The sequence below is a fragment of the Notolepis coatsorum genome, assembly GCF_963971535.1.
Source record: "Notolepis coatsorum genome assembly, chromosome: 16".
NCBI lineage: Eukaryota > Metazoa > Chordata > Actinopteri > Aulopiformes > Paralepididae > Notolepis > Notolepis coatsorum.
In genome coordinates this window covers 50,364,151-50,508,329 of record NC_140180.1, presented here as the reverse complement: position 1 = coordinate 50,508,329, position 144,179 = coordinate 50,364,151, and the positions used below count along the sequence as shown (strand labels likewise).

At 44.5% G+C, this 144,179-nt stretch overlaps 1 protein-coding gene across 2 annotated transcripts; it reads left to right on the top strand.

The window, feature by feature from the left end:
• Window positions 1-31,178: 31,178 nt before the first annotated feature.
• Window positions 31,179-82,058, top strand: LOC311242778 (uncharacterized protein). 2 transcript variants are annotated; one of them, XM_084331810.1, is made up of 10 exons: window positions 31,179-31,260; window positions 45,653-45,852; window positions 47,502-47,721; window positions 47,817-48,430; window positions 60,097-60,316; window positions 63,557-63,729; window positions 75,547-75,766; window positions 75,867-76,767; window positions 79,238-79,438; window positions 81,862-82,058. In XM_084331810.1, the coding sequence occupies exons 3-10, from the start codon at window positions 47,512-47,514 to the stop codon at window positions 81,876-81,878; spliced, it is 2,556 nt and encodes an 851-aa protein (XP_084187936.1). In that variant the 5' UTR covers window positions 31,179-31,260; window positions 45,653-45,852; window positions 47,502-47,511; the 3' UTR covers window positions 81,879-82,058. The 2 variants fall into 2 exon arrangements, with proteins under 2 accessions (XP_084187936.1, XP_084187937.1); XM_084331811.1 differs by lacking the exon at window positions 81,862-82,058 and adding an exon at window positions 77,114-77,168 and having other exon boundaries at window positions 79,238-79,314.
• Window positions 82,059-144,179: the final 62,121 nt, after the last annotated feature.

Sequence of the window (144,179 nt, the reverse complement as noted above, 5' to 3'; positions counted from 1 at the left end):
GTGCGTGTGGATGTGTGTGCTATGTGCGTTTGATGGTTGTTGTTGTGTAGTGTTCATTGTTCGTTTAGCAGCCTGATGGCCTGGGGATAGAAGCTTCTTCTGAGTCTTTCTGTGCTCGCCTTGAGACTCCGGTATCGCTTGCCTGACCGCAGCAGTTCAAAGAGGCAGTTGTTCGGGTGACTGGAGTCTTTAATGATTCTCTTAGCCTTGCCCCTGCAACGCTTGTTGTAAATGTTCTGGAGGGTGGGGAGCCCCCCTCCAATTGTGCGTTCGGCTGAACGTGTCACTCTTTGTAGTCTGCTTCGGTCTTGTGCAGTGCTATTCCCAAACCAGGAGGTGATGTTGCCAGTCAGGATGCTCTCTATTGTACATGAGTAGAAGTTCTTAAGGATCTTCTGACTGACTTGGAACTTCCTTAGGCGCCTGAGGAAGTAGAGGCGTTGTTGTGCCTTCTTCACAACACTGTCAATGTGTGTGGTCCATGTCAAGTCCTCGGATATGTAGGCTCCGAGGTACTTAAAGCTGTTGACTCTCTCAACCGGTGCCCCGTCGATGCTGAGGGGGCTGTAGTCCTTGACCCCCGACCTCCTGAAGTCCACAATCATCTCCTTTGTTTTGCTGACGTTCAGGGAGAGGCTGTTTTCCTGGCACCATCCCGCCAGGACCTTGACCTCTTCCAGGTAGGCCCTCTCGTCGTTGGCAGAGATCAGGCCCACCATCACTGTGTCGTCAGCAAATTTGATGATTGTATTGCTACTCCGCTGAGCCACACAGTCGTGTGTGTACAGGGAGTAGAGGAGGGGACTCAGAACACAGCCCTGGGGGGCCCCTATGTTAAGGGTGATGGATGAGGAGGTGCAGTTGCCTGCTCTCACCACCTGGGGTCTGCCCGTCAGGAAGTCCAAGACCCACTGGCAGAGGTCATAGTTCAAGCCCAGGTCCCTGAGCTTGGCTATGAGTATGTAGGGGACTATGGTATTGAATGCCGAGCTGTAGTCGATGAATAGCATTCTCACATAGTTCCCCTGCCTCTTGTCCAGGTGTGATGCTGCTGTGTGCAGCACATGGGCTATGGCGTCCTCCGTGGACCTGTTGGGGCGGTATGCAAATTGCAGGGGAGCATACAGGGAGCATGTTTTGTCTGTGACAACTAACAACCAACTCTCATAACAAACGAGACTCTAAGGGACATTTGTTTTTGTTGTCATGACTTAGGATACTGCCCTGCTCGTTGGAGCTGAGTTGAGGGTATATAGGATGTCCTAACTTCAGTGGACACCTTTCTACCATTTTAGTGTGTAAAATGTTACGGGACAGCTTTTTATTTTTATTTCTTTCTCTCTCTCTCTTTTTCTTTTGTGAGTTCTCGCTGGGCGTGTCTCTCTTCAGTCTCCTGGGCCGGTCCAAGTACCCCATCTCTGCCCGAGAAGAGGACACACAGCTATGGGGCGCAGAGGACCACTGACAAGTGCTGGCCCAGCTATTCTACTGAACCGGGGTTCTACTCTGCAGTTACAGCTATGACACTGAGACAGTTCTCCTTGACCATCAGCCGGGGACAAAGATCTGTGAGACGGTTTCCAGCAGGCCTGTTCCATCAGGGGCACAACCGAGGACCTGAGTGGGGGAACCGACTACAGCTGATTACTGAGAAAGTAAGCTGTCCCAATCTGCTCCAGAACTAGGAGGCAGAGGGCCTATCAGCTGGTGAACACATACACCCAGCTGATGGGACGCCAAGAACATCATCCGACAGCTGACCCCAGCCTGATAGTATCATTGGTCCAGAGATAGAGATCTAAGAGACAGCTTCCATCAGGCTTTCGACCAGACTCCTTGAGCATCAGCTGATGACAAAGATCTAAGCCAGCCTGTAACTGACCGCCAAGGGTAAAGATGCCTATCATCTTTATTGTCAGTAAGCTTTAATTTACATTGGTCTAGATGATCAACTTCTCTTTATTAGCTCAGAATACCGAGCTTTCTATTTAAGAAAAGAATATTTCAGAGCCGCTTGTGCATTTTCATTTCGTGTCCACATGGGGGCAGAGCTCGTCTTTCCTATAGTATAAAGGTCACAGCATCCTGTGTGTGAACAAGGCAGGAAGTAACTCAGAGACAACGATGGAGCAGACAGCGAATTCTGTAGAATATAAGGACCTTTCTTCAGTAAATAACACCCCTTGGTAAAGGGGAATACGTTTTCACGGTGCAAACAGAGCAAACGATGCAACCGTCACAACATGTACAACTACGGTGCAACGACAACTACCAAAGAAAGGCGACAGTGATGCTATGCTGAAATGCAAAAGAAAAAGAAAAAATAAATAAAAGCACCTGTACGAAACATAACCGCATCTTTATTTCACCACCAAGCCGGGGGGCAGTTACAGTGAAAACTTACCCAACTCTGAAAAGGATCAACAGTGAGTAAGCCAACTCTGAAGAGGATCAACAGTGAGTAAACCCATACTCTGAAGAGGATCAACAGTGAGTAAACCCATACTCTGAAGAGGATAAATGTATTATGAAACCTCATTCTGAAGTGGATAAATGTGAAGTAGACCTTACTCTGAAGAGGATATATGTTCTGAAGAGGATGGATGTATTATGAAGACTTTATTCTGAAGTGGATAAATGTATGTTGAAGACCTTACTCCGAAGAAAATACATGTATGTTGAAGACCTTACTCCGAAGAAAATACATGTATGTTGAAGACCTTACTCCGAAGAAAATACATGTATGTTGAAGACCTCACTCTGAAGAAAATACATGTACAATGAAGACCATACTCTGAAGAAAATACATGTATGTTGAAGACCTTACTCCGAAGAAAATACATGTATGTTGAAGACCTCACTCTGAAGAAAATACATGTATATTGAAGACCTTACTCCGAAGAGAATACATGTATGTTGAGGACCTTACACTGAAGAAAATACATGTATGAAGAGAAGGAAGAATGAACCTACTGAGTTAACCCTATGCTGTCTGGTATCCATCCCAGCAATACCACGGACGTGTGGCAACTTCTGTATATCTAATTACCCTTATGCTGTCTGGTATCCATCCCAGCAATACCACGGACGTGTGGCAACTTCTGTATATCTAATTACCCTTATGCTGTCTGGTATCCATCCCAGCAATACCACGGACGTGTGGCAACTCCTGTATATTTAATTAATATTATGCTGTCTGATATCCATCCCAGCAAGTGGAACTCTTAAATACCATCTATTTATTGATATTTTGAGTGTGTGTGATCAAGCACAATGTCGGCCCAAGAAGACGATGCTGGCAACCTCTTGGAGTTGGAACAGAACAGGACAGGTGCTCGCCAAAGAACTCTAACCGAGAAAGGAAAGGAAAATCGTGAAGTGGAGGATAAGAGGAATGAGAAAGCTTTTAACAAAGCTTATCAGAAGTGGAAGAAGATAGCCAAGGAAGCAAGAGGGAAACTAAGAACCTTCTGTCCAGCAGAAGAACTTGAAAGACTAAAACAAGACATTCAAGCAAGTTGTGACTTAGTAAGAAGTTTGTATGAGTCCATTTTACGTAACCATGCCACGACTCCCGAGATCGCAAATAAAATGGACGCCTGTATTCAGCTGACGACAGACACCCAAGAGCTTGTGTGTAAGCAGCTGGAAACAAAAGAAGAACATTTTAATGAAAGACTTGAGAAGGAGAGGGTGAGAATAGCTCTGAACAAAGAGGAGTACAGATCTGTATATGGTCACACAAATACTGAAACAATTCACTCTCAACGTTCCAAGGCATCAAACAGGCGGAGGGAAGCTGAACTCGCGGCTAAAGTAGAAGAGGTAAAGGCCATTCAAGTGATCCAGGCTCAGCAAACCAGTCTCCTCCAACTAGAGGGGGAAGAGGCAGCCATGCTGGTGGAAATGGAGAAGATGAAGGTGCAGAGTCGACGTAAGCTGGAGGAGGAGAGGATGAAGTTATAGCAGCTACAAGCAGAGAAGGAAGTCCAGGTAGCAGCAGCCCGAGTGAGGGCATACAGTTCTGGAAGTGAGCTAGACAACGAAGAAGAAGAAGTCACTGACTACGAAATAAATACTGCTCACCAAAATCCTGAATATAGTGCTCCGCTACATCCTACATCATTCCAACGTCAAGCATCTCCCAGCGCGACTGCAAACCAAGAGGCCTTCAGTCTAGCCGAAGCAATCACAAGTGCATTAAGCATGAATCGCCTACCTACACCAGAACCAACAATATTCAACGGTGACCCTATGAAATTTGTTGATTGGAAAATGACCTTCATGACCCTGATACACCGAAAGCCTCTCCCAACAAGTGATAAGATGTTTTATCTGAAAATGTACCTTACTGGAGAAGCTCGTAAGTCTGTGGAAGGATTATTTTACAGAGACTCCGAAGAAGCATATAAAGGTGCCTGGAGAGTGTTGGAAGAAAGGTATGGGAACCCCTTCATTATACAAAGGGCGTTCAGAGACAAGCTAATGAGATGGCCTAAGATAAACACAAACGATCCTCTGGCGCTCCGAGAGTTTGCAGACTTCCTACAGGGATGCACAGAGGCAATTCCACATGTGTGAAGAGAACCACAAACTGCTCAAGAAACTACCTGAGTGGATTGTGCGAAGATGGAGCAGGATCATCGTAGAAGAGCTAGATAGATCTGGAAGCTATCCAAGTCTTGCACACTTTTCAAAGTTTCTGAACAAAGAGGCACGAATAGCTTGTAACCCCATCGCTACCCCACTACTGTTGAACTCCAGAGCCTCAGACGAGAGGTTTCCAAAGAGAGCCAGAGCGTTGAATACAAGCACTCACATAAAGAGCAACATCGTCGAGACACAGTATTCACCCTATAGAGCCAGACCACCTTGCCCAATCTGCAAGAATGAGAATCATGGCATTGCTACATGCACTAACTTCGCATCAAGGTCTATAGAGGATAAGAGAACGTACATCTACCAAAATCACCTCTGCTTTGGATGTCTGAGGAAGGGACACTCCAGCAAGGACTGTAAACGGCGACATACCTGCAACACCTGCAACCGTCATCATCAAACGTGTCTGCACGAAGAGAGGTCACAAGCACCAGAGACAACCCAGAGTGGCACATCAACTGCAAACTACCGGAGCCAAGACGTCCGCAGAGTCGTGTCTCACACTACTACCCGATGTGCTTCTGCCACCTCCAGCATTGTCCCAGTCCTTGTGTCTTCAGTTCAAGAGCCACAGATAACGGTGCTCACTTACGCACTACTTGACACACAGAGTGATACAACGTTTATCTTAGAGGACCTGCTTAAAGAGTTAAGTGTGGAAAGTCAACCTGTGAAGCTGAGACTCAGTACAATGACTGCTGTAAATACAGTTATAACCAGCAAGAGTGTCAGCGGCCTACAAATCAGAGGACTCCATTCTGCAAACAACATCAGAGTGCCACAAGCCTACACTCGTAGCTTCATCCCAGTAGACAAATCCTACATTCCTACTGGTAAAACAGCGCTACAGTGGCCTCACCTCAAGCATCTCGTAAACAAGTTACCATCACTTCTAGACTGTGAAGTGGGTATGTTAATAGGATGTGATTGTCCCTCAGCGCTAGCTCCCCTCGAAGTCATCACAGGCTGTGAAAACGAACCTTTTGCACAGAGGACAGAGCTTGGCTGGAGCATAATAGGCTCATCTAACCCTCATCTGGACCGACAAGGGAGCCAGAGCTTTGTACATAGAGTGTCAGTAAAAGAAATACCAGCCCCGTCTACAACAGATGTCCTTAAAGTACTTGAGTCGGACTTCTCTGAAAGGAACTACGAGGACAAGTACGTGTCTCAAGAAGATGTTCACTTCATACAATTCCTCAGTGAGAACATCAGACAGAAAGAAGATGGACACTACGAGATGCCTCTACCTTTCAAGGGTAGCAGCCCACCATCCCTACCAAACAACAAGAGACTAGCTACAGTCCGCCTCCAGTCTCTAAAGAAGAAGCTAAAGACAGATAAAGAGTATCACGAATGCTATAAGGCTTTCATGAAAGACATCATCGAGAAAGGTGACGCAGAACTTGACCATACCACTTCATATGGAGAGACCGCTTGGTACCTTCCTCATCACGGCATTTACCACCCTCAAAAGCCTGGCAGGCTAAGGGTCGTGTTTGACTGCTCAGCTAAATTCTGTGCAGTTTCCCTAAATGACTGTCTATTGACCGGTCCCGACTTAATCAACTCCCTAATAGGAGTTCTATGCCGCTTCAGAAAGGAAGACGTGGCCATAATCTGCAACGTGGAAAGAATGTTCCACCAGTTCTTCGTCCACCCTGACTCTCGAAAATACCTCAAGTTCCTGTGGTGGAGGGAAGGTGATTTGGAAACGGAACCACGGGAATACAGGATGGCAGTTCACCTCTTTGGAGCTGCTTCGTCTCCTGGATGTGCCAATTTCGGCCTAAGGTACATGGCACACCAACATAGAGAAGACTACCCAGCAGCCTCAGCCTTCATTGAGAAGAACTTCTACGTTGATGATGGGTTAGCCAGCGTTTCATCAGTCGAAGAGGCCAAGAAACTGATCATCGAGGCACAAAAGTTGTGTAAACGAGGAGGCCTACGCCTCCACAAATTCAACTCTAACCACAAAGACGTCCTCGACTGTGTGAAACCCTCAGAAAGAGCAACAATCACTGACCCTCTCGAACTTAAGTTGGAAGCGACCCCAACTGAGCATGCACTTGGCCTTCAGTGGTCTATAGACAACGACACCTTCAGCTTCAATGTCAACATGAAAGACCAGCCTTCAACCCGTCGAGGAATCCTCTCCATCGTCGCCTCTCTTTATGACCCACTCGGGTTTGTTGCCCCATTCACCCTAAGCGGAAAACGCATACTCCAAGAACTATGCCGCAGAGGCATAAGATGGGATGATCCACTGCCAGATGACTTAAAGCCACGGTGGGAGGAGTGGAAGATCGGGCTATATAACGTAAAGGAATTCACGATCCCTAGATGCTACCACCCACATGACTTCGGCAACATCATCAAGACGGAACTGCATCACTTTGCTGATGCCAGCAGCATGGGGTATGGCGCTTGTTCCTACCTCAGGTACAAAAATGACAAAGATACAGTACACTCCAGTCTTGTGATGGCCAAAGCAAGAGTAGCACCCAAAAAGGTCTCAAGCATCCCACGACTAGAGCTCTCAGCGGCAGTGGTTGCAACCAAATTAAGTGTGTTGCTGAAAAGAGAACTGCAGATGAAGATCGATGAAGAATTCTTCTGGACAGATTCACAAGTAGTTCTGGGCTACATCAATAATGAGGCAAGAAGGTTCCATGTGTTCGTCGCGAACAGAGTCCAACTGATAAGAGAAAACACTGATCCAAGTAAATGGCACTATATCGAAACAGCAGAGAACCCGGCAGATCATGCCTCCAGAGGCCTTCAGGCATCTCACATTCCTTCAACAAACTGGATGTCAGGTCCTACATTTCTCTGGGAGCAAGAAGTACATCCCAAACTGAATCCCTTCGCAGACCTACTCGTCGGCGATCCTGAGGTTAAGGCTGTCCAAGCTTTCACAACCAAAGTTAACAATTGTACAGACATTCTAATTCGCCTAAATCAGATCTCTTCATGGTCAAAGATCCTGAAAGTAGTTGCAAGAATCAAGAGGCTGGGATCGGGAAAAGTACACAACACCGAACTGGTGACAGTCGAAGAACGAGAAAGAGCTGCCAAAATAGTGATCAAGCTCGTCCAGCAGCAAGCCTTCTCTCAGGAAATTAAGAGATGCCAGGAAGGAGATGCTCTTCCAAGTTCAAGTGCTCTTCATTCCCTTGATCCAATTCTGCATCGAGAACTTCTCTGTGTGGGTGGAAGATTGAGACGCTCATCCCTCAGTCAAGAAATGAAACATCCCATCATTTTGCCAAAAGACAGCCCTATCACCAAGCTAATTACGGCTCATCACCACGCTCAAGTTTGTCACCAAGGCCGAAGTCAAACTCAAATGGAACTGAGAGCAAATGGATTCTGGGTCATTGGTGGGAGCAAATTAGTAGCCAAGCTGATTCACAACTGTGTACGATGCAGGAAACTCCGACGACCTACTGAAGAGCAGCAAATGGCTGAACTCCCTAAAGAGCGTGTGGAAGACTTACCGCCTTTCTCATACAGTGGCATGGACTGCTTCGGCCCCTTCCTGATTAAAAAGGCACGGAAGGAGTACAAAAGGTATGGCCTGATACTAACTTGCCTGGCTTCACGAGCTGTCCACATCGAGATGCTTGAAGACTTATCAACAGACTCATTCATTAACGCCTTGAGATGCTTCATCAGCCTCAGAGGAGCTGTTCGGCAACTTCATTGCTACCACGGTACTAACTTCGTGGGAGCTAGAAACCAGTTTAAAGAAGCACTCAAACAATGTGATGCCAGTTTACTGGAGATCTTTCTAGCAGAGAAACAGTGTGAATTCCTCTTCAACACTCCATCCGCCAGCCATGCAGGTGGTGTCTGGGAACGTCAAATCAGGACAGTAAGAAATGTGCTGAACGCCACTATCGCTCTGTGTCCAGGCAGACTTGATGACGCCTCCTTTAGAACACTCTTCTATGAAGCTACAGCTATTGTAAACAGCCGACCACTGACAGTAGATGGTATCAATGACCCTATGGCGCTAGAACCCTTAACACCAAACCATCTCGTCATGATGAAGTCTAAAATCGCTCTTCCACCCCCTGGGAGATTTGTTAAAGAGGACATGTATGCAACCAAGAGATGGCGCAGAGTCCAGTACCTAATCGAACAATTCTGGAGCCGCTGGAAGAAGGAATACCTCCTGAACATTTCCACACGTCAGAAGTGGCACGTACCACGGCGTAACCTCAAGGTGAACGACATAGTCATCCTCAAGGACAGTAACCTACCAAGAAGCCAGTGGCAACTATGTCGAGTCGTCGAAGCCACTCAAGAGAGCGACGGTCTAGTACGTCGAGTAAAAATACAGACTGGGGAGCGAAAAGATCACTCTACCAGACCTTCAGTCCTCGAGCGACCGATCCAGAAATTGGTACTCCTCCTCGAGAGTAATTAGTATAGAGACACTTGAATTGTATTATTTTGATCTGTTATGTGAAATCTAAAAGGAAATCCTGTATGACTAAATTAATTGTTTCTAAATTGTGCTTATCCGTCATAGCAGGATTTGGTGGGAGTGTAACTGACCGCCAAGGGTAAAGATGCCTATCATCTTTATTGTCAGTAAGCTTTAATTTACATTGGTCTAGATGATCGACTTCTCTTTATTAGCTCAGAATACTGAGCTTTCTATTTAAGAAAAGAATATTTCAGAGCCGCTTGTGCATTTTCATTTCGTGTCCACATGGGGGCAGAGCTCGTCTTTCCTATAGTATAAAGGTCACAGCATCCTGTGTGTGAACAAGGCAGGAAGTAACTCAGAGACAACGATGGAGCAGACAGCGAATTATGTAGAATATAAGGACCTTACTTCAGTAAATAACACCCCTTGGTAAAGGGGAATACGTTTTCACGGTGCAAACGGAGCAAACGATGCAACCGTCACAACATGTACAACTACGGTGCAACGACAACTACCAAAGAAAGGCGACAGTGATGCTATGCTGAAATGCAAAAGAAAAAGAAAAAAGAAATAAAAGCACCTGTACGAAACATAACCGCATCTTTATTTCACCACCAAGCCGGGGGGCAGTTACACAGCCAGTCTAAGCCATTCACCGGGCCGCTCCTTGCATCAGAGCCATGGACTGCAGAGGGGGGTGTTTGGACTGCGAACGGGGGGAGGAGGAGATACCGCTCCGGGATTCTTCATAAATGATAAATGAGGCAAGTTTGAACCAAACACATACAGATATTACGGTATCATCTAAAAGATATTAGGTCAAACGGATGCTTTAGAAGACCACCAGTGCCCTAATATCACCTCAGTTCACAGCCAGGCACATCTGAGCAAAGCAAAAGACCCAGGCCTCCCGTGAACCCCAGCTCCAAAGAAGGAGGACATCAAGGAAAGCCCCTGATTTCGCTTCCAGTGCTTCAAGTTTAGTTTACTCAGTTTATTTGATCAGGGACAGTGCATATCGATCAACAGTTGTACATTTATAAATGAATACAAATTAAAAACTGTAAATATGCCAACATTAGCATGGTTGCTAGTTTTCAGTTGTAGTCCCTGGGCCAGATGTTTAAGCCAGAAAAGAAACAGAAAAATAGAAGGACATTAGAGCTAATATAAAAACAGTTTAAAACATATTCTGTACATTCACTCACTAGGTATTCGTGCATCTATAAAATAAAATAAAAACTGTGTACAGGGACAAATCAAAGCTATACATGTACTGTATAAACACCCTATAGGCAAGCACACATATGGCAGGCACACATACTGTATACATAATCATAAATCACATAACCACATAATCACAATCAGGACAGTCAGGCTAGTGGGCAAGCATATGGGGGCTGGGCAGCTGGACTGCGACGTGACTTGCTAATGGTCATGGTCACAGACCTGATTTTGTAACAGCCATGATATGTGTGTGTGTGTGTGTGTGTGTGTGTGTGTGTGTGTGTGTGTGTGTGTGTGTGTGTGTGTGTGTGTGTGTGTGTGAGTTCTAAATGCGCTTTTTCTCCCTGAGATGATGACATTTCCCTCTAGCACTGTTCTGGTGAACCTGCTGCTTCCTGGTACAAACTGTGAGAGAGGTGGTGGGGCTAGACCGTGTTGGATTTTATATATCAGGCTGGCATCTTTTAGTTTCAGCATGTTTTCCCAGCTTAGCAGGGCATGTTTTTGGAGGATGGTACAGTGGTGGTGGCGAAAGGGATTCTTGTCCAACACCTTCAGGGCCTGTTTATGAACTGAATTAATTGGTGTCAATGTGGTTTTGCAGGTCTGAGACCAGCTGGTTATGCAGTATGTCAGATGGGACATAATTACTGAGTTGAAGTAAAGTTTGGCTGTTTCCATGTTGAGGCAGTCTCGGATGTATTTAAAATTGGCTGTTGTGAAGGGCCAGATTAAAGCTGAGAATCTACATTTATTGTTTTATATACCTTGTATATTATTTATGTATACACGGTATATCCCTTTAAGCCTGCGTTTGAATCCTAGTAATATTCGCTTTCCTTATTGGATAACGCTATCGGCGCCAGACCGCAAGCCCCCAAAGTCAGGTTCAAAGGCGATGTCGCAACATGCCCGGAGACAGCGCATTGATTCGAGACGAGAACTGAGGTTCGGCACTAGATAGCCACTTAAGTATATATACGGCGGCAGGTGCGAACAGTAGCTGTTCATCAAGTTCGGTAAAACAGTGAAGTGAGAAGCAGTGCGTCTAACAGAGCGTTGAGAACCACGTGCGAAGTGAATAGTAAAAGTGTCAGATTTAATGCAGTAACGTCAAGTTCGACTTAGCTTAATGTGAAGTAAAGAGTCGTTAATTATTGTGTATCGTGCCAACAGCAGTTTGTTCGTGTGCAGCATTACCCAGCAGTTCGTTCGTTTAGCTAGTGGACCTTAGCCAGTGCGCCTGGACTAAATACATTGGTACCAGCACACGAGGAGGCCTAGTCGGAGAACCTACTGGACATGTGCACAGGAGAACCGACGGCGGCGATTGCAGAACCAGTATTGGTTGGATTATATTGATTGTGGAACGTACTACCTGGAGAAGAGCATCGTTAATCTCCACTGTCGTTTGGATTTAACCACCGTGAGGATCTACATTCGGGCTGGCCTCATGGACCGAGGCTAGCTGGCTATCATCATTGCTATCGGGCAATTGGATTACAGTTATTGCTTTTGATGCTGAGCTTTGGATTACAAGGACTGGATTCTGTACGTGAATCCCCTTCTTCTTCAATTGATCAGACTGAGTATCCGAACATTCCTCTCTCCTCCAGAGCTTACAACTCTGGGAGGAACCCATTGTCTCCAGCGGTACCAGCGTTGCTCCCTATAATTGCCATCCTACGCTAGGCGGCGTTAGCCTAGTACCCCATCGTAGGAATTATTCTATTCCCACTGACTTCTGCTACTGACTGACTTATGCATATTCTTCGCCATACAAGCGCGACCCTAATTCTCATATCTGTACATTTACTGCATAATAATAAATACCCTCAAATGATATTTCTTTGTCAGTGCCGTGTTATTATGAGTGTCTGCCATATATTAGATGTACTGTCTGGCCAGTAATTTAAGTACATACACTAGCAGTGGTTTAATCTATCACAATCTTTAATACAGTCAGGGTTTTGTAACCCCTCAGTTACAATTGGTCCTTCGAGCCGGAGGGTATCAGTAATCTTTAATATCATATTAATATTGATATGGCCAGCGGCGGACACTCTCCAGATGGCTCTCCCAAACTAGAGCGCCCTAGGCGCAAACGTCAGCCACCTCCACACCTGGAGGACTACGCTTTCGTTTTACCTCCTAGCTTATCTAAAAAGACGTTAAGCACGGATAAAACTGATAGTTTAAGCATGCCCAATCCCATCGACTTGTCGGCCCCACCAGTAGAGATCCCAGTGGGTTCAAACGAAACTGACTTAGCTCACGGGGGGGAACAAGCGGGACATGACGTGACTATACCCCAAGACAGCGCCACCGGGATAGACCCCGGAGCGCCCCAGGATAAAGAAAGCGCCACCGGGATAGCCCCCGGAACGCAAGAGACCCAAGAGCGCGCACCCAAGACAGACCTCGGCGCGCACCCAAGAGAAGAGTACCGCGCTCAAGAGATGGACCTCGGGGCGCGGGAGAAATCAAGAAGCAGCGCTCAAGAGATGGACCTCGGAGCGCGCCAAGAGAACAGGTCCCCACCAAGTCCTGTCAGCGCCCGATCACCTCCATCAGTGTCATCCCCCAGCGAGGCTGACCAGCGACTAGCACAAGCCTTGATTGCCACACTAACTGCATCAACCGAAAGAGACCGTCTCCAAGCACAGACACTTAGCGAGCGCGAACACTCTGCAGCGGAACGAGAGCGCCTCCAAGCGCAACAACATTTGCTGACCATTTATCAAACAATAATCTTAATGAATCATTTCAATCTGGCTTTAGAGCCTTACACTCCACCGAAACGGCAGTTACCAAAGTCACAAATGACTTACTGCTCTCTCTTGACTCAAACCTCACTTCTGTGCTCTTATTGCTTGATCTCAGTGCAGCCTTTGACACTATCGATCACTCGATTCTTCTAGGTCGGCTTGAGAATCATGTTGGCATTCGGGGTCTCGCACTAGCTTGGTTTAAATCCTATTTAACTGATAGAACACACTGCATGGTCTATAATGATTTAACATCTGAGACCCTCCCAGTGCAATGTGGTGTCCCACAAGGCTCTGTCCTGGGCCCTTTGCTATTTTCGATTTACATGCTACCCCTCGGCGATATCATACGCAAATTTGGCATAAACTTTCATTTTACGCTGATGACACCCAATTATATATACCTATTAAGCCAAATGATTCCTCCCAACTACAAAACCTTGAGGCCTGCTTGCTTGCCGTCAAAAAATGGATGTCGCAAAACTTTCTACTCCTTAATGCAGATAAAACTGAGATGTTAATTGTTGGCCCCCCAAACCACAGAGGCCTGTTTCAGGACATCTCCCTCAACTTTGATACCTGTCATGTATCCCAGAGCTCCACCATAAAAAACCTCTGAGTAATTTTTGATTCCTCCCTCTCATTTAATGCACATATAAAAAATGTCACCAAAATTGCATTCTTCCATCTTCGTAATATCGCAAAAATACGCCCCATTTTAACTCTGGCTGATGCTGAAACCCTGATTCATGCTTTTGTCTCATCACGTCTGGACTACTGTAATGCACTTTTTTCAGGCCTACCTAATTCAAGCATCAAAAATCTTCAACTCGTGCAAAATGCGGCTGCACGGATACTAACTAGAACTAGAAAATTTGATCACATCACACCAGTTTTGTCCGCCCTACACTGGCTTCCTATCCAAGCCCGTTCTGACTTTAAAGTGTTACTCCTCACCTACAAAATTTTAAATGGGCTTGCACCGCTCTATCTATCCGATCTCATCTCCCGATACTCGCCCGCTCGTGCTCTGCGCTCACAAAATGCGGGGCTTCTATCGACCCCTAGGGTTAAAAAGAAATCCGCCGGCCACAGAGCCTTTGTCTACCGCGCTCCCTACCTGTGGAACAAATTAACTGCCGTCATCAGGGGCGCCTGCTCTGTCGAAGCTTTTAAATCCCTGCTTAAGACTCATCTTTTCTCTCTCTCCTTCAACCTACCCTGATCTCACCTGGTCGGGGACTGACCTTTAGATTAATCTGTGTAGTTTAGTTATGGTACAGGGTACTACATGGTACCACTGGGTAGTTTACTACAGGGTAGTTTAGTTAGGGTACAGAGTACTACATGGTACTACATGGTACTACATGGTACTACATGGCACTACAGGGTTCTACATGGCTCTACGTGGCACTACAGGGTACCACAGGGCACTACAGGGTACTACATGACACTACAGGGTACTACAGGGTACTACAGGGTACTACATGGCACTACATGGCACTACAGGGTACTATAGGGTACTACATTGCACTACGGGGTACTACATGGTACTACATGGCACTACAGGGTACTACATGTCTGCTCCTTTGCAGCACCACAAACATGGGAACTCTCTAACTCTTCCCCCCCCCCTCTTCCCCCCCCCCCCCCCCCTTCTCTCTGAGTGCCCGTCTCCTGGCGCTGACTAAGGTGATGGATGCCTCGGGGTCTTGGCCAAGATTGTAGTGACTGCTCTACATGCACCTCCGAGGCCTTGGATCAGTTATTCACCGCCGTCTGTCCGTGGTCCTGTCAACTGATTAACAGTATTAACAGACTGTTAACAGATTAACAGTCAATGCGGTTTCATTGCTGGGTTAAGTACTTCCATTTCTATTCACATAATACGCCTACTTCATATATCTACTCCATTCACATATATGCCTACCACTTGTATCTATTGCTATGTCCGCCTACTACAATCTCATGAGCTGTCTAACGCCTGTCCCGTCTCCCTGTCTCCCTATGACTTGCTGTCCTGGAGTGTTGACCGGAGTGTTGGACGTCCCGTGATGAAGGCCGGGAGGTTGCGACCCCCTCTGCGTGCCCCCCTGTCTCCGGAGGTCTCGTAGTGGTGACCGGAGTGCCGGATGTCCCGCGATGATGTCGGGGAGTTCGTGACCCTCTCTGCGCCGCCCCCTATCTCCCTGTCTCCGGCTGTCCCTGAGCAACGACCGGAGTGTTAAATGTCCCTTGACTAAGACGGGGAGGACGTGACCCTCTTTGCGCCGCCCCTGTGCCTCAAATAGATTGCTATCAGCTCTATCTTTAATCTTTCAAAATGTTCAGTTGCTATCGCTATTAGCTCTATCTTTAATTTTTCAAAATGTACAGTTGCTATTGCATGCACTCATCTGTGTTCCACTACACACATGAGTGCATGCTTACCAACTGTCCGTCTGCAACACTACTATCACCAACATCTAAGAAGGGAGATCCCCCCTTGAATGGCCCTTCTAAGGTTTCTCTCCTCCACACTGCCTGTGGAGCTTTTTTCCCTATTGTTAGGTTTTAGTGAGTTTTTCCTTACCTTCGCGTGGGGTATGTCTGGGAGTGCTTGCATTCTTTCATTTATTTGCATCCATCTAAAAAAATTTGCACCTTATGGTGTTCTTGTTCTGTTCTTGACTTATTGTTATGTTTTCTTCTTGACTTGTTTAAAGAAGATCTGTACGGCCCATGGGGACATTAACGTGTGTTGTCGGGCCCTATAAATAAATTTGATTTGATTTGATTTGAACAGAGTGCGCGCGAACAGGCTGCAGTGGAGCGCGAACGTCTCCGACTGGAAGAGAGTCACCTCCAGGCTGACGCAGCGATGACTATCAGACTGGAAGAGAGGCGCCTCCAGGTTGAAGAGAACATCCAGCGAGACCGCGCCAATGCACAGCGCGAAGCGGAGCGCGACCGTCTGCAGGCGCAGATGATAGAACAATTGATCCAGAGGGCGACCCCCCACTCCTCCACACGGAGCTCCCGGAGATCATCACGACACGGGTCTAGGGCACCTTCCCCTACCCGACAAATCTACACGGGACCCGGCCAACAGGAAGAACCTGCCTACGTCGCCGAGCCCCCTCCCCGACCGGTCTATACGGGACCCAGCCAACGGGAAGAACCTGCCTACGTCGCCGAGAAACTAACTAGAAGACTCCAGGACCTAGCGGAGGACGAGGGAGAACAGCAAGCCCACCAGCACGAACCTAATTTGGACCAGGAGGCCCAGTACAGCCCCGACCTCAGCCCCGAGTCACTGCGTTACAAACCCCCGACCCAACCCATGGGTGAGTTTGATGCACAGTCAGCACCGAGGAGCAGCACCTGGGGGCCCGGCATCTGGTACCCACCCAGCACTAACCCACGACCACCCGTACGGGGAGACTCGCCCAGGAGGCCTCTCCCCCTACGATCATCGGTGTCCCAGCCATCCATGGCATCTTACCTTGGAACACCGACGTTCCCAGACTTTACGCGTGAGGACAGAGCACAGTACACAGAACTACGCATGTGTTTAGAGACTATAATGTCCGATGTACACGACGAGTCTTATAAATATGCCATCCTCCTCAAGCATCTTAAAGTGCCCAGAGCGCATAACATAGCGCTGGCATATTCGAACTCAAGAACCCCCTACTCAGATGCTCTGGTGGCCCTCGACGCGCGCTATGGACGCATATGGGATTACGTGATCCAAGAAATACGAGATATCGACCGCCTCCCCCCAGCCAAAGACAATAGAGCACTAGATGACCTCTCTATCAAGGTACAATCCCTTGTGGGGATGCTGGGGTCACAAAAGGAGAAGGGGAGATATGAACTGTATGCAAATTCCAACGTGGAGCGGATACTGGAGAAGCTCCCTCCAGCCCGTCAAGAGCGTTTTCGGCGGCAGAAAGACCGCCGTGACCCCAACGGCCCAGAACCATCCCTCCTAGACCTGGCTGATTTCCTCGCCAGGGAGGTCAGCAGTCTACAATTGGACACATTCGTGTGGAGTGGCTCTAGCCCTAGAGATGGACCGAGGAGGTTCAATGACAACCGCCGGTCCGTGACCGTTATGCACCAGGCCGAGTCAGTGCCGCAGCACAAGAACCACAACACCCCTCCCGCGAAGGGAAAGTGGAAGATTGCCTGCCAGTACTGTGAACATGAACATTGGCTGTCTCAATGTGACACCTTCAAGAAGTTGACTGCTGACGAAGTGAGTCAGTGGATCAAAGCGAACCGCCGCTGCTTCCGCTGCGCGCGCAGCCACATGGCAGCTGAGTGCCGCCTGAAGAAAAGATGCAGCAAGTGCGACGGCGCCCACCTGGAGGTCCTGCACGACAGCAACAAGAGGAGACCCGTACCACAAAGCAGCTCGAGAGTAAATGTCATGTATATAGACCCTGCGAAGAGCGGGAGCTCCCGAGTGCTCTTGAAGGTGGTCCGAGTGCTCCTAAGCTACGAGGACAAGGTCCTGGACACTTACGCCGTCCTCGACGATGGGTCTGAAAAGACTCTCCTCCTCGCTTCCGCCGCAGCCCAGTTGGGCCTGCGGGGTACCGAAGAAACAATGACAATCCGTACTATTCGGCGAGACCTAAAGACCATAAAGGGTGAAAACGTCTCATTCACAATAGCAGCGGTCGAGCAGCCCGAGAAGCGGTACAGCATCACTAATGCCTTCACAAGCCATGACATAGGTCTGTCACGTTATACCTACCCCATCCCACAGCTGATGGAGAAATATGTGCACCTACGCCAACTGCCTATACCGTTCATCGACGGCGCCACCCCGACCCTGCTCATAGGATCCGACCACGCAGACCTCATCGTCCCAACGGACCAGGTCCACATCGGACCCAGAGGCTGCCCAGCAGCGGTCAAGACCCGCCTGGGTTGGATGCTACAAGGCCCCCTCTCCGGGTCTTCCAACCGACCGACAGCCACCCGCTGCCTCTACACGAGGATAAGCGAAGACGACACCACCCTCTTGCAGCACGTCGAGAGACTATGGACATTAGACTCGATGCCCTTTAAGAACGAACGGAAACTAGTTCGTTCAAAGGAAGACACGTATGCCATAGCTCTCCTCGAGCAGAAGACAAAGAGGGTCGAGGTCGACGGAGTGATGAGATACGCAACTCCACTCTTGAGGCGAGAGGGGATGCCCACCCTCCACGCCTCAAAAGAAGCGACACAACGCTATCTACTGAACACAGAGCGGCGTCTAGGTAAAGACCCCACTCAAGCCACTATATACCGCGCTGAGATCGACAAACTGATCACAGCGGGACATATCAAGAAAATCGACAATCAAGAGGCAGATCAGACGACTGAATCCTGGTACGTGCCCCACCACAAGGTCCACCACAACGGCAAGAACCGCATTGTATTCAACTGCAGCTACCAGATCGGACTACAGAACCTGAATAAATTGCTCTTGCCCGGCCCGACACTCGGCCCCTCCCTCCTCGGCGTACTACTACGTTTCCGCCAAGACAAAGTGGCCATCAGCGGTGACATCAAAGGGATGTTCCTGCAGGTGCGACTGATGGAGGAGGACAAGCCCCTGCTGCGGTTCCTGTGGAGAGAGAGGATCGACGATGAACAACCCTCCATCTATCAATGGGAGGTCCTCCCCTTCGGCACCACATGCAGCCCATGCTGCGCCACGTTCGCACTACAAAAGCACGTGACCGAAGACCCTGGAGCTGACGAGGAGGTCAGACAAAGCGTAGAGAGGAGTTTCTACGTGGACAACTGTCTACAAAGCGTATCAACGCCAGAAGAAGCCAAAGCCATCCTACTTAAGCTCCGAGCCTCCCTGATCAAAGGCGGCTTCGACCTTAGGCAGTGGGCCAGCAGTGACCCTCAAGTACTTCGCAGCCTCTCCCCAGAGACAAAGGCAGCAAGCAGCGAGACCTGGATGGCGACCACCCCAGGTGAAGCACAGGAAATGACATTGGGCCTCGTCTGGCGCTTCAAAACAGACTCGCTCCATTATAAACACACACCCCTGACCCAGGAGCAGGGAAGGTCGACCCCTCTACCGACCACTCGACGGAGCGTATACAGAACACTCGCAAGCCAATACGACCCGCTGGGGTGTATCCTACCTTACACCACTCGGGCGAAGATGCTTGTGCGAGAACTGTGGGACAAGGAGCAGGGCTGGGACGACCCCATACCCGACCACCTAGCTTCCACCTGGAGAGAGTGGGAGAGAGAACTCAACTCGCTCCAAAATGTGAACATTCGCCGGAGCTACTTCCCACCCACAGTGCGGCTGGAGACGTGTCAGATGGACCTGCACGTCTTCAGTGACGCCTCAGAAGTAGCTTACGGTTCGGTGGCTTACTTGAGAGCCCGAGAGGAGGGAGGAGAAGTACACACAGCTTTCGTCCTGGCTCGCTCAATTATAGCCCCCCCGCAAGCAACAATCTATCCCGTGTCTAGAGCTCTGCGCAGCTCTGGTAGGCGCGCAACTCGCCACGCTGATACAACGTGAACTCACCATAACGGTGCAAAAGACAATCTTGTGGTCAGACTCCATGACTGTGCTCACATGGATCCAGTCCGATTCTTGTAGATACAAAGTCTTCGTCGGAGTCAGAGTCACCGAGATTCAAGACTTGGTAGGATCAGCATGCTGGAGGTACGTTGACACCAAGCAGAACCCAGCAGATGTCATCACACGGGGGATGTCTCTAGACGACCTCACACGTCCCAACATTTACAGTGACGGTCCTGAGTTCCTCAAGCTCCCGGAGGAGGAGTGGCCTACCCCCACACCACGGGAGGCTAGTCAAGAGGAGGCAGAGATCAAGAAGTCTATGTTCTGCGGGCTGACGCACGTCCCAGCTCCAACAGACCCTAACATAGACGACTGCTTAACCTTTGAGAGTGCGCAGAGAAAGACGTTCTTGTGGCACCACCCTGAGGTCCCCCCCACCACAGACATTGACCCATCGAACTACGCAGAGGCGACACTCCTTCTGCTACAGCGAGCCCAAAGAGACTCATTTCCAGATGAGCTAGACTGCCTGCAGGGGAAAAAGCCAATCCCTTCAGACAGCCGACTGCTCACGTTGGCCCCCGAGCTCGACACCCATGACCTCATCAGGGTGGGTGGTCGTCTGAGACGGGCCCCGGACTTAACGGATGACGTCAAGTATCCTATCGTCCTCAACAGCCGACACAAGGTAACCGAGCTTATCATAAAGAAGTACGACGAGGATGTGCACCACGCGGGGGCAGAGAGAGTCTTCGCTGAGATCCGACGCCGTTACTGGATACTGCAAGGGAGAGAAGCAGTACGTCGCTTCCAACGGACCTGTCTAGACTGTCGCAAGTGGCGAGCACAGCCCAGTATACCTATGATGGCCGACCTGCCTCCCTGCCGCCTCCGACTCGGCGAGAAGGCCTTCCACTCCACAGGCGTGGACTGCTTCGGCCCGCTCTACGTCAAGAAAGGAAGAGGGACAGAGAAGAGGTGGGGCATTGTATACAAGTGTATGACCACACGGGCCGTTCATATAGAGATCCTCCAGACCATGAGTACGGATTCATTCCTCATGTCCTTCCGGAGATTTAAATCCCGAAAGGGAAGCCTGTGTGTGTTGTTGTCCGATCAAGGGACAAACTTCAAAGGCGGAGAAAGAGAACTGAGAGAGAGTTTCCAGGCCATGGGCCCAGAACTTAAGACCCACCTCGCTCCCTATCAGGTCGAATTCCAGTTCAACCCCCCGAACGCCCCTCATTTCGGGGGAACCTGGGAAAGAGAAGTCCGTTCTATAAAGACAGCTCTGTACGCCGTGCTTGGGGCCCAGACCGTGGCGGAAGAAGTCCTCACGGAGATCGAGGGCGTCTTGAACTCGAAGCCCCTCGGTTACGTCTCAAGTGATGTAGCAGACTTCGACCCAGTCACCCCAAACTATCTCTTGATGGGGCGGCTGGACCCTGCCCTTCCACAGGCGGTGTACAGACCTGAAGAAGTGAACGGCCGAAGAATGTGGAGATACAGTCAGGTATTGGCTGACCAGTTTTGGAACAGTTTCCTCCTCCACTACCTACCGTCCCTCCAAGCCCGTCAGAAGTGGGTAAAGGACAGGGACAACCTGAAGGTGGACACAGTCGTTATGATCCTGATCCTGATGTCTATGTCAGAGGAGAAAGGTTGACAGTTGTATCCGAATATAGATACCTTGGGATAAAAATGGACTCCAATCTTACATTTAAAAAACAAATCAAATCGGTAGTAAACAATGCAAAGTTTCACTTATCAAACTTCCATCACATCAGAAACTCTCTGTCAACAAAAGCAGCAGCACTGTATTTTAATGCCATTATTATGTCACACTTAACATACTGTCTGACTAGCTGGACACAAGCCTCCTGTACAACATTACGATCTGTACAGGTAGTTTACCATCAGGCTGTGAAAGTTCTGGACAGGAAAACAAACAGCCACCACCATTGTTATAGCATAGCAAACCAGAACCTACTGAGCTGGGACAATCTTGTCAAATTCAAAGATGCCTGCCTTACCTATAAAATCCTACATGGCTTGGCTCCTCCCCCCCTCTGTACTTTCATAAAACAGAAAGCATCTGCTGATAGATATACCAGGTCTGTAGTCAGAGGGGACTGTGTAGTCCCAAACAGGAGGTCTGCTTTTAGTCAGACAGCCTTTTCCGTGAGAGTAGCCCACACCTGGAACAGTCTGCCAACACGGCTCAGGGAGTATCAAAGTTACATCTCATTTAAAACTAACTTAAAATCATGGTTGAGAGATGGTCAAGTGTGCGACCATTTTAACTGAGGGGTTGTATTTTAATGTATGTATTTTAGTGTATTGTAACCTATACTGATTCCTACTGTGTTTTAATTATTGTACTATGTTTTTTAACTGAGGGGTTGTATTTTTAGGTATTTATTTGTATGTATTTTAGTGTATTGTAACCTATATTGATTCCTACTGTGTTTTAATTATTGTACTATGTTTTAATTATTGTTGTGCTCATGTCACCTGCCCCAGAGACTACAGTTGAAAATTAGCCAACTTGGCTAAACTGGCATATTTACAGTCAAATGTTCCTTAATATGCACTGTCTCTGTATTTTAAACCAATAAATACAAAATACAAAATACAAATCATAGACCAGTCACTACCCCGAGCTATGTGGCCGGCCGGCCGTGTAAGCAAAGTGATTACTGGTGCCGATGGGAAGGTCAGAGCGGCAGAAGTCATAGTCCAAGGGCGGACCTACACCCGACCCGTGGCGAAGCTGATAGAGTTGCCGGAGATCCCTGACTCCCCTGATGACGACCATGACCCACTGACTTTGTAGATTGCCCTACTCCTCACAACAAATATTGAGCAGTTGACTGGACTATTAATCTGTCTCCCTTAACTAATTAGGTGCGGACTAATTAGGAGGCGGCTGTTGTGAAGGGCCAGATTAAAGCTGAGAATCTACATTTATTGTTTTATATACCTTGTATATTATTTATGTATACACGGTATATCCCTTTAAGCCTGCGTTTGAATCCTAGTAATATTCGCTTTCCTTATTGGATAACGCTATCGGCGCCAGACCGCAAGCCCCCAAAGTCAGGTTCAAAGGCGAGTCCGGGCGCAACATGCCCGGAGACAGCACATTGATTCGAGACGAGAACTGAGGTTCGGCACTAGATAGCCACTTAAGTATATATACGGCGGCAGGTGCGAACAGTAGCTGTTCATCAAGTTCGGTAAAACAGTGAAGTGAGAAGCAGTGCGTCTAACAGAGCGTTGAGAACCACGTGCGAAGTGAATAGTAAAAGTGTCAGATTTAATGCAGTAACGTTAAGTTCGACTTAGCTTAATGTGAAGTAAAGAGTCGTTAATTATTGTGTATCGTGCCAACAGCAGTTTGTTCGTGTGCAGCATTACCCAGCAGTTCGTTCGTTTAGCTAGTGGACCTTAGCCAGTGCGCCTGGACTAAATACATTGGTACCAGCACACGAGGAGGCCTAGTCGGAGAACCTACTGGACATGTGCACAGGAGAACCGACGGCGGCGATTGCAGAACCAGTATTGGTTGGATTATATTGATTGTGGAACGTACTACCTGGAGAAGAGCATCGTTAATCTCCACTGTCGTTTGGATTTAACCACCGTAAGGATCTACATTCGGGCTGGCCTCATGGACCGAGGCTAGCTGGCTATCATCATTGCTATCGGGCAATGGACCTGTCTCAAAACCCTGCCCTCTTTTCTTGATCCTCCAATCACAGCTGTCGCTTACCTCTGACTTCCTCGTACCCCTTTGTTTGTACGAGGTCAGAGGTAAGCGACAGCTGTGATTGGAGGATCAAGAAAAGGGGCAGGGTTTGAGACAGGACGATTGGATTACAGTTATTGCTTTTGATGCTGAGCTTTGGATTACAAGGACTGGCTTCTGTACGTGAATCCCCTTCTTCTTCAATTGATCAGACTGAGTATCCGAACATTCCTCTCTCCTCCAGAGCTTACAACTCTGGGAGGAACCCATTGTCTCCAGCGGTACCAGCGTTGCCCCCTATAATTGCCATCCTACGCCAGGCGGCGTTAGCCTAGTACCCCATCGTAGGAATTATTCTATTCTCACTGACTTCTGCTACTGACTGACTTATGCATATTCTTCGCCATACAAGCGCGACCCTAATTCTCATATCTGTACATTTACTGCATAATAATAAATACCATCAAATGATATTTCTTTGTCAGTGCCGTGTTATTATGAGTGTCTGCCATATATTAGATGTACTGTCTGGCCAGTAATTTAAGTACATAACTAGCAGTGGTTTAATCTATCACAATCTTTAATACAGTCAGGGTTTTGTAACCCTTCAGTTACATTGGCTATGTTAAATTTTACGGCATGTGTGACTTTTTTTACCTGTTTTTTGAAGGTGAGGTTTGACTCCAATGTTATCCAGAGGTATTTCAAATCTTTGACTACTTCAAGCCTCTTCTTTGCTGCAAACACTTCTGGGTCAGGTGTTACAGATGATCTTTTTTCGAAGAAGATGCAGACTGTTTTCTTTGCGTTGAGGTGGAGACAGTTTTCTGAGAGCCATTTTACTGTGCGTGCCATTATTGCGTTCAGTTTGTGTGCTGCCTGGGTTTTGTTGTTTGCGTGCACGTAAACCACTGCACATCTGTATCTGGGCTGTTGTGCCAGCACAGACAGAGGGCAAGTCGTTTATGAACAGACTGAACAACAAAGGTCCCAGGAAAGGTCCCAGAAAGAAGCAGTTTGCTGTTTCGGTTGAGTGCTTCGCTCGAAACCCGAACTGCATGGGGTGGAGTGAGAAAGGAGTGTTATTAAGGTGAGTGATGAGTTGTTCTGCTATGCACTTCTCTGTTATCTTTGATACTACTGGAAGAATGCTAATAGGTCTGTAATTGCTAACCTCTGTAGCATCCCCTGCCTTGAAAATCGGAGCGATAATGGCTGATTTCCAGGCCTGTGGGAACATGGCGTCTCGAATGGAGGTGTTGACCATTTTGGTGATGGGGCTCACTAGAGACTCTCTGTGATGTTTGAGGAAGGAGGAATCCAACCCAAACACATCTTTAGCTAAGGAGCTTTTGACTGCTCCTAGAATTCGGAGCACCTGGGGCTCTGAGACTTCCTTCGTGGAGAAGACGGGTTCAAGCATGTGCTTCATGCGGTTGGGCTATGCAGCATATTTCAAAAGCTACACTCATAGCAAGGGCAAGGGCTGGAAAAAGGCTATCCTGAGTGATGTGGAATAATTTGACCAGATATTATTCACGGAGGCAGACAACAGAGTAATTTGATTAAGGATGGAGTTTACTGACTGTAGAGCCTCTACCTATAAGCCTACACTGCGAGGGGCAAGTGGGTTGAGTTGAGTTAGACGCATGCTTGAAGAATTCAATGTCCAGAGTGCTCGTATCATTTCGGATATGCCAATCCATTTATTGACCATTATCAACCAAAAAATATATACAAAACTCTTTTTACTAATAACACTGAATGCCGACCTATACAGCACATCATCACGAACACGGTCAAAAACTGTTTGGCTATTCCCCTTGCACACCTGGGGCTCGTCACCCACTGATCAGTATAAATGGGTAACCACCCCCTGTGATGGTTACCATGGTGACTGATAACGCCACACCTCTGCACCGTGAGTTCAAATAAAACAAAATAAACAGAAAGGCATTTTGGCTCCAACACTGACAGAATGACATGTTGCAACATGGAGAGACTCAGGTTACAGCAATGGCCCTAGTCTAGATCTCTAAAGAATGGTGAGCTAACAATGTATTTATTTAATTTTAATTTTAATTTAGGAGAGACTAAACAATCACTAAAGTGGAGCATTGACATACATGATATGAATTACAGAGATATCTAGAATTATAGATATGATGCACAGAGATATCTGAATAATGACATAGACACCTATGTGTGTGCATGTATGTACAAGTCGATGTGTAGAGAGAGAGAGAGAGCGAGAGGGGCGTAGTGTGTGTAGATATAGATAGATATGTCTGGGAGTGAAGGCCATGCATGCGATTGTGCATGTGTGTATGTGTGTGATAGTAAAAAGAGAGAGAGTTGGAGAAATGGTGTGTTTGTGCATGTGTGTGTGTGTGTGTGTTAGAAAGAGAGAAGTGTGTTGGTAAATTTCCCTATCATTAAGAAATACACCAGCAGTATTTCAAGATTTGGGAGTCGCAATAACACAGCTACAGGCTGGATTTGTGGATTCCCCCTTCCATCCCTGTGAGGACAGCAGTGCTCAGGAGTGGAGATCAAAGAGCGTATCTAGGAAAAGTTCATTATTCCCATTTCTCCCCTAACTAAGAAACAGTTTTACTCCCATTTGGGTCTAAAAGTCCTCAATGGGAGGTAGGGTGGTGTAATGGAAATTGACATGTGCATTGTACATTTACTGTTCAAAAAGCTAAGAAAGGGATTAAAAGGAGGTGTATTTCTATTATTGGGGTTAACTTGTGGAACAATGCTGATATACAGTTAAGAATGAGTAATTCGCTTTTGGTTTTTAAGAAAATGGTTTGTAAAGTTATTTTTGAAAACTACAAGGGTGAATAATACAGTTTTTTGCTATTTTCTTTTAGAATATTGTTTTGGAGTCTTAATTTTGTTAAGAATATAGGACAGGCATAATAAGCATTATGCTTCAGTCTGTGAATGAATGAATGAATGAATGAATGAATGAATGAATGAATGAATGAATGAATGAATGAATGAATGAATGAATGAAAACTTTATTTAACAGATTGCAGAATAGGTACAATACAGTACGGCTCAATACACACAATTGTTAAGGGGATGCAGACCAGAGAAAGACGTTTGTCTTGTTTACATCAGGGTCCCCCATTTTCAATTCATAGTGACATTTATGACATACACAACATACATGACATCATGCCATTTATGGCATAGGGACACATGACATACAGGTATATAGTACTGTTACATTTGTGACATATATGATATGCAAATATACAGTACTGTTACCCATAGATCCTGACAGAGAGTATATACATATGATGGGGAGGCGACTGTACATTAGGAGGGGGTGGGTGGGTGGGTGGGTGGGTGGGAGAGAAATATACATACAGTGGGGAAAGAATATATACATACGGTGGGGAGGAGACTGTACATTAGGAGGGGGTGGGTGGGTGGGAGAGAAATATAAATACGGTGGGGAGAGAATATATACATACGGTGGGGAGGAGACTGTCTATTAGGAGGGAGTGGGGGTGGGGGGGTTTGGACATTTACGGTGGCCAGTTTCGAATTGCAGCCTCCCGTAGGTGCTCTTTTAGAGCGGTTTTGAATGTGGGTAGGGATTCACATTCCTTTACAGCTTTGGGTAGGACGTTCCACATTGATGTGGCATAATTGCGAAACGTGCTTAGTCCCTTGTTTGAGCCGAATCTGGGTTTAACATGATTTGTTGAGCTTCATCTGGTGTTGTGGTCGTGGTATTCACTGACCTTTGGGAAGTATTTTGACATGTACATGGGTACCTTAGTCGTATAGTGTATCTTGTAGACCAGGCCCATTGCAAGTTGCTGTACTCTGTCGTCTACTCTAAGCCATCCTAAGTAGTCAAAGTGGGCAGGGGTGAGGTGGGTTCTAGGAGTAAGGTCAAGTAGTAGTCTGACCAGTTTGTTTTGTGATGTTTGTAATCTTGTTTTTAGCGCCTTTGAGGTGCTTTGGTACCACGAGGTGCAAGCATAGTCATAGTACCCTTGAATGAGTGCTCCTGCCAGAGTCTTCAGGGTATTCTTGTAGAGAGGAGATCCGGTACAAGAATCTAGTTTGTTGGTTGACTTTTTTTATTACCTTGGATGCCATTTTGTCACAGGAAAGATTTGCCTCTAGGATGGAACCTAGGTATGTAATTTCATCTTTCCTTGTGACAATATTGTCACAATATTGTCACCCACTGTAACTGAGAAGCCGTCGGTCTTGCTGAGTTTGTTATTTGATCCGAAGAGAATGGACTCTGTTTTACCCAGGTGTAATGATAGTTTGTTATCAGCGAGCCAGGTGCAGATTCTGCCGAGTTCTGAGCTGAGGGTTTTTTCAACCTGTAACTTGTTCTTGTCAGAGACCAGCAGGGCTGAGTCGTCCGCGAACAAGAACAAGTTGCAGTCACAAGCTGACGACATTCCATTTGCATAAATTAGGAACAGTAGCGGTCCTAGTATGCTTCCTTGTGGAACACCACAGCTCACTGTGAGGGGGGGGGGGGATAGAGTACCGTTTACCTCCACCATCTGTTCTCTCCCCTCAAGGTAGGATTGCATCCAGCTCACTGATAAACTATCAAAACCAATCGCTTTTTAGCTTGTCAATCTGTACCTTTTCAGTCACTGTAAAATCAAATATTGTTAAATGATGGTGTATATTGTATTGTGTGAGATGACTGAATAAACTACTACTACTACTACTACTACTACTACTACTCACTACTACTACTACTACTACTACTACTACTACTACTACTACTACTACTACTACTATTATAATAACTTACAGAAAAAATAAATAACGCAAAGCCAAACTGTAAAAACAGTACATAAAACAAAGCGGGGCTCGCAACTCACTTTTAATGCTCCAAGGTGTTTTAATTGACAAATAATAGCAGTAGATACAACGTTTCGACCCTTCCGGTCTTTTTCAAGTATAATATAATTATTATAATAACTTACCCTTAGGGGGCTCCACATACACAAGGTCGCCAGTAGGAGGCGCCAAAACATCCTCTGCTGTATTTACTCAATCAGACTCTTTGTTGGCCCAACGCCCAGAACAAGTGGCAAGTGAACAATATCAAGTATACAGCTGGATTCAAGGTTTGACGTTACAAAAATGTACCCAAAACTGGCCTCACCGGGCCTAGTCATATCAAAATATGATTGGACAAGATACTATTTGCATCATTAATCAAGTCATCCAATGATCAATAAGAAGAAGTAGCAATTGGTCAACCAAAATATGTATGTGGATCCTCCTACTTGGAACACTGGGGTACATAGATCAGCTAGTTACAGATAACTTAGCTGTGACTAAGTTGTCTGAAGGACGCAGCTGCAATTGGCAGATAGTAGTTCTGTACTTTATTAGTACATAGACTAAGAGATATAAACTTTCTTCATTGATAAGGTAAGAGTTGTTCTTGTGATTCTCTTATTGTGGTTTAAATTATTCTCACCTGGGAAGTTGGACTAAAGTTTGTGGCAATAAAAACAGTGGCCAAATCCATATGATCCAAATGCAGGACATCATGCTGATACTGAACACATGTAAAACATAATGTTTACATAATGTATAAAGCACTTGATCTAAATATAACCATTTAGATGAGCTAATTTATTAAAGCATAGTAGGCTAAAGGCGACCGCAGACCACAATAGAGATGCTGGTGACTGCCGGGCTCAGTAGCTTTGGTATTTCAGCGCACCTCATCCAGAAGTGACATCTGCCCATCCCCCAGTTGCTGAAGTACATCATATTGGATTGGTTAGATGCATACTTTCATATCGCAGTGGTGTGCATGTAGTATGCAGTACACACAGAGTATGTAGTGTTTAGTATCCCATTCTGAACACACTCAAGAACAGTAAAACACATCCACGCAGTGTTACAATTACAATTTAGTAATTTAGCTGACTTTTATCCAAAGCGATTTACAGGTTGTGAACAACATGTCACCAGGAGGGGTACATCTCTGTCCTCTAAGGGTAAGTGGCATTGTTCGTCAAATAGTATCGAGCTTGATTGTTACACTCTGAGTGCATAGTAGTATAGACATATTAGCAAGATAGTAGTATAAGTAAATAAATAGTATTAGGGTACATAATAGTAAAAAAAAAACAGTAAGTAAGAGGGTTAGTTTTTTTCTTCTTCAGATATTGAGAGATCAGGTGGTAGTAAGCTTGCAGTCCATGAGGGAGAGGTCAGAAGACCAGTGCCTCCACCATGTCTAGAGGGTTGTTGATAAAGCTGCAGGTGTCATTGAGTTATCTGGCATTATCCAGGTCTCAGTAAGAGCCAAACGCTGGGGGGTTTGACTATGGGCATAGGCAGTTATGAAGTCTGCCGTCTGTTGTGAGTCAATAGCCCTGCTGTCACTTACCATGCATCACTCTCCCCAGCAGATTAAGTTGAGGATCATATATTTCTCCAAATGTTTCCATCTCCATGATAAATCTGACATAATCTATCTTCAACTTCCAATACGTTTATAGGTGTTCATATGGGGTGTTACAAGGAAAAAGGGTAGGCTATACATGTGATCCATGAGTGATTATAAAAGCCAGCAAAAAAAATTCTGACACAGCTTTTACCTATAAGTGGTATCTAATGCAAGCTGTGGTCTTCCCGAACGGTGTGATATAGTTTTCATGCTGACACAGTGCAAATTTACCCATATAGTGTCCAATCTATATAGCCTGTGCACTCCAATAACCAGCATTAACCATTTAGGTACTGATACGTTTTATGAAACATTTTATACTTATTATCATGCAAAAACGTGATTTGTATTACATAGGTTAGTTTTAATGCTTAGTTTGTTGTTTTAATGTGGAAAATATAGCCTTTTCAATAACTATGTGCTCAACCAGTGGTTCTGAAAGTGGGGTCCGGGGACCCCCAGGTGTCCTTTAGGGGATTCCAGGAGGTAGAGCAGTCGACTGGTAATCCGGAGGTTGCCGGTTCTATTCCTGCTCCTCCCGGGCAGCGGGTCGAAGTGTCCTTGAGCAAGACACTTAACCCCTAATTGCTCCAGATGAGCAGGTTGGCACCTTGCATGGTTGCCTCTGCCATCGGTGTCTGAATGTGTGAGTGAATGGGTAAAATGTGAGGAACAAATTGTAAAGCGCTTAGAATAAAAAAGCTATATAAATGCAGCCATTTACTACAGAATGACTATTCTGTTCATAGGTCTCACTCAGCCTCACCAACATTATGTGTACATACATCCTACAAACTTTGTAGTACAAAGTTATGGAATTCTTGACTAAATCATATGGGGTCCCTGACACAACATGTCGATTTCATACATTTGCAGCTCCTTGACATGAAAACGTTTGAGAACAACTGCTAGTACTGTATATTATTTATATAGTATCTTGTTGTATGTATGTCATAAATGTCTGGATGTAACAGTACTGTATATCTGTATGTCGTGTATGTCATAAATGTTATGATGAATTGAAAATGGGGGACCCTGACAATACTAAAGTCTTTCTCTGGTCTGCATCCCCTTAACAATTGTGTTTGTGTATATTGAGCTGTACTGTATTGTACCCATTCTGCAATAATACAATTTTCAATCAATCAATCAAACTCTAGACTTCAGAATCGTTCTTTTATTTTGAAACGGTCCGACCGGAAGTCTTATTGTTGCTGTCGCTAGCGGAACCATCTCAGCGGAACACGGGTCAATATTTGTTGTATAGTATAATAACATTGACTGTGTACCAATTATTGAGTCTTCTCTGTCGTGGTTAATTTCTTCAGCTGTGCCGTTTCAGAAAGGACAAACGCTACTATTCTTTATTGCAAATTGTACTGGATGTTGTTGAATGTAAGTAATTTCATATGTTTGCCTGCGTGGGTGTGTGTTTACTGGACTGCAAACGTAACGTAACGTAACTTCTTCCGTTCGGCTAGTTACACGTTTATCGTTGGCGCGTAACCACAACAATTGCCATGTGTACCATGTCGAGGCCGCGAGTGTGGACTGTACTTTCAAACGTTACGACTAGTAGAATAAGATAATTCTAGCCTTTGGGCAGAAACCTTTGCTGGGTCATGAATGAATGAATGAATGAATGAATGAATGAATGAAAACTTTATTTAACAGATTGCAGAATGGGTACAATACAGTACGGCTCAATACATACAATTGTTAAGGGGATGCAGACCTGAGAAAGACGTTTGTCTTGTTTCCATCAGGGTCCCCCATTTTCAATTCATATAGACATATATGACATACATGACATACAGATAGTCAGTACTGCTACATCTATACATTTATGACATACCAGATTTGCAAATACAGTACTGTTTGTGATACAGAAGGAGTCAAGAAAAGGGAGTATATACATTTGACGTAGAAACTGTACATTGGAGGTTGGGTGGGGGGGGTTGGGTACATTGGGATATTGACAACCATACTGGGTAATTTACATTGGAGGTGGTTGGGGGGGGGGGGGGGGGGCGGGGGGCATACTGTATAAACAAGTAACACTGTACATTGAGGGGGGGGGGGAGGAGACACTGTACAAACAAACACAATTGTACATTGAACTATTGACAAAACCATACTAGGTAAATGACTGTACATTGGAGGGGGTTGGAATGATTGGGTTAGGATATTTACAGGGGCCAGTGTTGAATTGCAGTCTCCCGTAGGTGTCCCTTGAGAGAGGTTTTGAAAGTGGGTAGTGATCCACATTCCTTTACAGCTTTGGGTAGGGCGTTCCACATTGATGTGGCATAATTGCGAAACGTGTTTAGTCCCTTATTTGAGCCGAATCTGGGTTTGACATGATTTGTGGAGCTCCCTCTGGTGTTGTGATCGTGGTATTCACTGACCTTTGGGAAGTATTTTGACATGTACATGGGTACCTTGGTCGTGTAGTGTATCTTGTAGACCAGGCCCATTGCAAGTTGTTGTACTCTGTCGTCTACTCTAAGCCATCCTAGGTTGTCGAAGTGGGCAGGGGTGAGGTGGGTTCTAGGAGTAAGGTCAAGCAGTAGTCTGACCAGTTTGTTTTGAGATGTTTGTAATTTTGTTTTTAGCGCCTTTGAGGTGCTTTGGTACCATGAGGTGCATGAGGTGCATGAGGTCATATATGTATACGGTCGGTATCCTCATTTAACGCTAACGTCTCTGTCACAAGAGTTCGTGCATGTCGTCTGAAGTAGTAGACTGGGGAAATGACGTGTTCTCTACATCAAAGGAAAGTATGTCCGCCTGCACACGTCACTTGGAAGAATTGGCTAAACTGAATTAAAGGTAGATTTTGTAATGTCGTCAAACAGCGACCTCTAGGCAAAATAGCCCCACTTGGTACTGAATGAATGAATGAAAACGTTATTTGCAGAATGGGTACAATACAGTACGGCTCAATACACAAAATTGTTAAGGGGATGCAGACCAGAGAAAGACTTTTGTCTTGTTTACATCAGGGTCCCCCATTTTCAATTCATAATGAGTTGCACTTTGTTTATGATTTGTTTTGGTCTGATGTGTGGGTCGACATGATTAACATTTTCAACACCACTTTTGATCAAATGTACACTTGCCAAAGATAAAAGAAAACAAAAAGAAAACAAGACTGGTATTTTTAAATGTCAGCTGTTTGCTCAATTGAACATGACGCAGCTCTAAGTGCATGTTCTAAGTTAATTTACTATTGACTATAGTCAAAGTATTTTTCTTATCAATTGCATTTTTTTATTATTAAGTTTCACTAAGACATTTCCATGTTGATTATGAAGGTGCCAGAGTTGCAGCCTTGTACTGTTTGGCAGATGTGATTGGCTCTCCACGTGAGAATACAGCAAAGTTGACCTGAGCGCAACCTTTGTCCCACCCTACAATGCTGCAAGCTCTCCCACCATGCTCTGGGCAGCAAATGACTTGCTCACCATTTAAAGTGGAATCATCCACTTGGCAGAATCACACTAGTGGCCCATGGGTTCATGTTCTGCGGATGTTGTTTGGATAATTCATGGTAGTAGATGAGTCTCTGTATTATTGGTTATATATTGGGTGCGTTTGTTCACTCTTAGGCTTTCACACCAGCAGGGCTCCGTGCTGGTTCTGGTTCCCGACTGGCGTGTTCAGACCGAAAATAAATTGGTTCGGAACCTGAAAAGTTGGTTGGGTGTGTCATATAGGCTGTGAAGACAATATAGTGGTGCAGCTTAGCTCCAATTTTCAACAGAATTGTGCATTGTGTGATAAAAGGCAGCACCTAATATATTTAGAAGAAATCTGTATATTGGGCCACTGCAAATTCTCCCCCTACCGGCCACGGCAGGCATCAACGTTATTAGAACACTTTTAGGGCAGCTGTAGCACCCCTACATTTAATATCCGCCATTATGAAAAGACATTGGAGAATGTTACCTTTCCAGTGATACCAACGTTATTGTTCTAGTCCAAATATAACCAGAGATATGGCATTTTACATATTGAATGTCTCAACATTTACTTAGTTTGTTCAACATGCATTGGTGACATTCAGAGAGAATGTTTTGCTCTGCCAATTTGATGATTGACAGCTTGAATTTGATGTCATTTTTATTTTTATTATGGAAGGCTAAAGCAAAAATAACAGATTAGAAGGAATGAAATAATACCAACATGAATTGATAGTGTGGATATGATTTTCTTTTTCGAGTGACTATGTGCATTACAATCATGACTTCACCTTTGAGTAGGCTGAACAGTGGTAAATCTTACACCAACAAGGTGGAATGGTGTTGTATTGTACAGTATACTAGATGGTAGGGCTGGGCGATATGGCCTAAATATGATATCACGATATTTTCTGACCTTTCGGCGATACACGATACACATCACAATGTTTTTCTTTTTTACCCCAAACAATTCATTATGAGGCTTACCAAGACAGTATTTGATTTTGCAAGCTAACATTAAAGACAAAATAAAATACCCATGCATTTAGCATTTTTATATTATATATTAGATTTAGATTATTAGATTATATATTGCATATATTTAGCAATGAGATATTATATGATTTAGATATGAAATATGATTAATTGAAAATGGGGGACCCTGATGTAAACAAGACTAAAGTCTTTCTCTGGTCTGCATCCCCTTAACAATTGTATGTATTGAGCTGTACTGTACCCATTCTGCAATATGTTAATAACGTTTTAAATCAATCAATCAATAGCATTTTAGCATTTTTATGAAACTACTGTATATATGTATGTCTCTAAATGTTTTGATGAATTGAAAATGGAGGACCCTTATGTAAAAAAGTCGAAAGTCTTTTTCTGGTCTTCATCCTCCTGTACTGTATTGTACCCATTCTGCAACCCTTTAACAAAGTCTTCACTCATTCATTCTGACGGAAACATAATAATTTTGATTGACAGTCGAGTCTGCCAATTACATCACAGCGCTTGCACCCGCCCTGCTGTTCTTAGCACCAATCGGCAAGCTTCCTGACTTCCTGAATGTCCTGTGTGCTGAACAACGTCAACAAAGCTACTAACGTTAGCTCCCTGCGGCCGTCGAGTAGGAGACCAGTGCTCTACAGGATGACTAAATGAGGCATAATGATTTTACTACAACGAATGTTATAATAAAAGCCTTTCCATACATCTGTCTGATTGAAAACTTTATTAACAGACCGCGGAATGGGCATATCTCAGCACGGGCTGAGATATGAACGAGTAACGTGTGGACAGATTGACGCGACACAATCCTCTTGGGCAAAACATCACGATATCCACGATACGTTGAAAAAGTGTATCGTTAATGAACTGTACCCGATATTTATATAATATCGTCATATCGCCCAGCCCTACTAGATGGGCAGCTATTGTTCAGATTGTTCTGTTAAATTGAATCTATTGTTCATCTATATGGCAATAAAAACATTATACAATATAAATTGGAACAAGTTACAATTTGGCCCATCCACAAATTCTCTGGCCCATCCAGATGGTGATCTGGTTGTAGTTTTGATAAGCAGCATACTGTATGCACTCTGCATTGATCAACTTGCTGCTACTCGGCATACCAAACGGGTCACTGCTAACAAGTGAGAGGCATATCTATGGTACATTTCTAGACTGGCACAGCCTGTAGGCTAGATCTTACACCTGAGGTCCAATGGAAGTCCAAACCAAGGAACCAAAAGGAAAATTAGGCTACGTCATATTAGGGTGGGCGATATGACGATATTGAATAAATATTTTGTACAGTTCATTAACACTTTCAGCGCCAGCCATTACCCTCATCCCTGTAGTCAATGCGCCAGCTTTCCATTGCCTATTTCACTGTGCGCGTATTGAAGATATAATGTTTGTTTGCAATGTTTGCTGGAGCCACTTCATCCAGAACGGCACACCCCGGTCAGAGAGCGGACACAGACACAGAGAACAGTCCTTTGTAGTTTAATTAGGATCACATGATGGAAGGAGAGCGATATCTCAGAGTGCTTTCCATCCAGGTTGTAAGGCTGGATGGAACAATGAAAGATTGAGTGTAGGGATGCACCGATATGAAAATTGGCCACAGATACCGATTGTTCAACTAACACAATCGGCCGATACCGATTAGGGATGCACGATAATTATCGGGCCGATAATTATCGGGCCGATATCAGCAATTATGACGTCATCCCGATAAACTCGATAACGTTATTGATAGCTCCGATAACATATAATACATTTTTTGGTTAAAAGAAATCCGGTGTGGGTGGATTTGGATGAAGGGCGCTTGTTTTTATTATAGCCTCCTCCCGTTTTGCCAGTACTGTGGTAAAACTGATAGCGTGTGGTTTAGGAACAGGGAGTTTTTCACAAATCGAGCGCTCCCTTTCTTGGCTGTGACGTAGTCACGTTACATTCGGAGACAGACAGTCGATCTGCCAATTACGTCCCACGGCTTGCACCCACCTCTTCTTCTTACCACCAATCAGAAGCTCTCGTTCGTTTATTTACCTCCGGATTGTCAGCCATTACTCTACTCGGAGCTAACGTTATCTCCCCGCCAGCCACATTGACAAGTACCAGCGCTTATACATTACTGGCAAATGTCTTGTTGCACTTGTGCACGAGCGTTGTCAGCATCGACTTTAGTAAAATAGACCCAGACTTTTGAACATTTCGTTCTCTCCGCCATTATGAGAGCAGAGCTGTCTGTACTGAGTCGGCAGCGCAGCACCCGTGTGAGTGAGTGTGTGTGTGTGTGAGTGAGTGTGTGTGTGTGTGGGAGGGAGCCCGCTCGCAGGCAGAGACAGAGGCAGGAGAGATAATAGACAACGGCCAACAAGATTAGTTTGCGACGTTTAAATTCGTCAAAAAAAACCTCCATAATTTCTCGAGTACCGATAGCAGTACCGATGACGTCGGAGCTTATAAATACTAAAAAAAAAAAAATTGATAAAAAAAAATAATATATATATATATTATATATATACAGTTAAAAAAAATATTATAATACAATAAATATCGGTTATCGGTATCGGCTTGAGGAGCATAAAGTTATCGGTATCGGTGTGTCAAAAAATCAATATCGTGCATCCCTAATACCGATACCGATACTTGTGGCAAAAAATAAGTATTTGTAATTTTCTTTTTATTTATTTTTTTTAATATTTTATTTTTTAATATATATATTTTATTAATGAAACTACTGTATATTTGTATATGTATGTTTGTATTTGTAGGCCTCTTTACTTACTTAAAAAAAGGAAACATCAAGAAATATGTTTATGGTATTAATTCCACCATGCCATGTATCACTATTATTATTATATCCCTCTCCCAGTATCGTCTGGCCGCTCTGGCGGCCTGCAGATGGATACTATTCTCTCAACCAGAGTTTTCAACCAATGCAATAGAACCATTTTGATTGACAGTTGATTCGGCCAATTACGCCACACCGCTAGCACCCACCTCCTGCTGTTCTTACCACCAATCGGCAAGCGTTTATTCATTTTTTACTTCGGGGCATGCTGCCATTGAAATGATCTGCTTGCAAGAGCACAACAAACTTAACGTAGCTAATACGTTAGCTGCCCGCCAACCATCGCTCCACAGGATGACCAAACGAGACACAATGATTTTACTGCAACAAATGTTATAATAAAACAAAGCCTTTCTATACATTTGTCTGGTTGAAAACTTTATTAACAGATTGCAGAATGGGTAGTTGGGTACGGAATGGAACTGAGCTATGAACAACGGAGTAATGCCTTGCTTGCTTGCTTGCTATCTTCGGGTAAATAATATGCTGATATTATTGAAGGTGTAACACTAACTATATAACGTTAATGCCACAAAACGAATGTTTGTGTCATTTTAACAGCAGATACTTTCTTAAATGCCACATCGTCCCGACAGAGCGCTGTTGACGGGGAGCTGTAATGGGTTCGCTTGGTGGTGTTATTAGCATTGAACAGCTAACCGAAAGCTAGCGTTACCTAACGTTAAAGGTTTAGCCATAACGTTACGTTGGCTAAAGTTGGGGCTATTCATAATCCAGCAATAATGGCTGCAGACCTGCAAGCAAAGTACAGCAAGTTGGCAAAGGAGTATTCCAACGTAAATCACATTTTCAACAGTAACGTTAAGTCTTCTGCCTCCCGGTAGCTCATGCTAGCTAACCTAGCTCATGTTAGCGTCGTCACTGAGCGACCACCTCGCGTACACAATTAATGACATGTTGCGGACAGCCATATCGGTGACAATGTTTAGCTTTTAGTGCCAAATGATAAGAGTCTGAAGCGGAGTCTCAAAAGAGAATGTTGAATATTTAGTAGTAACTTTGATGCAGTAGCTTGTAGTGTTGTCAAAAATATCGAAGTATCGATACATATCGATACTGAATATTTAAAACGGTTTCAATACTCATTTCCCGAAGTACCGATACTTTCTGCAGTATCGGTACCAGCTGGCTTGCTCCCGCAAGTTGTTGACAGACAGACGCGCTGCCAGAGCCTTGCCCTTCCGCCTCCTCCTCCTCCTCGCTCAGAGCAACAGACACAAGCTGCTGCAGCCTCCTCCCCCTCACAGCCGGGCAGCGCAGCCCTGTCTTCAGTTTGTAAACAACGCTATTATTAGCTAACGTTAGCTGTCGTTCCTCCGTTAGCTTAATGCTAGCTAGCTGGCCACCTATTACTTCATGGAAACGGAGTAACGTCAAGCCGAGCCCACTACACCAGTACACGCATGAACTCGACACAACTACCCCGTTTCCAACGTTCGGTCGAGCGGAGCCGGAGCCCATCCTACACCAGTACACGCATGAACTCGACACAACATTACCCCGCCTCCATGAAGTGTCCAATTAGCAGCAATGTTGTTGAAAATGTAACGTAAATGCTCCGAGCATAGCTCCGGAGAAATCTCTCTCTCTCTCTCTCTCTCTCTCTCTCTCTCTCTCGGGTCATAACTAGAAAGGTGCGCTCAGTAGACCTAAAATCTCCAGCAGCCACTCTCTCTTTCTCTCTCTCTCTGATCTAAAGATAAACAAAGGGTTTTAAAAGTGTATTTATCTTCTCGTATAGTACCAGAGAGAAGCTGAGGAGAATCAACCAGCAACAAAAGCAAAATTTGTTAAAAAAAAATAAAAATAAAAAATATAATAAAAAAAAATTTATTATAATTTTTTTTTTGGTATTGAAAGTATCGAAAGTATCGATACTTTTCAAGGTATCGTATCGAAGTCGAAATTCCAGTATCGTGACAACACTAGTAGCTTGTGTGTGTGTGGGGCACTGGGGGCTGCGCCGTTGGCAGGACGCAACTGAATTTATCGGCTACTGCCATCGGCACATTCCAGCTTATCGGCCGATAGGCCGATTGCAGTCAACAAGGCCGATACCCGACCGATACATCGGTGCACCCCTAATTGAGTGATTGAGTGAGTGAGTGAGCGAGTGGTATTCGTACTTATTTCATGAACGCACTCTCTCACTGGGAAAGCAGACAGCAATGGAACACATGGGCGGCAAGATGTCCGCTGTATTTAAACCCATTAGGACCCCTGGGCTGGTCAGAGAGATGCTCGACTATAAATAATAGGACCCCTGGGCCATCAAAGAAGTGCCTGAATGGAAATAACAATACACAGCATAACAAATAGTGGGGAATTTACAACAGCCGCCCCCAGAATAGCATAGCTATTATGTAAACAGTCAAATTCCCTAAGTGGCTACGGAGGTCTCTGGATTGTCATTGTCTGCGACAGTCGGGTCCGGAGCGTAGGACACTTGTGGCAGGGAGGCGTCCCGCCGCCCCATCAGTAACCTGTTTTTTGTCACAGGGTCCGGATCCGCGATGTCCGACGACACATAATGGCGGCTTAAGGGGCCGCGACCGGGCAGGAGGTAAGTCTGCCATCATTGGAATCACCGGCTCCCACCTCCACTTCCTACATCCTGTGCAGGTCCTCTGATGATGCTTGATGGCCCGTCTTCCCCACAGGAACCAGTACTGGTGCCTGATCTCTGCGAACACCCTATCAGGCCCTGGGTGGAGTAGGCGGGCATCTACATCCTCGATGAGTTTCGTCACTGCATGGCCAGGATCGAGAACTATGGGGTGGATGTGTCAGCAGAACAGGAGGTGTCCAGGTGACGAGAGCGTCCACCAATTTGGAGAAGACTCATTGTACGATCCATCTCTGGTGAGAGCTCCGCCCTGAGCGCCTGGGTACTGGACTTTCTGAGCGAAAGACCCCAGGCGGTCAGGGTGGGGGGTCAGACCTCCAACACCATCACCCTGAGCATCGGGTCCCCCCAGGGCTGTGTTCTGAGCCCCCTGCTGTACTCACTCTACACACACGATTGTGTAGCCAAGTTCAGCTCCAACTCCATAGTGAAGTTCGCAGACGACACGGTGGTGGTGGGGCTGATCTCGGACAACGACGAGAAGGCCTACCGGGAGGAGGTTGAGGTACTGGAACGCTGGTGCCAGGACAACAGCCTGCTCCTGAACATTGGTAAAACCAAGGAGCTGATCGTGGATTATAGGAGAGGACAGCAGGAGACACACACACCACTGAGGATTAACGGGGCTACCGTAGACAGGGTGAGCAGCTTTAAGTACCTGGGGGTCCACATCTCAGAGGATCTGACATGGTCAACACACATAGACACAGTAGTAAAGAAGGCAAAGCAGCGCCTCTACCACCTGAGACAGTTAAGGAAGTTCAGAGTATCGGGGAAGATACTCCAGTCCTTCTACTCAGGAGCTGTAGAGAGCATCTTGACCGGAAACATCACTGCCTGGTATGGAAACAGCACGGCACAGGACAAGAAGGCCCTACAGAGAGTGGTGCGCTCAGCCGAGCGTACCACGGGTATTGCACTACCTCCCCTGCAGGTTCTATATGACAAGAGGTGCAAATCCAGAGCCTGCAGAATAATGAAAGACCCCCACCACCCCAATAACAGCCTGTTCCAGCTGCTGAGCCTGCGAACCCCAGCTACTAGGACAGAGAGGCTTAGGCTCAGCTTCTTCCCCCAGGCCATCAGAGCCTTGAACAATGAACATTGAGTGCCACAGAACACTGAACTATCCACACACAAGCACACATGAGCACACACACGACACGCACGCTGTGCACTAGCAGCCACTTTAACACTTTAACATGAGCAGGCACACACTCATGCCGCACTCACCCACACTTATTGCCAAAAGGAAAGGCCACTTTAAATTAGTATAGCAACAGTAACAGTGTATTGCACTACCAAAGCTACCTAGCATGTCTTATATGCTCTGTAAATAACTATGTACAGATACCGAGATGTCACACCATGTTACCTGTTACCTGTTATTGCACAATGTTGTTTTTATTGGATTCTATTATATGTTGTACCACTGTATTGCACATCGTTGCGGGCAAGACCACCCGCATTTCATTGTATACTTGTATGCCGTGACAAATAAAACTCTTGACTTGACTTGACTTGAGCGTACTGAGCTTACTACTGGGCAGTACTGGGTTTCCAGCTCTGAGACATTTAAATTCCTCTGGGAAGCAGTCCGCCTGGTTGGTCTTCAGCAGGAAGACTTCGGTGTCATGCAGGTTAGGTTGAGGTAAAGAGCAGTCGGCCGCCGCCCTGTGATGGGTGAACCATGACTCGTCAGACTTATTCACCTCTTCTTCACCCAGCTTGGTAACACGTCCTCCATCGAGCCGCTTGATCTCTGCTCCAGAGATTTGAGCCTTAGCTGGATCTTCTACCAGTCTTTGCTCTGTGCTACGGGGCATTGGCCTAACTGCTTCGGCAACGGCTTTCAGTGGTGGCGCATCCTTTATGTGGAGCAGAGGCGTGGCGTACCGGAGTGTGTCACCAACCTTCACCCTCTCGATGCATGCTTCCAGGATGTCCACCACCTCATGGTCCAGACGGGACCTTAATGCTAGCTTTCCACTTCTGGCTGGAAGCACATCAAGCTGCCGGAGACGTTCAACGTGTTGATCGAGGTCCTCCGGTGCAGGCTTGAGAGATGTAAAGTAGCATGAAGTAGCATGAGACATGAGACCATCTGGGCAGTCTTGTTTAGGCTTGGCGGAGCCATGATAAACTGAGACAGGCTGGTTGCAAGGTCTGGGTGGGGGAACTTGCTTGTCTCTGTTAGGGAACTGTGTCCCTTCCATCCGATGGCGCTGTGCCATTCTCTCGGACAGTCGTTGAGCTTCGGCCTTTACCCTGAGCCAGTCGGCGAGGTCTCGAAGGTTGTACGGGTTTAGGCTAGTCGTGTTGAGGCGACCTCGAACCAGTAGATGCTCCACAAAGCCGTCCCTTAATTGCTTAGGGAGCTTACACAGGAGCCGATCCACATGGCCGGTCGACATGACTTCCCTCCCGTTAGGTCCTTCCAATGACGTCAGCATTCCCACTAGCAAGTCGATGCTAAGGGTGACGCTCTGGAATGCTTTGGTATCTCCTGCTCTGAGATCAGGAGTGTTCGGTATTGCTGCAATCTCGCTTTGTGCAAGTTGATGCAGCTGTCCATATTGCCGCTGCAAGGCCTGCATGGCGGCAGTGTAGGGTTGCGCATAATGCCTGCAGGACTGGGCTATTAGCTTAGCCTCATCTAGAACCAGCTGCTCCATAAGTACACTGTACTTGTAGTGCTCAGAAAGTTCAGTGTGGGCATCGAGTAGGTGGTCCAGCGCCATCTTAAGGTCAGTGAATTCTCTCTCGCTGTCATGGACCAGGTTAGGCAGTTTAGGTATAGGGACTGGCTGCCTGGGAGGCTGGAGAGCGTTTGAATCCTGTAGTGATGTATACTGGGGCTGACGGACATACTGGACCAGTGGAACTGGTACAGAATAATAGTGTGCTGGACCAGGGGTTGGATGCACCAGCTGATAGGCTGGCTGAGTCGATGGAGCAGGCTGAGGCTGATACACTGGTTGTGGATGGTGGCTCAGTTGGTGCGGCAGCGCTTGATACACTTGCTGAGCAGGGATGCCTAGTGGAGGCTGATATGCTGGTCATCTGTAGTTGCAAACTCGGTCTGCAGGCTGAGTGACCGCAGCTGCTGTGCGCTGGCACCTTCGCTGTCATCTTGTAGAGGCGCAGTATTAGGCATGACTGACGGTGGGAAGCTATAGCCTTGCAGGTGTGCTGGAAGCTGTCGCAGCCTTCCTCGTATTATTTTCTTTTTTAATACGACGCATCGACGCACAAATTCGGCGTCGACGAGTTTTTATGATCGACGTCGTCGATTATGTCGACTAAACGTTGCAGCCCTAATAATTACTATTAGTAGGGGCGGCTACGTGGCGTAGTGGGCAAGGCGCTCGCCACGAATGCGGAGACGCTGGGATCGCCTGTTCGATCCCAGCGCTCCACATTGCTTTCAGTTTAGCTGGTCGTTCATACTAATACACATTGGCCGTATTAGGGGGTGGGAAACTGATGGGTGGGGATCGGGCGTTGTGGACAGCGACTCCTACAGGTCGGTTGGTGCGCCTGCGCAGTAGAATCAGGAAGTGTCGGGGGCAGCGTGAGCCACCCACGCGTTACTCCTCGCCACTGAGAGATCGAGCTGCGCAGGTGAAAAGATGCGACTGCTGTTACCTCAAGTACCGGAGGGGACTTGTGCTATGTATGACTTAGTCCACATTGCAGCCGGCTTGTGGGAGGCAAGAAACAGCGTTCGTGACAGGGGAGGGTTGAATTGAATGATACGAAATTGGGATGGGAGAAAATTATAGAAAAATGGGAGAAAAAGTGGATACAAAAAAAATAAAATTACTATTAGTATCGTGGACATTGTGTTGTTTCTCACAAACCCTCACGTCAGTTTCTAAGCCGCCGCGGCTGAGATGAGACTTATAGCGCTTTACTCTCTCGTCTCTCCCTCACAGAATAAAAATTCACACCCATTCGCCCAACTTACGTTACGTACACTACACGCACATACACGCACGCACACACACATACCCAGAGATAGAGAGAGGCGGTGCCACAGGTTCAGAAACAGCAATGGAATATGGAGGCGCCAAGGGGCGGATGAACTGGTTCCAAAAAATAGTAGACATGCATTCTAACCGTTAGCGAATTTGCGGCTAGCGCAAATGAGCTAATAAGGCACTGGATTCATGGCTAGCGTCGAAATCCTCTATTGTCCGTGTGTGTCACGTTGAAGATGACGTCACGCCGTAGGGCTGGGCGATATGGCAAAAAATCATATCGCGATAACGATATGATAATGTTATATCACTCGATATCGATAATTATAATTATCGAAATTGTTATAAGTAAAAAAAAATATATATATTTTTATTTTAAACAACAGATGTATGTTTATTTTGCAGCAATTCTTTGTCGTTGCCGCCATCTTTAGTGTTACATCCCCTCACAGGCTGCAGCTGGTTTAAAAGCGAAAGTAAACCGGCTTCTCTGCTGGCTGTGGCTCCAGGGGAGTTGAACAGTTCTGGCTCTGCTAGTTTCTTTTCTATCTTTTGGCGCTTTTTTGGTGGACAAACCACCGCACATGTGCACCGTGACTCGTGACTGGAGTCTAGCTCTGCTAGCACACATAGTAAATTAGAAAGCAAACAAAATAAATGGACAAGAGAAAAAGAAATCTCAATTTGGTCAGTATTGTCATTTGGACAAGCAAAGCCATTACTTTAAGTTGCAGGCAAGAAAGACAAGTCTGTCCACTGTCTCTGCTTTTAAAACTGCCCTGTTGCAGGTCACACAAAAGAAATCGATTTTTTTTCTGATATCGATTATTAAAATATATCGTGATATTTATTGTTATCGTTATATCGCCCAGCCCTACGTCACGGCGCCCCAGCTACACTGACGTGTGTGTGTGGGGGGGGGGGGGGGTACCGTCTTTATATATATATAATATATTATCTATGGGGGGTACTACCGAGTCGAGTAGGTACCATGGAAAAGCGGCATAAGAGAATACTTCATAATGTTCATGCAATTAAAAAGTAAAATATATATATGATGATGATGCACACACACACATTTACAGTGTTTTGTTTACCAGTAGGATGTTTGCTGATAATAAAAAATATTCTTATTTTCTCACAGTAGTGTGTGTATTTTTGGCTAAAGTGGATAGAAAACACAGTACCGTGCAAAAGTCTTAGGCACCCAAAGGTTTTTATATAAATTGTCTTAGATGTTAATAAAACAATTGCTGTATTAGTGTGTCAGTAGACTACTATTTTAGATTTAAAATTTCTATTTTTTATTTTTAAAGATTTCTTTTTTAATTAAAGCATCTTTATGGTTTAATGCAGACATATGTTGCAGGGGCTATTATAATCGTCATGTTGGCGTGATTATGCATCTAAGGGTTAAATCAAGCATTTTTAAGTGCTTTAGAGGAAATGTCAAAATATCCTGATGTATATCGTGTATCGTGACATAGCCAAAACATATTGTGATATAATTTAGAGGCCATATCGCCCAGCCCTACAGCATAATTAGATATTCCATAAGGCGGCCACAACATGGCGTCCATACTCCAACCTGACTAAACTCTGGTATTTACATTTAGTCATTTAGCTGAGAAGCTGACTCTTTTATCCAAAGCGACTTACAAGTTCTGTACGACAAGTCATCAGGAAGGGCACAAATCTATCAGCTGAGTAACAATGTTCATCAAAGGGTTGAGTGCTACAGTGTAGGTTAGTATATTAGGACAAGTGCATGACAATAAGGTTAGTTAGGGTTAGATTTTTAATTATTTTCTTTTCATTTCAGATAATGGTTGAAGAAGTGCGTCTTTAGTCGACGGCGAAAGATTGGACGGGTTTCGGCTGTCCTAACTGTGGTGGGCAGTTCGTTCCACCATTGTGGGGCAAGGACTGAGAATAGGCGGCTTCTCCTTGATGACCCTCCCGGAGCTCGGATAGGAGTGGGTCTGAGACGGCAAGAAGATGCAGAGCGTAGGGGTCTTGAGGGTGTGTAGTTAGAGACCATTGACCGGAGGTAGGCGGGAGCGGTTCCCTTTGCCGCACGGTATGCCAGGTCGAATGGCTCTCCAACAGCCACTTAACCTAGCCCCTAATCGAGACAATTTTAGTAGTGGGGAGATTCTCTGATACAGGGGCCCTGTTTTAGCCTCATATAAGTCCATCCCAGTATCTGTACTACTGACACATCCCTATTAACATGATCAGGATTGATGTATTCACCATACACAATAGAGACCTTGCATGGAATGTTTGTAGAGTTGTCTCTTCCAACATGGCTGGCTGCCTGTAACCATTGGTAACCACTTTTGAAAGAAAACGCCTAATTCTGTGCAGAGTAGGTAAAACAGCTGGTTCCTGGTTGTATATGTACGGCTAATGGCTATGCTTTATTTACTTCATATCATAGCCAGGCAAATTAACTACCATCTCCCAGCTCTTCGGGAAATGGTACAACTTCTAAAATGGTCCAATTTCAACCAGGGGCGGGGCTAGGGGGTGGCTACTGGGGCTCAAGCCCTGAATGTTTTCTGAAAAGCCCCGAATCTATTTAAAAAAACTGCACTATTTTACTTTGTATCAGTGAATCATAGACGCCTGGCCATAAGAGCATTCGGAGCATCTCTGCTCTCCCACTATTGAACTTGGGGGAGCAAAGGTATGCTCTTGCTCCACCACTTTTTGATCATATGAAAAATATGATATATCCCCCCCCCCAATATATAAATCTAACCATAACTACGTTATGGTTAACTGAGTTTTATAGTGAAAAGAGCAGCTTTATTGGTCAAGATTGAAGGCTCTATATTGCAGGAAATTGCACGTACAGGTTAATTAAAAAAAAAAAAAAAAAACACCCATTGCCTGCCAAAAAAAATAAAAAATACAGGCACCTATCTGGGCTAAGCCCCGGATCTCCTACAATCCTAAATCCGCCCCTGATTTCAACAGTCTTTCTGATACTGGGTGCATGATGAATTGAATTCGACTTGGAGTGAAAAGAACACATTTTACATTCTAATTGAGATGTCAGCCCCCAGAATTTTATTTTTTATTATAATTTTCTTTTAAGAAGTTGGACCATTTCAACAACTTCAGAGTAAGTGTTTGACAAATAAGTGGCCCAGACTTTATGTTTAGGTCATATAAAACTATTCAGAGTAAGTAAAATAAAATTGTACAACTTACCATCGCCCAGGGGATCTAAAGTTAATTTCAGTCTTATGATCATTTACTCTGCTGTGATATAAGTGAGCGAACAAGGAACCAGCAAGACAAACCTGCATGTTTACAAGATCCAGTATTAAAACACCAATTAATAAAATGTATGTTGCTATATTGATTGATCTGATTACTTGTCGTACAGAACTTTGGATAAAAGCGTCAATGACAAAATCTATATGTATATTTCTTTTGTGTTTTGCTTTGTTTTGTTTTGTTTTGTAGCAACCATTGTCTTCCAACATGGAGGAAAAAGGCATTCCAAACATTATGTGAAAGGCCTCTAATTATATCAGTTTACAAGTGAAACAATGAACAGTTATTTTAAATCAGGCTATATGGGAAGTGCAAACATGTAGAAGTGACCATTCAAGTATTGAACTAACCTTTTTGTTTTGTTTGTTTTTCTCTTACAGACTTAAAGGCATGGCTTGCTGTCCACTTTGTTTTTACGATTATCCTGACCTCAGCCAACACCTTAAATTCTTCCATACGGTTGTAAATACAGAGGAGATGGGTATCATCCTTCAGTGGGCAAGCAGAATGGTGGATTTAACATGTATAACATGCCCCATATGCCACAAGAAAACGAGCCAGCCTCAACACCACATCACTTCAGAGCACCATAAACTGAGTGTAAGTTGTAATATTCCTTCAGAAGTGGTCACTAACAACTTGGTCAGAGTAAAAGGAAAATAATCATCTTCATTTTCATTTATTGTTTGATGTAGCCATCAGAGGCGCAATCCATCATTGATAAGGAGAAATTTAAGGTTATTGTGGGGAAGCTCCGAAGCCTCCGGGCCAAGTGCCCACAGCCGACCATGGTGACGAAGTGGGACCTAGATCTCCAAGCCTCCAGAGATGAAGTGCAGGCTGTCGAAACAGAAGACCTCTCAGACTTGGAGACCCACACTTCTAAACAGGAAGAGCTGCACATCAAAGTGGAACACCCTTGGGACCTTGAAACCAATGCTTCTAAAGAGGAAGAGCCGGACATCAAAGTGGAAGAAAGCTGGCACCTTGAGACTCAAGCTTCTAAAGAGGAAGAGCCGGACATCAAAGTGGAAGAAAGCTGGGACCTTGAGACCCAAGCTTCTAAAGAGAAAGAGCTGGACATGAAAATAAAATACCCCTGGGATTTAGAGGCCCAAGCCTCAGAAGAGCAAGAGCCGTTCATCAAACAAGACGGCCACAAGGGCGTTGAGACCCAAACGTCCAGAGAGGACATACCAGCCATCAAAACAGAGGACCCCTGGGACCTTGAGATCCAAGCCTCGGAAGAGGAACTATCGGTCAATACAGATGAACCTGATGAACCAGAGTCGTCAAGCATGCCATTCAGGTATGTGTATGCTCACACTAAATTGAACAAGAGGGCGTGAAGAAATAGTTTGGAAGATGTCAAATTTAGGGATGCACCAATACCACTTTTACATTGCAGACACAGAGGCCTGAACTTGTCTGATACAAGTTTCAAGTTTCAAGTTTCTTTAATAGTTGTCATACAGAAGTACAGAATACTTTTATACAAAATGCTTCTTACTGTTACGCTCCAGAGACTGTGCAAGACAAGATAAGTATGAAATAAAATAACACAGTAAAATTAGAAGTAAAAAAATGAGGTCACAGTGTTCAGTTTAGACATATGTACAATGTTCGATGCAGAATAGACGTAGTTACCATACAATATACAATACTGTGCAGTGTACTAATATACAATACTATATAGTGCAAGGCAGAAATGGGACGAGGTGCAATTTAGGTACAATTCACAGTAGGTGTACGAGTTGTAGTGCAAATCCTTTATCAATAAATATAAAGTGTAAAGTGTGTTTGTGTGATCTAAAGTGTGGAGAGTGGGTGCTGCAGTGTGTTGTTTGTTTGAGTGAGTGTGTGCGTGTGGGTGTGTGTGCTGTGTGCATTTGATGGTTGTTGCATAGTGTTTATTGTTCGTTTAGCAGCCTGATGGCCTGGGGATAGAAGCTTCTTCTGAGTCTTTCTGTGCTCGCCTTAAGACTCCGGTATCGCTTGCCTGACCGCAGCAGTTCAAAGAGGCAGTTGTTCTATACAGAGTTCTATCTATTACTTCATGTCCTTCGATACCTTTGCTTGGCATTACCTAGGCCTATACATACACTATGCTACTCTGGGATGATGACATTTAATTTTGTGTTAGGACAGTTTTAAATGAATGGTTGACAGTTAACACAATTGAATACTAAACCTATATATTATAAAGTGCTGATACATGAGTTTTTGCTTTGAGCCCAATTTAGGGCCCAATTTAGCCTACTGGTGGGAATGGTGACTGGTGGGATTTGTGTGTATATGTGTATGAGAGAGAGCAGTAAGAAGTACCAGTACGCAAGTGGGCAAAAATCACTGGTGTCTGCTCATGCTCCATACTGTTGAGTATCATTTAGGGGTTGAACGATTCATAAAACTCACTGTTCAGTTCATATCATGGTTTTGGGGTCATTGTTTAGGTTCAACATGATGAAAAAATACCATTGCCAATTCCAATAGTATTTGTTAACAAATGCCTTCAGTATGCTAGCTGAGAGCATAAGAAACAATACTTGTTGTCTAACTGAATACTGTATCTAGCTACCATTATCAAGTTTGCAGACGACATGGTGCGTTAGCCTACAGGGAGGAGGTCCAGCACCTGGCAGCAAGGTGCGTGGCCCTCAACACCTTGACCCTGGTCAAGAAAGCTCACCAGCATCTCTTCTTCCTGAAAAGAAAAGCCCATCTGTCTCCTTAGATTCTGGTGAACTTCTACCGATGCACCATTGAAAGCATACTCACTAACTGCATCACAGTCTGTTATGCCTCTGTATACTACAATGCACTTCACTGCTCCTTTACACTGTTGTTAGATGCCAACCTCATTTCGTTGTACTCTGTACTTGTACTAACATTAGCTAGATAGCTACCAGCATTCTGGTGATATGGCAGTCTTCACATCAGCAATGGTATGGTGTTACAAAGACAGGAGGGTAATGGCTAGAACATTACAGCATGCTGCTCTTTAGAACTCTTTGAACAAACAAACAAAACCCTGTGCATGTTGCATTGTGGACTGCTGGCATGACCCGCATGACGTCATGGCAGCTTTATGAAAGTCCACCATTATTTGTCAATTCTAGGTGGCTCTCATGATGTCTGCAACAAATTTTTTATGTTTATGTTTTTATCTCACCCTGGTCTAATGTAGCGAGCAGTCACAGTTGGGTAACTTTGCTGTGGAGGTCAATCCCTCTATAGGCCTAGTCAAGTCAAGAGTTTTATTTGTCACGGCATACAAGTATACAATGAAATGCGGGGGGGGGTCTTGCAGTTAGTAATATATAATAAGAATCCAATAGAACGACATTGTGCAATAAAACAAGTAAACAAAGTAGGCCATATCGGTATATGTACATGAGTTATTTACAAAGCATGGTAGGACATGCTAGGTCCTGTGGTAGTGCAATACACTGTTAGCTACGGATGAGGCACTGGGTCTTTATGTACACTGTTATTAGGGATGGGAATTGATAGGATTTTATCGATACGATTCCATTTCCGATTTTTTTATCGATTCCCGATAAATTTATAATTTAAATAAATAAATTGGAAATGCAACAGAACTAAGCTGGTTAGAATAACAACATGCAACTTAACATTTCTGATTGTCATTTATTGTTGAGCCCCCATGTCAGAAAAATACAAAAACTGTAAAAAATAAAACATTAACTATAGCCTACACTTAAATAAAATAATGTATTTGAGATTCTCTTAAAATGTATTTATTTTTTTATTCTTAAACTAATTTAATCTATTGAATAACGACCTGTTGGATGTAGTTCAATATCTTAAACTAATCTAATCTATTGAACCGTAGTTGCATTCAACAGGTCGTTATTCCTCTGACTTCTCTGTCTCTCACACACACACACACACACACATACACTAGGCTTGGGCGGTATGACGGTATTAAGGTATACCGGGGTATTTAGAAATACCGACGGTATTGATTTTCAATACCGTCCGTCACCGTCAAAATCACAGATGCGCTTCAGTTTCTATAACAGTGAAACGGGAGTTTTGAGTGTAGTGCACACACGCGCCAGCAGAGGGCGAGACCGCTCTAGTGGAGCGAGTGGGTCACAACGGTGTTCACGTTTTACGGTAATGTTGCGACAGTGCTGTGAAAATACCGTAAAGCGTTGTGACGAGAGTTGGTGTGTGTTGTTGTGGTGCACTGGTGGAGCAAGCAAATAATCCGTCTCTTATTATATGTGAACTAAAGAGTACAAGGTTTACACAACAGCCCCTACCCGCCTTTTTATTGTATTTGTACCGTCCTGTACTATCCGCTGTCAGCTGTTTATCTCTCTCTGTGAGATACTGAGCTTGAATAACTAGCGTTAGCTCACGTTAACTAGCGTTAGCTCTGCGGCTAATCTTAGATTACCCTGAACTAAATCAATGACTAGGTTATAAAGCATTCGAGTAGTTTTCACTGCACATAGAAGTAGCCAAACAACGGGAGCATTTCGGGAGCATATCACCAAAACCCAGGCAATTTCTAGCCCTTAAGGAATCAAATAGTCTGCCATGGCTAGATGCTAACGCTAAAACGGTGCGGGCTTCTACCGGTGCGGGACTACCATTCTGAGAGCTGACGATGATTTGTTTACTTGGTAACAACGGGTCCCCCCCCCCCGCTGATGAAAATGAAAGTCATACCGTCAAATACCGTGCACCGGGGTATTATATCATAAAGGTTTGCCGGTGTGAAAAAAAGGATACCGCCCAAGCCTAACATACACACACACACACACACACACACACACACACAGAGCTCCCTCCCCGGGCCCCTGTCCTGTAAGCTATGGGCTTGTGTTGCTACACGGACCTGTTTGTATATTGCACGGTACCTACTAGTAAACACAGTCAACCCTCCGTCTCTTATTATATGTGAACTAAAGAGTACAAGGTTTACACAACAGCCCCCACCCCTTGTTTTATTGTATTTTATACCTGTACTACCTGCTGTCAGCTGTTTATCTCTCTCTGTGAGCTTGATTAGCTAACGTTAGGGCTGGGCGATATGGCCTCTAAATGATATCACGATATTTATTTGCTCCATCACGATACACGATATATATTGCGATATTTTTACATTTCCTCTAAAGCACTTAAAAATGCTTGATTTAACCCTTTGATGGATACAGTCACGCCAATATGATGATTATATAAACCTCTGTTGTCAAGCCTCGTCAATATAACCCCCCCCCCCCCACCCCTTTCCCTACTAATGGAACTGGTGTCGTGGATCACTCTCCTGTGAGCGTTTCCAGGGTTAGCGGCTAACGTTAGTTACCGCCTCTCTGTCTCTGGGTGTGTGTGCGTGTACGTGACGTAAATTGGGCGAGTGTGTGTGTCTGTGTGAGGGAGAGAGGAAAGTGGAAAGTGCTGCGCTAAAGTAAGTCTCATCTCAGCCGCGGCGGCTTAGAAACTGACGTGAGGTTTTGTGCAAATCATCACGATGTCCACGATATGTTTAAAAAGTGTATCGTTAATGAACTGTACCCGATATTTATTTAAAATCGTCATATTGCCCACCCCTACGTTAGCTCACGTTAGCTAGCACTAGCTCCATGGCTAATCTTAGGTTATCCTGAACTAAATCAATGACTAGGTTCTAAAGCATTCGAGTAGTTTTCACTGCACATAGAAGCAGCCAAACAGCGGGAGCATTTCGGGAGCATATGACCAAAACCCAGGCAATTTCGAGCCCTTAACGAATCACCAGGGTGCCCAGATCTACAAACAAAAGCACACACTCCATTAGTGATGTATTGAGTAGCAAAGTGAACAGTTTCTAGGCACCCCGAACCGTGGGGGATGAACTGAACGGTTTGTATATTTTACGTTAACTGTTCCATCCCTAGTACCGGCCCATTACCAAGTAGCACTGTCAGTAATGATGACAAAATACACAATAATGCATTGTATGATTTAGCTGAGCAGCTATTTCTAATATGTGGGCTAGCGAATCGTCTTTGCTTTTTATTAACTGATAACATTTTAGAGTGCTGGTGGGGTAACATTTGACAGTTAATGTCTTTTAAAGCAATATTGAACTTTGGTAGAATCATTGGTATTATAGCTCCCGTGGCGTAGCAAAGGCCCCCGCCCCCCCCCCCCCCCCCCCCCCTGCAGCTGGATGCATCTCGCGCAGAGGGCGGGGCCCCCCCTCCCTGCTATGATTTGCTCACCTGCGATAGGGCTAGGCTGTGTAATGTTCATTGGCAGCGTTCAAAACACAGCGGGAAGGCGCCGGTAAAAATGCTGCAAATATCCAAGCAAGCGGCGGTGCTTAGAAAAACAAGATGAGAGCGAAAGCCGAACAGGAGACTGCAAAGCTACGAAAAAGATCATTGTTCCAGCAGGCAGCAAAGGTATACTTAGGGCTGGGCGATATGGCCTAAATATGATATCACAATATATTTTCTGACCTTTCGGCGATACACGATACACATCACAATGTTTTTCTTTTTGACCCCAAACAATTCATTATGAGGCTTACCCAGTGTTGCGTTGTTATTATGGACTGAGCCGGCACGCAGGATAATGACGCCGCGCGCATGCGCGCGCGCACACGCACGCGCGACCCCGCGCGCATGCGCATATGTTCCCTCGCGCACAATAATACACTTTGTTTGTATAGCCTTTCATACAGAAACTGCAGCTCAAAGTGCTTCACAACAGAATTAAGACAGGCATAAAATGAGCACATAAAGTGCAGACATATAAAATCAGTTTTTCACATTAGGATCTAACATCCCAACAGGCAACCTTGTTTATGGTTTGATTCAGTTTTAATATAAATAATAAAAATAAAGAGAAGATTAATTAATTATCTACTCAGTCCCGAAGTTTGTGATGTAGATATGGAATGTCCCGGGTTGCTGCTGTTTGCAGAGTGTGTTGTTGTCCGGGGGTGAGTGGTGGTGGGTGGGGGGTTGAATCAAAACAGTTGTCAATTCGGAATTGACGGCTGTTTTGATTTGGCCCTTCGTTCGCCGTCGTTCACCTTTGGACGGCGGTGCACTCTGTGGGCAGCGGCAACTTGGGACGTTCCATATTTACATCACAAAGAGTCCCAGACTGGTTGAAGACACCAGCCTATAGCGGCTATTGTTATGATAATGCGAGGTAGCGCCGGGGCCCGGGAGGCAGGTAAACACAACGAGCCGAGTCGAGGGCAGCGCGTTCTCGCGAGCGCGTGTGCACGCGCTTCTGCTCAAATCTTTAATACTCAGTGAGGTAGCACACCGTGCTACCCCGTCCCATGAACAACGCATGCCTGGGCTTACCAAGACAGTATTTGAGTTTGCAAGCTAACATTAAAGACAAAATAAAATACCCATGCATTTAGCATTTTTATATTATATATTAGATTTAGATTATTGGATTATTAGATTATATATTGCATATATTTAGCAATGAGATATTATATGATTTAGATATGAAATATGATGAATTGAAAATGGGGGACCCTGATGTAAACAAGACGAAAGTCTTTCTCTGGTCTGCATCCCCTTAACAATTGTATGTATTGAGCTGTACTGTACCCATTCTGCAATATGTTAATAACGTTTTAAATCAATCAATCAATCAATAGCATTTTAGCATTTTTATGAAACTACTGTATATTTGTATGTCTCTAAATGTTTTGATGAATTGAAAATGGAGGACCCTTATGTAAAAAAGCCGAAAGTCTTTTTCTGGTCTTCATCCTCCTGTACTGTATTGTACCCATTCTGCAATCTGTTAATAAAGTTTTCATTCATTCATTCTGACGGAAAACAGAATAATTTTGATTGACAGTCGAGTCTGCCAGTTACGTCACACCGCTTGCACCCGCCCTGCTGTTCTTAGCACCAATCGGCAAGCGCTATTCGTTTTTGACTTCCTGAATGTCCTCCATTGATTTTGACGAGTGCTGACAACAACAAAGCTACTAACATTAGCTCCCCGCGGCCGACGAGTAGGAGACCAGTGCTCCGCAGGATGACTAAACGAGGCATAATGATTTTACTGCAACGAATGTTATAATAAAAGCCTTTCCATACATCTGTCTGATTGAAAACTGTATTAACAGACCGCAGAATGGGCATATCTCAGCACGGGCTGAGATATGAACGAGTAACGTGTGGACCAGATTGACGCGACACAATCCTCTTGGGCAAAACATCACGATATCCACGATACGTTGAAAAAGTGTATCGTTAATGAACTGTACCCGATATTTATATAATATCGTCATATCGCCCAGCCCTAGGTATACTGACTCTTAACGTTACTGAAGAATGCATCGGCAGTAAGCTCCCCACACCGGCCGCCGCGCCCCGTCCACAGCCCAGCCAGGCCCCCAGCCACAGACAGGTTAGAAGAATAGAACGTTTTATTCGCCATAACCAGTATGCTACTACAGGTTACATGTATGCATCAAAACGGTTACATTGTTTGTGTCGCTCCGCAGAGCTGAGCGTGAGGGCGCGGAGTTGGGCAGTGGTCTCCTCTAGTGAACGAGAGTGTTGTTATTATTATTATTATATCACTTATCTTATTTTTTTGTACATGGTTCGCGAGTGCTCCCACGGGCCGAATATTGCCCCGATCCTCGCGAGATTAAATCCACGGGTACCTCTCGGCGTGCCGAAGCTTTTCCTAAATCACTTCCATCATCGAAAACGAGGGGAAAAGGTCTGCTTGCGACCCTGAAAATTTTGCATGATTTTAAAAACGCTGTATTAAGTGAGCCTATTATGGGCTCCACACGAGCTTTCTACCGTGGGTACATCTGGGCGTCCCACAACTTTTACTCATTCACATGTAGCCCCGAAAATGCTTAGAAAAGGAAAGCCGAAAGCGCAGAATAAACTCGCCGAAACGGAAAAGTGTCCCACGGGCGCGCCGTTATTCCGATCCGCGTGAAAATATTCACGGCCATAGAGGAGACCGTGGGACACCTTTTTGCAATATGTGTCTCGAATTTGCTCCCACGCGGCAAAAAAAAGCTAAATTTTCTCACTTTATTATTGATTTAGGGGAGTGGGCGGGGCCTCATGGTCTGACCTGCGGGGGGCCCCGATATATTGCGCAACGCCACTGCTCCCTGGTCATGATAGAGGTCCATAAACTGGCACAAATGCGCCCCCAAAGCCCTCATCCATGAGAATTGCACCAACAACATTATTGATTGGAGCAACACCATTAGTTTACAGCAGAAATCGAATACACAACCCGGATCTGCCACTACACCCGGATCTGCCACTACACACGCAGTATCGCCCCTAAAAGTTAAAAATTTGGATTATATATTTTTCTCTGTTTCAAGTTTCACGATAACTTCCCAGCTGCTGCTCTAACTGTACCTGGTTATAATATATTTATAAAAGACGGACCTGAAGGGAGATGGGGAGGTGTGATGTTTTATGTTAAAGATAACATCCACTGTACCCAGATCCACATTTTAGAGTGCATTGGATTGAATATTACTCTGTCTCCCCAAATGCCCTTTACCCTCCTAAGGGCTGTACCGACCATCAGACTCTAAAGCTATATATTTTTTTACCAGCTAAACACCATACTTAGAGAGTGCTACTTTGATGAAGTACTTTTGATGGGAGATTTCAACATAAACTAGGAAGATACATGTGGTAGAAAAGCATTTACAACTAAATTTGATTTTGTTCAGATGATTAAAGGGCCAACTAGGATAACATCCAAATCTAAGACTCAAATCGACCTAGTGTTTAGTAACAAGCCAGAGAGGATTACTAAACAATACAATTTTGTCACTGGCCTATCTGACCATAACTTGACGCTTGTATCTAGAATACTGTCTTAAGAATCTATTTATTCTGATTCTGACTACCATCAAAAAGTAGACCTACCTCAGAATCAAGGTCATTTTGAAGCAGCAATACATGGAATTTATTGGAGTGATATACTATCAGGGACCTGTTCCTCTCCACTATCAAATCTACAATGGACAGCTTTCTTAAAGAAATAAAACCACCACACATCCGCAATATCAATACATACAGGTAATTTACACACACTCTCAAAACATGGTTATTAGATAACCAGGCAAGGCAGGCATATGACCATAACAACTAGCCCTGCCACTTCCAGCCTCTCAAGCCTTGATCTCTATGTGCCTGTCTAGTCTGTGTGTTACTTTGTGTGTGTTAGTAGTTAATTAGTCATTTAGTAGTGTGTTACTTAATGTAACACTGGCATATTTACAGTGGTGGTACTCATTACTGTTGAATAATGTGCACTGTCCCTATTTAAATAAACTTAATAAATAATTATTCCTCTCATTCTTAACCCATTCAGTGCCAACCACGAGATTAGTCGGGTAAACTCGCCATGCGTTGAGTGCCAAGACCCGAGAAAACCAGAGAAAACTCGGGTTTTAATCGTTATTTCTTTTATTAGCAATATCCATTCATTTTTCATCCATCCAGCCTGACGTTATCATTGGGAATGGGTCCGAGCTCGAAAAGGGCAAATACCGCCGCCTATCGTCTCCCGGATGGTATTGCACATCATTGGATTGGATTGGGTGGAACTGTGCATCAAAAAAATAAGTCCGTCCAGGTTTGACTTCTCGGGCATGCAGCTGGATACTATTGCATTGAGTCCCCCCACTGGGAGCAGCGTCGATTATGTGTTTTGGTGCTATAACGTTGGATTAATAAACGCGATCAATATTTGGAATGGCGATCAGGAATTGGATTAATCTTTTTGCAGAACATCTGATGTGAGGTAAGGACTCTATTTGACCAGTCTTGGGTTAATCAGATGTTTTTTTCTCCGCCATCGCAGCGTGTGTGTGTGTGTGCGTAATGTTAGCGCTAACCACGGCATGGATAATCAATTTTTCAGCCCGCTTCTCTAGCGTGCATAAGTACTATCGATAATCTAGCGTTTATTTGAAAATGATTCATAAATCAGCAGAGAAATTACAACGTGTTTTGTCATTGTGTGTATTCCAGTAAAGGCCGATTATCGCGGAATTTCTCTGGAATTACTAGAGATCTCCAAAACTATACTTGTATTCAAAACGGTATAAAACGGAAATGTACCAATGAAAAAACAATCCGTTTTGTACATGTTGACTGCAAGCAAGTCATTGATAAGCGAGGGGTGTTTTAGACCCATAGCCATAATTTAAGATATAGTTTAACCGTTCGCAAATTTCCCCGTCCTCCCATTGACTTCCTTATTGGCACGCTAGCCCTAATATGGTCAAAGGGGCGTGGCTCTGAATGAGTTAAAGGTACACTATCTTACTATTTCTTTCACTATTTGGGCAATTTTACACAATTCCTGTGAGTATATGGAACACATCTGTTAGGTATTTTTTATTCATTGTTTTGTATTTCTAATCAAGTCCTCTAGCGCAGCATTTTCTGCACTTCCAGATTCCAAGCTGTTTTTGGCTGGGCTCCGCCCATACTCGCAATGCGCTGTATGACAGTCACCCACAGTCTGCACTGGCAGACGGAGAGATAGAGAGGGAGACTAATTAATTTTGCCGCAGGCGGGCATAATCCCACGGGACAATGCATTGGTAACTTGTTTCAAATGATAATATATACCCGTGAATATTATTGCACGGATCGGAATACGCGTGGGAGTGTGCGTGTGCGCTATGATATTTTGCAACAGGTTGACGTGATGCGAGTGCTGATAAAGAGAGAGCGAGAGGGGGAGAGAGAGAGAGGAGAGATGCTACGAGAGCATGCATGTGTTTCCCCACACACACGCAGTCGGGAGTGTGTGTAAATGCTCCGAGACTACTTGAGTTGCACCGTATGAGAGCCTCTCTCTCCCTCTCTCCCTCTCTCTCTATCTGTCTGTCTCTCCCCCTCTCTCTCTCACTCGCTCGTTCTCGCTCTCTCTCTATCAGCACTCGCGTCACGCCAACCTGTTTGAGGAAGTGTCCGTGACAGGGAAACCACTTTCGCATTATTTCCACTCGCTCCGTTGTTGAGCGAATTGTTGATTGTGGGCGGTGGCTACAACCAGGGGCTGAGATATGCAGATCAGTGCCTAATTCACGTCAGCGAACCAGTCAAATCAGAATGGCTTGGTTCAGTGGGGGAGGACATTGTCTCATCTGAACTGGAGGAATGCGCAAAAAATTTAATTTGCAACAGTGTTGATACAACCCCACATTGCTAGAAAACAATGCAACACTGGAAAAGGCTATTTATAAGATAGTTCCCCTTTTAACATGTTCATCTAACGTCTATGCTTTTGACTGCCTTTCCAGCCAACATTGGCTGCCTGCAAGTGACCACCAAAAGAAGGTTGCTCTGGAAGCATTGCATTGTGGGGCGGATTTGGACAATTTGAGAAACCTCACCCTTCACAATTCACACATACGCTTTATGTCCTCCATTGCAAATGAATGTTTGAGCGAGGACTTATATTATTAAAGTGCATCTACAAGTAAGCTAGCAACCACTACTGTCCCTGTTTTCCACTGATGACATGACCATTCCTCTCAGATGCCAGACTCCTCATTCATATAATTGTAAATAATGTAATGTCCTGTTGTTGCATACATTAGCAGGATCATGTATGTATTGAAAGTATGACTTTGAGACTGTTTGCAATACCTATGCAAGTGAGAGATAAAAGCTAATCATTGTTCCACACACACAGACCACAGTAGCAACTGATGAAAACGAGTGCCAGTCAATGGCCAGGAAGGTGTAGCCTATAACCCAAGGGTCTGCCAAAGTTGATTATTGATTTAACACAAAAGTCCCCAATGTACGAATGCACTTTACCCATAACGTAGTGCTGATTTTGAACTAGTAGATTGTGTGGAAGCTGAATGTTGAGCCAACTCTACCAAGTTGCCATTAATTATTAATGTTGTGTATTAATACTATGGAACTCTGTTTTCTTTTTCTCTCTCAGACTTAAAGGAACAACTTGCTGTCCTCTTTGTTTTGATCATTATGTCAATCTCAGTCATCACCTTTGGGCCACTCATAAGATTTTAAATACAGCGGAGAGGGGCCTCATCCTTCAGTGGGCAAACAAAAGAGTGGGTTTAGAAAATATAGCCTGCCCTAAATGCTCCAAGAAAACGATGCACCCTGAACACCACATACAGTTGGAGCACAAGGAGATCGGTGTAAGTCATCTTAACATTTCTTTAACAGTTGGTCACTAGTAGGGGTGCGGGGAGAAAATCGACACACCATAGTATTTTGCATGCTGATATAATATTGATACACTGACGCCTAGTATCTCTATATATTCTATTATTTATTTAGGTTTTTTGCTTGACAATCCCATTTTGCTGCAATAAAAACTATTGGAGTGAGGTGAACAGACTGAAAACGTATTTTGTAAAAATAAATCTTATTAGATAAAACATACATAATATCGCTGCTGTCGGGACAAAACCTCATAACTCCAAAAACCCAACTTTTCAGCAGATGAAAAAAACGAACACAGATTTGAGGGTGAATAGAGTTAGGAGGTTTAGACAGATGATCGGTTTAATGCTTTCCCATTGTTTAAACTTTGTAAAACCCACACACACATATGGAGGATGATCTACAGAGTTGATTTATATTAAAAAAAATATATTAAAAAAATGGAGTTATGAGGTTTTGTCCCGACAGCAGCGATATATACTATCGTATGATGACTTAGGTATTGTGATGATATATCGTGGGGCCTCTGCCCTCTGGTGATTCCCACCCCTAGTCACTAACTACTCTGTAATGTAAAAAAATAATAATAATAATAATGTCACAGTTCAGCACTACTCTGTTATGGTAAAATAGCCCGGCTCTTGGGAAACCACAAGCAGTCTGACTTTGGTAATATTATCAAGGCTAAATTGACAGTGTGAGACAGGCTTTACCTTGAAGCTCATTTCAGTGGTTGACTTGAGCCTTGAATGCTATTGTTGACGAATGGCCCCAGCTTGTAGAATGACGCTCCAGGGAATTCCTCTGCATTCGGTTTTATTATTAAAAAGATGCGAGGATACAAACTAATTAGGGTTGTCAAAGTTGGCATGCTAATAATGCGTTAGGCGCAAATGCGTATTAACACCACTGATTTATTTTACGCATAACGCACATTTCCTTTGTCAATTGTAAAAAATTAAAAATAAATGCATACATAACCCTAACCCTAACCCATACTGTATATCAAGAAAAAACGAGGCTCCTCACTTCTTCTGAACAATAAGCCCAGACAATGAAAATAAACTCATGGTACTCAGAGGGGGGAGTACAAAAGTATATTAGTCTGTAAAAGGCAAGAAATTAACATCGGACTCCGTTCAGTTGGATTTGTGACACTGTTTTAGTAGAACGGGATGTTTTTGTGACCCTTTATTTTCCCCATGTGAGGTTGGACAAAATTACATTGTGTAATTTGCTTTAGAAGTGCGAGGGATCGGGCGGCTAAGTGGCGCAGTGGGCAAGGCGCTCGCCACTAACGCAGGAGATGCTGGGTTCGAGCCCAGCTCTCGGCATTGCTACCAGCTTGGCTGGTCGTTCATACTAACACAATTGGCAGTGTTAGGGGTGGGAAAGCTGGTGGGTGGGGATTTGACGTTGTGGACAGCGACTCCTACAGGTCGGTTGGTGCGCCTGTACAGCAGAATCAGGAAGCATCGGGGGCAGCGTGAGCCTCCCACGCGTTACTCCTCGCCACTGAGAGATCGCGCTGTACAGGTGAAAAGATGCGACAGCTGCCTCCTCGTATACCGGAGGGGACACGTGATGCAAGGCTTGGTCCTCACTGCAGCCGACCAGTGGGAGGCATAGTCTAGCAACGTTCGAGACAGGGGAGGGGAGAATTGAAGGGAGAATTGGCGAGGCGAAATTGGGATGGGAGAAAAAATAAATAAAAATAAGGAGAAAAAGTGGATAAAAAAGTGCGAGGGATCCAGGGAATGATCTTTGAGTAATGGAAAATCTAGCTTACCAATGTAATGTACCTGTTGTACAAGGTGTCTGTTGTTGCTATGCATTGAGGTCCATCATTTGGTTTTATGCTTAAAGAAACAGGATGTTTTAGTGAACCTTTTATTAGAATAAAGTTGGACACTACATTGTGTCATATACTCAACTACATTTGCATAAAGCAAGCATATCTGTCCACTTTGGACAATCATGTGATTAATCGCGATTAAATACTTGTATCGATTGACAGCCCGAATACTAAACGGACATGAACATTACACTATACCGGTCCCTGGGGAAGTCGATCACTTTGTTGCAAGATGGTTTTGCCATGCTACACCTTTTTGCCACCATTACCACCATGCCCCCCCCCCCCCCCACACACACTGCCGTCTCCAGTGGTCCTCTTGTTGCTGGAAACACTGCGGGAAACGTATCGACTCCAGCCGGCAGCCGCCCACACCCTAGTCAAGTACCCCCTATAATAATAATAATAATAATAATAATAATAATAATACATTTTATTTGTATAGCACCTTTCATACAGAAACTGCAGCTCAAAGTGCTTCACAACAGAAAAAAAGACGGGCATAAAATCAGCATATAAAGTGCAGACATATAGGGCGGCTGGGTGGCGCACCGGATATTGCGCTCGTCACCAACGCAAGAGACACCGGGTTCGAATCCGGCTGTCGGCGTTGCCTCCGGCTTGGGCCGGCCGTCATACTAACTCAATTGGCAGAGTTTGCGGGTGGGAAGTCGAAGGTGGTAATCTGGACGTTGTAAACAGCGACTCCTACAGGTCGGTTGGGGCACCTGCACAGCAGAGACAGGAAAATGGTGGGGTTAGTGTGAGCCTCCTACACGTTACTCCTCGCCAAATGAGAGTCCGCGTTGGCAGGTGAAAAGATGCGACTGGCTGCCTGCACATGTATCGGAGGGGACATGTGACCGGCTTCTATCCTCCCTACAACCGTCCAGTGGGGGGCACATGCAAGCAACGTTCAGGACAGGGGAGGGGAGAATTGGCGCGGCTAAATTGGGATGGGAGAAACATTAAAAAAGGAGGAGAAAAAGTGGATCAAAAAAAATAAAGTGCAGACATATAAAATCACAGTTTTTCACATTAGGATCTAACATCCCAACAGGCCACCTTGTTTATAGTTTGATTCAGTTTTAAATAGACAATAATAAAAATAGTAAGATAGAATAGACAGAGTAAAATAGTGCAATAGTGCAGTGCAATAAAATAGTAGAATAGAATAGATAAAATATCTTTTTTACAGTGCAATAAACATTTTCTGGATTACTGTTCAACAGTTCAAAGTAATCTTTACCTTCTCTGTTTGATACCCACTTTGACCCTTTGAACATCCCACCCTATAGTTGGACTGTGACTGTAATCTTATTTCAGATTTTTCTTTTTATATCCCTTTTTGATTTAGGCCTCGGAGACACTATCACTCCTGGAGAGAGAGAAGTTTAAGCGTATTGTTCAGCAGCTCAGGAGTCTCCGGGCCACTCGCCCAAAGCCGCCCATGGTGACAAAGTGGGACCTTGATTCTCAAGCATCTACAGAGGAGCTGGCTGACACAACACAGTCATTTTTGCCATTGAGGTACATGTCTACACACACTGAATTTAGCAAGAAAGGGCCCCGGGGAATAATGAGGGCCCGTGCTTTGGATGATGTCAAAAGAAAATTACTGAAACATCGCTGCAGCGATGAACAGGTTACCACTGTCAGGAGCCACAGAACTCCCCGTATGGACAACAATGTAGGGCAATGATTCAATCAGACAATTATATATTAAAAAAAAAAAAAAAAAAAGTTCAATGCATCAAAATCTTGCATTAACCAAGATAGGCCGTTAACAGCATTATATTCCAACGAGAGCAGTGTGCCCCTGGTATAGTATTCATGGTATAGCATTTTTTTTTATCGATTGCTCGTGCCTGTATTGTATTGCATGCTGGGATATCCAAGATGGCAGCAAGGAAATAGTCTGTCCAGTGTGCGTTCTTTTTTAACGTAGCCGCATTTTGCGGAGACGCTCTCAGATTTGCCACTTCATGTGACATGTGCGCCCAATCGTGTGACGCCTGTTTCTACACCGGTTAAGCTTAGGCACTCTTTCGAAGTTGGTTAAGGTTAGAGTTTGTCTTAGAGCAGGGCGATAGAACACCAAAAAAAGAACACCAAAAGAATTACGCGTCCAGTGTGCGTTATTTTTTTCCGTAGCCGGAGACGCTCTCTGATTGGCCACTGACTGACGCTCTCTGATTGTCCACTGACATGTGCGCCCAATCGCGTGACGAGCTGTGTCTTTGCCCATTTCCGGGTCTAACAGCCTGCAAACTACCTAACGCCTAGTTTATAACTGGTTAAGCTTAGGCGACTCTTTCGAAGTTGGTTAAGGTTAGAGTTTGGAATCAGGGCTGGTGTTCTATCGCCCTGCTCTAAGACAAACTCTAACCTTAACCAACTTCGAAAGAGTGCCTAAGCTTAACCGGTGTAGAAACAGGTGTCACACGAAGTGGCCAATCGGAGAGCGTCTCAGCAAAATGCGGCTACGAAAAAAAATAACGCGTCCAGTGTTTGTTCTTATTTTGTTTGTTTTTATTAGCTTTTACGATATTTTGCACTCTTTAAAACAAGTATTTTATTCTTCACCCTGTCATTCTTTCAACCCTGAGTAAGGATTTTTCATTTCTCAGGCAGCTAGCAACAGCTAGCTGCCAGCAGCTAGCCACCAGCCCTACAGAAGCTAGCTACCAACAGCTGGGTCATTCCATCAATCCGGTCCGATTTGGACTTTGGGATTTTTATATGTTTTATCAAGAGCCCTGCAGCAGCTAGCTACCAACAGCTACCCACCAGCCCTGCAGCAGCTAGCCACCAGCAGCTACCCACCAGCAGCTACCCACCAGCCCTGAAGCAGCTAGCAACCAGCAGCTAGCTACCAGCAGCTGGGTCATTCCACCAAGCCGTCCGTTTTGGACTTTGGGATTTATATATATATATATATATATTTTTTTTACGAAGAGCCCTGCAGCAGCTCGCTACCAACAGTTACCCACCAGCCCTAAAGCAGAACCAGCGGATCCTACTGTGTCTACTCCCCGCAACAGGCCCAGTTCTCTGGGCCTCTGTGGTAAGTCCTGACCTCAGCTGGAGTTGCCGGTGCCATTAGCTGATAGGCTACTAACTCTCCTGCTACTGCATAGCCTACTTAAGCTAACCAAGCTAGCTAGACCATTCTCTCACCGCAACGGACCTCTCTGAGGTCCTCGCGAGTAAGTCTCTGTTACACGGGTAGGCTATTCCTAGCACTGCTTGCTTGATTTCATCTTCTCAACACCGTGGCCTCTTCTGTGAGGCCTCGTGTGTAAGTCTTAACCCATGCCCTATAAACATCACACCAGCTAACAGCCTGCCTGCTATCTGTCATCTATCCACCACTTGTATACTGGCAGATTTTTTCTCTGGGCCTCCATCTCCACCTGAGGACCTCCAGCTCCACTAGGCCTGCAGGCTGCTCTACCTGGGCCTTCAGTCTATTCCACTGAGCCTCCAGCTCCACTTAGCCTCCAGCCTGCTCTACCTGAGCCTACAGCTCCAGGATGACATCAGACACCAGTCCCCCACTAGAGTGTTCCACTACTGGCTGTTGCCAGATCGCCAAGCAGTTGGAGGATTTGCTGGAGCGGGTCTCCCTCCTCACCACCATCCAGCTGGAGGAGCAGAGACATCGGGAGACCATCCTGTCGGCTGACCTGAGAGAAGCACCCCCCGCCCCCAGTTCGGGTGGATCTTCTAGGGAGAGCCTATACAGGAAGCAGGGAGCCAAGCCCAAGCTCTCCAGCTCCACTCCTACTCACCCCCCTCCCCAGGCCTGGTCTAAAGTGCAGTCGAAGGGTAAGAGGCGAACCTGGGACTCTCGTCTTAGCCCTCCACCCCATGAGTCTCTCTCACACTCCAACAGATTCAACATCCTGGAGAGTGTGGAGCTTGACCACCGGACACCAGGGGCCAAGAGGCCAGGGGCCCCCCACGACAGGAGCGGGAGGAGGATCTGCCAGCTACTCCTAGCATTTCTAGGCGCCCTGGTTTCCCGGTCTTCACCCCCAGACCGAAACCGACCTCCTCTCCCGGGGCGTGGGAACAGGTGTTACAGCAGACTGGTCATGCAGGAATGTCCTTCACTGCGCTCCTGGTACCACGCCTGTAGCCGACACGCAGGAGGCGTGGATGGGTCCCCTGCCTCACTCTCTGAAGGATCCCCCTCGCCAGCCGCGCCCCCCTCCCACTCGGAATGGTAAACATATAGACGGCAGACCTCTACGGAAACCCCCAAGGCACCACTCCCCCCCCCCCCCCCCCCCCATCCCTCTGTGCTGGTCATCGGGACTTCACTGGTGCGTCATGTGGCTGTCCCGAGGGCCAGAACCTACTGCCTCCCAGGAGCCAGGGTCTCGGACATCAAGGCAGCACTCCCTTCACTCATCAAGGACCATCCTCTGGTATCATCCATCATCATCCACTCCGGGTCTAATGACATTAAGTATCAACAGTCTGAGATATTGAGTGAGGACTTTAGGGCCCTGATCTCCACATCCAGTCTTTTAAGAGCCTGTATTATCTCTGGTCCCTTTCCCTCCCCTCGGTATGGGGATGGCAAGTACAGCAGGATCCGTGAACTTCATATCTGGCTGAAGGGTTACTGTTGCCTAAATACGATTCCGTATATAGACAATTTCTATGTTTTCTGGAGACGTCCGGAGCTCTTTGCTAGGGATGGCCTTCATCCCAACTGGAATGGAGCCTGGCTGCTCTCCGTGGGTATGGACATGGCTCTGAGATCCGCAGTGATTGGGAGTAGGGAACTGGACCGGAAACATAGAACTTCGGGCAGACAGCCACCCCACAAGCATGCCAGGGTACAGGCTCGTAGCGAGCCTGCTAGTCATGCTAAACCGATGGAGCCTGCCAATCCCTATACCTTTCCTAACCATGCTGGGTCCCTCCTCCACCAGGCTCCCCACTCCTCTCTTTCTATCTCTATCCTTAACTCGGTATATCCAATCAAAACTAGAATATCTCGTTACGCTCCGCTTTACCCAGCTCGTCCTTGTGCGATAAACCATGCCAACTTAATTGCGATTAAACCTACCCGCTTGGCTGAAAATCGCACTGTTAAATATACAGAGTGCGTGAAGGTTGGCCTTATCAACATTCGCACTCTGCCAACCAAAGCTCTTTTGGTAAATGAACTGATAACAGACCATAGTCTCGACTTATTGGGCCTCATTGAGACATGGCTTAAACCTAATGACTTTCTGCCCTTAAACGAGGCTTCACCCCCTAATTTTAGTAGCTCCCATATCACACGCACCTCCAAGAAACGAGGCGGAGTTGCTCTAATTTACGACTCTAAGCACAACTTTACATCCGACACAAACTGTACGTTTTCCTCGTTTGAGGTGCTCCTGTTGCGTCCCTCTCCCCCCAACAGAAAGTGTGGTGGTCTGATTCCTACCTCCACTGCATCCTTTGTAATGGCTGTCCTTTACCGCCCCCCAGGCCCTTACGCGTGTAGCTTTATGCCAAGCAAGCAGTGCAAAAATTTACCGTAGTGGCGTGCAGTAATGCGCCTTTCATTTTCCGCCGCCCAGCGCCCAGGTCGCGCGGAAATAGGCTGTCTATTGCCATTCTCTTTGACAAACTCTAACCTTAACCAGCTCCTTAACAACGCCTAAACTTAACCGTTCTAACCTTAACCAACTCCGAAACAATGCCTAACCTTAACCTTAACCTTAACCATGCCTAACCTTAACCATAGAAATTATATTGCCATTCTCTTTGACAAACTCTAACCTTAACCAGCTCCTTAACAGCGCCTAAACTTAACCGTTCTAACCTTAACCAACTCCGAAACAATGCCTAACCTTAACCTTAACCATGCCTAACCTTAACCGGCGAAAGAATACACGTTAAAAAAAAATCACGTTAAAAAATATTTTCGATGGGATTCGAACTCGCCAGCAAACGAGCCATAGGATCCACAGCCATGTGGCCTTGCCAATTGAGCTATTGCTAGATACTGAAAAAGGGGCGGTGACTTATATATATTGAGCTCCGCTCGTGTCGAACCAAGGCGGGATCTCATGCGCATGCGCGGGCACCTCGCGCGAGCACGCCGGCGCACGCACGCACCTGAGCGAGCACGCCGGTGCACGCACGGTAGCATTTGTCTGAAAAGAAGGGCGCTTTACCGCACTGGCGTGCGGTGACGAATGCGGAAGCATTTTTGCACTGCTTGCTTGGCATTAAGGAAAACGCGGCCCTTACACCCTCTTCCTAGATGAGTTTTCCACTTTCATCTCTGAGCTTGTTACACGCTCAGATAACATTTTAATTGTTGGTGATTTTAACATTCATTCCAACAAAACTCTTGATCCCCTAAATAAGGCTTTTACCGACATCATTGACTCTGTCGGTCTCATTCAAAAATTGTTGACCAACCCACTCATAGTGGTGGGAACACCCTTGACTTAGTCCTAGCCCTAGTCTCACTGTGTCAGATTTGACCATTTCTCCCTATGTTCCTGCTCTCTCAGACCACTACCTCATCAAATTTCAAATTGATTTGACGGTTTCTCGCCCAGACAGTGTAGAATCCTACATGAGCCGTCGTATTAACGCCTCAACTGTCCCAATTCTAGTTAACTTCCTACCAGACACCCTCTCTCCCTTCCTCTCTTACTCTGGCCCCCTTGATCTCTTTACAGACCAACTTAACGCCGCCCTTCGTAGCACGCTCTACATTGTCGCTCCCCTTAAGCCTAAAATTAAACATGCTCTGCAAAAACAAACTCCCTGGTTTACGGAGGAAACTCGCTCCTTTAAAAAGGCATGTCGCAAACTTGAACATAAATGGTGTTCGACCAAACTCGAAGTATTCCGCCTTGCCTGGAATGATAGTTTACGTAACTACAAAAAGGCACTCTCACTTGCCAAAACCTCATATTTTCCCAGGCTCATTAACCCATTCTCCGCCGATGACGTGTTAACACGTCATTCTCCGCCATGCGTAATCTGCCAATGACGCCGTATGGCGTCTTTGAGATCAATATTTCATATTTTCGTCATGGTATTCACATTTCACCCACGGAGTCTTGGCTGGTGCTGTAGGACTCCGCTCAACTCTGCAACGCTTCAATACCGCCACCTCGTGGGCGATCGACGAGTTGCCAAACCGGAAGTGGCCGGAAGTGCTTGGTCCGTCCCCTATTCCGTCCGGCCACTCGTTATCGCTCCCGGGACTCAATCCAGACACCGTGGATATCGATCCGTTGCCATAACTCAATAAACAACATGATTTGGACGTATATTAGTATTATACAAACCGGAACTGGATCACCTCGATCAACATCACATAACTGGGATCTGTTTGCGCCAGTGTGATCGCCCAACGGTTACTTTCAGCCTGTTTGTTTATTATTATCCATACAAACTGCTCTGATCAATATATCACCCATACTACATAAATGATTTAACGTCGGCCACGGAATTATAAACAACCCCCTCCGTTCACCCGCAGATGATAAGTCATAACGTCTAGGACCATGTACAGTTGAAATTTTTAATATAACTTTCATCGGTGTCAAATGGCATTTGATAATCTAATATATGCATTTATGTCTATATCTCACGTTCTAGGAAATACTGCAGAAAACGATAAAAACATATTTATACTCTAGACGGTATTTTTGTATGACTGTGTGAATGAAAAAGTAAAACGTTCCTACATCCTGAACGATAGATAATTGATGTTGAATGGGCCATAGTAATGTCAATTTAGCAATACAATTAAAAAAGTTATAGCCCTGCAAAGAAGGTGAACATCTCCATAGACAAATAGCGCTGGCAGAGAGGGTACAGCGATGGATATAAGCTCCGGCAGAGAATGGGTTAATGAAAACAAAAACAACTCAAAGTTTCTGTTTGACACAGTTGCAAAACGTACTCAGAAACGACCAAATGCCCTAAACCATGCGTTCTCGGCTAACGAATTCATTAAATTCTTTACCAAGAAAATTGATCTCATAAGAGATGAAATTATTGGCTTACTCAACAATCAGAGTCCCTCCCAACCTCTGATTGCTGAGTGCCCTCTCTAAATTGGTTGGCTCTCTAAACCCTCAACCTGTCTGTTTGACCCTCTTCCAGCAACTCATCAAAAAACTCTTCCCAACTCTAGGCCCTGCCCTACTCAATATCTTCAACACCTCCCTGTCTACTGGCGTGGTGCCCCTGGCCTTTAAAGGGGAACTATTTTACTATTTCTTTCACTATTTGGGCACTTTTACACAATTCCTGTGAGTTTATGGAACACCTCTGTAATTCTTAATTTTTTTTAATTAATTGTTTTGTATTTCTAATCAAGTCCTCAAAAACAGCATTTTTCTACCTCAAGATCTTAAGCTGTTTTGAGCCTGGGCTCCAACCACAATGGTAAACCACTGCGCCGCCTGAACATTATCATGCAGCGGTGTCTCTCTGACATCACAAATCAGCACATTTTCAGATGACTCAGTTCAGTGAGGGTGAATATTGTGAGAGGAGAATTGGAAGAATGCGCCAATATGAGAATTAGAGACATAGATCATATTAATATAAGTCCACATAGCTAGGAAACAATGCTAAACACTGAAAAAGGCCATTTATAAGATAGTTCCCCTTTAAATCAGCCGTCATTAAACCACTACTTAAAAAATTGAACCTCGACCCTCTAATCTTAAAAAATTACAGACCCATCTCCAATCTTCCGTTCCTATCCAAAATATTAGAACGGATTGTCGCAACTTACTAACCATCTATCAAACAATAATCTTAATGAATCTTTTCAATCTAGTGGGCGGCTACGTGGCGCAGTGGGCAAGGCGCTCGCAACGAATGCTGGAGACTAGGCTCGAACAGGATGCCTCCTGTTCGAGCCCCGCTCTCCACATTGCTTTCAGTTTAGCTGGTCGTCCACAGTAATACACATTGGCAGTATTACGGGGAGGGAAACTGAAGGGTGGGGATCGGGCGTTGTGGACAGCGACTCCTACAGGTCGGTTGGTGCGCCTGCGCAGTAGAATCAAGAAGCGACGGGGGCGGGGCCCCTCCAAAGCCCAGACCCCCGACGCTGAAAGATCGAGCCGCGCAGGTGAAAAGATACGACGGCTGTTACCTCGAGTATCGGAGGGGACTCGTGCTATGTATGACTTAGTCCACATTGCAGCCGGCTTGTGGAAGGCAAGAAACAACGTTCGAAGACAGGGGAGGGTTGAATTGGACGATATAAAAAATTGGGATGGGAGAAAAAGTGGATAAAAAAAAAATGAATCTTTTCAATCTGGCTTTAGAGCCTTACACTCCACCGAAACGGCGGTTACCAAAGTCACAAATGACTTACTGCTCTCTCTTGACTCAAACCTAACTTATGTGCTCTTATTGCTTGATCTCAGTGCAGCCTTTGATACTATCGATCATTCGATTCTTCTAGGTCGGCTTGAGAATCATGTTGGCATTCGGGGTCACGCACTTGCTTGGTTTAAATCTTATTTAACTGATCGAACACACTGCGTGGTCTATAATGATTTAACATCTGAGACCCTCCCAGTGCAATGCGGGGTCCCACAAGGCTCTGTCCTGGGCCCTTTGCTATTTTCGATTTACATGCTACCCCTCGGCAATATCATACGCAAATTTGGCATAAACTTTCATTTTTACGCTGATGACACCCAATTATATATACCTATTAAGCCAAATGATTCCTCCCAATTACAAAATCTTGAGGCTTGCCATAAAAAAATGGATGTCGCAAAACGTTCTACTCCTTAATGCAGATAAAACTGAGATGTTAATTGTTGGCCCCCCAAACCACAGAGGCCTGTTTCAGGACATCTCCCTCAACTTTGATACTTGTCATGTATCCCAGAGCTCCCCCATAAAAAACCTCTGAGTCATTTTTTATTCCTCCCTCGCATTTAATGCACATATAAAAAATGTCACCAAAATTGCCTTCTTCCATCTTCGTAATATCGCAAAAATTCACCCCATTTTAACTCTGGCTGATGCTGAAACCCTAATTCATGCTTTTGTCTCATCACGTCTAGACTACTGTAATGCACTTTTTTCAGGCCTACCTAAGCCAAGCATCAAAAATCTTCAACTCGTGCAAAATGCGGCTGCACAGACACTAACTAAAACTAGAAAATTTGATCACATCACACCAGTTTTGTCCACCCTACACTGGCTTCCTATTCAAGCCCGATCTGACTTTAAAGTGCTACTCCTCACCTACAACATTTTAAATGGGCTTGCACCGCTCTATCTATCCGATCTCATCTCTCGATACTTGCCCACTTGTGCTCTGCGCTCACAAAATGCAGGGCTTCTATCGATTCCTAGGGTTAAAAAGAAATCCGCCGGCCACAGAGCCTTTGTCTACCGCGCTCCCTACCTGTGGAACAAATTACCTGCCGTCGTCAGGAGCGCCTGCTCTGCTCTCAACACATGAACGTGTGTTGTCGGGCCTTACAAATAAATTTGATTTGATTTGATTTACTTTTTCTAGTCTGTTCGACCTGTCTTCATGTGTACAGTATGCAGCAGTACAGTAATAAACATGGATTTATAGTAAATTACCTTGCAAATAGTGCACATTGAAAATTTCAGGGCAACATATGTTAGTTCTATAAGGCCAACAAGGGCCTCATCAAGGACAACTTTTCATCCAAAGGTCGATAGGTGATTTACTATGAATTAATGTTTATTACTGTACTGCAGTACAGTCGAACAGATGTAGAAAAGGTTGAAAATGCTATACCATGAATACTATACCATGGGCTCTTGTGGAATATAATGCTGTTATAACGGCCTACAGTATCTTGGTCTATGCATGTGTTAAGTAATTGACTGAATCTAGTAAATTAAGTTAGAGCAAAGCATTTTAACAATACACTAATAGTACAGTAAACAGACACCAGAGAGGGATACTAGTTTTAAACTTGGGCTGAGAGCAACATTTAGCTGTAGCCCCATTCATAGCAGACGTGGCAGACTTTGCCTTACCGAATCTACACCTTGTATAATTATCATTCAGGAATAGGGGCTTTCTATGACATCACCTCAAGGGTACATCTCTTGTCTTCCCTTCTTTCGAGGGGGTATTTTTCTGTTCAATACAGGCTGTAAGGGGGGTGCAGGGGGAGAGCAGTGCGCGGCTGCGCCCCCACTTCTTTCAAATGGTTATTCAGTGCTCACCGTCTACACCGGGGGTCTCAAACTCAATTTACCTGGGGGCCGTTGGAGGTAGAGTCTGGGTGAGGCTGGGCCGCATCAAATATTCCACAAAAAAAGGGTTTCAAGTATTCCAAAAAAAAAGTACAACTGATCCAATCTTCTCAATATTTAGCAATAACATTTCAGAACATGAACGGTTCTTCAGAACATGAACGGTTCTTTAGAACATAGGCTTCTCAGTGGTGTCAGTGGACTCATCCACATGCAGCTATGGAAATGCACTGCATTTTTTTTTATTCTATCACAAAGCTGTTTATCAAATCACCAGCCAGTATTTCAGTTATTCTGGTTGCTGTGCGATCTGAGGGGGATTTGCTTTTGTTTGCCTTCAACCATGGTCTCCATCACTTCAGTCATACATTATTTTATTATGTATGCATCAGAGAGAATGGCTTCTTGTGTTTAGCCAACACCCATGGTTGCTTTTTCTCGTTGTGACATAGATTTAACAATAATTCTGCTTGCAGCTTGATATGATGATTTCATTCCATTTATTTGTGTGGTTCTTAGCACTGAATTTTGAGGGAAGGTTGCATCAAAATAACTGTTTTGTTTCGTAGTGGCGTTTCAAATTGCCACTCTTCACAAGAGCTACCGTTTCTTGGCATATTAGTCACATTGGTTTGGTGCTGGACTCAGGATGAACGCATATTTTTCAGTCCATTCACCTTTGAATTGCAGTCGACTTTTCTTTTACTGGCCATCTTTGAAGATCCCATATTTTTCTGCTGCCTGCCTGCTGGCGAAACTAGCTACATTTATCTCACGGCGATAAAACTGGGAGCGAGGCTACTGTAGATGCGCTGTCAACTCTCTGCTCTGACTCGGACTGAAAGAGATGACACGCATTCCGTGAAGACCCGCCCTACTCTCCTACTCTGCCTCTGATTCGCAGACTGTGGGTGGGGGGGAGAAACTCTGACGGGACGCTGAATGTGATTGGACCAGACCCGTACACAGACACAGACAGTGGCAGTGCAGCCGGACATGCAGAGCACTGCTTGCAGAGGAGATTTAGCGAGGATGCATTTGCCTTCCACTTTACTTGGTATCACTCCGGAATCACGTTTCAACCAAGTCACTAACGTAACGTTGCTGTCATGAGCCTGCGCTATGGTAGCCTACAAGTGATCAAATAAATAAAACTTCCAACTCGCGCAACGACTCTGCAACAAGTTGCACGCGGGCCGCACTAACACTAAACTTTGATGTCAAGTAGGGGGCCGCAAAATATCATCCCGCGGGCCGCAATTGGGCCGCGAGTTTGAGACACCCTATAATCATATACTGTAGGCAGGTGCACTCCCCCACTTTCAAAGATGGCAATGCAACACTGGTGTAGGTTCTAAGTTCTTTCAAAGCATCAATAATAGTTACCAGTGTGGTGGCATCCAGTGTCCAGCTTGGTTCATGTAGCCTTTGTTCAAATTAGGTAAATAATAAAATGATTTTGCAATCAAAAGCTTTCTGTTAAAGGGATTTCAAGTTTGTTTTCTCTATGTGGGTGCAGTAAAACGAATTATTTGGCACCACCATGCCATTCCTAGTGAGAGTATGGCTGCTCTACGCACATCTAGTCTAAAGGTTCTACAGGTGTGTAGAACGAAAACCTGGGCCCTAGGAGGGCGTGTCCAGCATAATGCATGATTCTTATTACTTCATCAATAGCAAATAAACAATAGTTCTCAACAGCGACTGTGCCTCTGAGCAAGGGCACCTAACCCCCATGTATATGTCTACCAACATGTTCCAAGGACAGCACAACTGGTAGTTGCTTGTAATTTGTCATTGAGGTTGTGTCTGTCCTTGTGGAATTAAACCATACATACATGTGGCCTGGACTACATGTCAATACATTATTATTTACATTTTTTTTTATTCTTTTTAAAAAAAATTTTTTTTTTAAGAATCAACAATATGCCTGATGTACAGGACCATGAGGATGATGATGCACATGGCACTGTTCACTGGGTGCTGATTTCATCCTGTAGATTGCAGGTTGAACCAGACAGATAGAAAGTGTGAAAGGTACCATTAAAGTATTAATGATAAGGGTTTGTTCTTTCTGTATTCCCTCAGATTTGAAGGACTAATGTGCTGTCCACTTTGTTACGGCCATTATGCTGCCCTGAGCCAACACCTTCGAGTCACTCACAAGATCTTGAATATAGAGGAGAAGAGCCTCATTCTTAAATTGGCAAACCGAAGGGTGAATCTACAAAGTGTATCTTGCCCCATATGCTCCAAGCAAAATCCAAGCATCGAACGACACCTAAAGGCGGAGCACAAGGATCTCACTGTGAGTCTGAACATTCTTTCAGATGTGGTCACGATTTACGAATAAAAGAAAAACACATAATCATGAAAGTCATGTTTGTCTATATCTCCATTCGTTTTAGAAATCAGAAGTGTCATCACTGCTCGAGTGGGAGAAATTTAAAGTCATCGTGGGGAAGCTCAGAAGTCTCCGCGCCACTCATCCAACGCCAGCCATGGTGACGCAGTGGGACCTTCTCGGGTACGAGGATGAGGGCGCGCGGTGGGGCAGGAACAAAACGCCTAACTATTACCAGAGAGAGCTGTGTGACAACAAGCCTAACGATTACCAGAGAGAGCTGTGTGACAACAAGCCTAACGATTACCAGAGAGAGCTGTGTGACAAGAAGCCTAACGATTACCAGAGAGAGCTGTGTGACAACAAGCCTAACGATTACCAGAGAGAGCTGTGTGACAACAAGCCTAACGATTACCAGAGAGAGCTGTGTGACAACAAGCCTAACGATCACCAAAGAGAGCTGTGTGACAACAAGCCTAACGATTACCAGAGAGAGCTGTGTGACAACAAGCCTAACGATTACCAGAGAGAGCTGTGTGACAACAAGCCTAACGATTACCAGAGAGAGCTGTGTGACAACAAGCCTAACGATTACCAGAGAGAGCTGTGTGACAACAAGCCTAACGATTACCAGAGAGAGCTGTGTGACAACAAGCTCTGTCGGCGGCAGATTAAAAAGTACCAAGAGACCATCGCCTCTCTCACTGAGCAGGTGGCTCAGTTGACTTCCACCCTGCAAGAAGTAGCTATACAGCTGCTCGAGGGAAAATCCAGTGTGTCCACTGCAGCAGTGCCGGCGTCCATACGGTCCCTGCTGGCGGGACTTGAGGGCATAGAAGTCAAAGATACCAGACCTTGGGCCTCTCCCGCCAAAGCTGGCACCTCCACCGGTCAGCTGGAAGAAGGGGAGCAACGCAATGAGCTCAGAGCCGGTGCAGCAACAGCAGCTGATAACAGTTCAGCAGGTAAGATATGGCCACTCCCGAGCATGGATGTCTTCTTTTTAGTGCTGTCAATAGATTACATTTTTTTTACTAATTAATCTCACAATTTTCTGTAATTAATCGAAATGAATCTAGATTTAAAAAATCGCATTTTTCTACTTAAGACCCAAGCTTGTAACAGATATTTACTTGAGTAAAATCATGGAATTAATGTAAAATCAACACAAAGAAAGTATATTTAGATTCAAATACTATATATTTTTTTTAATCACTTTTTCTCCCATTTTCTATTTTTCTCCCATCCCAATTTCGTATCATCCAATTCAACCCTCCCCTGTCTCGAACGCTGTTTCTTGCCTCCCACAAGCCGGCTGCAATGTGGACTAAGTCATACATAGCACGAGTCCCCTCCGATACTCAAGGTAACAGCAGTCGCATCTTTTCACCTGCGCGGCGCGATCTTTCAGCGTCAGGGGTCTGCGCTTTGGAGGGGCGCCGCCCCCATTGCTTCCTGATTCTACTGCGCAGGCGCACCAACCGACCTGTAGGAGTCGCTGTCCACAACGCCCGATCCCCACCCATCAGTTTCCCACCCCCTAATACTGCCAATGTGTATTAGTGCGGACAACCAGCTAAACTGAAAGCAATGTGGAGTGCTGGGCTCGAACAGGCGAACCCAGCGTCTCCAGTATTCATGGTGAGCGCCTTGCCCACTGCACCGCGTAGCCGCCCCATTCAAATACTATTTTAATAGCTTTCTTTGAATACAGTTTCTCTCCTGTGAAATACAAATGTTCAACAAAACCATCAACATTGACTCAGCTAGACCTCTTTCTTATATTATATTGAACATTTCTCACTCCATAGATCAATCTAGATTAAAAAAAATTACGCTTTAAAGAATTTTAATTAATCTCCAGAGTTAAAGCATTAATTTTGACAGCCCTACTTCTTTTATATGGTTAGCATGTCGTTCATGTCAAGTTTGCTTGAATCACTCTTAATCAATCTTTTATCCAAAAGGCACGTCATTTAAATGATAAACATGCCTTTTTTTTATCGTGACTATGGTGACATAATATGCATGCTGCCTCTTCACTGCTAAAAAGGCTAGACAGTGTGTACCATGCTTCTCTGCGCTTCATCACTAGTGCCAAAGGGCTTACTCACCATTGTGTGCTTTATCAAATGATAGATGGACCTCTCTGTACGTACGGAGGAAATCCCACATGTATGCTTTTATATATAAGGCCGTCCTAGGGAAGCTTCCCCTATATCTTTCCAATCTAATTTGCTTTGCCTCTAGCAGCTACCATACCAGGTCCACAAGATGGCTACTTTTAAAAACTCCCAGAATACACACTGAACTAGGAAGGACAGGATGCGACCCTCTCTGCGTGCCCTCCTGTCTCCGGAGGTCTCGTAGTGGTGACCGGAGTGCTGGACGTCCCGCGATGATGTCGGGGAGGTCGCGACCCTCTCTGCGCCGCCCCCTATCTCCCTGTCTCCGGCTGTCCCTGGGCAATGACCGGAGTGTTGAATGTCCCATGATTAAGACGGGGAGGACGCGACCCTCTTTGCGCCGCCCCTGTGCCTCAAATAGATTCGCTATCAGCTCTATCTTCAATCTTTCAAAATGTTCAGTTGCTATTGCATGCACTCATCTGTGTTTCACTACACACTTGAGTGCATGCTTACCAACTGTTAGTCTGCAACACTACTATCACCGACATCTAAGAAGGGAGATCCCCCCTTGAATGGCCCTTCTAAGGTTTCTCTTCTCCACACTGCCTGTGGAGCATTTTTCCCTATTGTTAGGTTTTAGTGAGTTTTTCCTTACCTTTGCGTGGGGTATGTCTGGGAGTGCTTGCATTCTTTCATTTATTTGCATTTATTTTAAATTTGTTGGACCTTATGGTGTTCTTGTTCTGTTCTTGACTTATTGTTATGTTTTCTTCTTGACTTGTTTAAAGAAGACATGTATGGCCCATGGGGACATTAACGTGTGTTGTTGGGCCTTATAAATAAATTTGATTTGATTTGATTTGATTTGACAGCTTTTTCTCGCTTCGCACCTTGGGCATGGAATGGGCTACAGGACCATATCCACTTAGACACCCTGGTCTCTCTCTGCAAATTTAAATCTCTATTACATAACTTCCTACAAGAACAATGCTGCTTTCTGTAGTCTGGTCCCTACTGCAAAATGACTGTATTACACTGTCATACACTTTTACTATCATGTAGACTATTCTGTTTTGTGTTTTCTGTTTTTGTGTTTTCATGTGATGTATTGTATATTGTATACATGCACTTTTATTATGTTCTTGTGTGATGTATCGCAAATTTGTATTGCTGTGTGATGCGTCTAAAATGTTATTGCTGTTATCTTGGCCAGATCTCCCTTGCAAAAGAGATCTTGTATCTCAATGGGACTTCCTGGTTAAATAAAGGTTAAATAATCTTTTATTTTTTTTTGTATCAACTTTAGAACAAGCAACAGAGCACAGGACCTCTTCGTATATGGCAGACTTCGAGGGAGGACAGATTCCCGCTTCCGAGCAGCAGCCGGAAAGTCCCGCCTCCTCCAGAAAGCGGCCGTCTGAATCTTCAGAACGAGTTCAAACAAAGAAGAGGCGACAAGTCGATGATGGCACCCTACTTGAAGAACCGGATGACAACAGAATGCAAGGTCAATTCTATGAATGTCATTAGCTATAGGAGTATCACCTCCCCACCAAGAGAACTCCTTCTTTTTGAAGGATAAATTCTCTATCTCTCTCTCTCAAATTAATTTGCTACTTTCCCAGTCTCTCAGAGCTACACGTACCAGGAACAGGGAACACTAGGCACCTCTTATCCACCTCTCTCTCTCTCTCTCTCTCTCTCTCTCTCTCTCTCTCTCTCTCTCTCTCTCTCTCTCTCTCTCTCTCTCTCTCTCTCTGCATCTGATTAATGTTTTTTATTATTCATTGTTTTAGGTTAAGAATACAGGACCAGATATACTTTTTTTTTTACACATTGTGTGCTTTGCCTTTTCATGCCTATGAATGTTTTTTTAGGACTATGACTGTATGATGATGATTACAATTAAAGCAAAACAAATACATGAAAAAAAACATACACGTACAAAATGGCAGCTTGCTCGTAAACCTTTTCCACCTAAACTGTTTACTGAAATAGGTTTGACAACATGTTAAGTGCGAAAAAGGACATGCAATTCCTGGATTCCTCAATTCATATTTGATCTGCAATGCCTAGTTTGACAGTTTGATCTGAATGTCGTGAGCCATGCGCACCACAGTACCGGAGCATTTAAAGCTACAGACACAGAGAACAGCCCATCGAGAACAGAATTGACAGAGGGGTATAGAGGCATGCTAGAGTGCATAATCTGAGTCGTATTTTTGGCAAAGAAAACTTCAAATACATGTTTTGGGAACCTCAGTGACTTATAGAAGATATACATAATTTTACAGTGTTTTTTACATTCAAAATCACGGTGCAAAATACACCCCTCTTTTATTTTTTTTTTATAATATCCACTTTTTCTCCTTTTTCTATTTTTCTCCCATCCCAATTTAGCCGTGCCAATTCTCCCCTCCCCTGTCTTGAACGTTGCTCGCATATGTCCCCCACTGGCCGGTTGTAGGGAGGATAGAAGCCTTGCATCACATGTCCGCTCCGATACATGTGGAGGCAGCCTGTCACATCTTTTCACCTGCCAGCGCGGACTCTCATTTGGCGAGGTGTAACGTGTGGGAGGCTCACACTACCCCTGCCATTTTCCTGTCTCTGCTGTGCAGGCGTCCCCCAACCGACCTGTAGGAGTCGCTGTCCACAACGTCCAGATTACCACCCATCGACTTCCACCCGCTAACTCTGCCAATTGAGTTAGTATGACGGCCGGCCCAAGCCGGAGGCAACGCCGACAGCCGGAGTCGAACCCGGTGTCTCTTGCATTGGTGACGAGCGCAATGTCTGCTGCACTACCCAGCCGCCTAAAATACACCCCTCTTCATTTTAAATGACAGCCTGCTAGATGAGTACAACCACCTTGGGATTCAAACGGTTTGCATTTCAAGCTAACAGTTTTAGAAAATATGTCTAGGGGGCGGCTGGGTGGCGCAGCGGACATTGCGCTCGTCACCAACGCAAGAGACACCAGTTCGACTCCGGCTGTCTGCGTTGCCTCCGGCTTGGGCCAGCCGTCATACTGACTCAATTGTCAGTCAGCGGGTGGAAGTCGATGGGTGGTAATATGGACGTTGTGGACAGCGACTCCTACAGGTCGGTTGGGGACGCCTGCACAGCAGATACAGGAAATGGCGGGGGTAGTGTGAGCCTCCCACACATTACACCTCGCCAATGAGAGTCCGCGCTGGCAGGTGAAAAGATGTGACAGGCTGCCTCCTCGTGTACCGGAGGGGACGCGTCAATATTTTAGGCAACCAACTTGTGTTCAGCGTTTCTCTGATTGGCCACGACGCCCATGTGACCGTGGCAGCGCGAGAGAGCGGCAGTGCGGAAATAGGCTGCATTCTATTGCCATTCTCTGCGACAAACTCTAACCTTAACCAACTCCGAAACAGCGCCTAAACTTAACCCTTCTAACCTTAACCAACTCCGAAACAATGCCTAACCTTAACCCTAACTAAGAAATTGAAGGGATTCGAACTTGTCACCAACGCACCGCAGGATCCACAGCAAGGCGGCGAACCAGTTGAGCTAACCATCGATGTTAAAAGAGGGGGAATTACGGCTACATAATGCCGCGTCTAGCCATGCCCCCCGGAGCTCCGCGCCGCTCTGCTGCTGCCGCGGGGCGTGGCAAGACGCAAGTTGGTTACCTTAAATAATTAGGCGGAGGGGACATGTGATGCAAGGCTTCTATCCTCCCTGCAACCGGCCAGTGGGGGGCATATGCGAGCAACGTTCAAGACAGGGGAGGGAAGAATTGGCACAGTAGAATTGGGATGGGAGAAAAATAGAAAAAGTGGATCAACAACAAAAAAAAATATGTCTAGGGCAAAATCTTCAACTGAAACTGCTCTGGGTCCACTTCCTGATATTCACTAACGGTCACTATTGGGTTTCTGTTTGCTGTGTCCACAGACTGTAGCCGGAGGTGAAGACCATTGTCCCAACCAGACGCTTCTTGTCTCCATTAAAGTCAAAGTTGAAGATTGTACTCTTCTATCAATATGCATTACAATAATATTACCTCTCTGTAATGAATATTGTAACAAATGGTACATCAATTGGAATGACCCAAAACCTCTGATTAGTAGGGCTGTACCCGACTCAGGACTTTCTCCGTCAAATCGGATTTGGCTGTTCAATACAACAATTTGACTATTCGTTTTGTTGTTTTTTCTTCTTATTTTTCTTATCTGGCATTCAGAAGATGCGTTGGTTTCAGCATGATTCCGTCCACAGTCAACTGCAACAGAGCCATGGGGATATTTTTGAGTATTTAAAAATAATCTCTAAAAGACGGCTGCATAAATGATTTTCAGAAAGGCCGCCTGCAGGCTAGGTTCTTAAAAAACATAGCTTGATTCCAAGGAAATGTTTGTTTACTCTGGATTTTGGAATAGATGTACAGTAAAGACTGAGGGCTAACGTAACAGATTATAAAATAGATCTATCCATGTGCATCAAACCACACACATAAAAACAGCAGTAATAAAATATAACGCATGACAATATTAGTCTCATCACAGGCTCTGGCCCTCAGCATAGTTTACAGCTGGCTTATGAAGGACAGACACACATTTGCATAACATTAGCTGTGTGCAATTGAAATGACTTGCACTTACATAAGTCGTAAATTAAGTCCATGCGTGATCATTTTCTGCCTCTTTCTTTAACACATTCCCTGCCATAACTTATATCCATCAATATAGCCAGTCTGCCATCAGTCTAAGTCTATGACATTACTATGGCCCATTCAACATCGATGATCTATCGTTCAGGATGTAGGAACGTTATACTTTTTCATTCAAACATTCATACAAAAATACCTTCTAGAATATAAGTATGTTTTTATCGTTTTATGCAGTAATTCCTAGAACGTGAGTTATAGGCCTAAACGCATAATTATATAGATAATCGATTGCCGTTTATTGCCGATACACGCTATATAAAAAAATTCAACTGTATATGATCCTATACGTTATGCGTCATCATGCGTGGATGAAAGGGGGCGGGGGGTCGTTTATAATTCCGTGATCGTCAGTAAATGCTTTATGTAGTATGGGTGATATATTGATCAGATCGGTTTGCAGTGAAATGAATGAACAATTGGGCTGAAAATGACGTTAGCGTCCTCTTACCGTGTGTCAATGAGACTGGCGGTGAAAGATCCCAGGTATACGACGCCGATCCCGTAGGTCCATTTCCGGTTTGTATCTCGCAATAAACGCCCAAATCATATAGATTATTGAGTTATGGCAGCGATCCATATGCACGCCAGTGTATGTCTGGAGTCCCGCAACAATATGTGACTGCCGGACGGATTTCCCAGATGCACCGATTGCCACTTCCGGTTGTAACTCGCCCGATCATCCACCAGGCGGCGGTATTGAGGCGTTGCAATATTGTGCAGAGTCCCACTGTATCACCAGAGGCTGGGTGGCTGAATTATGAATGCCATGGCGAAAACATTTAATATGATCTCAATATCGCTGTACAGCGTGGTTTGGGAGACAACGCATGGCGGGCAATAACGCTGTACAGCGTGGACGGCGGTGGATGTGTTAATCAACTCTGGTGTAGATCTCCTTAAATGTCTCACATTTTCTTTGCTTAAAGGGGAACTATCTTATAAATGGCCTTTTTGAGTGTTTAGCATTGTTTCCTAGCTATGTGAACTTATATTAATATGATCTATGTCTCAAAATTCTCATATTGGCGCATTCTTCCAATTCTCCTCTCACAATATTCACCCTCACTGAACTGAGTCGTTTGAAAATGTGCCCTATATGTGATGTCATATAGTCACTGCTGCATGTTAATGTTCAGGCGAACACGACGCTCCGCAGTGGTTTAGGAGCCGCCCTGCAGCCCAGGCTCAAAACAGCTCGAGATCTTGAGGTAGAAAAATGCTGTTTTTGAGGACTTGATTAGAAATACAAAACAATGAATAAAAAAAATATATATATTACAGAGGTGTTCCATAGACTCACAGGAATTGTGTAAAAGTGCCCAAATAGTGAAAGAAATAGTAAAATAGTTCCCCTTTAACACTTTGAGTGCCACCATCCACTCCCAATGTTAACGTTAATATCGCCTAATCTATGTTTTAAATTATGGCTATGTGTCTAATCTGCCCGTCGCTTATCAAAGACTCATTTTCCAGTCAACATTGGCAAGGCAGATTGTATTTTTATCGCTTCATTTCGTTTGATAGCATTTTGAAAATCACCCGTTTTCCGGCGGAAAAACAACACATTCTATGATAATCGCCTTTTACTGGAATATTCCAGAACGTTGTCATTTGTCGGCCTATTTATGAATCGTTTTCAAATAAACGCTAGATGATCGATAGTATGTGTGCGCACGCACGCTCGTGCCGTGCGCTGATAATCGCTGCTGTTATTTCCTCATGGCTTTTACAGTCAAAACAGCTATATCACATATAGTGGAAACGCTTATATCTCCGTGAAAACGAGTCTGATTATCCTAACACTGATAACATAGCTTCCTTACCTGAGGTCAGATGGTATCCAAATGGTTTATTCCAATTTCCGATCGCCATTCGAAAAAAACGATAAATGTATTGATCAACCGTGTATACAGTAGAACACATGATCCGCACGGCTCAGAGGCTCCAGAATGAACTCTGGTAGACCCCGGCTGCATCAGTGAGAAGTAAAATGTGGAGTCAGAAATCCGTTCTCCCATTCACTTTCATTGAGTCCATTCCAAAAGGGTGATTTACCATCTGGGAGACGATAGGGGGCGCTTTTTTTCAGATCTGAGCGCCGGCGGTCCCTGGATCTCCAACGGTAGGCTCGCGTGATGCAATATGATTTCATATCGCTAATAAAAAATAAAAATAAAATAACCAGAATATTCTCGGGCGTGGCACTCAGCGGTCGGGGCGTAAACCCGAATATTCTCGGGTGTGGCACCCAAAGTGTTAAAGAATGTTTCTCTAGAATTGACAGACATTTTAAGGTATTCGGTAGCCAAATAGTTTTAAAACCTTGCCAAAATGTGGTTCCTGCATTAAATTAGAACTTTAGGCTACCAGGGTAATTTATCCACACGATAAGGCAATAAGCTCTATATAGTGATATATTTGGAGAAGCCATGCAATTCTATGTCAAATCTGACATGGCCCAAATTGAAGTTTTGTATTACAAGAGTAGGGGAGAACGGGGTTGGTTGTCACATTCATTATTATTTTGCGACCAAAAGGCGCTGTCGTCCATATATTGGTATGGAAATTTCCAGAATTGGGATCAGAGCTCACCTACAGTAGATAGTCTTCTTTGGAGTAAGACAGCTGAACTTGAGGTGAGAGGACTTTTTTTTATTTTTCATGTGAAATTGTAAATACTCAGCTCCTCCATTTATCTTCTAGACTTTTACACAATGGGTTTATAATGAAACAAGTATTACCCTTAACAAGTGTGAAGGGAAAGCTATAGTTTAGATTGTTGTTGGCTAACTAACTAGTTTTTAGATGGTTGTTAGCCTTGATACTAGAAAGACATTCCAGTTGGGGTTGGTTGTCACATTCTCTTTGGGGTTGTTTGTCGCATGTGACAAACACATGCCAGTGCTTTTAATGAGCACAACGTGGGCCGTTTCTTCACCAACTTGGAGGAGGTGATGGATGAGCTGAAGACAGACCGAGCAGAGCCCAATGCACCCCAGCCCACCTACCAAGCCTAGTACATCCGTGCGTGCACTTCTGCTCAGCGAACTGCTAGGACGGCGTGGTACCACCACTGCATCACTGGTCGTCAGGTGTGTTCAAATACGTTCTCAGATACATTCACACACAACTTGTGAATTAAATGTGTTACCTACCAAGCCTAGTACATCCCAGTGCACTCCACCCCAGCTGGAAAAGGCAGCCAGCAAGAAGAAGAAAGAGACATGAGGAGTCTTCATCAGATGAAGATTATTGTTCTTGTTTGGTTTGTATGGAAACGTTGTCCCACCGCCATTCAGGGGAGGTACTGTATGGGAAAAGTGTTGGATGCAAGGGCGTAATTTATTTTCAATGGTGGAGGGGACACATTTGGGGGTGTGGTCAGTGGCGTCGTTTCAGTAAAAGCCAAATTATGGCAAGGAGGGAGGGTGGCTGTTGCGGCTGGTGCTACGTATAGTTTTAAGGTCGAAGGGGGGCCCCCAACCCCAAAATCAGTTGTGCAATAGTACATTTTGGTGAGTTGTTTCTGTACAATTTAATTCACTTATGACAAGTCGTAACGCCGCGCGAGTCTCGGAACGTGCATACTGCGTTGTGTGTGTGTGTGTGTGTGTGTGAGAGAGAGAGAGCGGGTCAAGTAGACGACATACTGTATGTATAAAACAACAGCCTAGAGGCTTTTAAATACAACAAGGTCATAGACAGATATTTCACAGACACCAAGCAATGCTGTTGCATTTCATGGCAATCACACAGACAATCGTTCACACCAAACTTTGAGGGGAGGCGGGCTATGCAGAGGTGCGTTGCTCATGGGACGGGGTTGCCGGCTCTGTGAGCAGAAGCATGCGCACGGATGTGCACATGCGTGCACACAGGAAGGAATGCGCTGCACTCGACTGATGCGCCAACTCGCTAAGTACCCACCTGGCTACTTTGCATATCAATAGCGCAGGTCGTCAGCAGGGGTGCAGTCGTAATATCAGAACTGCCTGGACGCCACGTGCACGCGCGCGCATACATGTGCCCTCGCGTGTGCACAGACCAGCTCAAGCAAACCCCCCACAGGGCTTGTATTTTGGTCTTGCACTTCTCTTTCTTTGTTATGCTATGCAAAGACTAGGTGATAAGTGCCTGGTACTTGGCGCACGGCGCGACAGTAGAGTGAAAGTTGTGAACGCATTTTTGTGCGCGTGCACATCCGTGCGTGCACTTCTGCTCAGCGAACTGCTAGGACGGCGTGGTACCACCACTGCATCACTGGTCGTCAGGTGTGTTCAAATACGTTCTCAGATACATTCACACACAACTTGTGAATGAAATGTGTTACATTCCATTCATAGAGGCAATTAGGCACTGTCTTTAGTCCTTGCGGATGCGAGGGACCATTTATGCGCGTGCCCGGGAGCGCGCGTGCACGTGGCGTCATTAAAAGATTGTGCAACCAGCTTTGAAATCAGTAACGCAACACTGGTGCTATGTATTTGAGCACACCTGACGACATGGGCTGTTGTTATGCAAATACACGTGGTCAGGTCGGTACTTGGCGCGTACACACAAAAATGTGACTTGTCCCTCGTCGGGTGCTCACCTGGCTACTTGTCTTTGCATGACAATGGCTCAGGTCATCAGAGACCTTAGCTCAGAGATGGAACAAGCAGCCGTTTTCCATGTGGTCCAAGTGCCGCGTCGCATCACCGTTTATTATCGTGTAACATTGTTTTGGACGGTAAGAAAGTGCGGGGGACAATAACTGCCTTCTGAAACCATGCAGGGGACATGTCCCCCGTGTGGTCCCCCCCCCATAATTACACACAAGCTCTGCTTAGTTGGGAGTGCCCAGACCCTACATTTACCATCACTGTAACTCAAGATATTGAATGAGTATCCTGGTTGTGTAGGCTATTATTGTTAGGCTTATTTATTTTTGTTCTTATTTTGTTATATGTATATGATGCCCTAAAGATGTGTTTCCTGTTTATATTCATGTTAAAATGCATTAAATTATGTATTTGTCAACTTGTCAATGCAATTCAACTTAAAAATTTTGTTCTGCCTTCTTGCCTTCTTTTTAAGATTTTCCCCATAGTGACAAACAACAGAAATATTCCTATTATGGGATGTAGAAATATGCTATCCATTTCCAGGTTGTATAATAGTATATACGTCCAAATCATGTTGTTTATCGAGTTATTGGTAACGGATTGCTATCCGTTGTGTCTAGCTCGAGTCCTGGGACTATTACCGAGTGATCGGGCCGAATTGAAATGAGCACCAGCTTCCATTTCCTGTTTCCGCTCTGGGCGATCCGCCGATCGACCACCAGATGGCGCTCTTGAACCGTTGGAGAGTTGAGAGGGGCTCAACAGTAGATCTCAAGTCTCCGGGGGAGAAATATGATTTCGATCACAGATTTTTGAAATATTGATATCAAAGACGTGGTACGGCGTCTTTGGCAGAATGAGCATGGCGGGGAAAGACTTGGTACGGCGTTTTTGGCGACCATAGCTAGTTTCGAGTTTCAAGTTTCTTTAATAGTTGTCATACAGAAGTACAGAATAATTTTATACAAAATGCTTCTTACTGTTACGCTCCAGAGACTGTGCTAGACAAGATAAGTATAAAATAAAATAGTATAGCATGTAAATTAGAAGTAAAAATAGAGGTCACAGTGTCAGTATAGACATATGTACAATGTTCGATGCAGAATAGAAGTAACTGAGTTACCATATAATATACAATATACTATGCAGTGTACTAATATACAATACTATATAGTGCAAAGCAGAAATGGGATGAGGTACAATTTAGGTACAATTTACAGTAAGGTGTACGAGTTGTAGTGCAAATCCTTTACCAATAAATATAAAGTGTGTTTAGGTGATCTAAAGTGTGGAGAGTGGGTGCTGCAGTGTGTTGTTTGTTTAAAGTGAGTGTGTGGATGTGTGTGCTGTGTGGGCCTGGGGATAGAAGCTACTTGGGACAGCTCTGCTGGAAATAACCGTGCGGGTCTCTACTGCGCATGGGCATTGGGCAGAACGGCTCTGTATCCGGCTCGCGCATTTTCCAAAACGAAAACACCTTTTGAGCGTTGCCACTAGGAAAACGCGTTTTCCTGCCAAATCTGCGTTTCTTTTTTAACTTGGACATGCAAACATAATCATTCGAAAATAGAATGTTGCTGTTTTAGCCCAGTGTAACCATGGCCTTAGTGTCTTGCTCAAGGACACTTCGACACCCCTTGCCGGGAGGAGCGAGAATCGAACCGGGAACCTCTGAATTACCAGACGACTGCTCTATCTCCTGAGCCACTGTTGAGTGCTCCTCCTTCACTGGGAGTTGCATAATAGAGAATTTTATAAAGCTAAGAACTTTAAATTGGAAATGTCAAATTACATCTGAGGGGGCCCCAGGCTTCAGCCAGTGACTGCTAGGCAACTTTTAGGTATGGCTGACTCACTGGAAGGAACTGTCATACAATCAAAACCACTTCAGGGAAGAATATAAATGTTGGACACAGAATAAGTGTTGTAATGATGATGTAGGTAGGTGACAGGGTGACGCCGTGGTCAGGGTTTACTTTAGATGTACCTTCTACAATGGACTCCAGCGTCCTTCCCTGGTGCCATGACATAAGTGACGGCTCAGTATTTCGACAGCTCAATAGGCCTTGTAGAGCTTAAGCCAGGGTGACAGGACAAAGAAATGGCTACCACCCTAATTGACAACAGACCAATCAGAAAACAGGTTACATTCCTAGACTCACCAATGAAATGTCCACATAATATACGTCCATGACATGGCATTAGCCAGTTAAAATATCTATACAAAACACTAAAAGCTAAAAACGATAAAAAGTAAAATATATATACAAATGTATTCACATTGAACTCCTCATTCATCCTATTAGGGTACAGACTTTTAAAATAAAAAATCCAAAAAGGCACTCTACTTTTCCTTACGCCATTAACATCACACCCCAGGAGTAATAGTCTCAATTCCAATAACAAATAAAGCAGAGATAAGGCAGTTAAAATGCCTTGCTACAGGACTTTTGTGATGATCAGGGTATCGGATTCCTTCTGTTCAAACAAGCAAAAGGAGCCAATCAGCATCAGTCCCAGATTTCCTGGCCTTAGCCCCAGGCTAGGCTGCCGGCTGGTAAAGATATGCCTCCTAAAGTGTGTAAACGGAAGTACAGGAAGTACAGGCTTTCCGGTTTCGACAAAACAATTATAGAAATGTGTGAAGTGCACAATATTTCCTCGATTAAGCCACTGCAACGGCTTTGCCTGAAGAATTTACGACATGACCGGGACGTTCTAGCTTGTTTGCTGACAGGATTTGGGGAAAGTTTGGTCCGTTCGGAGGCAGCTTCCAGGGGAAGTACATACTGTACACCGGAAATTTTACCCCATAAACACTTTCGGCAGTAGTTCTTTACCAGGCTTTATCTCACGGAGGAGATAAAACTGGGAATGAGGATAACCCCAGGCTAAGTTTCTCTCAAGAAGGAGGTTAGACAGATGAATGAATGAAAACTTTTTTTAACAGATTGCAGAATGGGTACAATACAGTACGGCTCAATACACACAATTGTTAAGGGGATGCAGACCAGAGAAAGACGTTTGTCTTGTTTACATCAGGGTCCCCCAGATCAGGGGTGAACAACCATGCATTGTTCTGCCCTTGTATTCTGAATGAAAACAATTATTGCTAACTCAACATTGTCAACAAATCATTGCAAAAAACCTTGTTCAACAAAGTGCTTCATGTTGCGTTTATAAATAATCTCAGGTTTAGTTTAGTAACGTAATTAGAGATCAAAATCCTGGTGTGAAATGTATTTTTGACATAAATAATTGTTAAACATTTTCTTTATTCTTACATGGAATTGTTACAGTCCAACAGTACATAGTTCACTTAATATGATCCACTAAATGCCATGGCCGAAAGGAACAGGAAGAAGAAAAATCTGGTAGACTGTTCATAGTGCAATGTTTACCAAACTAAACAAAATACTTATTTTGCAGAAATGAAAACATCAACACAATTAAATTAACATAAATAAATACATTTTGTGTATCTATCAGTTAAATTGCATATTGAATAGCTACACCAACACACTCGTAGGTCAATCATAGCAATACACCTTATAGCCACTTGAAGGAACACGCCAACATTATGGGAAATGCCTTCTCCAGAGTCAGAAAAGAAGATCGATGCCAGTTTCCTCTCTGTGTGTTGCCTAGCTTAACACTTTTGATGCCGGCCGTGTTTGCCACCACCCACTTCAATGTTAGCGTTAAAAACGCATAATCTATGTTTTAAATTATGGCTATGTGTCTAATCTGCCCGTCGCTTATCAATGACTTGTTTGCAGTCAACATTGTCGAAACTGATTTTTTTATTTATTTTTCTTTTTATTTTATTTTTGTAATTTCTTTGATCTTTTTCCCCCTCCTTTTTTTCGATTTTTCTCCCATCCCACTGTTAGTCGTTATGCCAATTCCCAACCCCCTTCCTGGTTGTTGCGCACCCCCCCCCCCCCCCCCCCCCCTACTGTTGGTCCGGGAGCCGGAGACTGTCACATGCTTTCCTCCGACACATGTGCAGCCAGCCGGCAGCCAGCCTGGCAGCGCAGATTCTCACCGGGAGAGTGTAACGTGTGGAAGGTCACACTACCTTTCTCCCGATCCTACCCTCGCTGTGCAGGCGCCCTGACCGAACTGTAGGGGTTGCTGTCCACAACGCCCAGGACCCACCCATGGCTTCCCTCCCCCTAACTCAGCCAAACGAGTTAGTATAGCGATCAGCCCAAGCCAAGGCAATGCTGACACTCCGGGAGTCGAGACCGCAGCCTCTTGCATTGGTGACGAGCACAATCTCCGCTACGCCACCTGATCGCCACACGGATTGTTTTTTAATCGGTTCATATCCTTTTTATAGCATTTCGAAAAGCTATCGTTTTCTCGAAAATTTTCGGAAAATAGAAAGATTCCCTCATAAACGGCATTTATTGGAATATTCTCGAATACACTAGACACGTTGTCATTTGTCGGCCTATTTATGAATCGTTTTCAAATAAACGCTAGATTATCGATAGTATATGTGTACTTATGCACGATATAGAAGCGAGCTGAGAAATCGATTACCTCATTTCCTCAACATCACACACACACGCACATACGGGACACGCTGTTATCTCAGTGAATACAGCTCTGATTATCCTAAAACTGGTAACATAGACTCCTTACCTTAGACCTTAGAATTATCCAAAAAGATAATTCCAATTCCTGATCGCCATTCCAAATATCGATCGCGTTTATTGATTTATTGGCTGCTGTAAATATATATTCCAGGCTGCTTTCCAACTCGCGATCACTTCCATGTTCATCAGATCCCTCGCCAGCATAATGGAGCCAGTTGGCTCCCCCCACACAGATCCACCAGTATAATCGAATGGCCTGCAGTTACACAGGGATAGACAATAGGGGGTGATATTTTCCCATCCGAGCTCCTGGAGGGGCTGCTGTACCAACGGGAGACTTGGTTGATGAAATATGAATTCAGATCGCTAATAAAAATAAAAAAAACTACAATTTGCATCGTCGGCACTCAACGGGGGGCATGATAAGACGAGATAACACGTCGTCGGCACTCAAAGTGTTAACACAAATGAATGGAAGTGGATATGGACCACTAGCCAGACTTAAAACTCCATTTGTTTTATGCTAAACTAGGCTAGCTTGCAGCCGGATAGCTTTCTACTGACATGTGATTCAGAAGTTCCTCTACTGAGATGGAGTTTTAGGATCATCTGATAGAGTTGACTTTTTCCCCAAGGACATATTTTCCCCCTGAAAAGCAATCTCACACATCAGATTGAGGAGAGAACCTGCACTGTTAAAAAAATAAAAACTCCACACAGGCACCTCAGGGAACTCATCTTTGTTACTGCATGTGTGTGCTGAATATGAAACATAGTATGATAGAGTGAAAAGCTGAACAAATGTGTTCGAGAAGTCGCTCATGAATCTTTGCCAGTCACCTTTGGAAACCAATCCTAGATAGTCCACAGAGACTGGTATAGAGTGGTGAAGGGGGGCCTACCCATAAGTCTGACGGCCCATTATTCCGACAGCTCGATAGTCCTAAAAATGTCCCATTGGTCCGACAGTCCGTTATCCCGAAAACAAAACCCATTGGTCAAAACCTGTTGCCCCCATTAGTCACAGTGCAACCCTGGGAACACCACTTGGCAGGCCAAAGACATCTGATTGGTTATTGATGCATGGAGCTGTTGTTTTTGGCCTATCAGATATTTTTGGCCTGCCAAGTGGTGTTCCCGGGTCACATCAGAAAACTAAGACCACCATTGTGTTCCTCATCAAAAAGTAAACGCAATGTGCGAAACCACCTGCCGATCAGCTTTTATTTCATTATTATTATTTCTTTTTTTTTAATGTAAGCTGCTGGTGCCTCTGGGAGTCTGGAAAACCGTTGTGCATGGCCTTGAAAAGTGATGCAGAGCTCGCTCTATTTCTGCTGGGCAGGTAAACTCACTTGCTAATTTCTCTGAAGTTGCCCACTGCAGGGGCGCCAGGGTGGCGCACCACGTACAGCACTGCGGTGCAACACGGCCGTCCCGGGTTCGACTCCCAGACCCGGCAACCTTTGCCGAATGTCTTCCCTCCCATCTATCCTCCTATACTTCCTCTGCCGGACTGCCCGGAGAAAATAAAACAATAAAATATCTACCAAAAACATAATAATACAAAAAAATTGCCCACTGCAGCTTTAAAGAGTATAAGGGCTTGGGGTATTGTGGGGTATAACCATTCCCAAGCTCAAGTATTAGGCGAGTTAGTTGATTAGCTTTGGTAAATTTTTTACCACTTGAGCACTGAATGAAATTGTCAAAATTCTTTCCAAAAGACCACCTCAAGTCCTTGAATAACACTTAGGAAAAGTTCACACTTTGGTATCAAACATTCTTTAATTGGAGTTATAAAAAATAGATTATGATTGGGTGGCAAGCCCCCCCACCACCACCACCAATCATGTCACACATTTAATCATGGCCATAAAGGTCATCTCTGGATAATGACAACATCTGAACATTTGGAATGGGCAGTCACATTATCCAGCGTGGTTCTGCTTGTGTGATTGTGCTGCACAATCCAATGTGTGTGTTTATGCATTTGTGCAACAACCATCGGGCATCGTCGGGCTTCTGAGTCTTTAGTCCAAAATTATTTTTGACAAGCCCCAAATCATTCTGACAGAGGGAAATCTATAATATTCAGGAAATGTAATTAATTTAACCCCCAACAATTTACATTTCGTATCAACAAGTCCAAAACAAACACTGCAACTGGGAGTCGAACCAAAGATGATTGTGGCAGGCGAGTGCTCTCACCACTAGACTAATGATACAAACCTAGCAATACTATGATTATGGTTAGTTTTAACATTTAACGGTTGTGGTTAAGGTTAGGGTTTGGATGAGGCTTCAACCTTCAAAACTTCAAACATATTAGACCCTTCCTGACAGTCAGTGCTGCTAGATCCTATCTTCACTGCACGATTCTATCACACATTGAGTACTGCTTCACAAACTGGTCTTGCACAGGTGTGACAATTCTCAAACCCATAGAACAGCTATACAAGAGTGCACTTAAAGTGTTCGATAAGAAACATTCTTCAGAGGTAAATCTTTTTTGAGTTTTGCCAATTTTAAAGTTATTATTTTAAGGCTATTGTTATATAGACCCTACATGGTCTGTGCCCGCCCCCTCTGAGGGAATTCATAGAAAGGAAGCCCGAAGATACCCTCCCACTCAGGGCATTTTGGGGTAGAACACATCCTAGCCTGCTACAAAAACCTAGGGGTCCACAAAGACGACTTCAAGCTAAAAATGGTAACAGATGAGGTGCTTAGAAAACTGAGCACCCTTCAATCTAACAAGGCCACTGGCCATTACATTTTTACATTTACATTTAGTTTTTTAGCTGACGCTTTTATCCAAAGCGACTTACAAGTTCTGTACGACAAGTCATCAGGAAGGGCACAACTCTATCAGCTGAGTAACAATGTTCATCAAAGTGTCAAAATTAACAGTGTAGGTTAATTTATTAGGACAAGTGCATGACCGTAAGGTTAGTTAGGGTTAGATATTTTTTTTAATTTCTTTTAATTTCAGATAATGGTTGAAGAAGTGCGTCTTTAGTCGACGGCGAAAGATTGGACAGGTTTCGGCTGTCCTAACTGGGGTGGGTAGTTCATTCCACCATTGTGGGGCAAGGACTGAGAAAAGGCAGGTTCTCCTTGATGACCCTCCCGGAGCTCGGATAGGAGTGGCTCTGAGACGGCCAGAAGATGCAGAGCGTAGGGGTCTTGAGGGTGTGTAGTTAGGGACCATTGACCGGAGGTAGGCGGGAGCGGTTCCCTTTGACAATATCCCCTCCAAATTCCTCAGAGACTCAGCAGCCGCCCTCACCCCAGTCATCCCCCACATAATAAACCTCTCCATAAAACAGGGATACGTCCCCAAAGACTTCAAAATTGTGAGAGTGACCCCCCTGCACAAAAAAGGCAGCAAATTAGACCCAGGCAACTACCGCCCTGTTTCTTTTTTTTATCCACTTTTTCTCCTTATTTTCTATTTTTCTCCCATCCCATTTTCGCCTCGCCAATTCTCCCTTCAATTCTCCCCTCCCCTGTCTCGAACGTTGCTAGACTATGCCTCCCACTGGTCGGCTGCAGTGAGGACCAAGCCTTGCATCACATGTCCCCTCCGGTACACGAGGAGGCAGCTGTTGCATCTTTTCACCTGAACAGCGCAATCTCTCAGTGGCGAGGAGTAACGCGTGGGAGGCTCACGCTGCCCCCAATACTTCCTGATTCTGCTGTATAGGCGCACCAACCGACCTGTAGGAGTCGCTGTCCACAACGTCCAATCCCCACCCACCGGCTTTCCCACCCTCTAACACTGCCAATTGTGTTAGTATGAACGACCGGCCAAGCCAGTAGCAATGCAGAGAGCTAGGCTCGATACCAGCATCTCCTGCCTTAGTGGCGAGCGCCTTGCCCACTGTGCCACTCAGCCGCCCACTACCGCCCTGTTTCTATTCCTGTTTCTATTCTCATGGAAAAAAAATTCTACAAACAGGTTGAAAAGTACCTCATGGAAAAAAAGCTAATTTACGCATTCCAATCTGGCTTCAGAACATCCCATTCCATTCTCTATTCGAACGACCACATCAAACAAGAGGTGGACGAGGGCGGCTGAGTGGCGCAGTGAGAAAGGCGCTCGCCACTAACACAGGAGATGCTGGTATCGAGCCCAGCTCTCGGCGTTGCTACCGGCTTGGCCAGCCGTCATACTAACACAATTGGCAGTGTTAGAGGGTGGGAAAGCCGGTGGGTGGGGATTGGACGTTGTGGACAGCGATTCCTACAGGTCGGTTGGGTGACGCCGGTACGGCGGAAACAGGAAGTATCGGGGGCAGCGTGAGCCTCCCACACGTTACTCCTCGCCACAGAGATTGCGCTGTACAGGTGAAAAGATGGCGGCATGGTCATGCTGGACCTCCAAAAGGCTTTCGACACTGTCAATCACTCCATTCTGATTGACAAGCTAAAAGCAATTGGTTTTGATAGTTCATCAGTGAGCTGGATGCAATCCTACCTGGAGGGGAGAGAACAGATGGTGGAGGTAAACGGTACACTACTCCCCCCCCCCCCCCCCCCCCCCCCCCCTCTCAGTGAGCTGTGGTGTTCCACAAAGAAGCATATTAGGACCGTTACTGTTCCTAATTTATGCAAATGACATGTCATCAGCTTGTGACTGCAACTTGTTCCTGTTCGCGGACGACTCGGCCCTGCTGGTCTCTGAAAGGGGGAGTTGCAGGTTGAAAAAGCCCTCGCTCTGAACTAGGGCTGGGCGATATGGCCAAAAACGTTATCGCGATAAAATAATTTTCATATCACTCGGTATCGATAATTATCGTCGATATAATTTCTGTCAAAATTTAATTAACTTCTTATGCCCGGCGCCGACGGACGGGCTATTAATAGACTCACTTGTTTTGCTGCTGCGAATGTCTGGAGTTGATGTCGTCATCAGTCCACGCACGTTCTTTTACGCACCAGTGCATAGATTATTATATTCCACCAGGGGGCAACCTACCGCCACTGGATCATATGCATTATAAGAATGGAACTAACAGTTAGCCAGAGCAAGCGGTGTATCCCACGACAATGTACTAACTATCACCCTAAAATACTCTGTTCCGCCCCAATACATTGCAACAACGTCCACCGCATACCCCACACTACTCTAACCGTGGCCTCAGAATTCACGCCACACACCCACTCCGCACGTAAACTATAAAATAGCGGCGTGCAAGCTAATGATCCTAGCCAGCCTTGTTTCCAATGTACTATCACCCTAAAATACTCCGTTCCGCCCCAATACATTGCAACGACGTCCACCGCATACCCCACACTACTCTAACCGTGGCCTCAGAATTCACGCCACACACCCACTCCGCACGTAAACTATAAAATAGCGGCGTGCAAGCTAATGATCCTAGCCAGCCTTGTTTACTACCCAGACTCCCAGAGGTGCACCGCGGGTCTCCTTCACTGTCGCCATCTCCTTCACTGATTGGTTGTTAGTGCGTGTGCTCATATCCAAGCTTGGAAAATCGATATATCGAAACTTTGCGACCACGTTTCATGTTTATTTCGAGGAAATAATTTATCGCAATAGTTATCGTTATCGTTTTATCGCCCAGCCCTACTCTGAACTCTGCAGAATCTGCACCTGGCTCGCTGATAACAAACTATCACTACACCTGGGTAAAACGGAGTCCATTCTCTTTGGTTCAAATAACAAACTCAGCTAGGCCAACTTTCTGTTACAGTGGGTGACAATATTGTCACAAGGAAAGATGAAATTACATACCTGGGCTCCATCCTAGAGGCAAATATTTCCTGTGACAAAATGGCAAGCATTGTAATAAAAAAAAGTCAACCAACAAACAACATTCTTGTACCGGATCTCCTCTTTGGTAAGCAAGAATACCCTGAAGACTCTAACAGGACCACTCATTCAAGGGTACTACGACTACTACGACATGGTACCAAAGCACCTCAAAGGCCCTAAAAATAAGACTACAAACATCACAAAACAAACTGGTCAGACTACTGCTTGACCTTACTCCTAAAACCCACCTCACCCCTGCCCATTTTGATGGCTTGCAATGGGCCTTGTCTACAAGATACACTACACCACTAAGATACCCATGTAGTGTACATGTCGCAATACTTCCCAAAGGTCAGTAAATTCCACGACCACAACACCAGAGGGAGTTCCACGAATCTTGTTCAACCCAGATTCGGCACAAACAAGGGACTAAACACGTTTCGCAATTATGCCACAACAACAGGGACGTTGGAACTTTAAATCGTCAGGGGGTGCGGCCTTTCTGAGATTTATTTTTTTCAGACCGCTTTAACGTGATTTCCAATGTCCTTTTAAATGAAAATGACGTGAGAGGGAGTGGGACGTACATTGTTCAGAACTGCTTTGAAATAGCCTACTATACATGAATTCTAATGTATTTTATTTTTTTTATCAAAAATTACAAAGTGGCAGGGAGGCAAGTGTTTAGAATGGCTATAAAAACAAACATCACTTCTGAATACCTCACTCATAACAATGAATTCATACGCTCGCTCGGTGCGCTCTTTTGCATTTAAGATAAGATAAGATATTCCTTTATTGATCCCCTTGGGGAAATTCAGGCATAGCAGCATGGGGGAAGGGGGGGGGGGGGGTGGTACAGGTAGTAAAAACAACACAGGCAGTGTAAACAATTAGGTCAATGGTCAAATTTTGTAGGCTATTTGGTTTTCGTATTATGTTTCCACTCTGATGAAATAAAGCCTTAATGAAGCGTAGTAGCCTATACAGTACAACCATGAACCATCAGTCTCATGACTGAAAGTGGACCATCGCTCAGTTGTACGTGTAATGAACTCTTTCATCAGAGTGGAATCATCAATGTCATCCAAAATGTCATGGTGAACATTCATTATTGCTACGTGGGTGTGTCTCTCTATTTACATGACTGGTTTTCCTCTCTTTACCGCACGTTAAACAAATTCCATGTCTTTTTCAGGTCAGTTGCTTCTTCTGTAGTCTATACCCAATTCAACAGATCCAAGGGTGGCGCGCCGTCTGTCAAACAAGCTGCAGCACATCTGGTTGCGTTCCAAAACATCACAGATTCTCCACATCTCTACACGAACATCTCTCCCTATTTTTATAATTTCTTTTAAACAGCTTTCAAGATGAGACGACGCAATCTGTTCTAACGCCACAGACAACCCATTTAAGATCGCTGTGAAGGTGTAACGGGCTTCCGTTGCGCACTTGCAACCTCCCTAGTCTATATAATGTCTAGTATGTCTTCGCCCACATGTCACTTTACTGTTATGATAACATAACGATTATTCCATATGATTGTCTATGTAGCGTGATCCAATCTGCGTTGTGTCTGGTGTGAGGTGGACGTAGACTCAGACAACGGTACTCAATTGATGGTTGTTTTATTGGTGATCTCCTGTTATCAAACCAAAACAGTATACACAAAACATGGCGTGAGCGACCATCATCACCGTGTAGTCCACCTCTGCTCTCGTTCACGGCAAACTCAGAGAGCGCGCGCGCACATTCAAAACAGCGCGCCATCCACAGTTACAACAATTGTTAGCTACTATCAAATACATGTAACTCAGTACAAGTCAACTTCAGCAAAAACATATGAAATAAGATGAAATGAAAGACAGTGTGTAAGCATTAATTAAACCGAAATACAAAAACAACGGTTCATACCTGTTATCAAACCAAAACAGCACATACACAAAACATGGCGTGAGCGACCATCATCACCGTGTAGTCCACCTGTGATTGCCAAACAGAATACGAATTAGCCCACAACGGTACTATGGCTGTTTTACACAGGGCGAATTAATGTCATTACACACAGGACAATTTCAGTACCAAAACCAGAACATAAATCAGTTTTACAAGTTTATACATAGCAATTACATCAAATATTAGGTAACCGAAAGCGCGTACCTCTGCTCTCGTTCACGGCAAACTCAGAGAGAGCGACCACTTCCGCCGGCGTCTCCCTTGCCGACAAACCGGCTAAACCATTTTGTACATTGGTTGAAAGTATTTACTATACAACAATTACTCAACTGGAAAGATGACCTATCCTCTCTAAACCCATTATAAAAGACCAAAAGGGATTTCGTTTGGAGAATCAATAACTCAATATGAGGAAATTAATATAAACTAGTAACCAAGGCACCCCTCCAAAAACACTAGAGTGAGCTCGGTCCACTTTGTTCCTTCAAAGTAAGAGTGTTTCCGTCTTGGCCTACTTATTTAAGATGAAAGATACCAGTTTCTGTCCATGATTCTAGCATAACAACTTCACTCTGCTACATTCTCCCCTACTGTTTTATGCCAGATCATGGACAGTGTTCCCTTCAATCAACTCAACAGCGTAAGTATAAACCAAAGAAATAGAAAAAAAAAAATTACAATGAGTCAATGCGTCACATGTAACTCGGTGTATTCCCTTAATTCCAAACCTAGAAAATAGGTTGACCAGCTCAAAAGCTATCCGATGAAGGATCAGGAAAAATAAAGGGTAGCTAATCCCTCATCTACCCATAGACAAAAAAACATGCCATGTACATATTTATACCATGTGTAACTGAGGGGTACAATTCCCTGACTGTATTGTTAGATATGATACTTACTACCACTACCTCTTGTACTTTAGACTCTGGCCACCCAGTACTAGGCATAAATAATTATGATAAACACTCCCACGTAGATGAAACGATCCAACACAAATGTACCAAGTCGAAAGTCTGCGTTTAATAATAATTAATACATAGCAAAAGGTATGTAGAGCAATCACTTAATTACATTTATGATTTGAAATAGGATGCACTTTTATGGCAAATGAGTATTCGTTGGTATATCAATAGAGAACGTCCAATCTCTGGTGGCGCAGGCGGTAAATATACAACCTGGAATATTTAAGGAATAATAGCAATGATACTTTAATGATTATAGAACTGGATACACTAGGGGGGAATTCCGGTCGCTTGTAAGACAACTGGAGAAGGGGGGGGGGGGGGGTAGAGTCTGGCTGTATCCGTCTGGCCGAGGGTATCCTGGGAGAACCCACGGTTGTGCGGCTCGGTGCCTCAGCGATCCTCGATCCACAGATGAAAGCAGTTGGACTCTCTGTGGGCCGGCTTCCTCCGGTCCACGATGGAGAGACGTGAAGCGACCTCGTCGTGTAGAGCGTCTCCTCACCTGTCATCCTCTCCGGGGGGGGGGGGTTTCCAACACACGGCAGTGTTGGTCTTTATCCATAGAATAATCACTGTATACAAAGCATAATCCGTGCCTGGGAAGGCTGGCTGTCGTCGGTAGAATAATCCGGTATGCAGGTCCACTCGCTCGTCGGCTCTGGGGCTCCTCGGGTGCAGCCTCACATGGGGTCGGCCACCCTGGATAAGCAGCCAGTTCTCTGCCCGAAACGATGGGGTACTGACTACGATAGTATTCTCACCGCACGAAGCACTACATATGAATAGACTATTATTAGCTTAATAGACTACGTCCAACTCGACGATATAGTGCCAAATATGACTATTCAAATATTAATATACACGATGTCTCAATACCGATGGTAGGCCGAACTTGGCCTTACTCCCACACGTGGCGTCGCGGGGAGGCTTTACGTCTGTCACTCTATTGGAGGGTAAGAAACTGGACTAAAAAGGAAGTCCTACTTTAGTAGCGCAGTATATATACGCACTATGAACAAATAGTACCGTTAGTGGTGCGGTAGCCAGATTCCTACGCGGAACTAGGACTTGTTCGTACATGTTGAGCGGTACGTTTGAACTGGGTCTGGGGGGTATGGCAGCCTGGCACCAAGGTCTCGACCAATAGTAGAATGGAGACTATTATGGGATGTTCAGTAGGCTAGAATGGATATTCAATGCATATTGTACAAGGAATATACAAGGGATATCAGGGAATATTAGAGAATATACAAATACAATTAAATATATATATATAAATAAATATATATATTCGGTTTAATCTGGCCCTTCACAACAGCCACCCCCTGATTGGTCCCAGACCTAATCAGTTAAGCAGAGACAGATTAATCGCGTTGTCTATTTACACATAAGGGTTTGCTGTAGGGGTCAGTCAACTTCACAAAGTCATAGGGTTATAGGGTCATGGTCATCATCGATTGTGTCTGGGAGTCGGGGCAGTCCTATGAGCCTCGCCACGGGACGGGTGTAAGTGCGACCCTGGACAAGCACTTCAGCTGCTCGGACCTTGCCGTCGGCACCGGTGATCACTTTGCTTACGCGGCCGGCCGGCCACATAGCTCTGGGCAGTGATTGATCAATAATCATGACGACTGTTCCTTCTGTCAAATTGTCTCTCTCCTTTACCCACTTCTGGCGGGTCTGTAGAGACGGTAGGTAGTGCAGTAGGAATGTCCTTTGTTGTGCACTCTCTATGGTAGTGCAATCATCTATGTTGGGGTCTGCGGAGATAACAGTGCTCAATCCACAGAACACAGGCTTCTTATTCTCAGCCTCCTCCTGACTGGCTTCCCTCGGGATAGGCGTGGGCCACTCTCCTTCCGGGAGCTTTAGGAATGCTGGGCCGTCACTGTAGACATTGCGACGGGTGAGGTCATCTAGGGGCATTCCCCGGGTGATGACGTCAGCTGGGTTCTGTTTTGTATCAACGTAGCGCCACTCTGTTTCTCCGGTTAACTCTTCGGTTAAGTCTTGAATCTCGGTGACTCTGACTCCCACGAAGACTTTGTACTTGCATGAGTCCGATTTGATCCAGGCGAGTACTGTCGTGGAATCTGACCACAGGATTGTTCTAGACACCGGTATGGTGAGCTCACGTTGGATGAGCGTGGCTAGGTGCGCTCCGGCTAGGGCTGCGCAGAGCTCTAGACGTGGGATAGATTGTTGCTTGCGTGGGGCTATTCTCGAGCGGGCGAGGACAAATGCTGTGTAGATCTCTCCCCCCTCTTCTTGGGCCCGCAAGTAGGCTACTGATCCGTATGCGACCTCTGAGGCGTCACTGAATACGTGTAAGTCCATTTTACATGTCTCTGGCCTCACCGTGGGTGGGAAGTAGCTTCGGCGCATATTAACGCCTGGGAGTGAGTGGAGCTCCATCTCCCACTCTCTCCAGGTGGATGCAAGGTGTGCGGGAATGGGGTCGTCCCAGCCCTGGTCCTTGTCCCACAATGCTCGTACAATCATTTTTGCCCTGGTGGTGTACGGTAGAATACATCCTAGCGGGTCATATTGTCGGGCGAGTGTTGTGTACACACTCCGTCTGGTGGTCGGCGCCGCCGCCGGCCTTCCCTGCTCCGTAGTCAGGGGCTTGTGTCTGTAGTGAAACGAATCTGTTTTGAATCGCCACACCAATCCCAGGGTCATCTCCTGGGCTTCTCCCGGGATTGTAGCCATCCAGGTCTCGCTGCTGGCTGCCTTGTCCTCGGAGGAGAGGCTGCGCAGTACTTGCGGATCGCTGCTGGCCCACTGCATGAGATCAAAGCCGCCTTTGATCAATGAGGCGCGGAGTTTAATCAGGAGAGCCTCGGCTTCTTCCTGGGTTGAAAGGCTTTGTAGACAGTTGTCTACGTAGAAGCTGTTCTTTACGCTGTGTCGGACCTCTTCGTCCGCTGCTGGGTCCTCTGCTACATGTTTCTGTAGTGCAAATGTAGCACAGCAGGGGCTGCACGTCGTTCCGAAGGGGAGGACTTCCCATTGGTAGATGGCTGGGTGCTCATCTCCTGGCTTCTCTCTCCATAGGAACCGCAACAGGGGCTTGTCCTCCTCTACTAATCTCACCTGCAGGAACATTCCTTTAATGTCCCCGCTGATGGCCACCTTTTCCTGGCGGAAGCGGAGTAGAACGCCGAGTAGGGAGGGGCCGAGTGTGGGACCGGGCAGTAACTCTTTATTCAGATTTTGGGATCCGATCTGGTAGCTGCAGTTAAATACTATGCGGTCTTTACCGTTGTGATGGACCTTGTGGTGAGGCACGTACCACGATTCAGTGGTCTGGTCAGCCTCTTTAATGTCCATCTTTGTGACGTGTCCCGCTGTGATGAGCTTCTCAATCTCGGCACGGTATACACTCTCTTGGGCGGGGTTCTTGGCTAAGCGCCGCTCCGTGTTCAGCAGGTACCGTTCTGTGGCGTCTGTCTTGTCGTGGAAAGTAGGCATTCCTTCTCGCCGCAGGAGTGGCGTGGCGTATCTCAACACGCCGTTGACCGGGACTCTCTTGGTCCCTGTCTCGAGGAGGTGAATGGCGTAAATGTCATCTTTAGAGCGAATGTCTTTCTTTCCGTTCTTAAAGGGCATTTGTTCCAAGGTCCATAACCGCTCTACGTGTTGCAGGAGTGCGGTTTCTCCCTCTGTGACTCGGGAGTGGAGACATCTAGTGGCTGTATTTCGGTTGAGAGATTTGGCGAGCGGGCCTTGGAGAGTCCATCCCAAACGGGTCTCGACTGCTGCAGGACAGCCTCGGGGTCCGGTATGAACCCGGTCTATCGGGACAATGAGGTCTGCATGGTCGGAGCCTATCAACAGGGTCGGCATAGCATTGTCTATGAGCGGGATCGGTAACTTGCGCAGATGTGCATATTTCTCCATCAGCTTGGCGACGGGGTATGTGTACCGCGACAGTCCTATTTCTTGGCTGGTGAAAGCGTCTGTAATCTGGTACCGTCGCTCAGGCTGGCCGCTTGCTGCGATAGAGAATGAGACATTCTCGCCCTTTATCGTCTTCAAATCTCGTCTTATTGTCCGAATTGTCATTTGGGTTTCGCTTCCCCGCAGCCCTAGCTGGGCCGCAGCGGAGGCGAGCAGAAGGGTCTTCTCTGACCCGTCATCGAGGACGGCGTAAGTGTCCAGGACTTTATTCTGGTAGCTTAGTGTCACACGCACTACTTTTAGGAGTACTCGGGCTCCACTGCTGCTGGCGGGATCGATGTACATGACGCTCGCTTTGCTGCTGGATGGTGCGGGTGAAGGGCGCCGTCTGTTACTGTCGTGAAGTATGTCCAGATGGGCTCCATCGCACTTGGTGCACCTTTTCTTTAAGCGGCATTCGGCTGCCATGTGTGAGCGCGCACAGCGAAAACAGCGCTTGTTGGACTTTATCCATTGACTTGCTTCCTCCGCGTTCAGCTTGGGGAAGGAGTCACATTGCGCTAGCCAGTGTTCTTTCTCACAGTAGGGGCACACTATCTTCCACTTCTCCGTTCTGGAGGGGGTACTGTGGCTCCTGCTGCTCGGTACTGACTCCGATTGGTGCATCACAGTCACCGATCTTCTTCCATCATTTAGTCGTCTGGTTCCTTCTCTGGAGCCAGGGGTGCTCCGTCCGAATGTATCTAGCCGTAGGCTGCTGACTTCTCTCGCCAGGAAGTCTGCTAGATCGAGGAGGTTCGGTTCGGGGCCATTCGGGTCTCGGTGGTCTCTCTGCCGCCTAAAACGCTCCTGTCGAGCGGGCGGCAGCTTCTCCAAGATCCTTTCCACATTTGAGTTGGCGTAAAGTTCATGCCTCCCCTTCTCTCTCTGCGCTCCCAACATCCCTACCAGGGACTGCACTCTGATGGACAGGTCGTCCAGTGCTCGATTGTCTATTGCTGGGGGTAAGCGGTCGATGTGTCGGATCTCCTGGATCACGTAATCCCATATGCGCCCATACCTCTGGTCCAATGCTACCAGCGCTGCTGTGTATGGGGTGGTGGAAGTCGCGTAGGCGAGCGCTATATTATGTGCGCGGGGTACCTTTAAGTGCTTCAGTAGGATGGCGTATTTATGGCGTTCATCCAATACATCCACCAACATGGTCTCCAGGCACATGCGGAGTTCTGTATACTGGGCCCGGTTCTCTTGGGTGAAGTCGGGTACCATAGGCGTGCCAATGTATGACGCTGACTGTGGATACATCGGCGAGCGTTGGGGGAGAGGCCTCCTAGGCGAGTCTCCTCCCGCTCCTTGGTATGGGCTGGTACCGGCAGTGTACCATGGCCCGCTTGTCCAGGTGCTGTTCCTCGGTGCGGGTCGTGCGTCGTGCTCACCCGTGTATAGAGTCGGGGGTCTGTAGCGCAGCTCCGCGGGAGTATAGCCTGGGGAGGTCCGGTAGAGTACTGTGCTGTCGTCGGGCGTGGTTCTCCTCCTCTTCCTCTTCGTCTTCAGTTAGGTCATCCAGTGCTTGTAGTCTCTGGTTTAGCCTCTCCACAGGATATGCTGCTCCTTCCCGGTTGCTAGGTCTCGCTTGGACCGGTGGGGGGAGGTGGTCTGTGGGGGGTATAGACCTCGTCTGTTGGTCAAGTTCAGGGTTGTTTACTCGGCTAGGGGATGCCGCCCTGGAGGTGTGTCTAGACGAGTTCCTGGAGCCTCTGGCGGAGGGAGAGGGTGTTGTCCGTCTGATCAGCTGTTCTATTAGTTGCGCTTGCTGTCTGTCGCGCTCTGCGTCCCGTAGAGCACCAGCAGCTGCTTGCTGGCTGTCTGCTCGGTCTCAGGCCACATTCTCTTCCCTCTGAATGCGTCTTATTTCTAGACGTATATGCTCTTCTTCGCTCCGCTGCTGGATCTGCAGTCGGTCGCGTTCAGCAGCGGCGTTCAGGCTGATGAGGAAGGCCTGCTGTAGGGTCCTCTCTGCCTCGCTGGGGGAAGGCGGTTGTATAGGGGAGCCTTCCCTCGGGGTACTCCTTGCGGAGCCTTGGAGCTCTATCTCCACGGTGCTCTCCCCGTCTTCTTCCGTGCCGAGTTCTCTCTCGGTAGCGTTGTATTCCTCCCGGGACTCATCGGGGACTACTTCTTCAGTACTGGCGGGGTGTGAAGTCATGTCTGGTTCCCACTGGTCCCCACCGTGAACTTGGTCAGTTACATTAGAACCCGTAGGGGCCTCTATGGTCGGGGTAGTCTGGGCGTTGGGGTTAGACATACTTTTACTTTCTAGTTTTACCGCGTTTACTGTTAGTAGAAGACTAGGTTGTTGACTGACAGCGTAAGCCTCTAAGTACTGAGGGAGCCGTCGTTCGCGCTGCGGGCGTTGGTTAGGAGGATCGTTTCGTGGAGTGTTCATCATAGGCCATTTCAATATTAATAACACTATATTAATATTACACTAATTACCCTCCGGCTCGAAGGACCAATTTTAACTGAGGGGTACAATTCCCTGACTGTATTGTTAGATATGATACTTACTACCACTACCTCTTGTACTTTAGACTCTGGCCACCCAGTACTAAGCATAAATAATTATGATAAACACTCCCACGTAGATGAAACGATCCAACACAAATGTACCAAGTCGAAAGTCTGCGTTTAATAATAATTAATACATAGCAAAAGGTATGTAGAGCAATCACTTAATTACATTTATGATTTGAAATAGGATGCACTTTTATGGCAAATGAGTATTCGTTGGTATATCAATAGAGAACGTCCAATCTCTGGTGGCGCAGGCGGTAAATATACAACCTGGAATATTTAAGGAATAATAGCAATGATACTTTAATGATTATAGAACTGGATACACTAGGGGGGAATTCCGGTCGCTTGTAAGACAACTGGAGAAGGGGGGGGGGGGTAGAGTCTGGCTGTATCCGTCTGGCCGAGGGTATCCTGGGAGAACCCACGGTTGTGCGGCTCGGTGCCTCAGCGATCCTCGATCCACAGATGAAAGCAGTTGGACTCTCTGTGGGCCGGCTTCCTCCGGTCCACGATGGAGAGACGTGAAGCGACCTCGTCGTGTAGAGCGTCTCCTCACCTGTCGTCCTCTCCGGGGGGGGGGTTTCCAACACACGGCAGTGTTGGTCTTTATCCATAGAATAATCACTGTATACAAAGCATAATCCGTGCCTGGGAAGGCTGGCTGTCGTCGGTAGAATAATCCGGTATGCAGGTCCACTCGCTCGTCGGCTCTGGGGCTCCTCGGGTGCAGCCTCACATGGGGTCGGCCACCCTGGATAAGCAGCCAGTTCTCTGCCCGAAACGATGGGGTACTGACTACGATAGTATTCTCACCGCACGAAGCACTACATATGAATAGACTATTATTAGCTTAATAGACTACGTCCAACTCGACGATATAGTGCCAAATATGACTATTCAAATATTAATATACACGATGTCTCAATACCGATGGTAGGCCGAACTTGGCCTTACTCCCACACGTGGCGTCGCGGGGAGGCTTTACGTCTGTCACTCTATTGGAGGGTAAGAAACTGGACTAAAAAGGAAGTCCTACTTTAGTAGCGCAGTATATATACGCACTATGAACAAATAGTACCGTTAGTGGTGCGGTAGCCAGATTCCTACGCGGAACTAGGACTTGTTCGTACATGTTGAGCGGTACGTTTGAACTGGGTCTGGGGGGTATGGCAGCCTGGCACCAAGGTCTCGACCAATAGTAGAATGGAGACTATTATGGGATGTTCAGTAGGCTAGAATGGATATTCAATGCATATTGTACAAGGAATATACAAGGGATATCAGGGAATATTAGAGAATATACAAATACAATTAAATATATATATATAAATAAATATATATATTCGGTTTAATCTGGCCCTTCACAACACCATGGAATACACCAAAATTACCAAATCATGTCTAATGCAATAGACAACCATAACTACCAGTATGACTCAAAGAAAATCAAACAGCAAAATCAATGAAAGAAAAGAAAAAAAATTCTAGTAATAAAAAGAATTACTCAAAAGAAAACAAAAAGAATTGTGTCATCTTTTAGGATGACAGCAGAGCCCTGACTCTTTGTACAGCCATCATCTGAATGAGCCTGTTAACTGGCCTGATGAGCCTCCCCAGCCTAGTGTAAACCCCTTGAGGTACCTCAACTACACTCGGTGTGACAGTGACAATGGCCGATTCAGGTTCACTCACTGGTACAAATAAGGATGCACTACAAGGGGCCTCCTCCGAAGCCAACATGTCTCCAGTAAATGATTCCACAGTTGTCGTGTCTGACGACTGATCACTATCCTGATAAACAATTACAGAGTATGACTCCTCTGATTCAACATCTGCATCTGGTCCCTCCATCCAAAAGTGGCGTGGTTTCTTCAGTTTACACTCCTGCTCCTCACCATTATGTGTCTCAAGTGTAATTCTATGATGTTGATCACTACCCATGCTTCCCACCTGCACCTGCCGGCTCTGATACACCCTTCCCTGTCACGGTATCTACTACCCCCTCCACACTGGACTCAGGAAGATGAGCAACCCACCGGGCAGTTCTCAGCTCATCCTGATCAGAATCATCTGTCATTTCCTCACTCGGAACAGTGCCAGGAATAGACACCTCTATCTCTGGCTCATCCCATGACGGCAGAGGCAGGAAATTGACGGGCATAATCAAATTCCTATGAACAGTCTTAATCCTCCCTGTGACAGGATGACGGATACTGTATATGTTCAGCACACTGTTTTTACACACTACAGTATAGACGGCACTCTCCCAGCGGTCAGCTAGCTTTTTCTTGCCTCGCTCCCTCTTATTTGCCAGCAAGACCCGATCCCCCTTCTCTACCGCATGTCCCTTTAACTGTCTATTATACACCTCAGCTTGCCTGGTCTGTTGCGTCTCAGCATGCTTTTGAGCAAGTGCCATTGCTTCCCTCAGATCCTTTCCCAGTGACTGGACATACTTATCCACATCCACCGTATCTCCATCCAAAAGGACACTCTCAAACATGACATCGACAGGTAATCTTGGAGTGCGGCCAAACATCAAAAAGTAGGGTGGGAGCCCTGTGGTCTCATGCACTGTGCAATTATAAGCAAACGTCAAAGTGTTCAACATCTGAGGCCATTTCACCTTGGAACGAGGTGGCAAAGCACGGATCATACTACCTAAAGTGCGGTTTAGACGTTCTGCTTGTCCATTTCCCATAGGATGGTATGGCGTGGTATGGGATTTTTCAACCCCTGCCATCTGAAGCATTTCTGCTATGAGTGCACTCTCAAAATTAGCCCCTCTGTCGCTATGAATGCAGGCTGCAAAACCATAAACAGAAAAAAAATTATTCCAGAGCACTCTGGCCACCGTCTTTGCAGATTGATTGGGACACGGATAAGCACACGCTAGTTTGGTAAAATGGTCAGTTATAACAAGCACATCAATGGACTTATTATTGGCATCCTCAGCCGACCAAAAGTCAATACACACCAACTCCAGTGGTGCAGTGGTGACTATAGATACCAGCGGAGCCCTAGCCTCCGGCTCAGGTGCTTTGCTCAGTACACATCTCTTACAATGACTCACATATTCTTTGACATCCTTTTCCATGGAGTCCCAATAGAAACGTTGTCTAGTGAGCCACAATGTGCGCTGCTGGCCCTGGTGACCAGCCTCATCATGTACCCCTTTCAGCACCTGTCCTCTCAGAGCGCTCGGTACAACATATTGAAAGACCTTCTTCTTACTCACAACGTGTTTTGAAACACGGTACAACACTCCTAATTTGGTTGTGAGTTTTCCCCACTGTCTCAATGTGCGGTTTGTTTCTTTCGACTCATGAACTCTCTCTCTTCGAGATGGGCGGCGGCCTCTATCTACAAAGAATTTGACTCTACCAGTAACAGGGTCCTGGCACTGCTTGTCGTACAATTCCTCATGAGTGAGGACAGGCAATGGGCTCTGTCCCATGGACACCAACCTTTCTAACTGCTGCACATGAGAGACTGCTCTCATAGCTGCGCCATCCTCCCAACAGCGATGTGTGTGGAGTACAGCAGATACCTCTTCACGGGATATGCTCCCACTGTCACTACCCACCTCACCACTGGCCTTAAGGGAACTCTGAGTGGACAACCCTAGGCCCTTCCTCCTCACCTCTGGTTCCTCACAGGTAAGACGGAACATGTTCTGCACGTCATCCACCTCCAAACCCTTAGCCTCCCTCAACAAGACATCATACGAGGTCCTTGTCAGCCTGTGCATCACCCTAGGCTTAGTAAAAGGCTCCCTGCTCAGTGCATCAGCTACTGTATTTTTAGGCCCAGGAATGTACTGGATGTCAAAATCAAAAGGTGCCAGCTTAGCCACCCATCTCTGCTCGCACGCATCGAGTTTTGGCTTTGTGAGGATGTGCTTAAGTGGATTATTATCTGTCCACACTGTAAATTTATGTCCTCGCAGCCAATGGCTAAACTTGTCGTGTATAGCCCATTTCATGGCGAGAAACTCAAGCCTATGAGCTGGATATTTAGACTGAGCATGATTCAAAGATTTACTAGCAAAAGCTATGGGCCTGGCTGTGCTACACCCTTCCTGCACTTGTGAAAGCACAGCTCCCAGTCCACTAGTGGATGCATCTACAGACAATAAAAATGGCTGAGAAAAGTCAGGGTGAGCCAACAGAGCTTGTCCCACCAATGCGGCTTTTAACGCCTCAAAGGCCTCCCTACACTCCACAGTCCAGTCTGCTGCACTAAGCTTACGAAGGGGGGCAGCTCTCTTCCCTTTTACTTTGCCTCTCCGTGGCTTTTTCACACCCGTGGTCAACTGAAACAGTGGTCTTGCAACTACAGAGCAGTTCTCAATGTAATGTTGATAATACACCACCATTCCTAAAAATGACCGGATCTTATTGGCAGACGGGGTGACCCCATCCGACTCCATAATATCGCTCTCCGTCACACCCACTATAGCCTGCACCTTATCGGGGTCTGTGGCTATCCCTTCCCGAGAAACAATGTGTCCCAAAAACTTCAGTGACTTTCTCAGAAACTGACACTTAGATGGAGACAACTTCAGGTTGTGTTCTCGTAAACGCTGAAATACCATCTCCAGCCTCTGCAAGCTCTCTTCTTCAGACTTGCCAAAGACCAGAAGGTCATCTAAATAACAGAGAAGACTCAGTGAGTTCTGATCACCAAAGATTGTGAGCATCATTCTCATGAACGTAGCTGGACTGTTACAAAGCCCCTGGGGCATACGGTTATATTCATGTAAACCGAGGGGAGAGGAGAAAGCTGTGTATTTCTTATCATCCTCATGCAGTGGGACATTGTAATATCCGGATGTCAAATCCATGGAACTGAAAAAGGCATTGCCTCCCAACGCTGCAAGTACATCTGCTTGATGAGGTAATGGATGTGCATCTTTCACAGTGCGAGCGTTTAACCACCTGAAATCTGTGCACAGTCTCAAGTCCCCATTCTTTTTCCAACAAAGAACAAGGGGGGAGGCATACTCGCTACTCGACTTCCTAATTATCTCCCTGTCCTCCATCTCGTTCAGAGTCTCTCTCAACTTTTGGTAATGGGCGGGGGAGAGCCTCCGGTAAGGTAACCGAAAGGGCCGATCGTCAGTCAGTCGGATACGGTGACAGAAGCCACTAGCCTCACCACAATCCAACCGGTGTCTAGAAAACACATCCTCATAGTTCTCAATTAGGTCAGTCAGTCTATCTTTCCAGACTGGTGAGACCTGACAGTCATCAACTGACAGGTTCTGGAGCCCTAGACTAGCCAGTCTATCATTCCCCCTAGCTACATTGTTGCTAGCACAACTCCTAGCTGTCAGACTGCCGTGAGAGCTGCCACTACTCACTCTACCGGCATTCTGGTAGACTGACATGTTCGTATCACTGTCAAAATCTTCTAATGCAATGCATGGATATACGTCAGCCACTTTTGCATTCCGTCTCAAGGTGATAGCTTTGGTAGTCTGATTTATAATCTTGACAGGAAGCCACCCATCCCCCCAGAGAGGTGTAACTACCCTGCCAACTAGTATGTTACGGTGCACACAACGAGAGGCGCTGGGCTCAACAATAACGGTACTTCCCATAGAAAGTTTTGTCCTGGGTGGGAGACGACCCCACACTACATGCTCACTCATCGGTTCAAGTGTTACGGCCTGTTTCAACTTGACTGTTCCCACTTTGTCAGGAATTTCCTCCCCCCTCCATCTCTCAAGATTGGCCATGAACCTGATAAACTGACTGTTTTCGTCCTGACATGGTGACTCAGCTTTTCCCAATATGCGCCAGTAGGCCCCCGTGGATTTGAACTGTCTGATTAAGGGCTTCATCACATTGGTGCCTATAATGAGCTCATCAACCTGACCCTCCACTATCAAGACTGGTACTATGTATTCAAAACCGTAAAGCTTAAGTTTCAGCTCACACGTTCCCACCGGACTAGTCTGTTTCCCACCACACCCCACAAGAACAACATTGGTAGTCGATATCAAATCACCCGTCACTACTCCTGCCTCCCTCAGCCGAGGAACCACATCAGCGCGCAGAGAAGTAGCCATGGATCCGCTATCTAACATCCCCTGTAACTCAACCTTGTCTCCTGTTAATACGGTGGTGAAAAATAAACTGTCACTTTGGGATGTTCTGGTCACATTCTGCATAATTACTGTCTTGTCTTTGGGTGCTGCTTCACAAACGGACGTATATACAGACTGAATATCATCATTGCAATTGGAGGAAAAACCATAGGGGCCCACATTGTCCTCCTTTGAATGAGGGCCGGCTAGTTTTCCTGAGGAGGACCAGCCTGTCTCTGACCAGGGGGCTGTCTAGGAGTGGTCTGCCCACAATAGATACCAATATGCCCTGGACCCAGACACTTGAAACACAGCCTGTGCGTCCTACAGTGCGTCCTAGTGTTGTGCTCCAAACTGCCACAAACCTGACATTCTTGAGAATGTTTGGGGAACTGTCTATGGGGGCCATTTTGTACATAAGGACCATTTTGTACAGACTGAGTGTTGTTGCCTAAAGCCATTTCTAACACTCTCAAAACTCTATCCATTGTGTTATTCTCAGATACAGACGACAGCTGCTCTAGCTCTGGACTACTGACAGCCATAGGTGACACGCTTTGTTCGTGATTAACAACCACCCTCTCCTGTGATGACTCAATGGCGACCACCTGTTGTGTCAACCGACCTCGACTCGCTCTATGCTCTCTCAAATATTCATCCAAATGTCCCTGCACCTCACCTGCTGTCCACTCACGAGATGGCTTACTTTTGAACACTAAGGACAACTCCTTATCGGGGCAGTTACGGATGAACATGAGAACTAGATGCTGGCTCAGGCTAGTCTGAGGTTCCCCCTTACTAAGAAGACACTGTTCTGTGGCTTCTGCTGCTTTGTTAAGCCTAATCCAATAGTCAAGAGGATTCTCGCTTGCATATGCTTTGACTGCATAAAAGTCAGCTAATGGAAGATCTGAGTGAATAATATCACCAAAATGTTGCCTCAGAATGCTAAAAATAACACCCACCTCACTGACAGTTGAGTTGCTACGCATCCATACTTTGGTAACGTCCCGGGCCCTCCCCATTAGCTTGTTCATAACCTCCTCAACTTGTTCAGCTCCAGTACAGTTATTTTTCTTTCTAATATACGTTCTCATGAGTTCCTCCCACTCAAAAACAGAGCACTTATCTGTGCTGTCCCCTCTAAAATAGGGGGGGGCATTTGCATCTGAACGTAACACAAGATTCATTTTGGATGCATCAATCACAGTATTCCCACATTGATCAGGTTGGAACGTCGGTTGGGGATTTTGAGAAGCTAATACAGGTGAAGTTCCCGTGATTGTGTTCTGCATTAACGTCATTCTAATAGCTTCCCCTATTTCTGACCCAATGGATTTAATCAAATTGGCCATTTGGCTGGGGGATGTTTCAACACTAGTGTTGTTCATTTCACCAGGTGAGGGAACAACCGGGGTGAAAAGTAACGATTGGGCATTTCTCTCAGAGTGATCCTCTACACTCCCCCTTCCAGGACTAGAGGAACCTGAACCACCTGGACTCGCCGGAGTAGACTGCATAACCGGTGTGTAACTTAGAACCCCTCTCCCTCTCCCCACAGTCAAGTTCCCTGTAGGAGTGTTTCCTACGTTCAAAGTCATTTTCAGTATCAAATGGTACTTTTACCGTTATACTCACAGCGTGTTTTAGGTAACACACTCAAAATCAATAAACTTGATGAGAGACCGTATCTTTTTCAAAGGATTCAGTGCTCTCCAGCCTCCTCAGGAACAGACCTCAGGAACAGACGGCGAATGCAGCGTCCCCGTGACCAGGCCGCGCCGGCAGCATCCACGCGTCTAGGCCGCACATGAAGCCTCCACGTCTCTCCAGCAACACCGGTGGTCGGCTTCCGCTGACCAGTTGATCCGGGTTGTCTCGGCACCAGTTTGTAGCGTGATCCAATCTGCGTTGTGTCTGGTGTGAGGTGGACGTAGACTCAGACAACGGTACTCAATTGATGGTTGTTTTATTGGTGATCTCCTGTTATCAAACCAAAACAGCACATACACAAAACATGGCGTGAGCGACCATCATCACGTGTAGTCCACCTCTGCTCTCGTTCACGGCAAACTCAGAGAGCGCGCGCGCACATTCAAAACAGCGCGCCATCCACAGTTACAACAATTGTTAGCTACTATCAAATACATGTAACTCAGTACAAGTCAACTTCAGCAAAAACATATGAAATAAGATGAAATGAAAGACAGTGTGTAAGCATTAATTAAACCGAAATACAAAAACAACGGTTCATACCTGTTATCAAACCAAAACAGCACATACACAAAACATGGCGTGAGCGACCATCATCACCGTGTAGTCCACCTGTGATTGCCAAACAGAATACGAATTAGCCCACAACGGTACTATGGCTGTTTTACACAGGGCGAATTAATGTCATTACACACAGGACAATTTCAGTACCAAAACCAGAACATAAATCAGTTTTACAAGTTTATACATAGCAATTACATCAAATATTAGGTAACCGAAAGCGCGTACCTCTGCTCTCGTTCACGGCAAACTCAGAGAGAGCGACCACTTCCGCCGGCGTCTCCCTTGCCGACAAACCGGCTAAACCATTTTGTACATTGGTTGAAAGTATTTACTATACAACAATTACTCAACTGGAAAGATGACCTATCCTCTCTAAACCCATTATAAAAGACCAAAAGGGATTTCGTTTGGAGAATCAATAACTCAATATGAGGAAATTAATATAAACTAGTAACCAAGGCACCCCTCCAAAAACACTAGAGTGAGCTCGGTCCACTTTGTTCCTTCAAAGTAAGAGTGTTTCCGTCTTGGCCTACTTATTTAAGATGAAAGATACCAGTTTCTGTCCATGATTCTAGCATAACAACTTCACTCTGCTACATCTACACAGTGTAATAGTGAAGTGCTTTGAGCAGGAGAAATGTATAACTTATAATTAGGGCTGTCAGTTTATTGCGTTAATTAGATTAATTAATTACACAGCAAATTATCGCGTTATGAAAATTAACTCAAAAATAATTAAAAAAATATATAAATCTGTATTAAAAAATGTTTTAAACAATTTCTTTTATCTCATTCATTCCATAAGAACATAGAATAAACATTTACAGACTTTTTTATGGGCTATTTGCATGTTCTTGGTATGGAATGTATTCCCAGTGTCAGAAATACTGTGTGTCTGTTACTAGACTTAAGTAAATTGTAATGAACAAAATGAGAATATCAATTAAATTTGTTTTACTGTGAATAACACCATGCTCAAATTTACCAGACCTGAAAAATCTAAGCAAATTAATAAATGGAAGGTTTTGTAGATACAGTACTGAATTCTGCCATCCGGACACATGCAATTTGAAATATGATTATAGAATATAGAATATCAGGCCTAAAATGGTTATGCGATTAAAATGCGATTAATTAGATTAAGTAATTACAAATCCTGTAATTAATTAGATAAGAAAATGTAATCACCTGACAGCACTACTTATAATGTTACAGTAATATAAAAATACATTTTGTGCAGTAACTGAAGCTGCCACTAGGGGGTGCTGCTGCACCCCCCCCTTCCAACGTGCCTGCACAACAATGTGGAACACCCTACCCACAGCCATAAAATAATGTGAATCCCTACCCACCTTCAAAACCGCCCTCAAAGAGCACCTACGAGAGGCTGCAATTCGAAACTGGCTCCCATGAATGTCCAAATCGTCAAACACCGACCCACCCAACCCCCTCCTAATGTACAGTTTCCTCCCCCTCGAATGTATATAGTTTCTGTTAGGATCTCTGGTAAACAGTACTGTATATTTGTATATCTTGTATGTCATAAATGTAACAGCACTGTCGTAAATGTCATGATATATATCTGTATATGTTGTGTATGTCATAAATGTTAAACTTTATTTAAAGGGGAACTATTTTACTATTTCTTTCACTATTTGGGCACTTTTACACAATTCCTGTGAGTCTATGGAACACCTCTGTAATATATATTTTTTTTTTATTCATTGTTTTGTATTTCTAATCAAGTCCTCAAAAACAGCATTTTTCTACCTCAAGATCTCGAGCCGTTTTGAGCCTGGGCTCCTAAACCACTGCGCCGTGCCGGCGCCGCCTGAACATTATCATGCAGCGGTGTCTTTCTGACATCACATATCGCGCACATTTTCAAATGACTCAGTTCAGCGAGGGTGAATATTGTGAGGAAGAATGCGCCAATATGAGAATTTTGAGACATAGATCATATTAATATAAGTTCACATAGCTAGGAAACAATGCTAAACACTCAAAAAGGCCATTTATAAGATAGTTCCCCTTTAACAGATTGCAGAATGGGTACCGTACGGCTCAATACATACAATTGTTAAGGGGATGCAGACCAGAGAAAGGCGTTTGTCTTGTTTACATCAGGGTCCCCCATTTTCAATTCATAGTGAAATAGGTACCCATGTACATGTCAAAATACTTCCCAAAGGTCAGTGAATAACACGACCACAACACCAGAGGAAGCTCAACAAATCATGTTAAACCCAGATTCGGCTCAAACAAGGGACTAAACACGTTTCGCAATTATGCCACATCAATGTGGAACGCCCTACCCAAAGCTGTAAAGGAATGTGAATCCCTACCCACATTCAAAACCGCTCTAAAAGAGCACCTACGGGAGGCTGCAATTCGAAACTGGCCACCGTAAATGTCCAACCCCCCCCACCCCCTCCTAATAGACAGTCTCCTCCCCACCGTATGTATATATTCTCTCCCCACCGTATGTATATTTCGCTCCCACCCACCCACCCCCTCCTAATGTACAGTCTCCTCCCCACCGTATGTATATATTCTCTCCCCACCGTATGTATATTTTTCTCCCACCCACCCACCCCCTCCTAATGTACAGTCTCCTCCCCATCATATGTATATACTCTGTCAGGATCTATGGGTAACAGTACTGTATATTTGCATATCATATATGTCACAAATGTAACTGTACTATATACCTGTATGTCATGTATGTCCCTATGCCATAAATGTCATGTATGTTGTGTATGTCATAAATGTCACTATGAATTGAAAATGGGGGACCCTGATGTAAACAAGACAAACGTCTTTCTCTGGTCTGCATCCCCTTAACAATTGTATGTATTGAGCCGTACTGTATTGTACCCATTCTGCAATCTGTTAAATAAAGTTTGCATTAATTAATTCATTCATGTGTGTGTGAGTGTGTGTGCTGATCAGGAAATAAGATAATCGATTTTTCAGACCGCTTCTCTAGTGTGCATAAGTACACATATACTATCGATAATCTAGCGTTTATTTGAAAACGATTCATAAATAAGCCGAAAAATTACGTGTTTTGTCTATTCCAGTCAAACGCGATTCCTGCAGAATCTTTTTTTTTTTTTTTTTTTTTTTAAGTTTAAAAAAACTAGTGTTTTTCAAAATGGTATAAAACGGAAATGTACCAATTAAAAAACTATCCGTTTTGACAATGTTGACTGCAAACAAGTCATTGATAAGCGACGGGCGTATTAGACACATAGCCATAGTTTAAGATATAGTTTATGCGTTCGCAAATGTGATCGCCCTCCTATTGACTACAGCGCTGGCACTCAAGTGATATTTATGGCGCTCCCTGCTGGCACTCAAAGTGTTAAATGCTAAAATTTGTACAGGGCGAATTAAAGAAATTAAAATAAAAAAAACTATACATAATATAAATATAAACCTCACTGTTACTCTGTATTGTATATATGTATATTGATATTGACTGAACATTCCTTTACTTACTGCTTAATTACTTTTTTTTTTACTTACTTTCTTTTTACTATATGTAGCACAATCTCAGGGGCTCATACAGAAACAAGCATTTCATCATAAAGTATTCTGTATTTTGTTGTGGCAAATAATAAACAAACTTGAAAGTTTTAAGGTGAAACAACATTTATTATATGGTGCTTCAATTAGCAATTATGAACACAGTAATATCTAGTAGAAAATAAACCTAAGAAAAAAATATGGTCTTATATTAGAAAGACGCGTTAGAACGCAATGTTCTAACGCCACAGACAACCCATTTAAGATCGCTGTGAAGGTGGAACGGGCTTCCGTTGCGCACTTGCAACCTCCCTGGTCTATATAATGTCTAGTATGTCTTCGCCCACATGTCACTTTACTGTTATGATAACATAACGATTATTCCATATGATTGTCTACACAGTGTAATGGTGAAGTGCTTTGAGCAGGAGAAATGTATATTTATATTTATAATGTTACAGTAATATAAAAATACGTTTTGTGCAGTAACTGAAGCTGCCACTAGTGTGCCAATCAATTCAGTTCAGTGTGCCATCAAAAATAATACCTAAATATGGTCTTACATTCGATTGTGCAAAAGTAATTAGAACAAAATAGAAGATAATAAAATAGACATGATACAAGTCCTGAGATAAAATGCAATACAATGTTAAGCTTACAAATTAAAAGGTACTGGGTCCTATGTACACTACAATACAATATATAGTTTACTTTATGTACCTATGCTATCTTCTTCTTCTTTGTCTTACAAAAATCTTACATTAGAAATAGCCAGTGCCATCAACAAAAAAAACTCAGTGAAGTGGCTCAAACCCATGCCACCTTGTGTCTTTACTATTTGTACATACATTTTGCCCTTTTCTCTTTGAGAGATGCAAATGTCTCAATGACTCTATTGTTAAAGTCAGGGATGTCTTTGATCAGTTTCTTCTCCATGGAGAGCATGGCCAGTGCTGAGTGTTGAGAAGCACCTCTCTGCTTCAGCTGTAGTCATAGGTGTTGTGATCATGATCTTCTATACCTAGAAATGAGTGGCTGGCAGTCAAATTATAGAGATGAATTAGATATAGATTAAGATCAATGATCATTCTTGGACCAAAAAGGCAAAATAGTCTCTTGAATGATCAATCTCATCTCATGCAAATGTTTTAAGTTTGAACTCCCTGGCCTACACCATTCAGCGGATGCTTGTTAAAAGCTTAGTCCACATTTAAGAAACCCATCTGATGTGTCATAACCAGTGTTGCGTTGCTCATATCAACACTGGTTCCACGCTAATGACGCCTCGCATAAGGACAGACTAAAGACAGTGCCTAATTGCCTCTACGAATGGAATGTAACACCTGACGACCGGCGCTATTCATATGCAAAGTAGCCAGGTGGGTACTGCGAGTTGGCGCATCAGTCGAGTGCAGCGCATTCCTGTGTGAACGCGCGTGCACATCCGTGCATGTGCGTGCACGCGCTTCTGCTCACAACTTTGGTTGCACGGCGTGCAACCCCGTCCCATGAGCAACGCATCACTGGTCATAACTGAGGGACGAAGATGACCAGCATGTTGTTGAAAGCCAAGATGGCGGCGGCGATGAGCATGTGGCGGCGGCGCTTCCAGCTGAACTCCCGGTTACTGCTTCTAATCCTTCTATATACCTACCGATACACCTGCATATAATCCTTCTATATACCTACTGATACACCTGCATATAATCCTTTTATATACCTACTATACACCTGCATGTAATACTTCTATATACCTACTGATACACCTGCATATAATACTTCTATATACCTACTATACACCTGCATGTAATACTTCTATAAACCTACTGATACACCTGCATATAATCCTTCGATATACCTACTGATACACCTGCATGTAATCCATATAACTCTGTATGATATCATGTACAATAATGCTATATATACCATATATTTATTCTGCACCTTTCTAAAAGCTCTGTGGATGTATTATTAAAAAGAAAAAACCTGATTTGTTCATGCTTTTTTGTTTTATCTGATACAGATGAAGCCGGGAAAAGTCCTGGAACCACTGTTTGGGGACCGTTTGGGCACCGTATTAACGGTAACAATGACCAGCGGGGGCGCTCTCATACAGCTGGTGACAACGTGCCAAGGTGCCTGCTTTCTGTTCATTCAGGAAGAGCTCCGCCCTCGACAAAGTGAGAGAGAGGCAGAGAGAGAATGAGAGCGAATGGACTAAATCCACTGTGTTCTGACCACATGTTTTGGCTAAAATACATAGTATTGTATTGTATGTATAGTATTGTATCATGCCTCGTTTTATAAAATGTCCTTTGGGCGCAAGCGTGTTTTTAATAATTTTTTTAAGTCGCCGCTTTTATTATGAAATTTGTGGCTCTCTACCTCACTTGTGTTCAACTTGACCGACCACTGCCCGTGTCTTGAGACCATACCATTTGCATCGATTCCCTGGCCGTGCAGACGACCAAGATATTCGCCAGAAGTGGATTAAGAATACCAACCGAAATGACTTTGTTCCCACTAAAAACAGCACGGTAGGTTTCAAAACGCGTTACAACGTCAAGTGACTTGATTTCTCCCAATGACATTCCTCCAACTCAGGAACTAGTGAAGTGGATTCCCAAGCTGTTTCGGTTCTGCTCTGATCAGAACCTGGCTGTGTTAGTACTCTGCGTTGTGATTCAATACCTTCGGGGTTGCTGTGGGAATCACTTCTGTTCAAACCGACTGAGCGGTTGCAGGCAGAAAGGCAGAAGGAATTAGGAGGAAAATAGTATAACAGTTGTTTAATCAAAGTTTAAGAGTGTATACAAATTACATTAAGAAGATGCTATGGTTGTTGATCACAAACACTATGCCGTAAGATGATACAACCAGACTAATATTACAGTATAAAGAATGATAGTTGATAAATTGTTGATGGTCTCTTGTTGTCTGATAACCAAGAGTTGGTTTTCCCTCCAAAAAGTCCTTTTGTTCTCGTTGCCTGCTTCCTTGGTGTTGATGGGTGAGATGGTAGGTGAGGTCCTGTCCTTGTGGGTTTGGTTGGTTCAGAGTCCTCCTCTCCCCATTACACCCCATTCTTATAGCCCAGGCCAGTGTCTCGGAGTTGATGACATCATCACATTATTGCCCCAATCACAAGCCTGCTAAGCTGGCATTTTGAAAATAGGGGTTTGGCTTATAGGCCAACCCCCTTCACCTAACTGCAAAAAGAGGCTGTCCTTAACAATCTACCTTAATCAAAGTTTAAACATTGCATCATTTTCATTTCCTTATATCTTTTACTTAAACACATTACTTGACTTGTTAGTACTTTGATGTACCTCAAGATATATTGATTACCTAAACACAGATATATTTCTTTATCACTAAGTCTGTTTGACTTTCAGAACATATATCTAACAAATCTAATCATTTTGTTAGCTTAATAGAATACATTTCAATACATAGAACAATCAATTAATCATATTGAACATAAATGAAAATAGCACAGACACATTAACTAATTGTAGACATTTAAGTATGACCAAACCTAATTATATTTTAACTTACTTCAATGACTTAATTCAAGATTCAAATTACTATTTTAACAATATACCAGGAAATAGTTAGCTTGTTTGGAGATCTTCTGTGTGTGTGTGTGTGTGAATGTGTGTGTGTGAATGTGTGTGTGTGTGTGTGTGTGTGTGTGTGTGACTATGTGTGTGTGAGTGTGTGTGTGTGTGTGGATGTGTATTTGAAAATGTGTGTGTGTGAGTATGTGTGTGTGTCTGTCTGTGTCCCCCAGGCCGTAAAGCAGCTGATAACACTTCATGGGCGCTTTGATCCTTTTAACCTCATCACTGTGTGTGTGTGTGGATGTGTATGTGAAAATGTGTGTGTGTCTGAATGTGTGTGTGTGTGTGTGACAGGAAATTCCAGCGAGATAACATGTTTACGTGACCTTTTGTCTTTTGTTTTGATCTTTACAGAGCCCATTGTCCCAGGCCATGGCAGACGGCCCTTGGGTGCCTGTCGTAGCTAGAATCATTTGACCACTCACTTCATGTGTAAATCGACCTGTGTGCCTACAATGGCAATCACGTCTATGTAAACACACACACACAATCTATGAATTATTGTTTTGAGGGGTAAGTATTTCTACACATTAGTTAATCATGATATATATGTTTGGATTTTACAACACTAGGAAGTAAATATCGCGTCTTGTCTGTTGACAACAGTGGATTTAGCTCTGCATCGGTAAGCTCTTAATTCATATACATTACTATTGAAATGCATTTTTACTTAACTTTACAGCATTATTCAAACATGATAGGAAGTTATGAGTCATCAGCAGTTTATATGCAGTCCGTTTTGCCTTCAGCCCGTGACGTTAGAAGTTTGAGGTGACGTTGTCACAACCGTTACATATGTACAAAATATAGTGTCTCATAAATATACTCTTCCAATATATAAATATACATATAAATATATTGTTTTAGATGCTGTTGTCACTATGAATAAAAAATGGGGGACCCTGATGTAAACAAGACAAACGTCTTTCTCTGGTCTGCATCCCCTTAACAATTGTTTGATATTGGATGGTCCCTGTGCTGTTGTTTTTCTTGTACAGAAATACTGTGTAATCTCTGTAACATCTGAAATGGTACTTTGCCTCTGCAGCAACCAGATCCACCCCACGTACTGTATATGGAGGAGCGGGCCTCTGCTGCATCACACAGCCTACCAGCTGTCAGTGTTTCACATGTTGTAAGACTCTCCTTGACCTTCTTCCGACTGTGACTTTCTGTGAAATATTTCTCACGTCTGCATGTTACACATTGGACTGGAAGGAGATGTGGTTTTTCTTTGTTGGTGGTGGTAGTAGTGTTCTGCTGTGTGTCCCCTCTGCGTCTTCTACATTTTAAAGGGAAACAAAGTGTGTGTGTGTCTGTGGTTAACATTATTACCTGGACTGGCATGATGGTACCTACTGTAGCTACTGTGGTTAACATTATTACCTGGACTTGCATGATGGTACCTACTGTAGCTACTGTGGTTAACATTATTACCTGGACTGGCATGATGGTACCTACTGTAGCTACTGTGGTTAACATTATTACCTGGACTGGCATGATGGTACCTACTGTAGCTACTGTGGTTAACATTATTACTGGACTGGCATGATGGTACCTACCTGTAGCTACTGTGGTTAACATTATTACTAGGGATGCCCCGATCGATCGGCCACTGATTGTTATCGGCCGATATTCAGTATAAATATGCGATCGGTGATCGGTGATAATGTTTTATTTTCACTGATCGTCAAACCCGATGTCACTCGCTGTCGCTGAGTTCTGTCTCAGACACCGGTGGTGCGGCTCTCGAGTCCAGCCCCTCCTGCACGCATGTAAACACGGGTCTAGTCTAGTGAGACACGGGAGGACGGCGTGTCGGCGTCTCCCTGAGCTAACGTTAGCTTAGCTACCGTTACAAAATGACCCAGTCAACTATTCACTTTTAGTTTAATACATGATGAGGCATTGTCTAACCGAACGGTATCTAGCCGGCCAGCTACCGATAGCTCCTGACATCAACAAACGCTCTAGCAAGTATAGTAGGTAGGTATGATACCTGTTAGCTGTTAGCTGTTAGCTCACGTTAGCGCAAGTTAGTTCACTGTTAAAAACGAAATGTCCCATTGAACTAAATAATTCACTGAGGCGTTGTATTAACGTTATATATCCGGCTAGCAGTAGCTACAGATAGCTCCTGATATCAATGTCTTATAACACTGATTCGATGCGTATTCGAGCTGAGGGCTTGCTGAGCACAGTTAAGTAACGTTATACCAATAGGGTCCAGGTGCAGCGCCGGAAAATCCTGGCCGTAGCTCGAGGCTACTCGAGTATAGGTCCAGCTGCAGCTCCGGAGAATCCTGGCTGTAGCTGGAGGCTACTAGAGTACACACAGACAGTGGAGCTTGTTGCGTGGTGGCGATGTCTCGCAGATAATCAAAGTACAAGTCTAATTATATAATATATATATTTTTATAAAAAAAAATAAGAAAATTATATAAAATACATTTTAATTTCTTTTAATCAAAAACGATCGGTATCGGATCGGTATCGGCCGATATGGCTCACGACGATCGGTGATCGGTATCGGTGGCAAAAAACGTGATCGGGGCATCCCTAATTATTACCTGGACTGGCATGATGGTACCTACTGTAGCTACTGTGGTTAACATTATTACCTGGACTGGCATGATGGTACCTACATGTAGCTACTGTGGTTAACATTATTACCTGGACTGGCATGATGGTACCTACTGTAGCTACTGTGGTGTGTGGGGGGGGCATAGATAGTTAATGTGATGAATAACGTTATCTATTGTAGTAACAATGCTCCAAAATGTATTGATTGTTTTTCTGTTTCCCCAGATGCTCAACCTCTGGACCACACATGGTCATCCTCTCACAGAAGCTGTCCGGAGACGACTCTCACACAGCTCTCTACTCTCTGGGCTCTGGACCGGACACCCCTGCACTGTACTAATTACACATCACAAAATCAACATTCTGTTCTCTATTCCAGGCTAGATCTGACCTTGACGCATATGATCTCCTACTCTACGCAGATGATTCGGCTCTCATGGTGTCAAATAAAAGCAAAACGGATATTGAAAGCAGATTTAGCATGGAGTTAGGGAATGTCAGTCAGTGGCTGTCAGAAAACTGGCTGTTTCTCCATTTAGGTAAAACAGAATCCATTGTATTTACTACCACTAGGAAACAGAAAACACAGGAAGGTTTCAAGATACAGTTAGGTAGCTCAGTGGTCACCAGTACCAAATCAGTGGTGTACCCGGAACAAGCTAGTTAGGATAGTCCTGCAGCTCCCCACTCATACTCACCTAGACCAGCCCCACTTCAACAGCCTGGGGTGGCTCAGGGTGGAAACAAGAGTATCAATGATAAAGCTATGCCTAGTATATAGAATTTATAAAGGGGAGGTGCAAAGCTACCTTCAAAATTACTTTCAGTATGTAAAAAACAACCATAGCCATGAAACCAGAGGTAGAGACACAAACATAGTTCCATTTAGATTTAAACTCATTTCCTACGGCCAGCAGACCTTCCTTTACTCAGCTGTGGAACAGCCTGCCCAGCAGCATTAAACAGGCCCCCGGGTTAACTGGCTTCAAAAAGCATGTACGATCATGGCTATCGGCATAGGAAAGAGAGGGTAGCATATTTATTTATTATTCTATTATCTTCAACTGTATATGCATATTGTATCTTAATGTTTTATGATGCTGTTTTATGTTGATGTTTTATGATGTTGTTTTATGTTGATGTATGTCCTGTTTTTTAATACCAGGGACCATGATGGAAATAAGTGCTTGCATTGTATCATGTTTTTATCCCTTTATCCCTATAATCCACAATAAAACCAACCAATCAATAACAGATGCTATGCCCATGTTACAATTCTATATGAATTGAAAATGGGGGACCCTGATGGAAACAAGACAAACGTCTTTCTCAGGTCTGCATCCCCTTAACAATTGTATGTATTGAGCCGTACTGTATTGTACCCATTCTGCAATCTGTTAAATAAAGTTTTCATTCATTCATTCATTCATTCATTCATTCATTCATTCACAGGATGAATACACATTTTCTTACACCCATATAGCTAGTTTTCACCTGAAGGACATTACAGGGCCAGTCCAGTAAAAAATACATTAATCATGTATCATATGTTTAAAATAAATTGCATTTGGTACAATGGTCTTTGTCAACTTTTCCTTCCTCTTGCGGGCTATGTTCCTTATATTAGCAAATTGCATGTAACATTCTCTGTGGTAGCCTTTATTAGCTGGCACATCTGGAATTGGGCTGTTCTCCTGAATGTTACTGTATATGTTTTAACAGCCAATTGTGCAATGTTGCTCTCTGGGCCATCTACATTAGCCCACTGCAATGAACTGTTAATATATTTCAACCAACTTGTCTGTAAACATTTTATAATTTTGCTAGGTTCCTTTCCTTGCAAGAATTACACACACACACTCCATCTTTCCCACTGTGAATACTGTACCCCCCCCCCCCCATACCAAACGTCTGGCATTGATTGATTGAAAACTTAACAGATTGCAGAATGGGTACAATACAGTACGGCTCAATACACACAATTGTTAAGGGCATGCAGACCAGAGAAATACTTTCGTGAGAGACCAACAAAGTGAGGTATATAATACATTTCGAATCAAATTGTGGTCGGATAGATCTAATGTTAATATCACGTTAACCATCTAATGGCTAGCAAGCTCACCTGACGTCGGTATGGCAGGTGAACGGGGATAAGGTGATTAGGAAGCGCTCAGGGGCAGACAGAACTGTTTAACACACTGCAAGGGCAGGAAGGATATTTTACACAGAGTTTAATCACCTGTTCATTGTATATCACTATTGCACTTTACTGTTACATTTGCACTCTGGTTGGATGTCAAACTTCTTTAGGGTTTGTGTTGGAGGACATGGCTGAAGACTCTGGCAGGAGCACTCATTCAAGGGTACTACGACTATGCTTGCACCTCATGGTACCAAAGCACCTCAAAAGCGCTAAAAACAAGATTACAAACATCACAAAACAAACTGGTCAGACTTCTACTTGACCTTACCCCTAGAACCCACCTCACCCCTGCCCACTTTGACAACCTAGGATGGCTTAGAGTAGACGACAGAGTACAGCATTTATATAGAGCTTTTATCCAAAGTGCTTTACAACTTATACCTCACATTCACTCACAGACGGCAGAGGTGCCAACCTGCTCATCAGAAGCAATTGGGGGTTAAGCGTCTTGCTCAAGGACACTTTGACACGCTGCCGGGAACATTGGAATGCGGCGCAACCCCCACACACACACCATTGAAATGCTAATTGTTCAGCACCTAGTATTATCTAATCAGATGGCATAGTCTCTACAGGAACAGAGACTGCCTTTGAGCCTACAATGTACTTATCTACTGTGTTAAAACTGATTCTATGTGAATTGAATATATGACTATGTATGACACTATGTAAAATGTCATTCCTGTGGACCTATACAACAGGCACCAGCGAGTCTGTGTTCTAATCATGTTGAGCTTAGTTGTAATCCAATCCTACCTAGATGACCAATACCTGTTCCCTATTTGGTTTTGTGTCAGTCTTGTTTCTCTGATCCTATTTCTGAAGATGCATTTCCATTGGCTAATGGTCGAGATATAAGTCACTTACAAGTTACTTTCTGATCCTGGCAGAACCTAGAATGTCTGCCCGTTGAAATTATGACATTTCAACGTATTGTATACCTGTCTGTAACTTATGCTGATTCACTTTGAATAAAACCATTGAAATATGTCCGTTCTACCTTTCATTATTGGATATGATTGACCATGACAATTTGGATATTGAATATAGTCAGATATACGAGTTAAATTGGGTGAAGGCCAGACTGGATTATTTGACAATTTACAAGTGAGGTGCTTTGAGAAGCTAGTGAAGGGCTACATCTGTTCCTCCCTCCCCATCAACCTGGACCCTCTGCAATTTGCATATCGCCCCAACAGGTCCACGGAGGACGCCATAGCCCATGTGCTGCACACAGCAGCATCACACCTGGACAAGAGGCAGGGGAACTATGTGAGAATGCTGTTCATCGACTACAGCTCAGCATTCAATACCATAGTCCCCTCCAAACTCATAGCCAAGCTCAGGGACCTGGGCTTGAACTATGACCTCTGCCAGTGGGTCTTGGACTTCCTGACGGGCAGACCCCAGGTGGTAAGAGCAGGCAACTGCACCTCCTCATCCATCACGCTCAACATAGGGGCCCCCCAGGGCTGTGTTCTGAGTCCCCTCCTCTACTCCCTGTACACACATGACTGCGTAGCACAGCGGAACAACAACACCATCATCAAATTTGCTGATGACACAGTAGTGGTGGGCCTGATCTCTGCCAACGACGAAAGGGCCTACCTGGAAGAGGTAGAGAACCTGTCACAGTGGTGTCAGGAGAACTGCCTCTCCCTGAACGTCAGCAAAACAAAAGAGATGATTGTGGACTTCAGGAGGTCGGGGGTCAAGGACTACAGCCCCCTCAGCATCGACGGGGCACCGGTTGAGAGAGTGAACAGTTTCAAGTACCTCGGAGCCCACATATCCGAGGATTTGACATGGACCACACACATTGACAGTGTTGTGAAGAAGGCACGACAACGCCTCTACTTCCTCAGGCGCCTAAGGAAGTTCCAAGTCAGTCAGAAGATCCTTAGGAACTTCTACTCATGTACAATAGAGAGCATCCTGACTGGCAACATCACCTCCTGGTTTGGGAATAGCACTGCACAAGACCGTAGCAGACTACAAAGAGTGACACGTTCAGCCGAACGCACAATTGGAGGGGGGCTTCCCACCCTCCAGAACATTTACAACAAGCGGTGCAAGGGGAAGGCTAAGAGAATTATTAAGGACTCGAGCCACCCGAAAAACTGCCTCTTCGAACTGCTGCGGTCAGGCAAGCGATACCGGAGTCTTAAGGCGAGCACAGAAAGACTCAGAAGAAGCTTCTATCCCCAGGCCATCAGGCTGCTAAACGAACAATAAACACTATGCAACAACCATCAAATGCACACAGCACACACACCCACACTCACTTAAACAAACAACACACTGCAGCACCCACTCTCCACACTTTAGATCACACAAACACACTTTATATTTATTGATAAAGGATTTGCACTACAACTCGTACACCTACTGTAAATTGTACCTAAATTGCACCTCATCCTATTTCTGCCTTGCACTATATAGTATTGTATATTAGTACACTACACAGTATTGTATATTATATGGTAACTCAGTTACGTCTACTCTGCATCGAACATTGTACATATGTCTATACTGAACACTGTGACCTCATTTTTTTACTTCTAATTTACATGCTATACTATGTTATTTTATTTCATACTTATCTTGTCTTGCACAGTCTCTGGAGCGTAACAGTAAGAAGCATTTTGTATAAAAGTATTCTGTACTTCTGTATGACAACTATTAAAGAAACTTGAGAAACTTGATTATTTCACAATTTGGATGAAATACCTTACACTACCAATTTTATTACATCTCATAACAATGCACAGCAATATACCTGATGCTTAATGCGTATTGTCAGTCAAAACACTCAGTTACCATTTTGTATTAATTAGCTCCACTCTGTCTGCAGCAGGTCTCTCTGCTCATGTAGCGGCATGTCCGTATCAACACTCTATGAACGCCACGCAAAGTGGGCGACATGTTGTTGGCACTATTTGGATTAATGGTTAATACAAACCTACAGCAAATGTATATTTTACTAATTACAATTTATAAAATTGTTGCACTGTTTCTCGATACCAGCATTTACAACGGCTTTTGATATTACTGTAAATCATTTGACATCTATTGCTGACTGTTCATACATTTGTTACAATAAAGATGCAAATAATTGTTATCTCTTGTCCAATCAGAATAATTTTTTTTATTACAAAACATTGAGATATCAAACAGAAAAATAAACAGCCTTAACCCTTTGATGCACAACATACTGTATGTCCACATCTTATTTTACTCAATAATCCAAACCGGAAGTGGTACATAGTACCAAAACAACCCACAACAGTGTAAATAGCAGAACATACATGAGAATGAATGGCTTCAGTTTCCCTCATGAATATTTTTCATGGAACTTTAGATCAGTTCAACTCACAGTATGGTATGGTATGAATATTTTGCAACAACAAGAACAAATGCTACTCATTGTGTGAAATGGGCACACAGTGCATCTCTGATGTGGCGACCATGGTTGGCCTGATGGGGGTTCTCTGCCTGACTGAGTCGATGGTTGAACTGAGTTTCAGCTGGTGTTACACCTCTGCCCTCTTGAAATGGCTTCAGCAGCCAAGGCAGAAGTGGGTATGCGGCATCGCCGAGAATGACCAGGGGCACATCCACACCTTCAAATCTCTCAGTCCAGCCCTGAAACAACGTGCCCTGCATCATATGATGAATTGAAAATGGGGGACCCTGATGTAAAAAAGACGAAAGTCTTTCTCTGGTCTGCATCCCCTTAACAATTGTATGTATTGAGCTGTACTGTACTGTACCCATTCTGCAATCTGTTAATAAACTTTTCAATCAATCAATCAAGGACCGAGTAGAATCCTTTCCTGTTGTAGTAATCTGCAGGGTCATCAGCTGGTGCCAGGATGCCAATGTGGGTCCCGTCTATTGCCCCTGCAACCTGGGGGAACCCCCATTTATGTCTGTAGCCCTGGACGATCACCCTTAGCTCCGCATATTGCCACCCGTAGCTCAACAGGGACAGGGCGTCGGTAGCTGGTATTCTGGCGTGTCAAACTGGGTCACAGGATGTCACACAGGAAGGACACACTTTTCATCCTGAAGTTGAGTTGCCAGTCTCTGTTGTTCCAGTTGTCACTGATATGTTGCCACCAACTACAGGGACGTGGAATGGTCCACATGCTCCTGTAAAGATAAAGTACATAGCAGGGCCGGACTGGGGAAATAATTCATACCGGGAGATATAGCGCAAAATATAGCCCCAGTCAGGCCACTTTTTAAGCGGGGGGTCTGGGGGTCCCCCACCAGGATTTTTTTTGTTACAAAGACTTAATTTCCTGCATTCTGGTCAATTTTAGTGCATGTGAATCACAAACTAATGAGCCAACAATTGCTTAGTACAATGTACTGTTATGGACCTCAAATAAAACTGTTGTGGCACTAGCAATGCTACTCTCTCCACCTTCAAAAAGAAAAAAGCAAGAGCACAACATATTTTTCTATTTACTATTATAATACAGTTAACCACTCTCTCCTGTAAGGGCCTTTCTTTTTCTTTGTTTTATCCCTCTCTCCTCCACCCTTTCTCTTTCTTCCACTGTCCATCTTGACATCAACGTTAATTGACTTTCACTCTACTGTATCTCTCCCGAGTCCCTCACTACCTGGCTCATTGCCTGGCTGTTATTCTGCATCTGAGTGCCGTCTGCCATTCCATTCGCCGCCTCCGCTGTCAATCAGTTGTATCGCCTGGTCCCGCCTCCACCAATCACAAGCGGCAGCACGGCTCCATTGTGTGTGTGTGATCCGCCTGTAGCTGTTCCGCAACCGTTCCTACTTCCGGGGTAGGCCTGATTGGCCCCGACAGGCACGTGACCCGCCGCGGCCACGCCCCGCGGCAGCCCCAGGAGCAAGCGCGCTACTGCTGGAGTTCGCTTCGCCTTTCACATCGCTGCCGTTGGTGAAAGCAGACAAATGAATGACTAATTCGGTCAGAAATAACGTAACTAATAACGTTAGTAAGCACTGCTTATATGCTTATTATGTCTGCGGGGTACAGTAAACGTTTCTCCCGGTACATTCTGAAGAGCACACCGCTGTATGTTGGAGAACCAGCGGTCTTCCTCACTCGAGTGAGACTAAAGCCGTGCACAGCTCAGCCCTGTGAGACGCTTATGTCTGCGGGGTACAGTAAACGTTTCTCCCGGTACATTCTGAAGAGCACACCGCTGTATGTTGGAGAACCAGCGGTCTTCCTCACTCGAGTGAGACTAAAGCTGTGCACAGCTCAGCCCTGTGAGACGCTTATGTCTGCGGGGTACAGTAAACGTTTCTCCCGGTACATTCTGAAGAGCACACCGCTGTATGTTGGAGAACCAGGGTCTTCCTCACTCGAGTGAGACTAAAGCCGTGCACTGCACAGTCTCTAACAGTGTAACAGTAAGAAGCATTTTGGATAAAAGTATTCTGTACTTCTGTATGACAACAATGTATGCCTTTCAAATGTTAAATGATTAAATGATACACAGCGAAATCTACGCTCTCGCCTCTCATCCTGCTCTCATCCTGCTTTCGCCAACGGCAGCGATGTGAAAGGCGAAGCGAACTCCAGCAGTAGCGCGCTTGCTCCTGGGGCTGCCGCGGGGCGTGGCCGTGGCGGGTCACGTGCCTGTCGGGGCCAATCAGGCCTACCCCGGAAGTAGGAACGGTTGCGGAACAGCTACAGGCGGCCCGTGAGAGAGAGAGTCAGATAGTTCTCCAACTCTGTGGCAGACAGTGAAATCCTGGTTGTTCCCCACCCATCTAGGTTATCTAACTATCTCGCAGCGCCGCCGCCACAACTAGAAACAATCGCCTGGCAAAAAATAAAATAAAAATAATAATAATAATTTTTTTTTTTTTTTTTTTTTTTTATCTGTGCAGGCCAGGCCACCGGGAAAACTCCCGGTGCTCCCGATGGCCAGTCCGGGCCTGGTACATAGTATCATTGAACTGTTTGTTTATTAATTGATTATTCAATGTGTAAATGTTTATAGTGGACATATTTTAATTAAACGTATATTATATACTCTATATTTCTAAATTGCACTGAATGGGTACAGTACAGTACAGCTCAATACACACAATTGTTAAGGGGATGCAGACCAGAGAAAGACTTTCGTCTTGTTTACATCAGGGTCCCCCATTTTCAATTCATAATAGTTGCTATATGACAAATGATATATGACAAATATATCAACAAAATAATAATAATTTTGTGTCTTATTACTGGATCTTGTAAACAAGTCACAGTATAATTGTAATGTCATGCTTTTCTAGTGTTTTACCTAGGCTACTCTATCACTGCACAGAAATGAGTCATTTTCTTTTGAAAGTGGTCATCAATGGTTACAGGCAGCCATACTGAAAGAAGTATATAATGACACAAACATTCCGTGCAATCTGTTAAATAAAGTTCTTTCATTCATTCATTCATACATTATTTCCATCGTTTGTCCCTGGAGTAAACGTTACGTTACCTCGTTCGTCGTCTGTGTAATAACAAAGCCAACACATCGTACTCCTCCATCGTAGTTTCAATGCATAATCCAGTTGCATTCCAGATCCACCCTGTTGTTGACATGTCCTTAATTCTTTGAAAACATAACGTTACTGAAATGAATAAGGAATGCAATGTTCGCTAGCTTACAAACGTATTTCATTCCCTGTAGCTGAGTACTGAGGCGGAAGTGACCATTTTTCAAAGTAAAAGAAAACTGCTTTTTGCGCGACGGATAAATGCAATTTCACGGAGAGAATATGTCTGAATGAACAATCTCCCTCCCCACTTTACCAGCGTATTTTAAATTCACAATAAAGTCTCTCTCAGTCTCGCGCCGTCCCAACGTTGATAGTGGCTCGTCTGTTATCGACACACATTTCTGTATTGAAAACAGAAATGCCAGTAATATGTGTGACATTGTATCGACCACCAAGGTACTCGCCACTCTTCATACAGGAATTTTCAGAACTCATATCGATCTGCATTACCAGGTATGATAGAATCATTCTTAATGGAGATCTAAATATTCATATCAACAAAAAGGATGACCCCAGGGGTTGTGAGTTTCTGAACCTACTGGACAGTTTTGGACTGATGCAACATGTTCACGAGGCCACCCACCAACATGGCAACACTCTGGACCTACTAATAACAACAGGGCTAAACATTGAGAATATATCAGTAAAACAAATTCCAATTTCTGACCATTATTGTGTGTTCTATGGTACAAGCCTAATATTACATAAGACCAGAAGCGAATTCCTAGTTCACAGAAGGCTTCTGGACGCTAGAGCTGAAGCAAAATTCTCTAGTATGATGAAATCATACGACCAATGCAGTAAATCCTCCTTAAATCAGCAAGTGCAAAACTTCCACAACACCTTGTCAACCGTGTTAGATACTGTTGCCCCTCTAAAGGTTAAAAAGGTAAAAACTGATAGAATCTCTCCATGGCTAAATAAAACCAATGTTAAAGATAACAAGAGAAAATGTAGGATAGCCGAGCGAAAATGGAGGAAACTCAAACTCACAGCTCACTTTAATTTATACAAAGACGCCATGGGCGCATACAATAAGGCAATACAACTTGCGAGAAAGGAATATTTTTCCAAAATGATCTCAGAAAATATGGGTAACTCGAGGGTACTTTTTTCCACCATTGACCGGCTGATTAACATACCACCCCCCCATATACCGCAGCAATCAGCCACAAAATGTGAAGAGTTCGCAGTTTTCTTTAATGAAAAAATATCATTGATTAGAGCAAGCATTACCGCTGATATGGATCTGGCTATGAGTGAAACCCCACCTGAGATAACTATGGGGGAATTCACATGTATTACATTACCTGACCTCTGTAAGATTGTCTCTGAGTGTAATTCCGCCACCTCCTGCCTCGATCCTATACCAACAGCATTTCTCAAGCGGGTGTTTGATAGTGTCTCAAATCATGTCCTTGAAATCATAAATATGTCTCTTCAAACAGGCACTTTTCCAGATGCATTTAAAACAGCTGTAGTAAAACCACTACTAAAGAAAACAAACTTAGATGTAAACGAACTAAAAAGCTATAGGCCAATATCGAACCTTCCATTTATCAGCAAGATATTAGAAAAGATAGTCTCAGTACAAATAAACTCCTTTCTCAAAGATAATAACATCATGGATGAACTACAATCAGGTTTCAGAACAAATCACAGCACTGAAACTGCCCTTACCAAAATAGTTAGCGACCTCAGGCTAAACTCCGATGCTGGCAAAGTCTCAATTCTTGTCCTATTGGACCTTAGTGCAGCGTTCGATACGATTGACCATAATATCTTGATCAGTCGTCTAGAAAGACTGGTTGGCTTTTCCGATCATGTACTAAATTGGCTCATAACATACATTAAGGGAAGAAGGTTCTATGTTAAGCTTGGAGACAATGTATCCGAGGAACATAACAGCAATTTTGGAGTCGCACAAGGAAGCTGCCTTGGTCCATTACTCTTCTCACTATATATGCTGCCCCTCGGGGACATCATTCGAGACCACAATGTATGCTTCCATAGTTATGCTGATGATACACAACTATATATCTCCGCAGAACCAAATAACACTACAGCCATACAGTCCATTACAAATTGTCTGTTAGCAATAAACAAGTGGATGAACAATAACTTCCTAAAATTAAACGAAAGCAAGACCGAAATCCTATTGATCGGCCCAAAAGCGAAAAGGGAAGTGCTTTGTAAAAACCTGGGGAGTCTGTCATCCTATGTAAAGACTGAGGTTACAAGCCTAGGTGTCATCTTGGACTCAGACCTGACCTTTAAGTCTCATATAAATAAGGCCATGAAAACGTCATTCTTCCACCTAAGAAACATAGCGAAAGTAAGACCTTTCGTAAATAAAAAGGATGCAGAGAAACTTATTCATGCTTTTGTATCAAGTCGGCTTGACTATTGTAATGCACTGTTCACTGGTCTTCCCAAAGCAACCATTGGGAAGCTTCAGCTTATCCAAAACTCTGCAGCTCGATTACTAACTCATACAAGGAGAAGAGAACATATCACTCCAGTCCTGGCCACTCTGCACTGGCTTCCAATAACTCATAGAATTGATTTTAAGGTCCTTTTCCTAACATATAAAGCTCTTAATGAGCAAGGCCCAAAATACATAGCAAATTCCCTAGTTAGTTATCTGCCCTCAAGAACGCTACGGTCATCCACTACAGGTTTACTAGACACGCCCAGAAACCAAAAAAGGATAGGAAGTATGGCATTTGCCAACTATGCCCCAAAACTATGGAACACACTACCAACACACATCAGAAACGCCAGCTCTATACACATTTTTAAAGGAAAATTAAAAACGTACCTATACAGTCTAGCTTACAAATAGTTATGGCTTGGAAAAACCTGATGGATCCATGAGGCTAGGATAAGCCTTGTGGACCCAACTTTTTAGATGAAGGAACGGGTACATAGGAGACACGCCTCCAGTTTTTCAAAAGTTTTTGACACGCCTCAGCTTCTGAGCTGAAGGAGTGTTTTTGCGGACCTCCCAAACTTTCAAACTTTTTAGATGAAGGAATGGGTACAATAGGAGACACGCCTCCAGTTTTTCAAACGTTTTTGACACACCTCAGCTTCTGAGCTGAAGGCGTGTTTTTGCGGACCTCCCAAACTTTCAAACTTTTTAGATGAAGGAATGGGTACAATAGGAGACACGCCTCCAGTTTTTCAAAAGTTTTTGACACGCCTCAGCTTCTGAGCTGAAGGCGTGTTTCTGCGGACCTCCCAAACTTTCAAACTTCTTAGATGAAGGATGGGTACAATAGGAGACACGCCTCCAGTTTTTCAAAAGTTTTTGACACACCTCAGCTTCTGAGCTGAAGGCGTGTTTTTGCGGACCTCCCAAACTTTCAAACTTTAGACTATTTTCTTTATGCGTTTTTCTTTTTCTTTCTTTCTACCACAAGACGCGGCCACTGATGGGTCCATGGGACTTGGATAAGTCCTGTGGACCCAACTCTGGCCACTGACCACATGAGCGAACGGGTACATACGCACACAATACACGGCCACTGATGGATCCGTGGGACTTGGTAAAGCACTATGGACCCAACTATGACCACTGATAAAAACGTAACTACACTAGCATTATAAGACCTAAACATTGCTACCTACCATACAAGTGCATTGGTTTAGTGCATTTCCGGTTGCCACTGAGCGGAAATGTTTGTGCGGACCTGTTCTCCCAAACTGGTAAGCAAATGACTGTTTTTACGTTATTTTCATTTTTACGTTACTATTATTATTATTATTATTATTATTTTTTTTTTTTAACATTGATCTTAACTGATCACTATGACTTTATTGCTTTTATCGTTATATATGCCTATAATTGTGTACAGCACTTTGAGCTACATGACATGTATGAAAGGTGCTTTATAAATACTTACTTACTTACTTACTTACAGTGATGAATGAGGAAGTCAATAGACCGCCGCCGGTCGACTTTGCGCCTCCTGGCGGCATAAAACAGAACAGCAGCCTGGGTTCCTAATGAATTCCAATGACGTGATATCACCGTGCACGCGTCGCGGCAAAGCGTCCATGAAAACTAAAGGCTTCATCTGTATGTGCTTCAAATCGGTCATTCCAGTCTGAATCCACGCTGGGTCTGACCCTCTCATTTAAAAAAGAAGGCAGGGGAAGCAAAATAAAGCATTGCTTTCGCTACATGCAGTTAGTCACGTCTTGCATTTATCTTACATTTTTTGGACCTTATGGTGTTCTTGTTCTGTTCTTGACTTATTGTTATGTTTTCTTCTTGACTTGTTTAAAGAAGACCTGTACGGCCCATGGGGACATTAACGTGTGTTGTCGGGCCTTATAAATAAATTTGATTTGATTTGATTTGATTCTTACCAAACCAGCTTCTGGAAAACGACCGAATATATTGCCTTCCTCTGTCTGTTGCTGGTTGCTGAATGCTGATCTCAGGCTGATGAGGTCCAAACTCTTTCACTCTGAGTTTTTCTTGCAGTGTTCGTCTTTCAAATGGTGTTGCTTTGAGGGATTTAACAGAATTATCCATGGTAGCTAGCTAGAAATCGAAAATGAAAATACTCCTCGAAACGGCAAGTCTTTTCTGTTTGACGACTGGTGGTGACGAGTGACAACACAGAGTGGCGCACTAGTGTTCAAGTTTCTTTAATAGTTGTCATACAGAAGTACAGAATACTTTCATACAAAATGCTTCTTACTGTTACGCTCCAGAGACTGTGCTAGACAAGATAGTATCAAATGACATAGTATAGCATGTAATTTTAGAAGAAGAAAATGAGGTCACAGTGTTCGGTATAGACATATGTACAATGTTCTGAGTTGTGCATGACGGCTTGCTTTGTTTGAGCGCTAAAGCCGCGCCCCCACAGATCATATTTATGACCCTTGATAGGCTAAACGCAGTGACGCCGAGTCAGTGTGCGTTAAGTCAAGCGCCCAAGTTTGGAGGTAGGTAGATTTCTTTGAGAGTGACGTCAATCACAAACGAGGGGGGAGAATAGCATGCACAAAACAATGATTTATATTTGCTATATTAACGTTATTGTGCATTTTAATAGTAATTATTATTCATTTTAAACATGTTTAGTTTATTTTTAGGGGTCCAAAATATAAAATCAAAAAACGAAATTTCTTCTTCTCCTTCTCTCTTCACCAGGGGGTGCGGCGCCTTAGCGCCCTCTATCGGCCGGCCGCCACTGATCCATAACTATAATATAGAACAGGGGTCAGCAACCTTTTTGACATGGAGTGCCTGTTTGAAATATAGTTGTAACTAGTGTGCCTCAACAATATTCCATGCATCGTAATTTTTTTCCCTCATAATCAGGTATTTTTAATGATAATTTTTACATTATTACATCATTATTGTTATTATTAACAATATTATTATGATGGTTGTATCAACCCTAAATCTGAGTTGGGGGGGGGGATGCAATGCAGACAAACAGCTGCATACAGTGCAACCATTTCACTCACATTTGCCCATTCATTTTTGGACACATCACACACCATCGGTGTGTGTACTGTATGTGTGCTGTCATAGCTCCACCTACAGGCCTAATGGAGAACACCAGGAGAACACCAGGATGTGAATGGAGGGTGAATGTGAGGTATATCGTGTAAATAAGTTTTGATTGATCGCAAGACTACACTGTAAAAAAAAAAAATTATAATAAGTTACCAGAACTTAAAAATATTGAGTTCAGTTACTGTGCATTAAGGTTTTCAGTTTTCAATCCATAATAAGTTAACAGAAAAATAAGTACACAACCACATTATTTCAACCTAATAAAACTATGTTTATTGTCATTGTTTTAAGAACACAAGTTGACTTGGTAATACTCACATTTTTTGTAAAAAAAAAGGCTTTTAACATATGCAATGTTCAATGAAATAGAAAAATAAATAATAAAATTTGTTGATTAATCCCACTGGTCACAATGGTGACCGTAATAATGTTTTTGTTATAAGGCTCTGCAAATGTTACTGAATGATGTAGCAATGTATTTCCAGCTAAATTGAAATAATAAACAAATAAAGGGTCTCAATTAAATATGTGGTAGTAAAAATAACCTGTGGGAGGATTTCAACAAGATAAATGCGACAACAGTGCAAAATATTTCACTATAATATTTCAAAGCAAAAAAAAATTATTATTATATATTTTTATTTTTTTATTTTTTTTTACTTCTGCCCCCTGTGCCTATGAAAATGCCCCCGCGTGCCTATAGTTATAGCTCTACAAACAAGGTGACGCACTCCTATCTTTTAAAGCGTGGCAGTGCTATGACGGGCTCCGTCTAATTCCCGGCGGTCAATGAGTTAATTATGCTCTGTCTATCTAAATAAACAAATAATAAATAAATATCCGAAAAGTGTCTTGGTAGTCTTGAGGTAAAAGCACTTTGTTCCAAAGTTTTTTGAAAAAGTTAAAAGTGTATGTACACATTGTACATTTTCGTAATTACGTCAATACATTACTTATGGCTATAACATAACGTACAATACCTTTTCCTTGTGGTCGATTAGTACTTTGTTTACATACTGTATTTTAAGCAAGATCGGGCTGCCCTTAAGCACAACCAGAAGTCCAGATAGTTAACTGAACATGGCCTGTTAGACAGGAGTGGAGAGGAGGATAGACTGAAGTACAGTGGGTGGGGAGAGTATGAGAAGTGGAGTGATAGAGAGGGTGTTTAGATGAGTGGGAGGGGGGCAGAGTCCGTCTCCTCTATGGCCTTCCATATTTAGCACAGCAGAAGTGTCTTGTCTTTACAGAGGTCACTCTTCCAATTACATAGACACTCTCCCTTCTCTCTCTCTCTCTCCCCTCTCTGATGAGATGTAAATGCAAATCCGCTCCGGTCTGCTGCCTCGAGGTTGTAAGCGGTATTAAAGGTGACACTACAGAAGGATACTCCCTCTGTTCTGTCTACCACAATCCCCCTTGTCACACCACATCCCTCTGAGTGGCACCTGGGTGTCTGTCTGAGCCTCCGTGCGAAAGGACGACTGAGGTCATGGACATTGTGCACTACTGCAGAAATAACAGTTTCAAACACCAAACCCACATCATGATCAGTTTTGGTAATGTAACGCATGCGGAGACGTCATTATCTGTATCTATTCTGTAACTAAATGATCTGTATCTATTCGGATAGAGGACTGGAAGTGGGCGTGGTTTATACTGGATATTTTTTTCAAATATTTTTCTCTTTTTTTTGTAACAATTGTGGTACAATACAAGATGGAAACATGGAATCAAATTAACAAATTAACATTAGATTAAAGGAAGTCACGTTAAATCCGGCAAATGTATTTTCTAACCTAATAGTCATTGGGTCTCATTCTCCAACGGACTTAAGACAAAAAATTTGCTCTTAGGGCCATTTAAGACATCTTAGATTTTGGGATTCCCCAACCGTCCCCAACCGTCCCTAAGATTGGATTCGGCTTTATTTGGGAGGAATCATAGTGATTCCTTCATGTCAACTCCACAGGCCTCCTTGGAATTAATTAATAAAAATATACTTCGGTAAGCAGACATGGGCTGCGGCGTGGGCCGTGCCCAGGGACCAATCCAAGTGCTCCTGTCGCCAATGTTTTTCCATTGGGTTTACCTCTTTTTTGGGGGGAACCCTTGCAAGCACGTGGAGAACATGCAAACTCCAGACAGAAAGGCCCGGGAGATACCCCACCTGGGGACCTGGCAACCTGATCCCCAAGCGGGAATCGAACCCTAGGCACCACCATGTGTTCACGGACTACCTGTAGGACTGCCGTCAGAAATTACACAAAATATTAGTAATCATGTTGTGCATGAAAGTTGTGCATCAAAAGAGAGAAAGAAAACAGGCTTGCAATTTGGAGTTTTCTCTCCTATCTACAAAACGCAAGATCTCTACATTTTCTGAATCCTAGAGAAAGCTTGTCTTAAACTTGTCTTAACACATTGAGTGCCAGCGACGAGATTTATCGTTAGTTCATGCCGACCGCTGAGTGCCAGCGACGATAAATCTAGCTTTTTCTTTAATTTATTAGCGATTTGAATTCATATTTCATCAATCTAGTCTCACGTTAGTGCTGCAAACTCTCTCTGAGCTCCATTGGGAAAATACCGCCCCCTATCGTCTCCCTGTGGTACTGCACCCATTTGGAATGGATTGAAACTAAACACATGGGGGGGGGGAATCCAGCTTCCTTATTTTACTTATCGGGCAAGCCACCCGAGAGGATCAGATTCAGTGCCGAGCCCCAAAACAGCGTGGAATACATATTTCCAGTATCCAGCGTTGGATCAATAAACGTGATCGATATTTGGAATGGCGATCAGGAATTGGAATAATCTTTTTGGAGAACATCTGATCTGAGGTAAGAATAATCAGAACTTTTTTCACAGAGATATCAACGTGTGCCCTATGTGTGTGTGTGTGTGTGCGATCAGGAAATAAGAGATTTGATTTTTCAGCCCGCTTATATAGCGTGCATAAGTACACATATACTATCGATAATCTAGTGTTTATTTGAAAACGATTCATAAATAGGCCGAAAAATTACAACGTTTTTGTGTATTCCAGAATATTCCAGGTTAGAGCGATTATCACAGAATCTTTATATTTTCCTGAAATTAAAAAAGTGTATACGTTTGCCAATAAGAGAGCTCTATCATTGAAGTGGACGCTGGCATACGGAGCTCTTTAGCGCCCCGCATGGCTGGCACTGAAAGTGTTAATCATGAGCTATGCATGTCAAATTGATTATATTAATCACAGCATGCAGTACACAGCATAGTTGCGCCTTTGGAGACCTATTTCAGAACCACAACCTCTCCTCTTCCAGCCTCTCCCCCCCCCGCCTCTTATTACTGCACTGACAACACGCCTTCACTGACACGCCAATATTTATAGATATCATTTATCTGTTCAAACATTGTCATTAGTTGTCATGGTATGACAAATACAAATGCAGTTACTGGTATGCGTTTGCAGAGATAAGTTCCACACACCGTTCCAAAAATTATTAGCAAATATATATTTCCACTACTCCAAATCAAGAATGAATGAATGACTGTAGGTATCTTTTGATGGCGGACGTGATGGTTGTGTTTAACAATCAGATACATTATTGGAACCAGGGCACTATCAGCTCCTCATTCCTCGTAACCTTGTTCCTTATTTATGCAAAACAGCCCCCGGATTTCATATTTAGGCTATTTATCATTCTTATGTATGAGTAATTCATTAGATAATGTCGTATATTCCTATATGAATATCTACTGTTAATTACAGCACAATGAGGTTGCTAACTAGAGGGAGAGAAGGAGAGTGATAGTAACATGGTCCTCATCTGACTTCCAAAAATAGCCAGTAGAGAATAAGCTTGTATAGCCAGACAACCAGGAGCTATGGTCCAATACTTATTTAATTGCAGCGTGGCCAAGAGTTAATGCATTGGTTACATACAGGAAATGTATTTCAAGCATAATACATGATTTGTACAAAAGGATTGATGAGGTAAATCACAATAGCCCTTACACGTTGGCTCTCTACATCAAGACAGTATTGCACATAAATAGTAGTCATGTTATGTCAATGAAACGAGAATGTACTAAGCCATACACATGGGCACAACCTGGTCTTAAGGTAGGAATCTGTACATGTTACTCTAACCAACAATGAGTCCATGATTCTACTCACATGTATAACAGCACATTCTCTGGTGGATCGATGGAGGCTCAGCCGGACCCCCCTGGGGACGGGTCGGTGGGCTGGCCTCGCCTCTATCCTTACTGTTCCAATACTTATACTAGTTCAACCAATCACACGTTTCTAAACACAAGCGGTCTCCTTGTTGGGCTGCCTGCCCCAACATCTCCTTGTGTGTTTTGCCTGCAGCAGCAGGGGGGCTGTGGCCCCCTCCTTTTTGGACAGAGGGGGGGTTTGACTGTGGCCCCCTTTGAATGAATCTATCATTTTAACATTCCTTCTATATGGTTTTTCTTTGTAAGTTACTTTCTAATAGGTTACTATAATCTTGTTTATTATTCCAATATTGTTTTCATTCTAAACTAATATAATGCAATTATCTTTTCTGTAACCTTCAATCTTGGTTAGGCAGCTGTCCTTTCTGCTATACTGAGTCACCGTTTTCTGTGGTGTGTGACTGAGTAAACAATGTTGTCATGAGAGAGGTGTTGCCTGGTGGTTCCTCCAGAATGTATTCTGAGAGTTTTCTGGAATGCATACTACAGTTCACTGTTAAAGCTT

Excerpts from the sequence above, each read along its gene's own strand:
- LOC311242778 (XM_084331810.1), top strand. The coding sequence starts at position 47,512 with ATGGCTTGCTGTCCACTTTGTTTTTACGATTATCCTGACCTCAGCCAA. Across the intron at positions 75,767-75,866 it reads CGGAGCACAAGGATCTCACT|AAATCAGAAGTGTCATCACT; the intron begins GTGAGTCTGAAC and ends CATTCGTTTTAG. Across the intron at positions 76,768-79,237 it reads AGCTGATAACAGTTCAGCAG|AACAAGCAACAGAGCACAGG; the intron begins GTAAGATATGGC and ends TATCAACTTTAG.